This window comes from Vanessa cardui, chromosome 15, assembly GCF_905220365.1.
Source record: "Vanessa cardui chromosome 15, ilVanCard2.1, whole genome shotgun sequence".
In the NCBI taxonomy this organism is placed as follows: Eukaryota; Metazoa; Arthropoda; class Insecta; order Lepidoptera; family Nymphalidae; genus Vanessa; species Vanessa cardui.
In genome coordinates this window covers 11,256,872-11,387,690 of record NC_061137.1, presented here as the reverse complement: position 1 = coordinate 11,387,690, position 130,819 = coordinate 11,256,872, and the positions used below count along the sequence as shown (strand labels likewise).

At 32.9% G+C, this 130,819-nt stretch overlaps 11 protein-coding genes and 1 long non-coding RNA gene across 13 annotated transcripts; 6 read left to right on the top strand and 6 right to left on the bottom strand.

The window, feature by feature from the left end:
* The first annotated feature begins 9,585 nt into the window (after nt 1–9,585).
* Nucleotides 9,586–11,224, top strand: LOC124535948 (cuticle protein 12.5-like). The gene is made up of 4 exons (XM_047112364.1): nt 9,586–9,719; nt 10,288–10,362; nt 10,584–10,751; nt 10,953–11,224. Exons 1-4 carry the CDS (start codon nt 9,708–9,710, stop codon nt 11,115–11,117), a joined length of 420 nt encoding a protein of 139 aa, XP_046968320.1. The 5' UTR covers nt 9,586–9,707; the 3' UTR covers nt 11,118–11,224.
* A 1,953-nt stretch (nt 11,225–13,177) lies between these two features.
* On the top strand, nt 13,178–21,213 carry LOC124535938 (endothelin-converting enzyme 2-like). Its single transcript, XM_047112351.1, has 15 exons — nt 13,178–13,594; nt 15,884–15,980; nt 16,119–16,213; nt 16,566–16,687; nt 16,757–16,940; nt 17,019–17,280; nt 17,443–17,746; nt 17,816–18,109; nt 18,187–18,384; nt 18,844–19,180; nt 19,266–19,314; nt 19,417–19,484; nt 19,617–19,747; nt 20,363–20,527; nt 20,965–21,213. Exons 1-15 carry the CDS (start codon nt 13,543–13,545, stop codon nt 21,136–21,138), a joined length of 2,532 nt encoding a protein of 843 aa, XP_046968307.1. The 5' UTR covers nt 13,178–13,542; the 3' UTR covers nt 21,139–21,213.
* Nucleotides 21,214–22,117: 904 nt separating this feature from the next.
* Nucleotides 22,118–28,245, bottom strand: LOC124535822 (mantle protein-like). Its single transcript, XM_047112182.1, has 2 exons — nt 28,088–28,245; nt 22,118–23,441 (listed from the first exon to the last, which is right to left on the bottom strand). Exons 1-2 carry the CDS (start codon nt 28,109–28,111, stop codon nt 22,206–22,208), a joined length of 1,260 nt encoding a protein of 419 aa, XP_046968138.1. The 5' UTR covers nt 28,112–28,245; the 3' UTR covers nt 22,118–22,205.
* Nucleotides 28,246–28,378: 133 nt separating this feature from the next.
* On the top strand, nt 28,379–54,852 carry LOC124535824. Its single transcript, XR_006966834.1, has 3 exons — nt 28,379–28,720; nt 37,268–37,433; nt 54,714–54,852. It is a non-coding gene; the product is annotated as an uncharacterized LOC124535824 (long non-coding RNA).
* Nucleotides 33,904–39,969, bottom strand: LOC124535823 (neurogenic locus protein delta-like). 2 transcript variants are annotated; one of them, XM_047112183.1, is made up of 6 exons: nt 39,678–39,969; nt 37,259–37,424; nt 36,344–36,502; nt 35,323–35,514; nt 34,660–34,851; nt 33,904–34,574 (listed from the first exon to the last, which is right to left on the bottom strand). In XM_047112183.1, the coding sequence occupies exons 1-6, from the start codon at nt 39,765–39,767 to the stop codon at nt 34,315–34,317; spliced, it is 1,059 nt and encodes a 352-aa protein (XP_046968139.1). In that variant the 5' UTR covers nt 39,768–39,969; the 3' UTR covers nt 33,904–34,314. The 2 variants fall into 2 exon arrangements, with proteins under 2 accessions (XP_046968139.1, XP_046968140.1); XM_047112184.1 differs by having other exon boundaries at nt 37,259–37,397.
* LOC124535819 (alpha-(1,6)-fucosyltransferase) lies at nt 51,294–90,750 on the bottom strand. The gene is made up of 13 exons (XM_047112181.1): nt 90,479–90,750; nt 80,123–80,306; nt 70,343–70,465; nt 69,791–70,003; nt 69,045–69,210; nt 60,521–60,707; nt 58,895–58,994; nt 58,023–58,160; nt 57,340–57,493; nt 55,806–55,979; nt 54,723–54,884; nt 52,704–52,778; nt 51,294–51,672 (listed from the first exon to the last, which is right to left on the bottom strand). The coding sequence occupies exons 2-13, from the start codon at nt 80,257–80,259 to the stop codon at nt 51,568–51,570; spliced, it is 1,734 nt and encodes a 577-aa protein (XP_046968137.1). The 5' UTR covers nt 80,260–80,306; nt 90,479–90,750; the 3' UTR covers nt 51,294–51,567.
* Nucleotides 90,751–91,459: 709 nt separating this feature from the next.
* LOC124535781 (protein maelstrom homolog) lies at nt 91,460–100,153 on the top strand. The gene is made up of 11 exons (XM_047112114.1): nt 91,460–91,697; nt 91,796–91,997; nt 92,762–92,905; nt 93,646–93,876; nt 94,391–94,554; nt 95,219–95,362; nt 96,558–96,620; nt 97,370–97,445; nt 98,634–98,687; nt 99,261–99,335; nt 99,822–100,153. Exons 1-11 carry the CDS (start codon nt 91,569–91,571, stop codon nt 99,866–99,868), a joined length of 1,329 nt encoding a protein of 442 aa, XP_046968070.1. The 5' UTR covers nt 91,460–91,568; the 3' UTR covers nt 99,869–100,153.
* A 4,264-nt stretch (nt 100,154–104,417) lies between these two features.
* On the bottom strand, nt 104,418–106,872 carry LOC124535778. The gene is made up of 4 exons (XM_047112108.1): nt 106,668–106,872; nt 105,676–105,834; nt 105,007–105,136; nt 104,418–104,665 (listed from the first exon to the last, which is right to left on the bottom strand). The coding sequence occupies exons 1-4, from the start codon at nt 106,860–106,862 to the stop codon at nt 104,418–104,420; spliced, it is 732 nt and encodes a 243-aa protein (XP_046968064.1). The 5' UTR covers nt 106,863–106,872.
* A 534-nt stretch (nt 106,873–107,406) lies between these two features.
* Nucleotides 107,407–117,233, bottom strand: LOC124535612 (signal recognition particle receptor subunit alpha homolog). The gene is made up of 10 exons (XM_047111881.1): nt 117,011–117,233; nt 116,596–116,848; nt 116,179–116,295; nt 114,442–114,574; nt 113,175–113,331; nt 112,256–112,385; nt 111,373–111,515; nt 110,579–110,734; nt 109,572–109,758; nt 107,407–108,728 (listed from the first exon to the last, which is right to left on the bottom strand). Exons 1-10 carry the CDS (start codon nt 117,125–117,127, stop codon nt 108,298–108,300), a joined length of 1,824 nt encoding a protein of 607 aa, XP_046967837.1. The 5' UTR covers nt 117,128–117,233; the 3' UTR covers nt 107,407–108,297.
* A 336-nt stretch (nt 117,234–117,569) lies between these two features.
* On the top strand, nt 117,570–121,309 carry LOC124535620 (26S proteasome non-ATPase regulatory subunit 1). Its single transcript, XM_047111892.1, has 2 exons — nt 117,570–118,207; nt 118,665–121,309. The coding sequence occupies exons 1-2, from the start codon at nt 117,688–117,690 to the stop codon at nt 121,148–121,150; spliced, it is 3,006 nt and encodes a 1,001-aa protein (XP_046967848.1). The 5' UTR covers nt 117,570–117,687; the 3' UTR covers nt 121,151–121,309.
* Nucleotides 121,310–121,771: 462 nt separating this feature from the next.
* On the top strand, nt 121,772–123,909 carry LOC124535622 (nuclear nucleic acid-binding protein C1D-like). The gene has a single exon (XM_047111895.1). It carries the CDS (start codon nt 121,998–122,000, stop codon nt 122,442–122,444), a length of 447 nt encoding a protein of 148 aa, XP_046967851.1. The 5' UTR covers nt 121,772–121,997; the 3' UTR covers nt 122,445–123,909.
* A 181-nt stretch (nt 123,910–124,090) lies between these two features.
* LOC124535621 (ADP-dependent glucokinase) lies at nt 124,091–126,721 on the bottom strand. Its single transcript, XM_047111894.1, has 3 exons — nt 126,222–126,721; nt 125,668–126,110; nt 124,091–124,986 (listed from the first exon to the last, which is right to left on the bottom strand). Exons 1-3 carry the CDS (start codon nt 126,554–126,556, stop codon nt 124,295–124,297), a joined length of 1,470 nt encoding a protein of 489 aa, XP_046967850.1. The 5' UTR covers nt 126,557–126,721; the 3' UTR covers nt 124,091–124,294.
* Nucleotides 126,722–130,819: the final 4,098 nt, after the last annotated feature.

Below are 130,819 nucleotides of genomic sequence, written 5' to 3'. Positions count from 1 at the left end.
CTAACGAGACACCGGGAATTTCTCAATGTATATATGAAAATATATCGACATTTCCTTTGCTTTTGTAATACTGAGTATTTACGTTAACGCTAGTTTTTGTCTTTTGCTTTCCTTATCGGGGCTAATTTGAAATGTTAACTGAAATAGTGAAATGTTTTAACGATTAGAGAACTATGAAATTCAATTCTTAAAACGTTTTCAAGTAGATAAATAACATAAGGTTGAATTTATGACATAATGTGATATACTTTTGTTTTTGCGTATTTTAACTTAAGTTTAACTTTGTTTTTTCATTCATTCATTCGTCAATCTCTATTGAACAATCCTTTTTCAAATATCATTTTTATCTGCATAGTAATGGCAACATTTTTTAAAATCATTCTCCTTCATTAAAAAATAATACTAAACCTATGCAATTTTATTTTATTAATTTTATAATTAATTCCTAAAAACAAAACCTAACTTTTTGTAACATAATTCGACATATTTTTTTTCCATAATAAATACTTTGATATAATCTGTATTAGCGTTATCTACAACGTCGATACGATTTCGAGTTGTTTGCAGTATTTGACAATGCAGTACAAATTCCTCTTAAAAAAGTTAAAAAAAGCTGTAACAACGTATAAGCTAAAGTTATTTTGTTTATTAATCGTTAAAAGATAAGTCTTGATAGTAATTAATAACGTTCTTCTTTATTCAAATTAGGCAAAAAATAAAGAGATACAGTAATGAAAATTAAAGTTATCACAATCTTCCCGGTTCCAGAGTATTCTGCTGAGAGCGAGTTCAAATTCCTGCCAGTGTTTTCTTTTTTTTTATAATGTTGCCCACTTCAAAACCATAGCGACTACAAACGATATCTGTATTTTTATACCACAATTTAACTTTATGACGTCAAATGTATCAAGAGACTATTTAACTAACTCGTTTTTTCTTTTTGACATAACTTGCAATATTTAACATTGATTTTTTGCTTAATTTTAAATAGGTAATAACTTGTTTGTAATTTATTACAAGCACGAGACAAACAAATTAAATTATTACGGTTCATAATTATTCCCTTAATTAAGCCATAATCTTTTTTAAACTGATCAATAAATTCCTGTAATCAATAAGGCCTAGAATGTCGTTTCGACGATGATTGGATGTCGTCTGTCTTTTAATATGATATTCTTAAATGGCTTGAATATTTAACTCCTTTTTGTTGGCAATTGCTGCACACGTGGTTAGGAGTTAAAACGGTGTACACGCCATACAAGTGCATAGGAATTTCATATTAATGTTTACAATATATGCAATAAAATAGACTAATTGGATGGTCAGTAGTTTACCAGAATGCACATCTTGAGACCTATTGGGTATTTCTACCGAAAAATTCTCAGCAGTCTAGAATTAGCTCATAGGGTAGAATTTTCGCCTGTTTAATTATCAAAAAACCGTATCCAAAAAAGCTGAGTTTCTTTCGTTGATTCTGCTCAGATCAAAGTATTTTCTTTTCCTAATCAGAGTTTGATAGTTTTTATTGTGTCCCAATTAGTACGTGAACGCGTCTACATGAAGTAAATTAATTTGAATTTATCGTCCTACGGAACTATTACTAGAGAATAAAAAGTCTATCTGACTTTGCGTTTAGGCTGACTTTTCACTTACAATATAATATCTGCCGTGCGATTCTGCAAAAACCACATTAGGATTTGAAACAGTTTTCATTTCTTAACTCATATCGAAACGACCTTGTTTGGAAAAATAATTGGTATTCCGCAACGATAAGTCAAATCATGTGAAGCGAAAACTGTGAAGCGAGATGCTAGGGCAACCACTACAATTACCGATTTTTTAAAAAACATTCCCAATTAGAAATTTCTAATAAACTAAGGATTTGAAAACTAAATGACGTCATGATTCATGCTAAATATATTATAAATAATTTATTTTATAGTTTAAAATAATTTATAACGCAAAATCAGAAACATTTTATTGATATCTGTCTGAAGACTAATTACCTTTGCGTAAAATTTTGTCAAAAAAAGTATAAATGTCAACATAAATGTTTAACATTAATATTTAATAATAAAATATCAAGTAAATATAGTAAATTGCTATTAAACAAATAATTTATTTGAATCGAAAGTTTATCCGTAACTACTTTTAATCACTACATTACATTTCGTTTACATTTATTATGGAATTCTTATGATGAAGTAAGTATCTACATACCTATTTATTTTCTATGTTCGGAATACAATAATCCCAAAAATTTAATTATATAATTTTTACGTTATAAACGCTGGTCATTAAATATATGCCTATGTATATTAACTGTATTAATAAGTTCTCAACTTAATTAGAAAGCATCCTGAAGGTGCTACTTCTAAAAGTTGTACTACATAATATACAAACAATGAAATATACAACTACCAGTTTGAGTAATTAATTAAGTCTAATTTGGTTGATTCAGACGAATGTTCAGACATTCAGTAAATAATGTATATAATTTAGTATGTAATACAATTCACATATGTATGTTATTTTTCAGCTTCTTTATAATATGATTAATGTGTTTTTAATACTATTTTATTTATTTTAGTGATACCATTGATGCTCACAGGTCACAGCATACCAGCATGGCAGAAAAACGTGATAATACAGGAATAGCATCTATATATTCTATCATTTCTACACAAAATGATCCATATTTTAACGAGGGAAGAAAACATATTTGGGATTAGAATATGAAACATTAAAAAATTATACACATTTTGTTGTTTTATTATTTATGCAATACTGTTTTTGTACATATAGAAATACAAATTATTATCATTACAGTATCTATTTATTACAATGGTCTTCAAATAAACAAAATATTACCATTAGGTTAGTAAAGTAACTGACATTTAATAATTCATTACACTTAATTTAAATAAATAATTGAAATACAAACATACCTAATTGGTATATATTCATTTAATAAGTTATTTTTATATTAAATAACATTAATAGTGTACATTATCTAACATTTAACAATTTATAACACTTCATTTTATTAAATAGTTAAAATATTTGCAATGTCTATACATAATTAAATAAATATAATTTATTTTTTTAATTAACTAGACACTTATTCATGTTTATATATATTTATATGTATTTTATCAGAATTTCTTATTTTGTCTTTTCCTTTAAGATTTAGTATATTCCACTGACTTGAAATACATGTAATATTTTTTTGTTTGATTATTATTAAATATCCTAGTATAAGTTAAACACAACAGTATGCAGGAATCCAGCTTCTTAAATTAGAAAAGAAATTGAAATTCAATTCAAGTATCTACTTATTGTTCTTAAATCTTTACCATGTAGCATCAATTTGTCCGTGTAGTTTGTATGGTATCTGGTTGTAATAAATTATATCTGTTTACCTATAATTTTTATATGTATTTTCAAGTAAGATATTATTGACTTAGCTGTAGTCTTATATAAATGTATGCAATCCAATCTGAAATATAATGATAATAAATCGATATGTTAATTAGAAGGAACTAATACCTTTAATATAATAATCAGCATTATTATATGATAAAGAAAAACTGTGTAAAATTGTAAACCTCAGATCAAGGCCTTTACAGCTTAATAAAGGTTTTTGATAATTTTCTATCTATTATTAGATCTTAATTGACAATGAATTATTAGTAATTCGTAGTTGCGAGATAAATATGACTTCATTTTCTTAATGAAGAAAAGTAAGATCTACTTAGGTATGTATGCTTACGTTAGGATACATTCTCCGAATGATAATATCATGCCAGGGTAGTTTTATTTGGTCCGAAGATACATTATTAATAGATCACATAGATTTACAGTTTTCGCTTAAGCCTTCCGCCACCTTTGATCTACTTTTAATTTGACGTATTTAGCCGAGATTAGTTTCATTTTTTAATTTCGAAATCGAGATACAGAATGCCAATTAATGTCAAATAATACGGTTCTCACTGAAATTAGTTCGTATTACTTTCAATCTCACAAAACGGCGCTAGTGTAGATTTAATTCGAGTTTGCTGAATGCCAAATACAGTTTTCATTAAAAATCCCACATATGGAATCGAAAAATGGGTTTCGGAATCGCCCAGCTGATGTGCAATTGCTTAATATTTGAAATCGCGTACCGTTGTCGAATTTTGGGAATTACATTTTCTTCTCCTTAGACCTGTTTCTTCTTTGGCCTTGGTATTTGTTTCTTTAGAAAATTTTAGAACATTTTTTTAAGTATAATGCTACAAAAACAAATCAAGTATACTTTATTCGACTTTCTTAATCTCAATAAAAGATTAATTGATACAATAATATTTGCTTCAATTGGTAGTAGGGCTTTGTGCAAGCTCTTCTAGGTAGGTACCACCTACCAAGAGCAATACTATGTATTTTTGTTCCAGTTTGAAGTGTAAGTGAGCCAGTCTAACTACAGGTAAAGGGAAATAATTCATACCATCAAGTGGCCCGATTACCAATGATAGAAATAAATATGTAGATATACATGTAAATATTTCTTATGAAAAGTTATAGCCATTGTCACATTGAAATTAATAAAAAAAATGGATTTTAATTATACACTGCATAAAAAAACACTCTGAGAATAAACTCAAATATAAAAAGTTAATCAAGAATTCACGGATTTCAAGACACGCCGCGAGCATTTTTCTAATAAAATTATGGCCTGACACAGAATGTTATAATTTCCTTGCGAAAAAATTTACACGACGCCAGAAATTTAATATGAATGAAGTATTGAGTTGACCACACCTTTGCAGAGTTTATAAAAAACTTATCCATTAGAAGACATAACGTTAAATCAAATTATTAATTATGTCTATACGCTGATCTTACTTTTACATTAAGACAATACATTAATTAAAGTATTGCAAATGTATGTATTATCTGTGGACGAATTTAGACATTTTTATATCTATGGCACATTAATTTTAGAAATTATAATATAATAAATAAATTTCAATAACTCCGTTGAAACAAAAAAACGCTTATTATACTTATGGGCACGTATTATTTTTATATATTTTAACGTCCATTTTCAATGTATTAAAGTCTAAATGTATTGATTTTATAAAACTAAATTCTTACCAATAAGGTCAATGACCTTTTAACTTAACATTTTGATTTACATTTCTATTAATACCTGTTGACTTCCAAGCAGGATACATTAATTGAAATAATTGTATCTAATTAACATGACGTTGTATTTTTTAAATGTTAAAAAAGAGTAACTACTGAGTTTCTTGCCAGTTCTTCTCGGTAGAATCTACTTTCCGAACCGGTGGTAGCTTCACTTAATTGTAAAATGACGATTCAAAAGTGCTTATAAAAGCCTACTTGAATAAAGTTTATTTTGATTTTGATTTAAAAAAAGAACATGAGTTTAAGCAATAACAGCATGTGTATAAATTAAAATGCTAATTACTTTAACACATTTCTCAAATAATAAACAAGCTGTTACTTCAAAAGAAATGGTCGTAATCCATTATTCATGAAAACGCTAGCGAAAAATTTAATATCATGTATCTCACGTAGTTTATAGTTTGCAATATTTTTTACGTAATCGAAATGAAAAATTCTGCAAATTGCCTCATTGGCTATATATGAAAAATGTATTATTAACGAGACTGTAAGGCGTTATTGAGAAAAAAAAAACTTTAAAAAATTTAGATTAGCCGTGGTGAAATATTTCACAACTGGTTTCTTAGGCTTTCGCGGAGATCTAGAATTGCGGTCTAGAACCGATACATTATTTAGGTTTAAGGTACCGCCCACTGATCAATTATTATACCGCCAAAAAGCAATAATTTGTATTGCTTTGTTCCTGATTGAAAGGAGGGCAAATATGAGTAATTAATACCAAAAGGACAAACAATATTTTGTCTTAATTAATGGTTGAGATGGATTGTCCATTAGAAAAGCAGGCAGGCGTCCAAAATTGGGACATAAGGTTAACTTTAATTTTAGTAAAAAAAGCCTAGTATATCTTATATATTATGGGATTAGTAGATTAGGAATGGGACTAGTGATTATGGGATGTGCAGAAAAATAGAGAAGATTCTTGATTGCAATTTATTAAATTGTTACGATTTAACAAATAATTAATTTGAGAGGGGAGATATAATTTTCTGGCCGGATAGATAGCGCTATATATTTTTTTATATATATAGCCATCTATGAATAAAAAAAATAAGAAGCAAAATTCAAGACTTACGAAGAAAAGTTGTCAGCTAAGAATTAAATTAAATTTAAAAAAAAAAACTCGTCATTGGTTTCGAAACTTTACACGTTGAATAAACGCGTAGTTTCAAGTGCTACCCACTCATCTCTTTGATTAGCGCCATGTCATATCTTTGAAATATAGTAAGGTGATTTGAAAAAAAAAGTTGAATACAGTATTTTAGGAAGCTAAAAGAGTAAAACACCAGTGACGTCGTGACATATCCTCCTACATAGTTAATTTGGTCCTGCGTGTGCTTACTACAAAAATATATCTATGTATTATTTTTATATAAATTTTAATATTCAAACAAACCTAATGCAGAATCTTTACTAATTTAAAGAAATTTAAAGGATATCTTCACTAATATTACAAAATGCGAAAGTAACTCTGTATATTGGTTTGTATGTCTGTTAGTCTTTTGATGAAATTTAATTTAAAAAAGGCAAGAGATGAGTTTTTATCAAAGTTTATCAGAAACTATCTCTATATAGATTAACTACGGGATATTTACCGAGACTCCTCAACTCTCGTGAACAAGACATTCGTAGACAATGTACCCGCTGAGTTTCTTTCGCCGGTTCTTCTCAGGTCAGGGTATTTTCTTTTCCGAACCGGTGGCAGTGTTTCAATTGACCATCAATAAGAAAGTGTAATGCTTCTATATTGAATAAAGTTATTTGAGTTTTACGTTTGAGTTTGAATGTCGAAATATCGAGTTCCAACGGATAAAAATAAAAAACATGGTAAATATCCCGTAGTGATGACTGTAATAATAAAAATAACCATGTCTTATTAAACTCTTATATCTCTATATAGAGTTTCGTTCGTTCTAGGCATTTTATAGGCAAGTGATGTCGTTATGTTATGGTGTGAATCTCAAAGCAGAAAACTCCGTTCTCACGGTAGGCTAGCTGGATTATGTGGGGAATGCGTTGATCACCAGAATCCGTACATAGAAGCAATTTAACAATTAATATCATTCTGGTTTCCTACAAAATACTTGATGATTGTTTAAATATATATTATAAAAGTGAGTAGGAATTTTATGACATGAGCTCCGTAACTATTGTCTTGATATTTAGCGTAGAAACCGTTTCGAATGTCAATAAGAATTTTTTTTTAGGAATTTTGCCTTCAATATTGGAAATAGGAGAGGTGACGTCTGACGTTTTTTAATATAATAAATTAAACAGAAACATTACGCAAGTAGAAGATACTGAATAATTAATAACTATGAACACATATTTACATACATATGTCAATAATTTAATACACAAACATTTCTATGAATTTTACCCGTTCGAATACAGAACCGACAAATAGTATACATAAGTACATATTAGTAATAGTTTAAGTGGCCTACGGGCAAATGTTAAATGACCACCAGAGCATCACCAACCATGCGAAAATACGATGTTATGTCTCTAGAGCCTGCAATAAACTTTAACTGGCTCTGATCTTTCAAACCGAAACAAAACAATATTAACAATAAATATTCCTGCTTGAAATCTTACAGTGTAATTAAATTACAGACTTACATATTAAGTAGGTTTCTCACAAAACATTTCTTCATCAATTATTATTATAACAAACAACAACAGCCTGTAAATTCCCACTGCTGGGCTAAAGGCCTCCTCTCCCTTTGAGGAGAAGGTTTGGAACATATTCCACCACGCTGTTCCAATGCGGGTTGGTGGAATACACATGTGGCAGAATTTCTATGAAATTTGTCACATGCAGGTTTCCTCACGATGTTTTCCTTCACCGCTGAGCACGAGATGAATTATAAAGACAAATTAAGCACATAAATCAGCGGTGCTTGCCTGGGTTTGAACCCGCAATCATCGGTTAAGATGGTTCTAACCACTGGACCATCTCGACTCTCAGTTACTCAATCATTATTATAAAAATTAACAATACTTAATCATATGATATTTCAATCATCGAGGAACTGAATTATTGAATTGAAACCCCGGTCCCGCAAAGCGGATGTTCCTTGAGCCAGACTGACACCACCTGTCGGATGAACTTATCGACATCGTCTTGGGCACGATTAGGATTGCTTTCGTATTACTTGGAACCAACAAGGCAGAACTTCTCAAAGCAGGAAAAACACCAGTTTTGGGAAAAGTGGGAAAAATCTTTAATTCTGTCCTCCACAAACTGGTCAATTCGATAAAGCTCTTAAAGCTTAAAGCTCCAAAAGTTATAAATTGTTTTCGAGTGTAATGACAAAATCTTACCCAAAAATTCAATGACATCCTACCCCATGAGCAGACTGGGTATTGAAAAGGCCGTGGACCATATACACGTGTGTGATCTGCGTCTCTTTTAAAACCACTCGAAAAATAATACAGAAGACGGAGGTATATAATCTTCCTCTATGCCTAGCGTTAGTAGACTACAAAAAGCTTCCGACAATATCGAGAAAATGTTATGGAATCCATGCAACATGCCTAAATGACTGTTTGTATGTCCAGGTATTGAAGTGTTTGTAAGAAACCGCAAACATGACCGTCCAAGTACAAGCTTTAAGCTCAAGACCAATCCAATTGCATCGCGAAATAGATATGATGTCACCAAAACTTTTTAATAATGCATTGGAGGATATCTTACAGATGCTCTACCATTGCCAACAACATAAACCGCCATAATCTTTCCAGACGCCTTGATTTCCGATGGAGCTGACATGAGCTAGAGTACAGAGCATGCTTAGGTATACGTAATGACTCTCTACGGCGAGGGGGACGGTTTAAAAAAAGACAGCGGGTGTGGGATTAATACGAACTGCCCAAGATCGGGATGGTTCCATGCGCGAGCAGGGTTACATGAAAACTACGCGAAGACGTTGCTCACTTAACAGCCAGTTAAGCATCAATCCCATATCATATCCAATACCCTATAACTTACTTCACAATGATCATTTTATAATAAATTTAAATTGATAATATTTTAAAGACAATCATAAAAATCATTATTATTTTATTATTAATAACTGCATTGTTACTATTTCTTGTAATTAGTTAATTATTTGTAAGCAATTTAAACCTATTTTTAATAATGACAAATAGGTTACACATTTTTTGTTTTTAATAATTGTTTTTTAAAAAATTGTTTAAATATTATATCGAACGTCGAAACTGTTTTTTTTTTAAAGTATGATTCATATTCGCTTCAATCATGCAAATGGCGCAGCGAATGTCCAACGCAATAAAATCGATATATCACGTGAAATATGTATCTAAATATGGCGTATGTAGTAACCGCCCTTGCTTACATATCTAAGTCATGTACGAGTAAAATTAAGGCGACCTAGGATGTCTAACCCAGTCCCGTGCACTGGTACGATTTGAAATACCAAATCGGTATAAAAGGTACGCGTAGACGCATTTATTGGTCACAGAACAGATTTACTTCGGTAGCAACGGTCTCAAACATGCGTTCCCTTGTAAGTATTGAAAGTTTATTAATATATATTTTTATATTGATTTTCACAATTTTCACAAAATTATGTTACAGTTTCAAAGACTTAAAAAAATAATGAATTTACTCGACTATTTTCTGTTTCGCGCAAAAAATACTTTGCTTTTGAAAGTTACTTTCAAACCATAAATATTCAAATCAATCTTGTCAATTCTGAACCTTAATATATAATATATATAATAAAAGTTAATTATTGTCTGTTATTAATTTTAATTTCAACTCATTCGAATCCATTCAAAAACTCATTATCATTCTTTTTACTAAAATATTTATAAGGATAATCCTAACTAATATCGTATATTCTAAAAGTAGTTTATATGTTTCAATGTTTGTGACCCTTTACATCTAAACTAATCAATCTACATAAAATTTCGCTTGCTTCTCATTATTACATTTATAAAATTACTAACATTCGAATTCCAAGTAATTCATCACTGCTACATATTGAAATATTTTGATTTTGGTAAACTACACATAACACGCTTTATATTCAAAATTATATACACTTGTTAACTCTTATTGTGATCTTCCAGGTATTATTCGCTCTCTTCGCGGTGGCTGCGGCCAAACCCACTCCCGGATTCCTGTCTGGTTGGGATGCACCCTCTGTAAGTACTCCAGCGATTATCATATATTGTTTTTGCCCAATATCAAAAAATATTAAAAATAACAAAACATTAATAAAAAAAATTACGAAAAACAAATAAAGTAACTAGTTACAGAAAATAGTGAGTCTCGGACCACATAAAAGAATAACAATTATTATAAACAAACCAAAGCTGTCATAGATACAAATAAAAACTAGAATATTCCATAATCTAACTTACAGCTAAGTTATGGCCATGAAGCGCCCGCCCTTACGATATCGCACGCAGCGCCCGTATACCAAGCGGCCCCTGTAGTCCACGCTGCCCCGGTGTACCACGCTGCCCCCGTGGTCCATGCTGCGCCCGTTGCAGTCGCTAAAGCGGCTACCAGCTACTCATCCTTCCAGCGTGTGAGTATTTAAATACAACTTAATCGAACATAATCTCAAATATAGCAGTAATACAAAATTTATTCGTGTATATGTAAAGATAGAATTTATTTTTCATGAAAATTTTGACAAATATGAAAGACATTTGTTAATGTAACTATTTAATATTATACGCAAAACCTATCAAATTTTTAAATGACAATGCAAATGCATTATTTACAGGTGATCCACCCCGTCCAACACCAAGTTGTAGCACAGCCCGTGGTTCATGCAGCCCCCGTGGTCCATGCTGCCCCAGTGATCGCCCAGCCCATCGTCCATGCTGCCCCTGTCATTTCTCATGCCCCGATCGCCACCTACGCTCAATCCTACGGTCATGGGTGGTAGATGGTTAACTTATATGTATTGTAAATAATGTTTTTATGTCTGTGCGCGTTGAGATCATGCCCGATGTGTCGGGGTGGTGCAAATAAATATTTATATCAGTATTTGTATTTATTTGTTTTATTACAATTTCTAAACTACTACATTTGTATCCACGCAAATACACAAATTCTGTTCCTTTAAAAAAAAAAAACTATTTTACAACATTTGTGACCAATGAAAAAAGATATTATTCATGTTTTGTCTAAGTTAAACGTATAAATGTCACAAATGTTTATACGTAGACTTTAGTATATGAGTGCATTCAGTTTAAAACATTTAGAAAAGTAAAAAAAGTAAAGTAACAGCCTGTAAATTTCCCACTGCTGGGATAAGGCCTCCTCTTCCATTAAGGAGAGGACATGGAACATATTCCACCACGCTGTTCCAATGCGAGTTGGTGGAATGCACATGTAGCAGAATTTCGATGAAATTAGATACATGCAGGTTTCCTCACGATGTTTTCTTTCACCGCCGAGCACGAGATGAATTATAAACACAAATTAAGCACGTATATACATATAGTGGTGCATGCCTGGGTTTGAACCCGCAATCATCGGTTAAGATGCACGCGTTCTAACCACTGGGCCATCTCAGGTCGTTTAAAAAATTTATTGATGTGAAATAGAATCAAACGACTCTCGATCATTTCCAACATAAATATATTTACATATATTATATATAAATTAAAACACCATTCTAGGCCTAACCTAAATTTATACGTAAAAGTTTAATACATCGATCGATAGTCAAAATGAAAAATTATCCGTCAAATAGAGTCAGCAAGACTAATTGACGGTTTTTCGTATGACCGACATAACAGTGAACTGTATCGACCAATACATTTAATAATTCAATAATATAACATTAAGGCATATAGCGCACCACTAGTAGGGATGTGCATAAATTAATTTATACTCTACACGCTAACGCCGACGATAAAAAAAGAATTATATGGATACTGAAAAGTATTTAAAAAAAGAGACGATTAATTCATTATTATTAATTAATTATAATAATATTTCAACACATCGCTTTAATTTTATTTTTTAAAGAAATAATAAAACCAAGTGTCAAGTTAATAAATAAAAATATGATTGTTAATAATTTGAAAATATACATGTTTACAACATTAAATTATTGACATTATCTGACATAAATAATAACAGTTAATTGTACACTAAGTATAATAGCAATTTCCCGCCATATAGTTCTATGCCACATTAAATTAATTTTTATTTTAATCTCAAGTCAACATACAGATTATCTATATAATGTAATGTAAACAATGAAAATATATTATTATGATTACAATATAAGTAATCCTTAACAATTAAAAACTGCGCTTAAAATGTATATTAAACAACAACTCGTGCGATGTATTCGAACATAAATCCCGGTAATGACTTGTTGAATCGATACCGTGGCACATCACTATCCATCGCGTGCTGAACGCATCAAACTGTCCTGTGAACTGGGTCTGGTATGGTAACCATGGGTCTTATATTACACAGTAGAACAGTTATAAATAATATATATTTAGCTATAAATTCACAGCAGTATGGTGAAATTAAATTAAAATCATTTGTTTATTTTTATGAATATTTGTATTAACTGAGAGTCGAGATAGCCCAGTGGTAAGAACGCGCGCATCTTAACCGATGATTGCGGGTTCAAACCCAGGCAAGCACCGCTGTTTTATGTGCTTAATTTGTCTTTATAATTCATCAGCGGTGAAGGAAATTATCGTGGGGAAACCTGCATGTGACAAATTTCATAGAAATTCTGCCATATGCGTATTCCACCAACCCGCATTGGAACAGCGTGGTGGAATATGTTCCAAACCTTCTACTCAAAGAGAGAGGAGGCCTTTAGCCCAGCAGTGGGAATTTACAGGCTGTTGTTGTTGTTGTATTTCTATTGACTAAATAATATTAAAGCCTCTTTTTAATAAGCAAAACAACGGCTATTTAGAATTGTATCCACTCTTGTGCGTGTTTCCGCATAATTTTGCCGAAACACGCTTCAAACAAAGTACAAATAAAAACTAGAAAATTTGGGTATTCGCTTCGCATGTATTATGGTTTATAGTCACAATATTGTAATGTAATTAAATTTTAATAGCTATCAAAATAATTTAATCATTATATTGACATTTAATCGAAAATAAACAATAATGTATGGTCACCCTACAAAAAGTAGAAATATTTGAACCAACAAAACCAGGCTTTCAGTAACTTAAATGCCTCGAAACTGAACACACAGACCTTAACAGAATGAGCAACGTGAAGCATTCATAACAACATAACCTTTAATAGTATAGCCACAAGGATGATAATAGTATACATAAAAACATTCTAGATATAATAGTGATTTTATAGTTCGCATAATGAATGCGTGGTCTGGCAACGACTGTGATACAATGGGACCACCAGTAACTCGTAAGTTTAATAAAAAATATTTATTATTATTATTCAAATCATTACCAGCACGACTGAAAACCATATAAACTCCTGTGGATAGGTACTACTCACAGTAAGACCTATCTTTCCCATTGGGCACTAAGGGCAAGAGCCCGGGGGGGGGAGCGATTGATAGGCCTCAGATCAAATAAATATGTGGTCGTTTATAAAAATAAATCTATAACCTTGTCTATCTACTTTCTTTTTCTAACATAATAGTGTTCTGTCAAAGTTATATGGAACGTATTATCCTAATACACCTAAGTTAATACACCATATAAGTTAAAGACTGCCCTGCTCACTAATTCTACCGCCAAGAAAAATACTTAGTATTCTTATACCTATTCTTGTTTGAGAGATAACATAATAAAGATATGACGTCGCAGTTCCCAAGGTTCCAATGTGTTAAACATTACGTTGTAAAACATTGGAATGTAGATAGATTTATACTAACATATTACGATTATAATATTTATATTTTGTATAAATATGTATATATTATCTGTGTCATACATCTGTCATCTTGACACACATCCCAAAAGTGCAGGAAAAGAGGATAAAAATTGTGTGAAGACGGTGTGCGTGCACAGCGAGCTGATATTTGAATATAATATCTATTTAATCTCTTTGGTAAATCGACCTTACATGTGAACAGTACAAGCATGGTTAATATTTCTAACACATGCAAAGTCTTCGGGCGGTAGTAGCTGATTAATCATCATTAGGTAGCCCATTTCAGTCTTGCTATGCTTGCTGCCATAACAAAAGTTTTTTTTTTAAATAAAAACTGTTGTCAGGGCAGATATTTTTCGGTAGGTGTTTCAAAGTATTAAAAAGCCTCAAAGTAATCAGTTCAAACGTGATTGCATTGTATTCATCGTAAAACAATACAGGCGTCTAAATTGTTAAAATTTATTAATTTATATCCATAGATTAATAATAATAATAATCTATTTATCATCCTTAATTATAAAAATAATAAATAAATAAATAATAAATAAAAATTACTTAAAACAATTTAATTGATTACACGAAATTGTACGAGATTACGTATTGGGGAAGCTCTAACATTTTTCTACTTCTTCTACTTTTTCTACTTCTAAGTTTAATTGTAATTTTACGCTTTATATCAATAAATCTAAATGTATAATAAATCTGTATGTTTTGAAGAAAATATTTTTTTGTATAAACACACTTTTTTGCGAATTTCGTATTATACAAACAAGATCGAGCATTACTTAGGTCTAGTGCAACTAATTTACCATAAAGTATTATAAAAAATAAAACTATAAACAAAAACAGAAATATAAAATATTGTATGTGTTACACAAAGATAAACAGCATTATATATAACAACGCATGAGGTAGTAATTTCCACAGCAACCGAATACATAAACATCTTACGACTATAATGCCAGAGGTGAATATTTATCACTGTAGACTATCAACTATTTTCTGTAAAAAAAAACAAATAGAAAGATATTAACCATACGGCCTCATTTAAATAATATAAGGTTAAAGATAAAATAAGTAATTCCAAGAATAAAAGAATTGAAAGCTCAGGTTTCGCGACATAACGTGACTCGTGACTAATTTTGTCATTATCATTAGGCAACGGTGATCAGTTACAAATTGTCCAATTTAAACTTCTTTCAAAGACAATAAACTATAGAAAACAGAGAGGTTTTCTGTTATATTTTACAACCCAAAGAAGCATGAAATGGCTTAGTACGAACATGAGTAGGCAACCTCATCATCTGACTAAATATAACATATATAATAATGGAAAAACAACTTCTCAAAGGAGTTTAGAAACTAAAGGCTTAGCGCTTGGTATTTTAAAATCAATATTACCTAAGGTCACTCAACTTTTAGCACCAGCTGTTTTAATCTACGCCTGATATTATCAGCTTACAAAAGCCATTGAAGTTCATACTGGATTTACTTGATGAAACTATTGTACTACAATTATTTCATTGAACATAGTAATTCTATACATATCAACAAATAAGAAATCCAAGAATCGAAAAGATCACCTTTTCTTATATGACGATACAATTGTTCACTTTTATTATATACTTATTTGACTAATGAAGCACCCTTCAAACAAAATAATAATCTGGAAAAGCACTTCCCTTAAAACTACTCGACATTTAGTTTCTTTGCCTTACGACACAGTTGCTAAACTTTGATTCCGTTTTTAACCAGTATGTCGATTTTTAAAAATACCTTATTTTTATTTTTATTGACAACTTTTCTTGACTTTAGGCGCGGCGAGTGCTAATTCTACGATACCACCTCTGAAAAATGGAAGTGATCTCAGAGAGACGGGATATTTAATAGACGTCGGGTCCAGAACAGCTCGGTAAAAGTTTGATAAAATTCTTAAAACCCAAAAAAAAATATCTGAAAAAAACTTTCCTATTGGTCTACTTTGACTTAATTCGTTTATTTGAACACCCATAAATCTAAGAATTGATTTTTTTGTACACTTGTATTTCAGTTTTAGAAGAAAACATAGAAATAAAATTGTATCCATCATCTACTTCATACTGCTGTTGCTTCTTTTATGTATAGCTGTTACAATGACTGTTTTGTGTGAGTAAATTAAACACTTCTAAACAAAAAAATACATAATGTATGTATGGCTACAAGTTAAACTTGGTCTATTAAAAAAATTAAATCTCGTGTAAAAAATATATTGATAGATAAGGCATATTACTCAAGCTTTTACAGATTTATATTCTTTAATAATTTTAAAAAACGGCAAAAATTTTTTTTTAATGTTTATTAAGAAAAAGGTTCTTGCCGGTTATTATTATAAGATGTTACATACTTGAATAAAAAGTAAGTAAGTAAGGAATACGACTAGATTAGTAATATATAGATAGTAGTTCTTGGTGCGATGATAATGAATTTGTTCGTATATTATAAACATTTATATTTGTAGATGTTAAACAAAAAAACAGGAAGCCTATTTCTATATGTCTGAGTAAAGAATGTCTCAGATCAGCTGCCAATCTTGCCTTATCGATGAACACTAAAGCACATCCATGCGACGACTTTTATCAGGTAACTCCAAAGCCAAAGTTATTTTTACTTAAAATTAAAAATATAAATTGACAAATAATTTTGTAACAGTACGCTTGTGGCAATTGGGCGAAAGAACATCCTCGGCCTGATATATTCCAGTCTTTTGATTGGTTTAGAGATAAACAAATGAAGGTGTATGCGACTGTAAGGGACTTTTTGAATAGAAATACAAGTGACCTACCACGACCGGTGAAACAGGCGAAGGATTTGTATACTGCTTGTATGGATACAGGTAAATTTACAGGAAATTAAAGAAAAATCAGTTGGATAATACGTTAGCCTAAAAATATAGGAACTCTTTTAATTTTAGAGACGTTGGATAAACGTGGATTAAAACCAATATTAAAAGTATTAGAATCATTGGGATTACCGGCGTATCCTACTTACATAAATATGACAGAAGATACGGACTACTCAACATATTCTTTCGATTGGTTAGAAGCGGTAATAAATATTAAAATTCAGTTAGGAATGGACGTTCTCATCGGCTTTGATATATTTACTGATCCCAAAAATTCGTCCATATATAAGCTCGTCATGGGATCACCAGAAACAACTAATCCTTTTCCAAGGTAAAATGAACATTATCTTTTAATTTAAAAATAGACTATAGTAATTACTTCTTTTATTATCACATATAAATAAAATTACAATTATAATGTATTTAAATAAATATATTAAATAAATTATAATATTATATATATTTAATAAATTACAATATTTATCTGTTATAGCATGCGCCATGAGAAAAAACGTCATATAGGACAAAGAAATTTAGTAACAAACAAGATTGAAAGATATAAAAATGATAATATGAATGTTCAAGATAGTAAAAATTTTAAAAACTTCGAAAATCAGGAAAATAAGGAAGACGATGAAAAAATAGCTCACGTTTCCAAACTGTATTATGCGGAGCTTATCAAACTCTTTGTTCTTGAAGATGCTCCAAAAGATTCCAACTTATCTGAACTACAATTGGACCAGAACATTTTCTTGGCTGCAAATGATTATCATAATTTCAACGAAGATATGTACGAGGTGTGATACTTATTGATTTAGTGTATTTCTTCCATCAATACATATATAGCATTTGTATTTTGTTTTTAGCTAGAAGCTAATAATGACACATCAAGTGAAGATGATGAATATCTAAATGTACCAGAATACACCGTCTATGAGATTCAAGAACACACAGATATGATCGTTAAAGATAATAATGGAACAGCTTCACCTATATGGAAACGATACTTAGAAGGCGTATTCAATATCAGTAATGTGAAACTGGATTTTGACAATGATAAAATTCTTATATCTGATCCTGATTTAGTGTACATGGCACTAATGGCGGCTTATCTATCAAAAGCGTCTCCAGTTCTAATAGAACTATACGTTTGGATTAAGGTTTAAAATTCTGAACTACTTACAGATAGTATGTTAAATGATTAAATACTCTCAATTTATTTCATTCAAATTCTCAGGTGGTAGAAGTTATGGCAGCTCATACTACAACTGAGTTGAGAATACTGTTTCAAAGATCATACGAAGCTCTTGGAAACCATGATTTGTATACACCACCTCGCAGCCAGCAGTGTGCAAGTGCAGTCAACGAAATGCTAGGCATGGCTGTCTCGTATGCCATCGCGGATCCTCGTTTCTTCTATATTACTAAACCTAAAGTTAGTATTATTTACGATAGTTAATCCTTTATTACAACCTTCTTGGTGGTAGGGCTTTGTGTAAGCCCGTCTGGGTAGGTACCATCCACTCATCAGTTATTCTACCGCCAAATAACAACAGTACTCAGTATCGTTGTGTTCCGGTCTGAAGGGTGAGTGAGCCTGTGTAACTACAGGCACAAGGGACATAAAATCTTAGTTCCCAAGGTTGGCACATTAACGATGTAAGGAATAGTTAATATTTCTTACAGCGTCATTGTCTATGGGCGATGGTGACCACTTACCGTCAGGTGGCGGCCCATATGGTCGTCCGCCAACCTATACCATAAAAAAAAAGAAACCTTACAATTTAAACTTGAGTTTTTATAAAAATTAATTCAATAATTGTATTTTGGAATAAATATAGGTTACATAACTTATAAAAAATATTTGAATCAATAATTATCAGATTATTTTTAGATTGAAGTCATGCTTAGTGAGATGAAAAATGCACTCGCCCATCTGGTGGGTCAAGCCAAATGGATGGACGACGATACAAAATTAGCGACATATCAAAAGATCATTCAAATGAAGACATTAGTGGGATTTCCTGACTGGTTGCTCGATGCTGAAAAATTAGAGAAATATTACGAAGGAATTGAAGTGAATACCAAAACGCATTTAGAAAACTTAATTAATATAATACAAGTGAAGATTAAAAAGGCTCTGAACAAATTTCGGATTGGTAACAATGGAAGTTGGGCCACTGATCCCACAGAAGTGAATGCATATCATACATTTCAAGAAAACACAATAAGTAGGTAGCAAATGCTTACAATATGTATGTAATTATATTATGTATAACTATTTATAATTTCTCAACTTTGAAATCCCGGACGCAGCTGTACCTTTAGTGATGTTACAACATCCATTCTTCGATTTAGGACTTGAGTATGTGATCTTTTATTCTATTATATTTTAGATTTATTAAACAAAGATATGTGATTTTCCTCACATACCCAAGTTTTACAAATAAGATTATTATGATTTCAGTTCTCTAAACTATGGTTCACTTGGCACTGTACTCGGACATGAAATAACTCACGGCTTTGACAACTTTGGTGAGAAACACAATGAAAATTATAGAACTTGAAAATTGTGCAAAGATTTAACTCTTGATATGCCATTATTTTACAAAATACATAAAATTTTATAGACATATATCAACAATGATAAAAATGATTATTTCACAGGTCGCTTGTTTGATAAAAACGGCAACTTGTTACCCTGGTGGTCGAATGATACCATAAATTCGTTTGTTAACAAGACGCAATGTTTCATCGATCAATATTCAACTTATTACGTTCCAGAAATTGATCAACACGTAAGTCAATTTATCAATATATTCAATTGTTTTAATTAGTTTAGTTACGAATAGTTTAATCACTGCAATGAGTTAAAACTTGGAATATAAAGTAAGAGCGGCTTATATTTCTATATTATAACTTAGAATATAGGTGAGCCTGTATCATGATCTCTCGTGGTAAGCGAAGTATTGGCGGTCTCAGAAGTGGTTTAAATACGAGACACGTAAGTCAATTTATCAAACATTCAATTGTTTTAATTAGTTTAGTTAACAATAGTTTAATCACTGCAATAAATTAAAATTTGGAATATAAAGTAAGAGCGGCTCATATTTCTATATTATAATTTGGAATATCATGTCTGTTGCCTGTGCCTGTATCATGATTTCTCGTGGTTAGCGAAGCATTGGTGCTGTCAGAAGTGATTTAAATTCCAGTCCAAATAAATTAACATTATCTATCAGCAAAGTTATTAGCGTAATTGCTCGACAAAATTTACAAAACTATATAATTTGATATTATACTCTTTTTAAATATATGGACACGAGAGGTGGAAAATACTTAACCTTCTACTCGAAAGGGAGAGGTCAAAAGACTTTAGTACTGGTAAATTTGCAGATGTTGTTGTTTTATAGGTAGATGGTAAAAAGACATTAGGGGAGAATATCGCAGACAATGGTGGAGTCCGGGAGGCACTGGCTGCACTCAGAGAACATCTACGGAAAAATGGTCCCGAACCGAAACTTCCCGGCTTCGAACACTTAAATTCTGAGCAACTATTTTTTTTGTCATTTGGAAATGTAAGTCAAATTAGTGCTCGAGATTTTAGTTTTTAGAAACGGATAATCTATTATAATTTTAATACTAATAGTTAAGACTAAATAAGTTTCCTTATTTCTAAAATTTTGAAAGTAGACTGCTTGATATAGTTTAATATCTAATCTGATTGCTTAACCTGAGTTTATTTCTGTCCTACCGTACGGTACTAGCAAGCAATATGTATATAAGGTCATGGGTTTTTCAAAGCAAGCAATTTGATTCATCTAAAATAGAGTCTAAATGAACATTAATTAATAGAAAAAAGTACGTTTATAACTTTAACGTCTTAAATAAATATTTTAAATGAACTGACACTTCTTACGTCATTAAAAAAAGTATGATACGTTTTTTTGCTTCGCCTCAACTGCCAACACAAAGCTTATATGTATACCCGAATAAAGAATTTATTTAATTACAGTTATGGTGTGGCGTTTCAACCAAGGAGGTATTAAAGGCAGATCTTACTGACGAACATTCCCCACAGCAGTTCCGAGCACGCGGTGCTTTGCAAAACAATGCTGATTTCGCTAAAACCTGGAACTGTCCACCGGGCTCACCAATGAACCCTTCGAACAAATGTATAATATTCTAAAAATAACATAATGCGTGATTCTATCTATACATATAATAAAATTGTGTGTCTGTTTGTAATATTAAAATAGCCCTTTTGTACTCAATGCAAATGTATGTATACACGGTACATATACCAAAATGACATTTTTTTACAACTTTGTCTGTCTGTTTGTTCCGGCTAATCTCTGAAACGGCTGGACCGATTTTGTCGGGACTTTCACTGGTAGATAACTGATATATTAAGGAGTAACTTAGGCTACAATGATTTTTCTTATTTTAAACGCGTACGACGTTGCGGGCACATCTGCTTTGTAATAAAAGATCACCTATATCTTAGATTGTCTGTTTTGTGATTGTAGCGCAAACAAAATAGTTTTCAAATTGACTAGGTTGTAGAAGTCATTAATTAAAAGGGGCTTTTAAAATACATTCATTTTATTAAACAACGAAAAGACAATAATATAACATAAAAGAAACAAAAGTATTATACATATGTACATATATGTAGTTCCTATTTAAGCAAGATACGATAAAACACCGTGTTTTTAGTGATTTATCATAGTGTATAAAATATATTCTTATTTTAAATATTATATTGTCTTATTTTGAAAGTAACCTCAATATTCAAATAATATTTGTTGAATATTTTGTAGATGGTGGATGTCACAGTAAAAGTTTAAATACCGTTAGATTATAAATGATCTCGTGAGATTGTAAACTGTAAAGAAGTAACACACTGCTTACAATTCTTTATATATTTCGGTATTCTTACTGTTTTTTTACTAAGACTGTAAACAGAAACTATTCACGATCTCATGAGATAGATTATGATCTAACGATATTTACATTATTGCGTTGATAGATATATATATACATACATCTTGAAATATAGAAGTTAAGTTTTAATGATATTAATTAATACTTGTAAATAATTTATGTGAGGTCTAAATGTTTTTATATCTATTAAAAAATAAAAAATAAAATATTATGAAACAATGTTTAAAAGTTTTAATAAATTTATTTCAGGTATTAATAATCATTATAAATGAACTTGTACATTTTAAGGGGTTCTTATGATGATTAATCTTAGTGGCTAGTGATGATTTTGGAGTATCCGGACAGACCGCCTGAGTGACCGTAGCCGGACGAAATACCGTAGCCGGACGAAATGAGACCAGACGAACCGTGACCGTATGAGAGACCACTTCCGTATGACAGACCACTACCATATGACAGACCGCCACCGTATGAGAGGCCACTACCATATGACAGGCCACCCCCGTATGACAGACCACCTCCGTATCCACCAGAGATGCTGGTAATACCTGTTGATATTGGCACAGATGCAACTTGTTTTTCAACGACTACGGGCTGTGGTACCGCGACTGGCCTATCTACGACCACTGGGTGGGGCACTGGAACGGGCCTGTCGACGTGCACGGGAACTGGTACATTAACTTGACGATCGACGTACACTGGGTGAGGTACGGGTACTTGACGGTCTACGTATACTGGTCTGTCAACTGGTACTTGCTTTTCAACCGTCACTGGGTAGGGTACTGGTACTGATACTGGAACCTTGACTGGGTAAGGTACTTTCCTTTCGTAGTACACTGGAACCTGTCTTGTTACTTCAACAGGTACTTTGTGAATAACGGGTACTGGTCTGTCGACTGGTACTGGCACTGGTACTCTGACTGGGTACGGAACTTGACGGTCGACCGGTACTGGTACGGGAACTTGAACCGGTACCTGGACGTCTCTGGTGATTGTCCGTGTAATAAATCTAGGTACTTCTTGGCGAAGAATGACTGGATTTGGTTGTACTGAGACGGATGTTTGTACTTGGGGTGCGACAGCGACAGCGGGTGCTGCGGCTACAGCAACAGCTGGGGCTGCAACTGCTACTGCGGGTCCACCTCCGACTGCTATTCCAGAACCGATTCCGATTCCAGCGCCTCCTCCAATTCCGATTCCAGAGCCTCCTCCAATGGCTATTCCTGAACCGCCACCGTATCCTATTCCAGAAATGCCTCCGATGCCAATTGATGATGAACCAATACCGATACCATGAGATAATCCAGAACCGATGCTGATTCCGTGTGATAACCCAGAACCGATGCTGATTCCGTGCGACAATCCAGAACCGTAGCCGATTCCGTGAGCCAATCCTGAGGACACGTATCCGTGACCGGAGGAAATAATGCCTCTCTTAGCTAGCTTTCCTGTAGACTCCTCTTTGATGCCATTCTCGAGGAGTTCTGACACCTTTGCTTTTTGATCGACCTTCTTGGCTGACAGGCTGCTTGCTATAAGCAGCACCTGAAAGAAAAGAAAATATTCTTGTTAAAATACATTATAGAAAGCCATTGCCAATGTAGGTATCTTTATATATTCTTGAAAAGTTTACTAAATAAAACACGGCGAGCCAGTCAATAAATACCGCGAACGTTCTGCATACTTATACACATAAGGCGCTTACAGTTTTTTCTATCGTTCTTACAATGTATTTACTTACCCGCCTATGACGTAACGTTAACAATATACTAAGGAAAGTTTACAAAGATGGCTTTGATGTAAGATTACATATATGAAGAATAATCAAAACGAATGAATACATAAATAATTACATTCAATAAATATATTTTAGCTATCTATCATTAGATAATTAACTAAATACATAAATATCCTAAAATAACTGTTTTAATTTTTACTTTAATATAACATAAGTGTGTGTGCGTGTGTGTGTGTGTGTGCGTGTGTGTGTGTGTGTGAGTTTGTGTATGTGTGACTCTGTCTTAAAGGGTGACGCTAATTCATCAATAATTCTGACACCAAACACCAACACCTGTTTATTTATCTTTGAATCGTGAGTAAAGGCAATGAAATTACATGACATGTAAATATTTAATTCAATAATTTGCAGCATATTTAAAGATCTGGTACTACACCAATATACGCGAAGGTGACCTCTACCTCAGATCCAAGTAATCGTTCTTTAATTAAACTACTTTTATTAAATAAAATAAACCTATACATCAGAGAATATCCAACTACCGTCTTATCCATATAGATTACTTTTGACAATGATTAATAATTATTTTGACTTAAATTCATTTTTAGATTAAAGCCTACACGATTTTTCTTTCTAAGTTGTAACAATGCCCTCAAAGTGAACAGGGCTATGCAGTACTATAGATCAATGTCTACTTGTGTGCGGGGTCAAGGCGAGGTCCGATTAACTCCATCAACGTACAAATACAGTTTTGCATCAAATAATGATAAGCTTGCTTCTAGTTCTTTTATATATGTACTATATGAACGTCAAATATCTATTTGCTTTTTTTAATAGCATTTATTTATCATTACATAAATAAAATAATATTAATACTAATCTGCATTTTTTTTCAACTTAAATTTGGGGAGTAAAATTGTATTATTAAAATCAATACTTCTTTTTATATAATGTAACGGAAAATGAAATCGAAACTTCTAATTATTTAACAATAATAATTTAAATGAATCTACATATATATTATTATTTATTAATTATATGATTTAATATTAATGTATTGTAACAATAATTTGAAATCAAATATCAACTTTGATTTGATTTATCTTGAGGTAAGTATTATCTAACGTGTGTGTTGTATCTCAAAATCTATCAATTACTAAAAAATATATATATGTATATATGCTCACGCACACTACTGTAATATTAGTTTTTTCGAAGATCCCACTTTAATCTCATAACATAAAGAGAACTAACAATATAGGGTATCTAGAGCCTTAAAATTACTCATGGATTTCTATTGGATCTTATAAACTGCTCAAAAACAAAACTTTCAGGTCGAAACAACTACAAATATATACTATCAAGGAAATATAAAGATTCTACAGAAAAGAACCGATAAGAACAGAAGTTACCTACATATTTATATCTCGTTTTATGAACACTACGCAACAACATATAATAATTGCAATAATTAACGAAATATATTTCATTGCTTACGTAACTAAAACAAGTTACGAAATTCAACTTAATTTAGATTCTACGCCCTCATACACGGAAGCTGGGCTATTTATTTCAACGCATGTCCTAGATCTGTCATAAAGGTATTGCCTAGGTTTTTATCTCGAAATTAAACGATGCTCAATTATTACGCTGCAAAATATAGAAAGTTTAAAACATTTTTTTAAAACGAAAAAGTAAATATAGTTAAATTTTTTCACTAAATAGTTTTATTATCCATTATAATGACCCTAAACTGGTGACTAAATTTTTTTAATGATTCGTGCATGACCTAAGGTAGTTATCATATCGTCATTAAAACCTTCGTGAATATTTAAGATGTTTTTTTAATGATAAACTAAGTCACAGTTAGTCGATATTTCTTTGCTAAACCTTCCATCATCTCTTCTTAAGAAGATTAAATATTCCATCACACTGGTCAAACCTGGTTTGGGGTGATTTAAGTTTCTTCAGAATACTTTCCTTTCCCGCCTAATACTATATGAATAAAATATGCAAAACTCAGTAGTGCCGGATTGAACCCACAATCCTCTTTTTATATTCCTAGTTCTTTCCACTAAGCTGTAGCAGTTCTTCTCATAATTATATCATTATAAATAACACATCTAAAAAACCATTTATATAACGCCATTAAACGCTACTGACTTAAATAATATAATTTAATGTATCCTGCACACACAGATTCCAAGGAAATTATGTAACGAAAGCTTCTCGTATCAACATGCTCTATTAGGTCGTTTAAAGTTAAATCGTATTTTATCACTACAAAATTCTAATCGAGTTTCTAGTATCGATTAAAATAATTGTAATTAACTTAGAATTTCCTTGCATTCGATTTTTTTCTGCTCTCTAATCCACCAAGGAACTATGTATTACGTAAAAACTGATTTTGTATGCGAAGTATATTCTACAGTAATTCTAGGAATAAAAATCAATAAACTATAGAATACAATATTTATAAAGAAAAAAGAATAAATATTGTCTATGCTATTACTTAATCTATCAGCTTTTTAAGCAGTATAAATTATTCTCTTCGTTGACATTCAATTTAAAAAAAAAAGTACTAATCCTTCATGCCAAATTATTATCAATCTAATAAACAGCATTTTGATAGGTATGTTGTGGCCTATGTAATACGTATATTTGTTACCTTAATAATATACAATCAATTAAAAACGAATAAGTTATCGAATTAACTAAAAGTCGATTTTGAAAAACCGTTTCATACCATTTCATCTGACCGAATTTTCTATAAAGTCTTACTTGTATCTTTAAGAAGGTTTCATATTGCAAGGTAGCATAATTATGTTGAAAGCAATCGTTTTCAAAAATGGCGGAAAATGCGATTATTCTTATATAAGTATTAAGAAATTATTAAATGGTGGTTCCATTCTATACCACCCATACATACTTCCCACTTTATAATTTTATTGGGATTGCGAGACAAACGTTAATATAATATGAACGAGCGTAACACATTATATGTGTTAACATAGATGATTTATTGGAATAGGAAGATAGTCACGCTCTATTGGTAGAATAGACTACATAATAACGTGTTCGAATTTCGAACTATCTACACGAAAATCTAAATTGCTTCTATTTTTCATTTCATATTGAAGTTCTTCCGTTATTAAAAAAACACAATTTTTGAAAAACGAATTGCTATTAATTGTTTAAAAAAATCGCAACGAATTATTTTGGAATAAAAAGACCGTAGAAGATGTAGACATGACGTCACAAATTACCCATTCTGACCGAGGCCTAAAATACCGTGTACCTTAGTCTTTTTATGTATAATATTGTATTAGACAAAAAAACGTTCTAAATATAAATTTTAATAGCAGTTATTTATATAAACAATAACATATTTTGTTCGGGAAATAGTAATGACAGTTTAATCATCAATTGAATTGTAAAAAGATCAAATCGGCAATTTCAATAATATTTTAACCATTTAATATTAGATTTTTGTGAACATAAAGTTCTTTGACTATGTAAATTATGTTAAACGTATTTATTTTAAGTAAGTTAGACGAAATTTCGTAATTATACTTCGTAGCATTAATACGTATTTCTTTAAGCAACATAGTTAGTAAGAATCAGACTGTACTTTTTATAATAGAATATAATGAAAACAAATTTATATTAATTTGAAGTTTTTTTTATTTTATTTCGTAGCAACTCGTGTATTTAAGTTAATAAAGGTATTTTCGTTTATCTGTAAGTAATCTTAAAGTGTTAAAATTATGTACCGACTAAATCTTAGACTGAAATCTTTATTTCATTAAAATCAGTTGAAGCAATAAAAAACCTACTATTAACAACACGTATAATACAAATTTGACGAATAACGCCGCGGTTTACGGCTTGTAATAATTACAAATCAATAATAGTTAATTGTCATTACATGAATAAATAATATGTGGTCCAAATATGATTGTAAGTGGACAGAAAGGCACGCTTGCCGTGGCCTACTTCACTGAAATCTTGTAAACAATATTTCGTTTTACTGGACAGCAGATTTAATGCCTTCAAAAATATTGAACCCCATATAACAAATTTTTGGAGTATCTTATCGAAGAAAACTATCCGTGATCTTTTAATTGAGCTTTCAACTTGGACCAAGAATATTAACATCAAAAATTTATAGAGATAGTTCCTGCTACTATTGTTGTCGTAGCTGACATTTTTGATGTATAGATTAACATCAAACATAGTAGACGTTAAGTCCATCAAATAAACAAATTGAAGTACTATTTTTTTTTTTTTGAATAATAAAATATTTACGACATCGATATTTCGGAATCGAATAAGAACCATAAACAATACAAATTTTTTTTACAAGTAAATTTTTTTAAAGATACATACATATATTACTGATATTATATAAATAAATCCTAGCTCGTTAGCTAAGATGAAAAAAAAAACGTACCATAAAAAAGTGAATCGCTGCCATTTTGAGAAAATATGAAACTCCTTTATCCCGGCTCACCAAATCACATTACTTTTTAATAGATTATAATTAAACGATCGACCGATCGACGTGGTACCTTGTGTCAGTCTAGTTCCCTAACAGTGCGTACTGCTTTATATAGTACAAGCTCAAACATATGCACCCAAAACGACTTTTCAATATCTCATCGTCAAAGGGTGGGCTATCAGCACGATACATGCGATTATCACCCTTATGGTTAAACATATAAGAGCGTCTATAAAACGTAGCATATATCACCAACCCAAGCTACAAGCATCTCTGTAATACTTGGTTAATTATACAGAAATCAACTAGTTTTCGTAAGGAAAAGCGTTTTTAAATTGGACATCTCTCGTAAATCCGACTCGTCTAATAAACCTTATTTAGTCCAGATTCACTTTTTGCTAAATTATATAATAATGTCGTTTCTTATGTTTTAAAACATCAAATGAAAGAAGATTAATTAGCCTCGGTATGTATTAGAAACGGCGAAAATTTTAACGTGAATTGTCAATTTTGGTCATATTCCAAGTGATACCTGACCCCAAAAGTTGACAAGCCCCGAAATGTAGCTGTATTGCAGTTGGAATGGTGAGTGATTTAGTTTAATTACAAAGAAATAAATAACAAGGTTGATTGATTAAAAACATTATTTATACACAAGCCAAGCCATATTATCTGTAAGCCGCTGTATAACAACGCACCAACATTGGTCCATATTCTTGTATTCTTTCTTTTTCCTAAATAAGTGAAGTAAAAAGTAATTAATTCTTTCCCATACGATATTTCTTTTCCTAATTGTAATTTCCAATCAAGCTTTATTGTAATTTTTCCTAAAACATTAACATAATATAGCTTTTGTCCATCCTGAATTTCAAACCTATTATAATGAGCGTTTTAATTCAATCATTTCATATACATACTAGTTGAATCTGAATGAATTTATATAATGCTAACTTTCAAACCCCGTTTTAACGCCTTATGAAGTTTCGTAAAATCCGCTTTTAGTGGATAAGAAACCTACCTGTCAAATTTCAAGTCTGTAGGTGTTATAGTTAATAATTCTTGTTTTTACATATTTATATAGATGACAATATACAAATAGGAACATACAAAGGATAGCCCAGTTGATAGCACATTGGCGAAGTAACGAATGTTAAATATTTCTTAGGAAAATGGCGATGCTGACCTCCAGCCTACTACATTAAATAAATAAGTTCAAATATTAATTGTAACTAAAAAAATCCTAAGGATTGAAGAAAATAATTATAATCGAACATATGAAACCAGTTTTAGAATGTGCTTGAAAAACAAGTTTGCTTATAATTCTAATGGTTATGTAAGTATGAATTCATAATAAACTGTTCATCTACAAAACCCATAAACTTTTCAGAACTACTGTAACCTAAATAACAGTACAGTAATAATAAGAGCCTGTAGATTTCACACTATGGAGTTAAGACCTCCTCTCCCTTTGAGGAGAAGGTTTACTCGTAATGCATATTCCACCGTGCTGCTCCAATACAGGTCAGTAGACATGTGACAGATTCTTGTTGAAATTAAACACCTGAAGGTGTTTTCCTTCGCCGAGCAAGAGATGCACAAGCAATTATAAATACTAATTAGGCACATGAAAATTCAGTGCTTCCCTAGGCTTGAACCCGCAATCTTTGATTAAAATACACGCGTTCTGAACACTGGACCATCTCATATCTCTTTTACAATTATATTCTTATTCAAAATCAAAACTTTATATTCATTGTCAGACTTATCATTTTTACATATTTTTTTTTAGCATATGGGCCACCTGATAGTAAGTGGTCACCATCACCTATAGACAATGACACTGTAAGAAATATTAACTATTCCTTACATCGTCAATGCGCCATCGACCTTGGGAACTAAGATGCTATGTCCCTTGTGCCTGTAGTTACACTGGCTCACTCACCCTTCAAACCGGAACACAACAATACTGCGTACTGTTGTTTAGCAGTAAAATATCTGATGAGTGGGTGATAGCTACCCAGGCGGGCCTGCACAAAGCCCAACCACCAAGTAAACGATTTTTATATTTTCAGAACGTGAATATAACAATGAGTTACATAAGTGATGAGTACTTTGTCATATCACATCAGCGCTGGTACGGATTCGTGACGTTATAAATATAGATTTTCTATTTATATAGATAATAAAATTGGAATGTCTGTTAATAATATTAAAATAAACTGCTTTTCACTAAATACATACATATGTATACACTAATTTTTGTTTGTCCATCTGTTTGTTCAGCTTATCTGTGGAACGGTTGGATTCCATCCCATTTAGACATTGGTGTAAAGTTTTTGTTTCTAACAGTAATAATTTCTAGAGCTATCAATTACTATATTTAGTTGTGATCTACAAATCAATGTTTTATTTAATCATATATATTTTGTATGCCTTATGTATTCGAGTATTGCACATTTTGTCCCAATAAATGTACAGAAAACATTTAAATAATACATAGTTTTTTTAGATCTATACATTGGACGCGCGCCCTCCGCTTTTTATCATCTTTTACTAAAAACTAAATAAACTTTGTCTCATAAAATATAACAATCCTTATATGTTATACTTCGTTTCCTTGTTAGCATCTTACGCACACTAACACACCTTCAGTAAGAGCATCACTAACTCATACTAAAGATACAACAATTTAACTTGGAAAAGTGGAATAGTCTTTACAAGCCCTTTCGGATCAATAATCGTTCTTTTCGTTGCTGAAAGAAAACTTCCAAATATAATGTAAAAAAACTACAAAGATACTAATTGGTAGTTCTACACAAGACATAACAATAACTTCTGAATATGATCCGTGATAAATATTCAAAAATGGAACTGTTCAAATACTAAAATGAACATTTTAAGTCCCAAGATTAGACGACCTTACGAATCAATTTACTAAGTTAATTTCGGATACAGTAATATTTATTTGAAGTTGAACTAAATTCTTAGGTATTTCGCTTTAATGAAATTCCTCCTTAAGACTTCAATTTATTAATAAGCAACACGTTCTTCGACTTCTACTGCAATTAATGAAGTGCAGTCCAGTTAGGTGTGTCAGCCATTTATGGCATATATTTATATCATCATATCAACATGACCTACAAATTATGCGTTCGATATTCTATAATATGCTTTTATATGCCTTTAATGGTGCGTTTTACTTCCACGAGACTGACTTAATCTAGTTGCTAGCCTAGTCCTGGATTCGAACCCCGAGTTGAGTCAATAATTATATGTTTGTTTTTTTTTTTAAATCTCAGTAGAGAAGAATCTGCAGTGATTGTGATGGATTTCGCTTCCTTACGACAGCTAGTCTGATTATGAAAATGAAGGAATGAGGTGTGCACTTATATGAAGGTGCACACTTTTGTGGGCAATTGAATGTCAAGTGGTCACCGCTACCATTAGACATTGACGCTGTAAGAAATATTAACTGTTCTTTATACTGCCAATTCACTACAAAACTTGCAACTTGGTCCCCATTCCTCTACGTCCATCCACATTTATGCTCAAGACCTTCCAACCAATTTTGTGAAGCTTATATAATATATATTATATTAAAATTAATATCTGAATGTCTGTTGTTTCATCATATGTAAAGTACTTATTCATATGAAACAAAATATTCAAAAAATATTTTACCACGCTAGTTCATTACGGGTACCATACACATCATGAATCACATACAGTAGAACTATTACGTAAAAAGGAAATCCAAACCCATCGCAGAATAGGATCGTGAAATGTTAACGTAAGTCAATAATAAAATTTTATGAGTGAGATACTAAGTGATTTCTACAAAATTCATCCAATGAACATGCAAAAACTAATCTGGCAAGCCCCCCGGTATTTCAATGTCCATGGGCGGTGGTGATCACTTTCCATTAGGTGAGCCAGCTCGTTTGCCCCCTATAACCTATAACGTAAAAGAAAATTATTTGTTGGTGAGCTTATGTCGTCTTAGTGACCTTATCTCTTCATAATAGTAAAATTCGTTGTCTTCCTTAAAATATTTGAATTACAGTATATAGAATAAGAAAAGGTAAAAAAGACCACAGAAAACATACTGACGAATTTCTACACTTCGGTTTCATTTAATCGACGAAGAAAACCTAATTGATTAAACATTTTATCATTCATCAAATATTGCCGTAAAATTGAAAATTCCATCACAGAACACACATCTGGGAAAACGTTCGAAAAGGACCAAGAATTCTCAAACAGTCTGTAACGAGACATAAAATTACCTAGGTCAATATATGCTTTAAAAAATCCGCAAATAAATCATCCTAATTTGGAATAAAAAATGCATGTTTATGTATAAAAAGTTGAAGGTGGGACGTTTCGTAATACTGACCAAAACTAGATCGATTATGTGTTGAGATCGCGAAAGCTTAAATTCTATGTTTGGTTCATATAAGATTCAAACGGGATCCGAAGTCGAGCATACATTAATCCTGCAACGTGTACTATGTAAGGAATCATGACCAAATGAAGCTAACACATGCAAGTAAATTAATTGAACCTAGCCTTTGCTTGACCGAAATAAAACGTCCGAGATGGAAATCTGGTTTTTTATCGACGGAATTTGGAACGTTTAGAATTGTTAATTCCTTTGCCGATACACATTGATATTCAAGATAATGGGTGTGAGTCAGTAATGACTTGCAGTCAATAGAAATGATTGATGGTCACAGATTTTTATGTACTCGATGTACTCGTATGTATTGACGAAGTTTGAATTCATTTTTAGAGTCGAGATTGAAACCAACATTGGAAGCGTGAAGTTTCAGAGAGAGACTTCCAAGCAGGATATATTAATTTAAATAATTGTATTTAACTAACTTGACTTTGTATTCTTTAAATGTTGAGAAAGAGTAACTACTGAGTTTCTTGCCGGTTCTTCTCGGTAGAATCTACTAACCGAACCGTTTCACTTAATTGTAAAATGACGATTCAAAAGTAAAAGCCTACTTGAATAAAGTTTATTTTGATTTTTGATTTTGATTTTTGAACAGCGGGGTGGAATATGTTCGAAAACTACTCCTCAAAGGGAGAGAAGGCCTTAGCCCAGCAATTGGGAAATGTACAGGCTGTTGTTGTTGTTTAATTCATTTTATGTGATACAACAGTTTGTATAAATTTTGTATATGTAACATAGGTTATATTTATCAGCCTCTAGGCGACACTAGAATGATATAAATAAAATGTATGTTCACGAAGCATTTAAACTCCGCAGTTAGCAGTGTACTACGATAATTACAAGATTTATGTTTAGTTTCCATAATGAACCCAAATCATTCATTTCAAGTCTTTAAACTTGAAATGTCTCATATTAATTATGCTACACTTAGGGCGTTATAAGTATAATAATATAAGTATGTAGTTCAAACGAAACATATAACTCAAAATAATACAAAAAATTTAAATAATAATTTTATTAGCTAATATAAAACCTAAAAAGTTACACAGCTGATATAAATTAAAATATTTATGTCACTTTCATGAAATGCAATTAAATAATTACCTTAGATTATTTATATATCTGTTCCATTATAAAATAACTTAAACCAAAGAGCAACTTTACTGTCTCTGTGTGCGTGATAATTACGCTTGTACAAAAGTTTACTATAGTACAACACAACTTAGATGTAGCATCGGCAAATTCAATAAAACCGATTACTGCCGATTTACACAACCAATAGAAATAGCTCCCTATCGATTTTGCCAGATTATCTCGACATATAAATAATCAATGATAATTATTATGTACCTATAACACGCCAATGAACAACTAAATTTTCTTCCTTTCTAATATTATAATTGTCGCTACATGTAAATGCAATGGAAATGGCTTGTATTATGAATCTATTTAACTTGACAAAATATTTTTTTTATATCTTAATTTAAAGCAATTCAAATTGAAAACCAAAGTAATGACACGATACGATGATGATAATGAATATGATGAAGGTCTTAAGTTGTTTTTTTAATATTGTTACAATAATGCCAACATTACAATATGGCCAATGGGCGATCACAAAACGATTCAAATTTTACATTCACTAAACTCAAACATTTTGACATACTGTAGCTACTAAAACTAAAATAAATAAATAAATTAGCTCCTATAACTATATTCATTCAGTCTCATTGTCGCCGCTGCTCAGCTCGAAGGTATCCTCAGTCTTCTCTGTAGTTTCTTCTACTTCCTCGACTTCTTCCGGTACTTCCGTAGCATTAGTCGCTGGTGTTGTCATACTTTCTGGAACGTTCTCGCAATGCTTCCCGCTAATCCCCGACGGACATTGACATCTAAAGTATCCATCTCCTGACTCCAGAGATTGACATTTACCACCGTTCTTACAAGTATCAGGATTCTTCTCACAGTAATTTAGCTCTGAAAGGGATAATTTGATGATTAATATTCCGATCGGCTATTTTTCTATGTTCTCCAATTACACCTTTATAACCTTCCTGCCTACCTTCATCGCAGAGCATGCCGCCCCAACCGTTCTCACAGATGCACTCCCAAGGCCGGTTGCAGGTTCCATGCACGCAGCCAGGGTAGCGGTGGCATTGAGCGCACGTCGGTCCAGTCCAGCCCACCTTACAGCGGCACTCTCCTGGCCGCCGGCAGTAACCTCGCTCGCTGTGGCAACCCGCCGAACACACCGCTATACGAAATAAAAAAACATGGTTTTACGGTATAAAATTATGACCAAATAATAAGAGAAATAACTCGCTATATTCAAAAACATAAATAATTAATTTTGTTGATAAATATTGGTAAATTATCGACCATATTTTTATAATATATCCTTTATAGTTTGCTGCTTTTAGTTCTTTTTAAAAGTATCTAATACATTTCCTATTTTTCCTTGAGGTCTTATACAAACTGATCAACGTCTTTAAAAATATTCTAGAAAATATAAGTTAACCGTGTAACTTCATATATGCCAAAATTAATTATACTTAATTAAATTTCCTTAAAAAAATCTATATGTTACGAAGCTTTTATTATAATTATTTAAGATATGTCCTATTGTTATTTGAGGTGTCATACAAAACGATCAATGCCTTTGAAAATAGCACTTAAATAATACTAGAAATGATTATACTTAATAAATATAAGTTAATTAACTTACGGGTCTGGCACAACAATCCAGTATATCCAGGCAGACATTTGCATTCTAGCGGCTTATCACAGTATCCGTGTTGGCAGCCTGGCAACGTCTGGCACGAGCGACACGTGGGCCCGGCCCAGCCCAATCGGCAACGACACTCGCCCGGGGACTCACAGTAACCACGAGTTGGGTGACAATCGGAACGACAAATTGCTACAACAAAATATATAGAACTAGTAGTCGCCCGCGACTTCACTTGCGTTTCAGGGTGTTAGTTGTCATGTATTAAGGTAAAACAAGTAGCCTATGTCCTTTCTTGGAGTTTAAGTTTGCTTCATACCCTTCATACAACAACATGTAAATGCCCACTGATGGGCTAAAGGCCTCCTCTCCTTTTGAGGAGAAGGTTTGGAACATATTTCACCACAATGTTCCAATGCGGATTGGTGGAATACACATGTGGCAGAATTTCTATGAAATTTGTCACATGCAGGTTTTTCTCACGATGTTTTCCTTCACAACTAAGCACGAGATGAATTATAAAGACAAATTAAGCATATGAATCACCGGTGCTTGTCTGGGTTTAAACCCGCAATCATCGGTTAAGATGCACGCGATTCTAATAACACGACAAAGATGAAACTTTAAACTAAGAATTGCTTTTGGACTGAGAATTACTTTTTATTCTGGTACGAGTAATGCGCTTTTTATCTAGTCACATTGAGGCGGTCACTTGCCAAATTTATTAAAAAAAAAACATGACATTCATATTTATTTTCATAAGATTTTGTTCCAAATTCAAAATTTAAACGAATTTTAACGTGTACAGTCAGAGTAAGAAAACCTTCGTTAGTTTTCAAATTCATTCCTTTATCAAGTCTTTAAGTCTTAGTACCTTTTGAATCTAAACATCAAATCATTGCGACGCAATATGTCATTCTCCATCGGTAAAGCAGATTATCGCCCATACTAAGCACACAACAATAGATCTTAAGGTGACGAGCCTTTTCTTACCCCGACTGTACATATATTGTATACTCACGCTCAGAACAGAATATCCCATCCCATCCATCCCTGCATATGCATTCGAAGGAAACGTTACAGTAGCCCCGCTGACAGCCTGGCAGAGGTATGCATTTGTTGCATCGCTCACCGTAGAATCCTAGCTTACAACGGCATTCTCCTGGCCGCTTGCAGTAACCTATTTAAATGCACTCTAAGTTTAAAAGTTTCCGAAAAATAGATAAAAAGTATTAAGTTTCCAAGAATAAAATATAATGTCAGTTCCGACAGTTAGTTTTCTTAGTGGAAGGGCTTTGTGCAAGCTATTGTTGATGTAGGATGAGTGAGCCAGTGTAACTACAGGCACAAGGGAATTAACATCTTAGTTCCCAAGGTTATTGGCGCATTGGTGATGAAAGCAATGGTTAATGTTTCTTACAGCGCCATTGTCTATGGGCGGCAGTGAGCACTTACCATCAGGTGGCCCATATGCTCGTCCAACCAACAGCTTAAAAAATCCTCTAAGATTTATCTCTCATACTTTATATTTAATCATAACTGTTACGTGAGTCTAGTGGTTTGGTGCAGACCTCAAAAACGTATTCAATTAAAATAGGGCCGGATCAATAAATATACATTTGTATTGCCTAGTTTAAAATAAATGATTTTTATTTGACACTAGATCTTTTAAATTAAACAAAAAATATTATTGTAGCCTAAGTTACTCCCTATTATATCAGTTATCTGCCAGTGAAAGTCCTGTCAAAATCGGTCCAGCCGTTCCATAGATTAGCCGCAAGACCGACAAATATTGTAAAAAAAGTTATTTTGGTGTATGTACCGTGTATACATACATCCATTGAGTAAAAAAGGCCTTTTTTAATATTACAAACAGTCACTCCAATTTTATTATATGTATAGATTTAATTGAGTTAGAAATACAATTGAATGTTACCTTGTAAAGGATCGCATCCCTTTTTGCAAGTCGGCACGTCGCAGAGATCGCCCTGCCAGCCAGGCAGGCACTTTGGCTCCCCCTTGTCATCGCACACATAGTGGCTGTGCTCGCTCTGCACCGACGGCAACTCGCACGCCTGGACACTCTTCTGATATAGAGCCGGCTAATAGGGGTGAGTGAAACAACATTTACATGCTTTGGACGTGCAAACACATACTATTGAGACATGCTTTGTGCATTATTTAAGGAGTTGTGTGTAGGGAGTTATAGGGATTGTGGCCAGTGTGTACCAATATGAGCTGATGTGTTCTTTGACAACAGATAGGTATAAGAGGATTAAGTATATATATAAATAGAAGTTTTCTCTTTGTGCACGTGCTGCTATTCTTGTGCTTGTTTATTAGTAATTTATCGCGTATTTAAAAATTTTATTCGTAAATATTAGATATGACTTAATTTTTTGTTAGTATTTTGTGATTTAATGAAACGCACCTATGAACCTAAAGTTGTACAAAAACATGTCTAATTCAACGACAAAAAGGCATATTCCCTTGAATATCATTGAATTTAGTTTCTATTTCTCTTAACATATCACAAATTAATACTTCGATGTAATAAAACCTACTTTATTAAATCTGTTGGTAAAAATAAAGTTATAATAGAAGTAATAAGATCATCTTATCAAGAATCATTATTATAAAAGGGAATTAAAAAATAAGGTTAATAACACAATATATTAGGAGCATGCTTAGTGTTATTTATTAATAAATATAAAAAGTGTAAGTTGTGTAAAATTGCAACGAAACTGAAATAATATTTTCTAATTAATGAAACTGTGTAAATAAGGCCTAGAGTTATGTGCAATATTTTTTCAAATATTCAATATAATAGAAAATCATTATGTTCGATTCACAATCAGCGATAATTTCCCATAGCCAATATACCTTACAATAACAGAATAGATGATGTTCGAGTAATTATGAAGTTTATTAAATAGTTCTACACTTCCATTACTTCGATTTTATGTAATTTAAACTTTTCTAACAGATCATTGAAAAAATATAAGTAAATACTATTATTCCTCTCTTTAATTTATTGACTTAGATTTAATTTTAAGCTTCAAATGCAACTATATAGCAAGAAATCCAAAGGCTGTTTATATGATAATGTGATGTAAGAACCATTTGAATGAAAAGAATGAATGATAACTTTTTACTGTATTGTATTTTGTCTAACACGAAAGTACCAATATAAATGTAACACAGCGCTTCTATACACAGAGACAAAACAAAAGAAACCGTTCACTTTAGTGCTAACTAATGATCAACATCGGTAAAACCCAGTATTCCTTTAAACCCATCAGGATGTCAACAGTGAGTCACTAAAGGAACTTTCTAATAACGTGAAAGCAACGCGAAAGTGTGTCGCGAGAAATCGCACTCAAAACAAATGTTTATCTACGAAGAGTTATAAAATTAATATACCACAAATTACCGTGAATACAACCTTAAACATATACACTTTTAAAGAAACATGTAAATAAAATACATGTTTCTGTAAAAAAATATATAATTTGGTCCTATTTATTGTAATTACATCTGCAAATGTTTTGTAACTGTATTTTTATACACATACTATTATTATTATAAATCAACAATTTCTCAATATATAAGATAAATCGATTAGTTTATGAAATTATGTAAATCTAAGCGATCGATACCAGTAAACTGCAATCATAAATAAATACTAGTATTCGACTAGTAAGCAAAATTGACCTATAATCTATATTGAATATTTTCATGGAAATCATAATATATGCATGCCGCAATTGTTTTTTTTATTAATAATCAAAGCTGAAGTAAATCTTCAAAGTTAAAACCGGTTAAAAAAAAGGATTTACTGTATTGTTTTATATTTACCTATTTGAAGGTATTATCTCTCGACAAAAAAAACTAGTGTGTTTTATGTATGAAAACCAATTTACATAATGTTCATTTACAAAAGCGACAAATATTTTCAAATTCTTACGTAGATACTAAAAACACGCTACACATTTCCCGAGGATACTGACCAACTATGGTAAATAGCTAATGTAATTCAAATTATTTCGCGGATAAAAATGTTTCGTTACTTCTAGTTGCGACTGAGTTGAAGGCGAATATATTAACATGTATTTGCAAATCAATTACGTCTTTGTAACATGCATAAACACATGAGCGCCCTTTACTTAGTTTTTATAAAATTAGATTTCAAATATAAATAAACTCTTATATAAATTATAGGGTGTTAAAACATGCAATTGATTATTAAAAATATTAGAAGCATACTCTTCCGAAAATAGTATTAAGGTGTTTTTTTATTATTATTATTTACGAGGTGCATTAAGTTTTAGCTAAGTAACCTCATTCAAACTTACCTGTTTTTTCCACTTCGGTATAATATATTTAGCTGGCAACACCACCGGTGTTACACAACATATAACGACGAATATGATCAAATTATTCATTTCTCAAACACACTTTGAATTTTTACGTACAAATATGTACAATTGTTTTTTTTTAATTTTAAATCATTCTTATTTTAAAAATGATTAATAATGGCGACTTATTTGAAGGTATCGTTATGCGTTAATGAGTAAGATGCAGATAGCGATGCGTTTGATGCGCGCTAGCGCAGACGTTGTACTGTTACTCGTGTTATTGAACTTGAATGAGAGAGGCTACTTTCGCCGGCTAAGGCTCCGAAACTTTCTGTTCATGACACATGTTATAATCACATTTATACACAACCTCTACTATAAAAATAACTCCAAAGTCGTAAAATTTCATCGGTATATTTATTTAATATGTTTAATTCTTTTAGCATTTTTGGAAATTTTAAAAATGGAAGTTAGACAGGAAGTTATTAAACTAATGGTTTTTAGCACCGCTGTCTTCAAAAATGAACACTATAAAAACAACAAGTAAAGAAGCTCCACAAAAACAATCATGAGAAATATGATGACATTTCACTCCATATCATTTAGACATAGATATTACAAAATTTGGTTTGATATTTACCAGTAGTAGTATAATGGGTAGTAAGTACCCAGATAGATGAGTGTGCACATAGGTCTCCCTTCCCATTATTATTTTGTGTATTACATTTACAAAATATGTCTAAATAAAAACTCATTATGTTTTTATTAATTAAAAATTGGCATTAAAGAAGATGCAATAAAACAATAGAATTAATGAAACACTATTGAAAATGTCATTAGTAATGTATGTAAAATATAATAACAATAAATTCTAAAAATAAACTAGTTGACAAACGCTTCCTTCGTGGCCGATTTTGACCTCATCCGAAGATTATTACGATACGACTGGGCTTAATAAACTTTGCGAAACTAGGTGAATATCTCGTTGTAAAGGAAATATAATATTTAATGTTTGTAATACCTTACCTTTCCTTATAAGTACATACGTACATACAGTTTAGAAGCACACACACAAACACACATACTTATTTAATAATAACAGAATTAATGATTATTATTAATAAAGAGTATTTCCGCCTGTTATCTATCTAATATTTCGCAATTACTTTTCAATCTAAAAAAATGATTAGACGAGATCGCCTACTAAGTAATAGAGTAATCAGCTCTACATTTTCTGCAGATCAAAACCTTCTCGAAGTTACTCTGGCTCCTGGTGATAGTTTTTTGTTATTTTATATTGTTAGGCAGATAGGCAGATGGCCCCTGATTGTCACTACCGCTCATAGACCGCCGTGTGAAATCTTAAAATAATAAAAATGCACTTACAATCTTGGGAACTAAGATAATGTAAATACAGACACAATCCTATAATTATAGTGAAATATAAAAGTACTAATAATTGTAATTTTATAGTATACGTGGCAGGAAGTACACCTGATGGAAAGTGGAAATGTAGAACACCAGGGAGCTAGCAGATACGTTGTCGGCTTTTGGTCTAATTGTAGGTTCTTATTTTAAAATTTTTTTTTTTTTTTTTTATGGAATAGGTGGCAAACGAGCAGGAGGCTCACCTGATGGAAAGTGACTACCACCGCCCATGGACATCTGCAACACCAGGGGGCTTGCAGGTGCGTTGCCGGCCTTTGAGAAAGGAGTACGCTCTTTTCTTGAAGGTTCCCATGTCGTATCGGTTCGGAAAAACCACCGGCGACAGCTGGTTCCACAGAGTGGTTGTGCGAGGCAGAAAATGTCTAAGAAATCGCGCTGTTGTGGATTTTCGGACATCAAGATGGTGCGGGTGAAACTTAGAATTTTGACGAGATGTCCGAAGGTGAAATTCAGCAGCCGGGATTAATCCGAACAATTCCTCGGAACATTCCCCGTGAAAAATTCGGTAGAAGATGCAGAGTGATCCAACATCTCTACGCAAAGCCAAAGGATCAAGGAGATCGGAAAGGGCTTGATCGTCGATAACTCGAGCCGCTCTACGTTGGATGCGGTCAAATGGAAGGAGCTGGTACTGGGGAGCACCCGCCCAGAGGTGAGAGCAGTACTCCATGTGAGGCCGAATTTGCGCCTTGTAAAGTTTTAGGCGATGGGCCGACGTGAAGTACTGTCTCGCCTTGCTGAGCACACCGAGCTTCTTTGAAGCCAATTTGGCTTTGCCTTCCAATTGACAAATGAAATTTGGTTATAAAATAAATGACGAATTGTTTGTAACTAAATAAAGCTAGATCTGAGGAACACACATTAAAACTGTTACCGTATAATGCACACTTGCTTATAGCATAGTGAAGAACTCCTCGTAGGGATATATGACTCTTTCACCAAATCACCAGGCGTTTAACCATAAAGTAATAAGTCTACTGACGTTGCTTAAATTCGGTAAGAACTAAAACCGGTGTATTCAAAGTAATATGGGCAGGTAGCAAATTTATTTCGATCGGTAAACATATAAATATTGAAGTATACAATGAAGGAGGATTAAATAATACATATTGGTTGTAAGCATGGCTTCTTTATAACATCTACTGAAACTAAACAAGAATAATATCAAAGCATAAAGACAATAAAACTTAAAAAATACTAGTGACACAGAAACAAAAGGTAAATGGTATTATTACGAGTCACACCATTCCAATCGCGAATAGTTTCCTGTATACTGATAAATAAAAACAGGGCATATAATCAGCAACACTTTAACAAAGCAGCTATCCCAAAAAAATTCACGAATTATTTTACGAATTTCTTCGAAATGGTTCCACCGATTGACCCAGCCGAACAATCTCAGCAGATCTCAATTAATCGATCTTTCGGCGTCTTAGGACCCTAAAACATGCAGATCCGATGAGAACTCGATTTTCGAAAATCGAGACGAAAATAATAAAGTGGAGGCAATTGTTTAAGAAAATATTATCTATGAAAACTACTAGAACAACAATTGAATAATAATAAATATTTAATCTGTGGCTGGAAGAACAGTTAAATTAAACATTCACTTTTGATCCACTATACTATACCGACTTAACGGATTGAATATGATCTTAATATTTAAATATAAAATGAATAATTAGGCAAGTAGGTCGTTTGTAAATTTGTTTTTTTTTTTTACGTACACGCATACAAGATCTGGATTTGACTTAATCTGCCCACAATAAATACACCTATCTAAAGATCTAAAAATAGTACGACCTATATTCTCAGAAACTTGCAGCGCATGTAAATTGATCAAGATCGAGTTGATTAAACGGGATTATGTATTACAGTTTTACAGGACAACCTATTAAACTTATGACTTAATAAGGCCTTTAAAAAAATCAGAAACAGTTAACGTTTCTTTTAGATAAATAAATAGCTGTGTTATTCAAATGGCATTGACTACAAAACACTACAGGAGTTATTCAGAAAAAAAGTTTTTCTCCCTTAAATTGACTTGATAATGAATTCGAGGAGAATGAGACTTACGAATGGTGATTGTTCTTAATTAAATGATAAATATGTGATACTAAGATAAAGTCAAATTGAAGAAAGTATAAGAGACCTAGATATTTAGAAATCTCTATAACAACTGATTTAATCTTATCTATGTATAGTCGTATATATAAAAAGCTGATTTTTGTCGCAGTGATTATGAGACGAAAGATGGACGTAGAAAATCGGTTATGGTCTTATTTTGAAGAGCTGCAGCCGTAGATGTGTGTAAAGAGGATTCTTAATTGCAATTTGCTAATTGTTAGGTACGATTTAACAAAGGATTAATTTTAGAGAGCGAGCTGAAAGAAGTTACTGGCCAGGTGGAGAGCGGTGCTACGGCTATATGTAAAAAAAATGTAAAACGTACGAACAGACGTCAATTTTTAATGACTTTCTCGTTTTCGTTTTGTTCATTGTTGTTGTAGCAAGCAATAGTATAGATTAACTAGCATGTAGTGTTCTCTTTTAAATTATTTTACATAATCTATGGGTGAATATAATTGTACATTTATGTAAGAATGAAAATTATAAAAATCGCTACCAAACCCTAATAAATAAAATTAAAAAAAATGTTGAATTACCACTATTGAGTTCTTAGTCTTGTTTAGTTAGTATTTACTATTTAATGATGATAATTATCACTACAGATTCCCCCGGTATAGACTTTTAACATAGACTTCCGGAGTACTTCCAAATATAACATATATCTACTATATATGTAATCAGAGGCTAATTGTCTCTGATTACTTTTATAGTAGATATTGTCTCTGATTAATGGAAAAAGTTTCTTTGCAAATAGGTTGTAATTTATCGAATTGAATCTACTTATGATATCATTACAATGTTTATATTATTGTGGAATTGTATTATTTAGCCCATTCTTACAACTTCCCATCTAATGAGTACCATCGATTACACCTACATTGTTTTATTACGAAAAAGAAAGTAAGTCAAAATTTATGAAAATATTTTACACTTTTAGTACATTATTTTTCTGATAAGTATAATTATATTAGTTTTGTAGTAAAACTATTAATAAGTAAAGATAATTATCTGGAAATATTATACAATAAAGTCGCTTGCAATGTTGTGTGCACGCTTAGATCTTTTAAAGTATACAAAAGTAAAGTGTAAATTACCCATTAATTAACAGCCTGTAAATTACCCACTGCTGGCCTAAGGCCTCCTTTTCCATTAAGGAGAGGGTTTGGAACATATTCCACCACGCTGTTCCAATGCGGATTGGTGGAATGCACATGTGATAGAATTTCGATGAAATTAGATACATGCAGTTTTCTTCACGATGTTTTCCTTCACCGCGGAGCACGAGAAGAATTATAAACACAAATTAATTTCTAATCACTGAGCCATCTCAGCTCTCTTTAAACTATGCAAATGACTTTAATACAGTTTTCATCAACGAAAGAGTGATTCAAGAGGAAGGTTAGGTATAGTAAATGCATATTATAATAGTAATGTAAATTCTGCGTAATAAAACGCCGAGAGTTTTAACTTTCTTAAGCGGAAATTTTTCTTTTTATGTTGCTTCTTCAATCTAAAAGTAGTATGTGACCTGTGTACCTTATTGTACCCGTGTGAAAAATGGGTGGAGAGCTAGTTAAATTATGAAAGAAAAAACATCACGAATCTCATTTGTCGACACAGTAACTTTATCAATGAAATGTAATGAATTCCATAAATGATTTCCTTAAAACAAAATCACAATAGCAAAGAATAATAGTTAAAACTCATTTATTTTCTATGCAGGTAAATTATTTGGTATACCTAGTGTGGTTGATAAAAAACCACATTTCAAAGTTCGTGGGATGCTTGATATCAATTGTTATAAATATTTGATTGATATATATTTGATAATGTTTTTGAAACATTCACAACATACCATTGTCTAAGTGTTGATTTAATTAAGGTTTCCGTGAAACCTGCAACCGACCCGACCTCAATAGGAATTAATATGCACTTAGTTATTTGCTAGCCAAAGATTTTAGTAGAAACGTCGTAAATCTTATCACGAAACGTGTGAAAAGTGACACCCGCGTTCCTAGTCATTTTTATTAATTTATTTATATTGCCAAACTGTATACATATCATTACAGGATTGTGTCCTAATTCGACATTACAGCATGTTAAACATAATATATAAAATATGTATCTATTTTATAATATAATATTGTCTAAATTTAATTTTATTCGCCCTATTTATTTGTCTACATTATTATATTCATTATAATCGAACTTATGCTGCAGATGAGTGGCCCCATCTTTTTCCGTTTCTACTCGATACTCAATTATTAAAGAAGCTTACGTTCCAAGCGAGCCAACTTGCCTCTTTTGAGTGTGAGGTATTTTCTTTATCAATTCTGCCTTTTTCATACTAAACTTATTTTTGGTTCAGTTTCATTGTGTTGTGATTTCCGTGAGTAAATTTTGTAAATATAATTATACGTTCATATAAATAGTCTTCAAGATGTTAATTCTTATAATAATACTAGCCTTTTATTCAGATCTCTTAACAAGTTATAATAAATTAGAACTTGAAAGGATATACTAACAATTAACTAAATAAAGTATTTAGACTAATATCTGTTTCTTGGTTATCATTTGTAAATCTATTTGCCAGTCGGCAAAGGCCTCCTCCAAGCTTTTCCACTCATTCCTGTCTCCAGCCACCCTGTTCCACATGATTCCTGCCACTTGCCTGATGTCGTCATCCCACCTTTTCTGCGGTCTACCTCTCTTCCTTTTTGCCTTCTCTGGGGTACCACCGTGTCACTCTTTTGCTCCATTTGTCGTGTCCTATTATCAAGTGGTCAGCCCATCTCCATTTAAGTTTTAATTTTACTTTAATTGTCACATCTGTAGTTTTTGTTTTCTTTATGATCACACAGTTTTTCAATCTGTTCGATTTTTTCACATTTAGCATACTCCTTTTCATTGCATATTGGAAGTTGCTAGTTTGTTCAATATTTTCTGGTTTAAAGTCCATGATCGACAATAGGTAGTATGCAGGTTATAAACAATTTACGTTTTATTTTTATAGGGAGTGTTCTATCTTTCATAACCTATTTCAAGCTCCAGTATTCCATGCATACATCCATGTTTATCCAGCCATTTGTTGTTCTTCTCTCCACTTCTTTTAGCATAGGATCTTTTTGAGGACCGCTTATCCCAGATAGAGATAGATGTACTCATTTTTTTGTTTTACGAGGAGGAAAGGCATTTACGCCTCCCGCCCGGCCGGGGGACCGGGACAGGGCTGAAGGCCCTGTCCTACCCACTAAAACCATCTTCGGGTTTCCACCATGCCGCCGAGTAAGTAAGTAGAGTGAGGCAACGGGATCGCCCAAGACATGCAACCGCGACCCCACCAGCGGTTTGTGCGCGCCTAGCGCACGCCTTCCTCCTCATCCTCCATGTGCTTATGTGACGATCTCCCACTGGAGGCTGGGCGTCAACGAAGCTGAAGCCCTGCGGCGGAAAAGATGGTAGGCTCCGCCGCTGACCGCCGGTGTAAAACACTTGGGAGGCTCGAGTAGCGAGCCCTCCCACTCCCTCCTAGCCAACGAGGCTAAACACATGGTCCGCCCTGACGCCAACCAGGAACGTACCAGGAGCAGCCACGCGGCATCCCTCCCGCCAGTCTTAGCCGTGGCCAACGAGCAAGCTCAAGCCGGCCCCGTTGCCCAGGGTGCACCACGAGGAGGTGATTGACATGCACTCCGACATCCATGCACCATATTCAACCCTAGATGATTCCAATTAAGTCTTCTAAAGCTTTATTTATTTATTTACTTAGGACAACCAACAGTAGATACAATACACATTGAATACATACAATATAACAACTTAAATCAAGGAAAATGTTCTAATAATTACAGGTAGTCTCGGCATGCACTTATAACATTACAATACACATATTTTATAAAATATTTTTAAGTGAAAACAAATACATATAACAATTCGACTAAACTATTAAATAATCAAGAAATATTATTAATTAATAATTAGAAAATAAATATTAAAACATTAACCATCTAAACAAAAATTAACATTAATATTTATATTTCTCTAGATTTATTCTAGTACTGCGTAAAATAGTTTCGGAGATAGGGGATCTCCCTGTCTGACACCTTTTTGTACTCTGAAGGGAGCACTTTTCTTCTCTAATTGAATTCTCGCTGTACTACGCTCGCTGTACTGTATATGTTTTTTATAAGGCGAATGTTTTTATGTTCAATTCCTTGTTCTATTTTCATGTGTAAAAGAATAAAATGCTTTACTATAATCAATAAAAGCGATATAGTATGTTAATTGGCATTAATTATATTCGTCAAGAATTTGACGTACTACATGGATATGATCGACTACTGAATAGTTTTTGCGAAAACCGGCTTGCTCGATTGGTTGGTGTTCGTCTAGGGTTTTTCAACCCGTGTTAAGATGATCTTAGCAAAATTTTTTATATATGTTGGACATGAGGCTGATAGGACGGTTGTTTCCAATATCATATTTATCCCCTTACTTATAAAGTAGAATGATCTCTGTCTCCTCTATTTTATACTATTTTGTAGTACATATATTAAAACTTCTTTGAAAATGAAAATTCGTTTATCAAATCTCTCTTATAATATATTAAAATAAATGTGAATTAATTAAAATTATTATTTTATCGTATGAGACAGGAAGGGAAACTAAATAAAATATCACTTATGTATTTCAAAGTATTTATTTAATTATTATTTATATTACTTTATTATATACACTAAAGCTATATACACACAGTTTAGGTCCATATTAAAATATTTATTACATCGTTCAAAAGCTTCGAATACAAACATTCAATAAATTGATAACACGATGACGGCTGGGAGGTGACACACGTGTATAACATACAGGATGTGAACAAAAACTCTTTGCTGAAAAAATAGTGACAACTGTATAAAAATATACATTATGAAGAGTTCTTTATTTAATTCAAACGAAGAATATAAAAATATACGAAAGTAGTCGTTGATATATTTTAATTATAATCAAAACCAACATAAACCTAAAAAATATATTAAAATATTAATTTTAAAATTAGAACATGGCGTGAACATAAATGACTTCAATTAGAAAAAAGTTATATATGAATAATGCTAAGAAATACAAGAACGGTTACTGATCTCAAGAACCGAAATACTAGTCAAAATAAATCTCTGAGAATAATCTTCCAGAGATAAGGCCTGAGCCACACATACCAATATAACAAAAGCTATCAGATTAATAATTCATAATCAGCGGTCACATATGTGTTCATATTTATAATCCTTCAGACGTTTAGAAAAAAACCTATTCGATAATAATATAAGGAATGTTAAGACAGACACAAGATCTTGCATAAGCGTTACTCCCAGCCTTACAATAAATTGCTACGCGAATACAAACTTTATTACAAACGAATAAAGATAGATATTAAGTGAATATATGTTTAAATGTTATAATTGGTCTTGGAATAAGGCTTAATTTGTACGGTAGCACAATATCTTATCTAGATTACTGTAACCACGATTTTCAAATTGGTACAAACATTTATTTAGTATTAATAATTAAATTAAAAAAATTCTAGAACATTTTGACACATATTTGTATTAGTAAAAGAAAAAGTTTTGTGACTAATTAATATTAATTAAATAATTTCCAAAATACATTTACATATTTGAGACAATTAAGAAAATAGAAAAAAAATATACAATAAATATTAAATATATTATAATTCGTTAGAAAAATCAGATCATAATGGAAAATGAGATTAGTTTTTTTTTCTAGCGTTACATTAAATGCATTAAAACTTTATATATACCTAAGTCCTAGCAACCCATACCAGATTCCTCTATCGAACCGAGTCACCTTGTTTGAAGTAATTATATTAATAAAACTTAAATTAATAAAACCTAGGTATGTATTCACTAGTACACAATTGCAAAAATAATTAACAAATTTATCAACTAACAATTTCTCAATCTCAATATGTTTGACGTAATTTGAGTACGTTCGAGAAGTTTCTAGAATCCTCCAGAAGGCGGGCTATAGAAGGAAGGCGAGGGTATCCAACTCAACTACTGAATAATAATTCGATTTGTAAAAATAGCACGTTCCTAAACATGGAAAAAGTAATAATAATACGTCCAAAACTATTTTTTCGCAGCGCTTCACAGATAATGAATGTATGAAATGATCGAGTAAAATTATCTAAAATTTGACTTCGAAAGCTTTATATTCAAACCGAAGAAAATTTAACTAATTTTATTTATAATAAATTATCGGTTGACAAATTGCGCACGCACTGTCTAATAGATTCTTAACTCTATGTCAATAAAACATCATTACAAAACTGATTACAAACGCGCAAAGTCAAATATTTATGAGGAATGTGATAAGATGAAATCAAGAATCCGAAATGTAATATTACAACTATGTCAAATTAATGATGACAAATTCATTTTGCTATTCAAACTTAAATAAAGCATAACCTCTTTCGTAATTGAGTAAAATTAAAAAGTCATAACAGTTTTTAAGCTATTACATAATTTTGAGTAAACAATTTATACTAGAAACGTATACATTACTCCAAAAACTTCAATACATACAATTCTGTATAACGGTAAGGTCTGAATAACATGTCGTTAAGAAAGTTTTAGGCCTTTATATTTTCAATTATAATTAGAGATAATCGTGTCAGGCCATTTAGTTGATAGGGTTCCGTAAATAACTTAAATGCATAGTTTCATAAATAATCCATAACAAAAAATAATTCCTCCATGTAAATATTCGAATCGATAATACTTTAAAATAATTTTACAAGTACAGTCAGACAAATAATTATACAAATAACTCATTTCATTACGGAACCCTAATCTTTTGTTATATATTCGATAATAAAATCAAGAATCAGGTTGCATTCAGAAGATTGTTTAATCATACAATATAAAATAATTAGGTTCTATATTTTAAATAAATAGTGTAACAGATTATGACAGACTTTGAGAAAGATCTCATACTGTGCTAAAATCTTATACAGAAATTATATTTTTGTAATAGTTTATAAAGCAATACTCCGGAGTATTGCTTGTATAGTTAAGTGTACTCTTGTATTGAATATTAAAAACATTCATAATTTTATAGGGCAAAATTGTGTTCACAAAATAGTTACACTTTTTGTTATTTCTTTCATAAATCTGATGGTACCGGATACAATTAATTCACAGGACTAATAGCATTACGTGCTATTCGAGGCATGGAGTAATAAAGATTACAAATTTACTCAGAATTTCTCCAGAAAAAGTCAATATTATTTTATGGCCCGGCAGAACCTCAGTACCTGTACTATTATGGCAAGGCAGACAAAACAATATATTTATATTTTAAGTCTCTATCTGGTAGGAGACATTTCCTTAATATCTTCAATATCCACCAACGAATGCTTTATATATTTACATATTACATGGATTCAAACATGATAGTTCAACAAAACAAAAAGCCATGACACTTCAAAAACCTTGTACTAAAATATATGTCTATCCTGCTTTTTTCAGTCACACATACAGTAAAAATCCGATTGTCCGGACTTTATCCGGACATCCAACTATCCGGATATATGTTATTACCGATTTTAAAATATTTTGACCGCACAAAGACACATTACAAGTTCATTCCTGCGTCTGAATGTGCATTACCTCTCACCAATTTGGGTAGAGTTTCATTTCGCTTAATAGCGATCAACTGATATAAGAATAAAAGTTGATTAAAATATCAAGATTGTTTGATTTGACTATGATATTGACACGATTGTTCGGATAATCGGTATTATCCGAACAATCGTGATTTTACTGTATATTAATAAATCTGCCTTATCATGACATTATACTGTAACATGGAATATGAAAGATTTAAAATAAACGAACGGCAATGATGGGTAGCTTTAATGGATTTCTATTTCTTCAATATTAACTAGACACTAATTGCAAAATTCCTTTCACAATTAAACTTTCGGAAACAAATCTCATTGACAACTCGCATTAATCGTTTCATAATTGGCACCACCGGTCTATCACAATCGGTTTTTGGTCAACGAGTCCATATAAAACCTATTGAATAATCGTTAATGCTGTATGCATAAATGCAATTCAATCTGAACCTTAAACCAAAAAACATAAAGTCGATTATCGTCTAAGCTACGTGCGATAACTCACCAATACATGTGTAAACGAATTTGAACCGTAACGTTAAGATCACAAGGCTTAATATCAACTAAAGTCTAGCGTTATAATTCGGCTAAGCGGTGTAGTCAGTTGATTCATAAGTGCTGCCGCGTGTCGGGGTACTGCGGCACGTGCTTGTAGTCTGGGAACGCGTACAGTACGAGATGGTCTGCTGTCTTGTACCACGGGATTAGACCGTTCTGGAAGAAGATATTACATTGAGTTTTGTTCACATCTATATCATCAGCCCGTTTTTGTCCACTGCTGGACATAGGCCTCTCCAAGTGCACGCCACTGTGGTCTTTCTCCGGCTACGTAAGTCGTCACTCCACCATGCCTGAGGACGGCGGTCTCCACTCTAGAACACGTTTTCCCCAACGGTTGTCGTTTCTACGACAAATATGACCAGCCCACTGCCACTTCAGCTTACTAATCCGGTGGGCTATGTCGATGACTTTGGTTCTTTGACGGATCACCTCATTTCTGATGCGATCCCTCAAAGAAACGCCGAGACTAGCCCTATCCATAGCATTTCCATAAACGGGCTGATGATGATGATGATGATGATGATGACATATATTTAACGAATCGTGATAAACTAACACTTATTAAGTAACAGCCTGTAAATTTCCCACTGTTGGGCTAAGGCCTCCTCTCCCATTGAGGAGTGTGTGGAACATATTTCACCACGCTGTTCCAATGCGGATTGGTGGAATGCACATGTGGCAGAATTTCGATGAAATTAGACACGTGCAGGTTTCCTCACGATATTTTACTTCACCGCCGAGCACGAGATGAATTATAAACAAATTAAGCACATATATACAGTGGTGCTTGCCTGGATTTGAACCCGAAATCATCGATTAAGATGCACGCGATCAAAACACTGGGCCATTTAGCTCAACACTTATTAAGACAATGTTACTATTGATATTAATATTTTTAAATGCAAAAATATTAATGTATGTCTATATGTCTGCCCAATCGCGGTTAAACAACAAATGAAAATAATGATATTGTTATTACTTTGTTTTATCTTGATGAAATTTAGTATGAAAGCTTTAATTCCAAGAAAGGACATAGATGATATAGTACTAAATAGTTTTGCATAGCGATAAAATAAGTTATTATAAGGGTAATAAATATTAATACTAAGGTAATTTTGGTGTTATTGTTATTAAAATTACCGATTAATGTTATTTAAATAACACAGTCCAGTATTGAAACTTACCACATTAGTGCGCTTATTCGTTCCTCTACCAAAACCGTTCCAATGGTTACCAGCTATGCCGATCAAGTCTCCGACCTGAGAAACATTTATTACATTATTTATTGTAAACATAGACTAACCCTTACTGAAATAATGTCTTATATATAAAAATCATAAACCGATTTTGTTCCAGTGATTATGAGACGATAGCTGCATATAAAAATCGATTATGGACTCATTTTGAAGAGGTTAGTTATGCAGAAAATAAAAAATGGATTCTTGATTGTAATTGAGTAAATTGATTCGATTTCACAAAAATTTTAGAGAGCGGAAAAGTTACTGGTTCTATAGAACGCTACATACTTTTTATATGAAGAATTATATTCCATTTTATCGTATTACTATACCGTTTTTTTTTACTTACTTACTACTTTATTCAAGTAAACTTTTACAAGTAATTTAAATCGTCATTTTACAAAATTGATTAAGTGAAGTAATCACATATTCAACAACAACAACAACAGCCTGTAAATTTTCAATGCTGGGCTAAAGGCCTCCTCTCCTTTTGAGGAGAAGGTTTGGAATATATTCCACCACGCTGTTCCAATGCGGTTTGGTGGAAAACACATGTGGCAGAATTTCAATGAAATTTGTCACATGCAGGTTTCCTCACGATGTTTTCCTTCACCGCTGAGCACGAGATGAATTATAAAGACAAATTAAGCCCATGAATCAGCGGTGCCTGCCTGGTTTTGAACCCGCAATCATCGGTTAAGATGCACGCGTTCTAACCACTGGGCCATCTCGACTCATCACAGATTCATTAAGACAATGTAGATTCAAGCGAGTGGGTGGGTAAAAGTTAAGCAGTAGTATTTGTTTTAGTTTTATTTTGTAATTGTAAACTCTTGCCTGTCTACATTTCACTGTTCTGTCTATTTCCACTCTTCTGGGTATGCTGGAAGAAATCTCTTATAGGGATAAGCATACCTTTTAAATTTTGCTTTCCTGTGAATTATATATTTATCGAAAGAGTCGAGATGGCCCAGTGGTTAGAACGCGTGCATCTTAACCGATGATTGCGGGTTCAAACCCAGGCAAGCACCGCTGATTCACGTGCTTAATTTGTCTTTATAATTCATCTCGTACTCAGCGGTGAAGGAAAACATCGTGAGGAAACCTGCATGTCACAAATTTCATAGAAATTCCGCCACATGTGTATTCCACCAACCCGCATTGGAACAGCGTGGTGGAATATGTTCCAAACCCTCTCCTTAATGGAAGAGGAGGCCTTATCTCAGCAGTGGGAAATGTACAGGCTGTTACTTTACTTTACTTTACTTTTACTTTATATATTTATCCCTGTACTGTATCTGGCAAATTTTAATAAACTGTTATCGATTATCGACGATAATCGACGACCTCCATGGTCGAGTGGTGTGTACACCGGTTTTCATGGGTACGCCACTCTGAGGTCCCGGGTTCGATTCCCGGCCGAGTCGATGTAGATTACCATTAGTTTTCTATGTTGTCTTGGGTCTGGGTGTTTGTGGTACCGTCGTTACTTCTGATTTCCATAACACAAGTGCTTCAGCTACTTACATTGGGATCAGAGTAATGTATGTGATGTTGTCTCATATTTATATTTATTATTATTATCTGGCAAATTTTAATAAACTGTTAAATAAAATAAAATAATAAATCGCGACGCGCTAGTTTCTTAGTTATACCCAAGACTAGAACAAAACTGGGCAAAAAAATGTTTACATATGAGGGCGCACAGTATTATAATAAATTGCCGTTCTACTTTAAAATCTGTAAACTCATTTAATGTATTCAAAACTAAACTATCGGAATATATTATACAAAACTACCCACTTCAAAATTGAATACATTAAATGAGTAAAACAACTCGTTATTGTAATAATATCTTAAGAACGACATTTAATATTACTTGAATTTGTTGTTTCCATGTAAGTGACTTTGTGTCTTTTTTTGGAAAATAAAGATCTCTAAACCTAAAATAAATAGGCAGGTCACCTGCACGGATATCTCGTGCGCGGCGGCGGCGCGGTGCGGCAACACGGCGCGGCGGTCGTGCGCGTTCTGGCCGCCAAAGTAGTATATGTCGTCCAGCGAAGCGAAGCTGTCCGAAGCGTCAGCGCGGTTGCTCTGCATCATCTCGTACGCCACGCGACCCACCTGCACGCGATGACGTCACACACAGAATTAGGAAAAAATAGAAGGACCAGTTACTAAAATAACTGAGTGAGCCACGCGACCACAACACACACAGAATTAGAAAAAATTAGAAGGACGACTTACTAAAATAACTAAGTGAGCCAGTGTAACTACAGGCACAAGGGACATAACATCTTAGTTGCCAAGGTTGGTGGCGCATTGACGATGTAAGGAATAGTCAATATTTCTTACAGCTTCATTGTCTATGGGTGATGGTGACCACTTACCATCAGGTTGCCCATATACTCGTCCGTCAATATATACCATAAAAAAAACAGACGCATTGATTTAGTCTAAATCAAATTATTCCTTGACGATGTATGTATAAGGTTAATAAATAAAAAACGAGACAAACAGAAGTCTCATAGTAGACTCTGATGGAGATCTGGCGAATACTTTATTCAAGGTTTTGTACTGTCAGTTCTCATAAAATTCGTGCACGTGTCAGCGCGTAAGTCCGCGTGGGTGTGCATGGGTTGTGCGTGCTTGTGCGTGCTTGTGCGTGCGTGTGCGTGCGTGTGCGTGCGTGTGCGTGAGAGTGTGTGCGTGAGAGTGTGTGTGTGTGTGTGTGTTGAGTGTGTGTGTGTGTGTGTACGCGTGTGTGTCTGTACGTGTATGAGTGTGTGTGTTTAAGTGTGTGTGTGTGTGTGTGTGTGTGTGAGTGTGAGTGTGTGTGTGTACGTGTGTGTGTGTATGTGTACATTTGTGTGTCTACGTGTGTGTACGTGTTTGTGTACGTGTGTGTGTGTTGACGTGTGTGTGTGTACGTATGCGTGTGTACGTGTGCGTGTGTACGTGTGCGTGTGTGTGTGTGTGTGTGTGTGTGTGTGTGTGTGCGTGCGCGTGTATGTGTGTATGTTCGTGCGCGGCGCGGTCACCGACCTGGCTGCTGAAGGTGCAGACGAGGTAGTCGCAGAGCGCCAGCAGGTGCAGGTCGACGAGCAGGCCCGTGAGCGACAGCGGCGTGTAGCGTCGGTGCGTGGCCGCCGTCTTCGCGATGGACGGGTCGCCCAGGAACTCGAACTGCGGGTACTTGTTGCGGGCGTCCTCCAGCACCTGCGCACGCAAGCCTTACTGTTATACTACAAGATACAGCGTACAGCATAGGGAAGTAGATAACGACACGGTAGCATGCGTGAGCGATCCCGTGGCACCCGCCGAGAGACGGTGAGGATACCGCTGCTTTTTTAATGGGTAAACCCGGTGGACCTGGAAACCGGGGAGTCCCCCCCCACTTTCCATCACGTGGGGGAAGCGCAGTATATCATTATTTTTTTCGATACTCCTTTGTCTAAAATTATAACCCCCAAAAATGCCGCGGATTTTCGACGGATGTGAAACATGGAATACGATGGTTATTGAAGTAATGTGTAACTGAAGTAAACTAAATAATAAATTTGCTATAAAAATAATAAATAAAATGAATATATTATTATACTTATTATTGTAATATATACACTAACGAACGCGAAAAAGTATATGAGTTAACTTAACGTCATGCCATGTGACGTCACGACATTGTTAGTACGCAGGCGGACTTACTCCCAGAGCGTCCCAAATTTCAGTACACGCAGGCAATTACTTTACTTGGTGGTAGGGCTTTGTGCTAGCCCATCTGGGTAGGTACCACCCACTCATCAGTTATTCTACCGCCAAATAACAGTACTCAGTAATGTTATGTTTCGGTTTGAAGGGTGAGTGAGCCTGTGTAACTACAGGCACAACATAACATCTTAGTTCCCAAGGTTGGTGGCACATTGACGATGTAAGGAATAGTTAATATTTCTTACAGCGTCATCGTCTATGGGCGATGGTGCCCACTTACCATCAGGTGGCCCATATGCTCGTCCGCCAACCTATAACATTAAAAAAATATACTATAGTTTGTTCGCGTTAAGAATGCACTGAGTTGTCATTGCTTACCGGCTTTACTCCGCCCCCTGACCAATCAAATATTTTTTAACAGCAGGGTGAAGGTGTATGCATATTTGTTAAAATTCCAACAAATTATATTTGTTTAAAGACTAAGTATAATGAATTTAAAAAATACACATTAAGATAAAAAATCGAATCGGGGTGAATAAACAACAAAATTCTTAACACTATATACAATCGTTTGCGAATCTTGCCCTCGCGATGTAGAAATTTACATATTTTGACATAACGTCATCTAGTAGCTATAGGTTACATTTATTATTACGTGTACAGCTTGAATAAATTAAATATAAATATATAAATAAACAAAATTTAAATTATAAAAATAAAAAATATCAGTTAATAATTAATTAAATGTGAACTTGACTTTGTAATTTGAAAATATTTGATTGGTCAAAGGGGGCGGAGTCAGGCCGGTAAAGAATGACAACTCACTGCATTCTTAACGCAAACAGACTATAGTAATGTATGAATGTCTCACGTTGGCGTCGTCCGTGGCGAGGTACACCCGCCTCTTGTCGACGTGCTGCGTGAGCTCCAACTGGTCGTAGTAGTCCTTCACGTGTAACATGTACTCGTCGATGTGGTGGAACGCCGCTTCTGTGCCCACCTTATCGGTCCTCCTTATGTGAACACTACACACAGAAATACTAAGTAAACATCACCTGTCACAAATTGCAAGTACTAGCATATTTATTGCTTGTGTTGTGTGTGCGTGTGCGTGTGCGTGTGCGTGTGCGTGTGCGTGTGCGTGTGCGTGCGCGTGCGCGTGCGTGTGCGTGTGTGTGTGTGTGTGTGAGTGTTGTTTTATTAGGTGTATTATTTTTTATCTGTGGTCGATGCTGTGAAGCTGTCGCAACTCTACATAAGGTTGTACTCTATATGACTTTCTACTATCAGACGCACTATATTTAGCTTGTTTATTTAAAAAAAATTCTGCATAGTTTTTATTTTGGAGGTTAATCGGTTATTGTAAGTTTTTATTCAATTGACATTCCTCCAGATCACCAGATACCATAAGGGATACACATACTATCAATATACTATATATAACTATTATGAAAACAAAATTCCTTCTGGAATCCTTTTTTAAATTGAATAAAAAACTAGATTAAAACATAGAGTGAATCACAATGATAAGTAAAAAAGTGTCAAGTATCTCACCCTACGATAGGTTTCTTGAAATTCATCTTGGCTATCGTTTCATTGATAGCCTTCTGCATACCGGTCCTTGGTTTGAGCACGTATTTGAGCATTTGACCGATCCACCACGACGCCGGATCGCCGTTGAAACGAACTATCCTGTATACGGAAACGGTACAGATTATATACACATTCATAGAGCAAGTTGTAATATGACAATGTTATTTTGGTATTATGTGCTGTCCGGTCTGGGTAGGTACCAACCACTCATCAAATTATACCGCCATATAACTGTACGCAGTATTGTAGTGTTCCGGTTCCGTTTCACAAACGAGTTAGTAAACCAGTTTAACTACAGGGACAGTTTTTCTATTAGATACATGTCAAATTAATCTATACCTTTTCCTCAATATTCATATATTAGTCTCATACACTGTAATATAATAAATATAAGGTCAATGAGAAATAAATACAGTTATGAAGTATAGATTTTAATTACATATCTTGATAGTGTTACACTACAAAAAAAAACGAGCTAGCTATTCTTGTCACTCGCCGAATGTCATACTACTTTACTAGTGTACTCGTATTTGGTAGTCAAACGTTGGCCGTTATGTTTTTCGACGCGTTTTCAAGTTCGACAGTATATCTTTAGATGATTTATTTTTAAACACTACCTATTTATGTATCTAAAGAATTTCATATGTTGGTTAAAACTATGACGAGCTGAAATTCATACTTAATTGTTAATTTAAGTCAAGAACAAATACTCAAAAAAATTAAAACCTTATGAAATAAATTATTGCAGATTTAACGCCTGTACCAAAAAACTTTTAGGTGAACACTAATACGATTACATAAAATCTAGAATGGTAGGTAAGTGAATAACATACCTGTGCGCTAAATCAGATGGTATCGCGAGTGGTAAGAATTTCGGTTTCTGAGATATCGAATCGATGAACGGCAGCGAGACCACCTTTGCGTCGTATGAGGCTGCAATAGAAAAAACATAAGAATAAATACGTGTAACATATTATTAGTAAGTCAAGTAGCAGAACCGATATAACATTTCGAATTTGTAATAATAAATATAGATTAAAATGCGTTTTTGTGTCACAAGCGCGCCCTTCCACGTTACTTATCAGCTTGCATTAGTAGTGACACTCGTGCTTACAAGATGTCTTATGTGTGTGAGTGTGTGTGATGAGTAATGCAAAAGTACGGACAGCAAAAAACATATTATATTTGATTTACACCGATAATTTAAGGCGAAGGCGCGCTCCATAGCATGTGAACGCACTACACAATGCACTATTATATATTATTTATTATTCATGTTTCACTATATAGTATAGATCGTCATTTACTATGTAGAAACTATATGTGTTTATAGTTTTGCGTACTGTCAATTATTAAGTACCGCCTTGATGGTTTTCTGTTTGACTTAAAGGTTGTCTGGTAGATAATGCCTTCAGGCATTACGACTTCCTTTTGTTCAATTTACTTTGTAATTGTCAATATTCTATAAATAAAGAAACATATCCTATAACAATATTCATATTTTACCTACCTTGCTGATTACTTTAAATTAATACTGAATTTATGATTTATACTCAAAACTCACCCCAAATGTCATATTAAACTAGTTTCTCCCGGTTTCGCCTGTATATTAATATTGAAGGGGGTACTGGACTAGGGTACCTACATTAATCCAGGATGAAAAGGAACCTATGAGATATCCCAAACTAACAATTTCCTCCAGAACTGTCCAGCTGTTCTCACATGATTAACAAACATCCATCCAAACTTTCGTACTTATAATATTAATAAAGTGATATCACGATCCCCAAAAACACCAACATTATTCCCTCAGGTAAAATAATCAAATCAACAAACATCCTCCGGAAGGCCGAGAGTGTTTAATCTGACCTAACAAAGATTATAAGCGAAACTTTGTCATAATTTATAATTTCATTGATTCGTTTATTAACCATTTTATAAACTGTGCACATTTGTTATAAAACTCAAATAATTTCGTCATTAAATGCTAAAATATATAATTAAACTAGCGCCCGCCCCGGCTTCACACGGGTAAAATACTGATAATAAGTATAATTCCAACAACCCGCATTGGAACAGCGTGGTGGAATATGTTCCAAAACCTTCTCCCTTAAAGGGAGAGGAGGCCTTTAGCCCAGCAGTGGGAATTTACAGGCTGTTGTTGTTGTAAGTATAATACAAAAGATGTGTTCATTTATATCACATTAGAAACTTCCTAAGTTCTCAGCGTTTCTATACTATATTTTCTATGTATTATATACAATACAAAAACCTTCCTGTCGAATCAATCTATCTATTAATTAAAACGTATCAAAATCTGTTGCGTAATTTTAAAGATCTAAGCATACATAGGGACAGACAGCAGTAAGCGACTTTGTTTTATACTATGAAGAGGCAAAGGATACACATTTCAATCATACTTTTTGGTAATGTATTAATTAAATAACATTCCAATTTACCTGGCCATTGTACGACTTTGTCGTCGTACGCCGTAGTGCAGCTATCTGATATGGGATGGAAGACGTACTCCCAGCCCTTGTTGTTGTACCTCCAGCCCTTCGAGTTCAATATCAGGGTCCTCTCGGTGGCGTATGCGAAGATCAGACAATACACTATGTGGTGAAGCTGACAACCGAACCCGCAGCCCTGAAAAGAGAAAAGGGATTTATTTATTTAGCACAATATATTATATAACCATCTCGAAACTTAACGCAATAATAAATTCATTCTGAGCTTCTCCGCCGAGTCCATTTAGAAAAAGTTCATTAGTTTTCTATGCTGTCTTGGGTCTAGGTGTTTGTGGTAGCATCGTTACTTCTGATTTTCCATAACACAAGTGCTTTAGCTACTTACCGTGGGATCAGAGTAATGTATGTGATGTTGTCCAATATTTACTTATTATTTATTTATTTATGGGGCAACACTAATCAAACTATCGTATCACCGTAAGTTTTTCAACACTTCACTAGTGAAATAAGAATGAATTTCTTACATAGCAACACTGTAAAGGAGCTACCTGTGGATCAATGTTCTATACACAATGGCACACGTATCTGGTCTAGAAAAGTTATGATGACGATATCCAGGGCCAGGGACCGACATCATATATTCTAAAGTACACTCTCAAAATTCGATTTAATTTAAATGTCGAATTTATATTTTATTTCACGAACCTGCGGCTTTACCCGCGCGATATTTATAAAACACTTTTAACTCACCTCTAAGATATAGAATTTCGAAAAATCCATATCAATAAGTTATTAGTGGTTGTCTACACTCTATAAGGAACCTAACTGACAAATTTCAAGTTTGTAGAGTGTTTATAATTTCTGAGATTTCGTGATTTGAGTGATATTTCACTTTCATATATACATATATATGTAGATGAGATATATATATATATATATATTTATATCCTTATTTCCTACTTTTCATATCGGACTAGGTTAATCTTTATTACTGCGTGTTAAGAATATGACCTTCCTTTAGATACTAGTTATATTAAGTTGTTATTGAGGAGAATGAAAAATGCTGTCATTATTTATGAGTTGAACACGAATATCCAAGTTCAGCAACTTGATTATAATTGTTATGATAATTGTTTATTGATTTAACATAAACCAAACACTTCAACACCTAACAAAAATACTATTTCTAAAAATATTTCTTAATTCAAAATTTCAAATATATAAAATCTAAAATTGAAATCGTGATTTGAACTCAAGGAAATATTTACCGATTCTAGTATCTAGTTTTTAAGGTTGCAGAAAGCGAGGGCTTCGGTACAAGTCCAACGAAAACGAAAACGACAAGAGTACAATTATATTAACAAACCAAACATATCTATATATTTGTACACCGTATGACGCTATCGTTTTGAAAATATACTATATGTTCTCTATAGAACAATTGCAATAGTACAAATAACTGAAACATATTCGTGTTAATTTACAAAACATACAATGTAACGAAATAGGTGATCGACCTGTATCATACGAATGCATCAGACTTATTTGTTTGGTGTTTTAATTATATCCCGGATGTTCCGTGACCCGTTAGTTTGACGACACGAATTTTATAAACACCAAAATAGCGTAACACTAATTGATATCAACTGAGGCAGAATATCGTAATTTTATGGAAGCGCTTCGAGAAATATGTGCTGCTATAAACGAAAGGTCGTAAAACGATAAGATCAGTTAAGGGACCTTAAATATTTACTTTGGATTATGTTTTGAGAATAATTGTTAAAGTATGTATCGGAGTGACAAGCAGCATTTGATTTTATTTCGATCTATTCAAAGGATAATAGAAACATAGTTGTCAAACATATACAAATCAGATGTAGCATCAAAAAATGCAATGAAATGAATATAAAGGCGATTACTGCCCATTTACACGACCAATAGTAATAGCTCCCTATCGCGCCATTCGTCGCTATTCGTCGCTATAGATTCTCGCGTCAGTTCAACCCGAGAAAACAACTGCATGTAAATCGACGTGCCAAATTGACGAATATATTAGGTCATATGATATTACAAGTTATTACGTTTATGTAAAGATCGTATTCACATGAGAAATAAATATTGATAATTTGGGCGAGCGTACTCAATTCGGATGTGATCGGTTTTACGAATTTTGCCGATGCTACATCTAAATTGTTTGACCATCAGATAGCAATAAAATGCAAAATTGTAGCATCCATATGTAAGTCACATTGTAGACACAATGTCTAATGTATCAAATCAAAATGTACTTCATTCAAGTAAACTCTATATTGTACGTTATTAAAAGATTTTATCAACAATAAAAAATCTGACTTTATAGTCCAGTCCCAACTATAAAGTTGTAGAAAGTGTGATTAATTAGTGGTAAATAGTAATAATATCATATCATCTAACATAGCAAATAGCCATCGCGTTTAATTCGCTGCCATCTTTGAATATGTAGGTTCGAATTTAAATTACGAAATAACTAAAAAAAGGAAATTTCCTCCTTCTAGACTTATATACGTCAAAGTTAAGCCTGCACAGATAAAAAATATAAACATCAAAATTTATAACTTCTCACTTTTTTAATCCGTTAAAAAATATGTTAAAATCCCCATTAACGTGAAATATAAATACAGTTTTTCTTAAGTTGAATCTTTCCAAAACGGTGGTAGCTTTAAATAAAATCTTATAAAATGATAATTCTAAGGCTTATAAGAGCCAACTCGAATAAATATATTTTTAAGTCTAAAATTACTTTTTCTAACTCGTCAGGATATTCAACCTGATAGAAATAAAATCGTGTCATTGAAAAAAGGAAGGAGTTTGTCCTAGACAAAATAGATTTAGCATTAAAGCGTATTGGTAACGGTTACATAGTATGCCTTTATCCATAATAGTGTGTTCAATTTTTGTTGATTTACATCTCTCATATTATATGTTGATATATTTAGTTGAATCAACTTTTGCAGTGCGATTTCAAGATTTATTTCTCTAATATTGGAATATATATTTCGAAGCTTTTGTGCATCTATAGCATTTTAATGTAACCAATCAAATCACACGAAAATAACAACATTTAAATATTAACCAATCACCATTTATTTTCAATTTATTATAATCATCAACATTTATCTCCTATCGTGAGCCGCATAGCGATGTTAGCTCGCTCTCTTGTAATAGCTTGTAAATGAATATTTTAACGCACGCACTTGATATCAGCTCGCTGTTATCAGCATTGTTTTATAATACAAACATGTGGACGGTATTCCCGCATAACATCTATTAAAACATTAACGTTAGGAGATAAAATTGTTTTAAAATTTTCATTTTTAATTTATCATCAGCAGCTGTGTGAGCTAAATTTGTATCTCACTCGTGAAAATGAATCATCAACTACATATTATAAAATAAAGTCCCCTGGTCGCGTCTGTATGTTTGTCTGTATGTTCCCGATAAACTCTAAAACTACTAAACGGATTTTCATAGGGTTTTCACTGGACGGATGGATTCATAAGGAAGGTTTAAGTATATCATTTATTAAGGTTTTCGTGTAAATAATTTGAAATAGAACTACAATTCTTAAACATGTCGGAAAAACTATAATAAATAGAAGGTAAAAATAAAAAAAAGACTTATGTCCGCCCGTGTGAAGCCGGGATGGGCTAGTGGGCTATATACAATTTAGATGCGTCTATCAGAGCCCTCAAGGTCGCTTAATACTTTCTGACATTTTGCGATCATGTACTGCGTTGAGTTTGTAAATTCCTATACAAAATCTTCACTTAACGTTATGATGATAATAGACAAACAACAAGCTTGATAATGAATTATTACTCATAGGTAATTCATAAGCCCTTATAGTTATCGCCCGCGGTTTTGCTCGCGTTTTAGGTGTTTGATTATCATGTGTTAGAGAAAAAAAGTAGCCTTCCTTTCTTGTAGTTAAAATTTGCTTTAAATTTGAAAGAGCGACAGATAGGCAGACAGACTTACTTTCACATTTATAATATAAGTATAGAAGTATACATTTAAATTAATATATATTCAGCAAAATTAATACAGCTAATTAATCATGACAGGTGATTGGTGGAAAGAATAACAACAGATTTTCCTGTTATTTGGGCTAGTTATTTACTAGCTGTGCCCGCGATCTTGAACGCGTTTGAATTTAACAAAAAACATTGTAGCCTTAGTTGCTCTTTATTATCAGTTATATGCCAGTCTAAAACCCGTCAAAATCGGTCCAGCAGTCCCAGAGATTAGCCGGAACAAACAGACAGACAGACAAACAAAAATTGTAAAAAAAATATCTTGGTATATGTACCGTGTATACATACATATGCAATTGATTAAAAAAGGGCTATTTTAATATTACAAACAGACACTCCAATTTTATTATATGTATAGATGAGATCATTAATCAATAACCAAATAAGGAAAACGGCCATAACACTTTCTCGGTCAGGTTATGTGGTAATACATAGTAAGTCCGTAATGTATAGTACGTATTAGTAAATAAAAGCGTTCTAGTCGTAACTACAATCTCGATAAGGGGACGTGTCAATAGCATTCTTCCTGCAATCAATGTCAACTACCGAATGAGTTTAAATCGAGGGTCTGGATAAACTGGTCACTAATAATACGTCCATATATGTAGATAAGCTGGCGAACACAATATCACTCCATGTGATAGAGAAGTTTGCACTTATACTCTTTTCGAATCATATACAATACTTTAATAAATAATAATAAATCTTTACATATATTATATGGATTCTCTGCGTTTTTTTTAATTCATTTGCTAGTTTGAAGTATCAGCAAAAACTGCCAATACGTTTGGCTTATAGGGCATTCATTTTTTATTTTATGATCAGAAAACAGAGCAACAATGACACCGATCTTCACCTCGATCCATTTTTAAATTTGGAATTCCTTATAAAAGTAAAAGTAAAAAGTAAAGTAATAGCCTGTACATTTCCCACAGCTGAGATAAGGCCGAGCAAGAGATGAATTATAAACACAAATTAAGCACATACATATAGTGGTTCTTGCCTGGGTTTGAACCCGCAATCATCGGTTAAGATGCACGCGTTCTGACCACTGGGCCATCTCAGCTCTCAGGAATTCCTTGTGATAACGTAGAACATAAATTGACCAAAACCAGTTGAACAAAATTGATTCTATTGATCTGAACTTGAATCTCTATCAAACTAATCGCCAGCTCTGATTAACAAATTACTAATTGCTGAATATTCAAACATTCAATTATAAAAATCGTCAGAAACTAAACCTTCTATTTGAATATATCTTATCTATATTCGGAAATTGGATACATCTGGGACCCGTTTTGGTAGCATGGTTTCAAATTTCTTTCTCCGAATTTTGGAAATTTTTACAGAAACTTTCCAGAAATCGATTGCTTCTTGTTAGAAGTACATTTGTGTGCGTTGGTGTATAAACTATAAAAAGGATTTGATGTGATGATTTGAAATGTGGTTTTATTTTGATAAAAGAAGATAAAGCTGAATATTTTAAAGGCTTTATAGGTTTAAAGCTATTTAAGACTTTACTTGGTGGTAGGGCTTTGTGCAAGCCCGTCTAAGTAGGTACCACCCACTCATCAGTTATTCTACCGCCAAATAACAGTACTCAGTATTGTTGTGTTCCGATTTGAAGGGTGAGTGAGCCAGCGTAACTACAGGCACAAGGGACATAATATCTTAGTTCCCAAGGAAAGTGGCGCATTGACGATGTAAGGAATAGTTAATTTATTTCTTAGAGCTTCATGGTCTATGAGTATTGGTGACCACTTACCAACAGATGGCTCATATGCTCGTCCGCCAACCTATACCATAAAAAAAACCTAACTCCCATAAATTTGCTGGAAATGTTTTAAAAAACCAGCTCACAAATATAACCCAAATATTACTATGTGTAATAGGCAGTAGGAAGGAAAACATAGTATTATCATATCGCTCGCGTAAATTATTTCGCTATTTGTTTTTACAAAACACCAAGGTTGAAAGATAGGACAGTCTAAAAATTCTTTTAAGATATTACAATTTACACTAATTAAGACTTATAGGATTTAGTTGCATTAAATATGACATAATGTATTTTAACTGATGTATAGTACGACACAAATTAGATGTAGCATCAGAAAATGCAATGGAATGAATATAAAACCGATTACTGCCGATTTACACAACCTATAGAAATAGCTCTCTATCGCGCCATTCGACGCTATTCGTCGCTATAGATTCACGCGTCAAAGGAAGTAAGTGCATGTAAATCGACGCGTCAAATTGACGAATATATTAGGTCATATGATATAACAAGATATTACATTTGTGTAAAGATCATATTCGCGTGAGAAATAAATATTGAGAATTTGGCATAGCGTACTCAATTCGGATGTGATCGGTTTTACGAATTTTGCCGACGCGACATCTAAGTTGTGTCGTACTATAATAAGCTAGCTGGTCTAATGGAAGATACGATCCCAAGTCAGAACAGAAAAAGTATAGGGTTTTTCGACAAATTTCACCGTTCCAGCTGAAATTGAGAATGAGTTTGTAATTCGAACACGCGCAAATCACTGAACCGTGCACTTAGTTATATTAGTCATCGTGACTATTAATATTATATTTTCATTTTTCTATATTTTATTATCAATTTTTCTTATGGAATTTCCTAGTGTTGAATAATAGTTAGCAATCATACCTACTGACTATGTGGAACAAGCAAACTTAAAAGGGCCTCCCCAGATGAATATATTGTAACTGTAAAGTTATAGAAACAAACATTATTTTTTTTAAACTTTGTTCTTTCAAAAAAAAATCAATATAAACTCTATTCAAGTGGGCTTTTACAAGCCCTTTTGAATCGTCAATTAACAATTAAATGAAGCTACCACCGGTTCGGAAAGTTGATTCTACCGAGAATTTGCTACATTTAGGGTAGAATTAGAGAACTAATAGAAAGAGCCACGTAAAGAAAAAATGTCATAAAACATCCAAGAGTCATTCCTCTCTCTCTCTACTGTATAAGGTTTAATATACAATTATTTTACTTATTTTTGTTATTGTTTTCATCCAAATGGATTTTTTAACAATTGTCATTTTATTATTTACAACGGTTTTTAGTTTATTTTAATGTATCCCATAATATATGCCGAAAGCATATCTGTTCCAATCGAGTGTCTAACTACACCACTCATAGTTTTAATTATTATAAATCTATTTGCTCAATTATAAAAAAAATTGAAAAAATATCACATTCAATTTTCGATCTTATTATGTTTACATGTTTACAAGCATTGAAAAAATATTCCTACATTATATAATATTACGATTGGCAACCCTAGCCGTGAAGTTCCTAAAACAACAAACGAAGAAACCAATGAAGTTGACCAACTGTCGTAACCCTTAAAAATGACAACACGTGTTACCGAAATTTCGTTGAATTTCTACGACATCTCAATAAACAACGTTCGTGTTACTCATTTAGGAATTTATTTTAGTAACGTTCTAGAACTTTCAACCCTTTATATGTGAGTAATAAGTAGTTATAAGTGAGATATATGGATTTTTTGATGATGTGACAAATTTCATAGAAATTCTGCCACATGTGTATTCCACCATCCCGCATTGGAACAGCGTGGTGGAATATGTTCCAAACCTTCTCTTCAAAGGGAGAGGAGGTTGTTGTTGTTGTTGTTGATGGATTTTTTTAAAGAATATCTACACGTGGGGAAACAAACCAAAAGATTGCAATGATATCAAAAAAATGAAAAATCAAAATAAACTTAATTCAAATGGGCTTTTACAAGCACTTTTGAGTCGTCGTTTAACAATTAAGTGAAGCTACCACTGGTTCGAAAAGTATATTCTACCGAGAAGAACCGGCAAGAAAATCAGTAGTTACTCATTTTCAACATTTAAAAAATACAAAGTCATGTTAGTTAATACAATTATTTAAATTAATATATCCTGCCTGGAAGTCAACGGGAATTAATTCCACGCTTCTTTATCATCTACAAAATCTTGTAACGAATAATATGTCCTTTTTACCAATGTATACTGTATGTATTTTTTATAAACGATTTGAATTTACGAAACGGCAAAGTTAAAAATGTCTTCGTCATTTTTGCCAAATTTTTTAGGGCATGTGTTTTCGTTTTTGCCATTTATGTACTTGAAGCGCTACCTCCGCTTCAAATTTACCACCAATGAAATATAAAGTGTGAACATAATTTAAACTGACTACAACCCGATTTACTTCTCTAGTGATTATAAAAACTTCCAGAAGAGGTGAACAAAATGTGTTGAATACAAACTATAATCAACTGCGTGAGTTTTAAAATATCTATAATGACAATTTGACAGTTATAGAAACATTTTGGTTGTTAGGAGACATTTCCAAATAATTTGAGAACACATTTAAATATTATGATTGATAAAGTTCATCTCAATACATCACAAATATTTACCTTATTCAAATTACAGATGACCTTCCTAGACTCCCTGCAGTCTGGGGGATTCTGTAAATACTTGAGTCTCCTCTGTACGAGATCGCTGACATTCGCCGCTTCTATTCTCCTCCATTCATGGTATCCGTCCAGTTCTGGTAGCTTCTGTTGATCCGATAGTAAAGATCTGAAAGCAAGTACCTTATACAGATAATTGGACATTGGTTCAAAATCACTTAAAAGTCTACAAGCGTGTGCCTCATTTTAACTTAACTGTGAAAGTTACTCCCAGTCAAGATTAGTTGGAAATTTATTTCTTTTCAAACTCGCTTATTTTTCTGACGAATTGGCTTAGAAATTACCAACAAACAACGTTAATAACTCAATTAGTCTTAAACAATTAAATATCACGCAATAAAAGTATTATAAAATACTAGTAACCGCCCGAGGCTTCGGTCGCGCAAAAAAGAAGCCTATGTTGTGTCTTGGTGTTCAAGTTTGCTTTATACCAAATTTCATTAAAATCGGTTCAGCGGTTTGGTTATGAAAAAAAGCGACAGACAGACAGAGTTACTTTCACATTAATAATACTATATTAATATAGAAATTAATATAGATTACCTACCGTAAAACATTGGAAAGTAATCTATGAACAATTTGAGTTTGTAGATATTAAAGTCATTATGATTTAATACCATCATATTAAAGTATTCTTCATTGTAATTCCATTACTTTAAAACAAGCCTTCACTTCAAGCAAAACTATACCTTTTCCTGTCAGCAACTTGGTCTAAAATCGCTCGCAACTTCTCTGATTGGCCATCATCGTTGACCAGCTTCGTCAGCTCGTGGTTGATAAAGTACCATATCTCCTTTGTATTCGAATATATTCTTCGTCTGAGATTCTCGTATTCTTCCGATGGTCCCCCACCATTGTGGAGGAACGCTGATGTTTCAATGTCATTCAGATTTACATTAAGTCTACAAAGTAAATATTTTGAAAATCAAGTACCATTTATTTACATAAACTAGAAGAATTGTGTTATTATTCTTCTATACAAAATTAAACATAGCAAAACATTTATCAACTACAGCAGAGATAATTAAACTCTGCTTTATAAATATAAACGTTATCTGGAGATAGTATTTAATATAAACACAGAAATGCCTTTAAAGTCAAAAGAAAAACAAATTTATAGTGTAATGGGTATACCCCAAACACATGAGCTTTGATAGTAAACACGCAATACCGCCTCCGGCTAGTACCGTCCGAAAAATAATTACACGAAAAAAAAACAAAGGGAAATTTTAAAAACTTACCCCGACGATTTCTTTATCTGTGCAATGAGGTTACTGTGTTGCTGCTTCAACGATTCAAACTGAAGGGAGACCGCTTTTAATCTATCTTGGAAGTCAGATGTATCTTCTGTGTTTCCGTCGCATCTGAAACAACTCTTATTTCAGAAAACGTTTTCTGATATTTTCAATACACGTCCGTCACAACCCTGACCTGAATACTACTGAACTCGAATGAGTAAACACAACCAAGTTGTGTAAGAAGAAAGTAATATGTGTTTATAGTAATTAATGTCGTTGCGGATATCGAGCCATTACCGCCAAATTATCGTAAGCGACACTTTTGTCGAAAAATCGTTTTTTATTGATACTAATATTTTAAACCGTAACGGACCGATACCTGTTGATAATTTCCTCAGAAAAAAAACCGTTACAAAGTTATAGCAAATGCTAAAATTATCGTGAATACATACGTTTTTAAAGTCTTAACGTAAGCGACAATAGGCATTTTTATCTTATTTGACTAATGACCGATTTTTTTTAGCGCAAGCGACCCTACTTATTATCGCAACCGACATTAGTCCTTGATCGTAAGGCGCTTACTATAAAGAAACCTGTCGTGACATATTTATTTCCGCGAAAGTTATTAGGATGCAACTAACAGCGTTCCAAAGGGAACGATGTTATTTTTTAGGATTATTAGGATGCAACTAACATCAAAAAAATAGTTTCACTCATAATAACAAATAATCAAAAACAAAATCAAAATAAACTTTGTTCAAGTGGGCTTTTACAAGCACTTTTGAGTCGTAAAATTAACGTTTTAAATAGTGTTTTTTATTGTGTAGTATTCGAATTAATTGAGTAATAAGTGTACTGCAAATAAGAAGCTCAAACATTTATCAAATAAAAAAGCAATGTCGACTTCAGCAGCTAAGGTATGTATTGTATTTTAATTTTTTTAAATGAATGCAAGAAAAGTTAGGCCATTCTCGTTGATACGAGAATGGCCTCTATTTTACCTAAGTTTAATTAAAGAAACAAAGAGTGGATGACAGAAAATTCCTTAACGATCTCTCAAAGACGGGTTCTTAATAGGTTAGTGAGCACACTTTTTTTACTACAACTTTGTCCGTCCGTTTATATGTTTTACATCATGCCATTCTTTTTAAGATATCTCTTATTTGTTATAGCTAATATCACCACTCCCCGCAGAAAAAAAGCTATCATGAAACTGCTTTTCCCGAGAACATACAGCAAGATGCAGAGGCTTTAGTTCTTGATCCATTCTTTCCTAACAGGCAGCAACAACGATATTAATATTCTATATTAATTGGTATTTTGCTCACAGTTAGTGTAGGGTCTACCCTACACTAACTGTGAGCAAAATACCAATCCACGTATAACAATAACTCTAAATAAACTTGTTGATTATAGTGATTCTGACACTGAAAATCCTTAAACTTTAATGGATTTCGATAATCAAAATGAAATTGCACAAGTAGATATAATAAATTATGATCAAACTAATTTAGGGGATCCTGATTGCATTGATCAGATCAAATCAAATCAAAATAAACTTTATTCAAGTAGGCTTTTACAAGCACTTTTGAATCGTCATTTTACAATTAAGTGAAGCCACCATCGGAAAGTAGATTCTTCCGACAAGAACCGGCAAGAAAATCAGTAGTTACTCTTTTTTAAAATTTAAAAAATACAAAGTCATGTTAGTCAAATACAATTATTTAAATTAATATATCCTGCTTGGAAGTCAACAAGTATTAACTCCACGCTTTTTTCATCTATAAAATCTTGTATCGAATAATACGCTTTTTCTAGCAATGTATTTCTTACAAACGATTTGAATTTACGAAACGGCAAAGTTAAAAATGTCTGCGAAATTTTATTATAGTAATGGATACTTTGCCCCAAGAAGGATTTATTGACTTTGCGGAGTCGGAAGCTTGGCGTTATAAACTTATCCTTACTCCTAGTGCACATACAATGATTATCACTGAAAGTGATCAATGTTATTGTGAATATACATAATATTGTTGTAAATATACTGTGACGCAACAGTGAGTATTCCTACTTTGTAAAAAACATCCCGAAGAGAGTCTCTTATTAATACAGCCTAGCACCAGTTCATTTTTGACCAAGAAGAACTAAACGGGAAGTCTTTGGATATCTACGACAATAATGCCTACATTGATAGTGAATACTCATGGAAGCCCGCCTCATCGTCCAGTGATTCGGATGGACATGAGTCACCTCAAGAGACGAGTGTTGGTCAAAGAGGATACAGGAAAATAAAACCTTTACCGGAACGTCCTTTATCAAAAAAAAAAAAAAAAAAATCGCAAAGCTGCTGTAAATCTGTGCAACCTCATCCTTGTATGAATAAAAGATGTGGTAACTCATGTTCAAATAAATTTACTGAAGATGATCAGGCTAATATCTTTGAAAACTATTGGGGATTAGGTTCTGACAAAAGACACAAAGGTTTCCTACTGTCATGTGCTAAAGAGAGGCCGATTGGCAGAAAAAGAGCTGGTAGTAATGTTCGCAAAATATTATACCTACGATTATTTTATAAACTATAATGGATAGCCTATTAAAATATGCCAACCACTTTTGCTTAAGACCCTAAACTTATCTCAAATGTCTTTAAGATACGCTATCGAAAATGCCAATAATTTTCTGAATACCGCTTGGGAAAGCAAAAAGTTCTTCATACTCATAATAAATCTGGTGAAGTAGAAGTCGCACAGTTAAAATCGTTCATTGAGATGTTGCCTGCCGTTCCATCCCACTATTGTCGCAATAAGAGCACAAAAGTATAATTACCTCAAGAATTTCAAAACATATGGTTTCTATACACACTGTATGTTGTCACTTGAAAGAAAAGAATCTAGAATGATGATTCCATCAAGAATATTTAAGTATGCGGCATAATGAAACCATACGTGATGCTTTAGCTGAAACGGACGAAGTATGATGCAAATAATGAGAATTATAATACTTTATTTAATTTTATATAAGTACGTTGTTATATGTATAATTTGCTTGATCTCATTATTCCAAATGATTAACATAAATATATTTTTATTGATACAAAATTTATTTTGTTTAGAAACTATGATGGAACAGTACGTGGTGTTAAAGCGGACGAAGTAGATTCGTACCACAAGAAATACTTTATTTTATTTTATATACGTTGATTAATCTCATTATTTTGAATGTTTGATATTATGAATAAATATATTTTCAATTATATATGTGACTATTTCATTTAAAAACCTTTTAAAATGCTTATTTATTTACAGTTATACTTACTTGGAAATAGTCATTTTAATAGACATTTTTATCGTAAACGCCAAAATCACTATCGATTATGACAGCAAAAATAATGTAAGCGCCATAAATGGCATAAATACTTATAATTTTCGTTTTATTTTCAATTATATATTTAAATGTTTAAAAAATATTAAAGTATGCGAAATTTTTATTTCCTAGCACGCTTCTGTATAAAAATATTTAAAAAAAATCGTCTCCTGTAAAATTTGGTTTTTGTCGGTTACGCTAAAATGGCGGTAAAGGCTCGATATAATCATAGAATGAAAAAACTTGTTTGGTATGTACGTTCGGCCATATGGACACATTATTGGATATATATTATATTAAGATAGCAATTATTATTTTTTTGATATAGGTGAACGAGCAAATGGGCTACTTAATAGTAAGCTGTCACAAGCACCTATAGACAATAGACAATAACGTGCACGGGCTCACACTGCAAGACGAAACACAACAAAGCGAGTGGTACCAACCCAGAGGAGCTTGCAGAAAGCCCTACCACCAAGTATCAAAACAAAAAGTAACAATTACATTAATATTATTCTATATTCAATAATAATAGACGGGAGTGATAAAATATCTAATGATCATTTATAAATCATTTCAGTTAAATAATTTATAAGCTTACAGTACTACTAACATAAAGTTCAATTATATTCTAATGCACGATAGTATTGACAATACGTTAAGAATAAGAAAAATGGACCAAAGATCAAAAGGTTGTCAACGAGTGATATCTCCTTATAAATGCGTGGACCTCTAAACTTATGATATTGTATTTATTATAAAAGGTAGATTCAATTTGTTCCTTTTATATCACATAAAATCATCAATGTTCGAAAAGCACTTGGCTAGATCATCTCTTACTACTACGTAATAGTATAAGATGACGTCATCGGTCTCTACAATCTTAAATTCCAGTATCAATAATCAATAACAAGTCCGGAGGTTTTATATTAATTGTATCATAATCCCATGAGAGTACGTTAAGTACGAATAAACCTTAGGTATCCATATAAAAATATGTATTATATGCAGCAATGATCTTGTAACAATTCACTTCGTATTTCACTCAGGAAATGTTGACAATAAACTTCCGGTGATTTTTGTGGTAGTGCCACGCTGTATATCCGGGATACATGAGCCCGAGGCAGTACCATTCGGAAAAATTGGCGTAAAGTGGTAGTGATAGTTTAGCTGCCGAGTTTCATCCAGTATGTGAGAGCGTGGTCCCATTCACCATCAAAACATGATAATTGCGCAGAATTTGCTCGCAGGAGGACCTCAACAACCTTATAACAACCTTAACCTTTACAAATTGTGGTGAAACCATCTCTGGGCATCTATACTCAGAACTTACACAACCTAAACAGGGCTTTAGCTTAAAAATGTGTTATTTTGATATGTATCATTATCATTATATAGTATAAAACAAAGTCGCTTACCGCTGTGAATTCCTATATATGCTTAGATTTTTCAAATTACGCAGCGGATTTGAAAGCGCTCTTTTTTAATAAATAAAGTGATTCGAGAGGAAGTTTTCTGTTTACAATAAATGGACAACATAGGAACGAAACAAGAAATAAGCTGTAGTATACTTAGTATCAACATTGCACTCGTGCGAAGCCGGGGATCCTATAAATTTTATAATAATTATAGTCAATATCGCAAAGCTTATTCTGATATCTCACGCACGTGGTCTGTGGTGAGTTTTTTTTTATGGTATAGGTTGGCGGACGAGCATATGAGCCACCTGATGGTAAGTGGTTACCATCACCCATAGACAATGACACTGTAAGAAATATTAACTATTCCTTACATCGTAAATGTGCCACCAACCTTAGGAACTAAGATGTTACGTCCCTTGTGCCTGTAGTTACATTGGCTCACTCACCCTTCAAACCGGAACACAACAAATACTGAGTACTGTTATTTGGCGGTAGAATAACTGATGAGTGGGTGCTACCTAACCAGACGGGCTTGCACAAAGCCCTACCACCAAGGAAACATCTTCTAACAGAATAACTCTACTGCACTAGCTCAATTGCAAACAATTAAACATTTCAAAATCTTCATTCATACTGCAACACATACAATTTCACATAGTACTTGAATTTAAATTCCAAGTTTCCGGTTACAACTTTGCCGCTATTTAAGGCGCCACTTTTTGCCGACGTGACAATGCATAGCTCAGATTAATTGCACCTCGAACGTGTTCTTAATTAGATAGATGACTTAACGAACTATTTAAAAAAAAATCATATAAAATGTACGTCTTTATTCAAGTAGACTGTTATGAGTACTTTTGAATCGTCAATTTATGCGATTAAATCTAACGTAGAGTGCTAAGAAATTTAATTTCTAATGAGGCAAACCCGCAAAAACCGTTTCTAAGCCCATAATTATTAACATACAATTAATTTTATATATCCTCTATAAAAATCAACTATAATTTGGCATTTGTTACAAATTTATGAAACACATTATTCATATATTTTAAAATATTTCCATATTCATATCATTAAAAAAAACGTATGATAAAAAGTAATTAAAATTACTTGCGTCATTTTATTTAAGTAAAAAATATAAATTAATAGATTGACAAAAAGTAAAAATAAAGATTATAAAGCCACACCTAAATTATTTTACAGGTACATACTATGGGCGAGATGATACTGAAGGCCGGCGCCGCTAATTTTCAATATCCTATACATTGCTATCGAAGGTTTTTTAAGAATCTTTATATATATAGTAGAATAATAATAACTACTGGATAATTTATTCCTCACTTAAACTGTAATGTTATGTAATCCAAGGTCATAGTTGTTTATATACCTTCTCTCCCTACTTCCATTGGCATATATAAAGCCGTTGGTTTTGCATCTGTCTTCGCTGTTCATTTCGAAATCCAATCAAACGGTAAGACAGTAAGAAAAGATTGCACCTCTAATGGCGCACTTATTTATACACCATAATATCTGATGAGTCTGGTCACCGTGACCGAAATCGATCAGAAGATCAGATCAGATTTCGATTAATCACCTCTGTCAAAATCTTTTTTTAAATTGTGACACCAAAGAGAGTAAGAACCATCAGACCTGTTTTTTTTATGTGTAACATATTTCAGTCCTCCTTGGTGATAAGATCGCAACCGTTATGGCAAATGGTATGACGCACTCTTACACCGTCATGATCCATCGGTACCAACGCTCCTTGCCTCCTTAGCGGGAGTTCGTGGAGCGTATATACTAATCAATCTATGTGACTAGTTCCTTTGCTATATATTCATAGTACTAGCAAAACTACATAATTTTAATTAATAATCGAATCTTTTTTAGTTAATACCTACATATTATTACAAACCATTTAACGACAAAGTACAAGTTTTATCACCTAACAATTTTAATTAAGTAGGTATTAAAATTATATTTGCAAATATGTTAGTACAATGCAGACTTTAACGAGACAGTGATGTTTTAATGAAAATCTATCGTAGTAACATAAAAAATATATAAAATATATGTTTCCTACTATTTTCAACAATGATCGTAACCTTCATAAATTATTAATATATGTTTTTAAATAGACGTCGCAACTATTTATGGTCAATTTAAGTGATTAAATCTAGGTTGTCCTTGATTAAATATTATGGATATCATTATTTAAATATAACTCAAAAAACCAGCTCTAAAATTTGCCTGCTGATGCATTCAAACTCAAATTATATCAAACCGTGTCGACGTTAATTAAAAAGTTAACATTAATTATAATAACAGACTCTTAAAAGAAATGTATTAAGTATTATAAGTATGTATTTAAATATCTACATAACTTTTTTTAAATGATAGGCTGTCATACAATGCACAGCCAGTGGATTTTACCGAGATATGCCTTACGTACCTACTATTACTACTACTCTACGAACGTAGATAAGCATTAAGCAAGAATTATAGACTACAATACGCGATTATGAATTAAGAAGGATAAACATTAAAATCCTTATTTTATTTTCATAAATATTTTTTCATACAAAGCTGTATCTAGCTTTTTGTTCGGTTTCACAGTTCTATGGTCAAGATCACATGAGCTTTTGACACATCGGCTGAGGGCTGTGTAGGAAGTATAGCTCTAAATATGTGTACATATTTATAATGTTCATGATAAAAGGGGCAAATTGAAAGATTTCGGAAAAATCTAACTTAAATTTTAGTCCCCATTTTAATTTATTTCAAGGTAGACCTACACATACAACTTAATAGAAGTCGTACTACTAGAGAAAATTTTCGTAGAAGAACAGAAGTATATCACCAGTAGAGACTTCATTGATTATAGGAAAACGAATGTTAATGAATGAATGAATAACGGCTCCAGAGTCAGACCTGTATTGCGGTATCTTGAGGAATATTGGGTAAACTAGTCTCAGACGGGACTAATTATGTCGAGTGGAAGACCGTAGCTCTAAGCGTACGTCTGCTAGTGATCCTGTAAATTCTAAACGATTTGACCAATTTAGTGAACGATTGAATTTCAGACAATTTATTTGTTATGTCGAGACGACGGTCTAGATCGATCTCCTTGGAGACTAATCATCACACTAGCATTGAATAATAATCTATTTAACACCTTAATTTTAATAAACTCTGATAAATTATATTCATTACCAAGTATAAAACAAAGCCGCATACCGCTGTCTGTCCTTATATATGCTTAGATCTTTACAATTAAGCAGCGGATTTTGTAGCGTTTTTTTTAATAGATAGAGTGATTCGAGAGGGAGGTTTATTTATATAATACTTATACTAATTCTTTAGTATACTCAGTATAAGCATTGTACCTGGGCATAGCCGGGGCGGTTCGTTAATATTGATTAAATCATTAAAATATTTAGTCACCAAAATTGTCCAAAAACTAAAACAAAACAAGCAATGAGCAAGCAGCTGTCGATTTCGAAATTAGAAAAGCATCTATTGTTATTCAGAAACGTTGCCAGAAAAGCAATATCTATTGTCATAATTTCGCATACGAAATGCAGACTAAAATAAAAGTTTAATACGAATATATCCTTCAATGGCGCTCGTTTCAGACGAACGAAACTTCTCCATCGCTATGCATTAAACACGCTAGTTCGTCTCGCCGTGACAATACGTGTCCTTTCGCGTTACACGCCCGAGGCCCGCTGCTCCCTCGTCTTTACTATCGCGGAACGGTATATTTTTTAAATTAAATTTTCAAACTCGCCTCGGAACTGCCTCGAGGTAAGCTTGAACGTTACTTTAATATAATTTATAGCAATTTTTTAATTTCAGACTCGATAAATTCTGTACGCTTCAAACTTTTTTATATTTTATATAAAACGTGATATTAACTCAGCTTCGTTTAAATTTGGGTTAAAGCGATGCTGTAGATAAGTCTTTATTTTAAATTAGTATCGATATTATTGATTGAATTTTTAATATAGCATTAGGTAACTGCCGATTAATCCCACGACTGAGCCAGGTCGTCCTTCGTTTTGAGAAAGTTTCGAGGCATTTTACATAATACTGCTAAAATACAAATTGAAACAAATTTTCATCTGACACGTGCACTTTCCTCGTGATGTTTTCCTGCCGTACTCTAGCTGAGCTAGAGGAATTATGAACATGTATTCAGTAAGTGAAAACTCAAGTGGTACTATGCAGTTAAATCTAAAATTTTCGAGTAAGATTAACTTAGATCTTATTTTGCTCAACAGCATTAGCATACTCATAAATAATCCTTCCAAACTTAATGACTTCGAGTTCCATTAGTCATTCACGTTGGCTAATTATTTCATGGAATGACAACGAACTTCATTAAATTTTAATTATGTTGCATAATAATAGAAGAATCGGATCATGCCATATACTAATTACTAGGTCAAAAAAAAATAAGACCCAGCATGAATCTCTCGAATATAATTGGCGAAATCATCATATCTATGCACATCTACCCAACTGTACCTACCAATAATTATACAATATTTGGAAATACACTCGTGTCCAAAACAATGCATACGAATATTTGTCGTGTCATTCGCCCTGTACAGGGTTTCCAACTGCCAAACCATTGAAGACAACAACAACAACAAAAACAACAGCCTGTAAATTTCCTACAGTTGCGCTACGGCATCCTCTCCCTTTGAGGAGAAGGTTTGGAACATATTCCACCAAGCTGTTTCAATGCGGGTTGGTGTAATAAACAGGTGGCAGAATTTCTATATATAAATTTGACAAATGCAGATTTCCTCACGATATTTTCCTTAACCGCCGATATATATTCAGGTTTGAACCCGCATCGGTTAAGATGCACGTGTTCTAACCACTGGGTCATACCTAATCACCTAAACCATAGACATCTTTAACGCAACCAAGATCTCAGATAACATAGAGCTGATTATATAAATATCCATTAGTAATTCATATCACTCACCTCAGTGGCGATATCACGAGATACGTGACAGCGATCCATATGAACAGCAATAAGACGGCCACCCGTTTCCATTTCGTCAGGTACATCATAAGATAGCCATTTAAACCCGAATGCCCGGTGGGATAGAGTTTCATCATGAACTTTTCATCCCCATTTCTTTACTGCTAAGATTTTGTCTTAAGTACTGGAACAATTAAAATTAATTTATTCAATGTGAAAGCGCACTTACTTATTGATAGTCTTAAGACAAAACTACCCATCGGAATAGTTAATGTCCTGACCTTCAATCAATCAACAAAAATAATGTTTATAGTATACATTGTAATATAGACGCATGGATTGCGTTGGAAAAAGTAATATGAAAAATGTTTATATAATAAAAAAAACAACTTCATCGTTTATTTTTAATTTATTCGTGTGTGGCAACAATCATAATCGTGTAAATATCGTTGGTTTTTAGCATTAAACAAAACATGCCTTGAGTTTTGAGTAATGAATTCCTGTAAAACGTATTGCTTGGCAATTAAAATTTATACTGCGTTTGTTTAGACTTTTATGTGTTAAAACACTTTTATTGCATATTAACACTGCATATTTCTCCTATATACCTATGATGAAATTATTATCATACATTCTAATTACACTAAGTATACCTTTGCTCTTAAATAAACGTAGATATTTATCTAAAGACTAGAGATCCGCCCTGGCTTCGCACCAGACTTTTTTTATTTACGACATGACGTTGGAAAAATCTAAAATTATCAGTGTTTCTTCAATATATTGTCCATGTATTATATACAAAAACCTTCCTCTCGAATCACTCTATCATTTAAATATATGAAAGAAACTTATGATGATAATGAGTTCTGTTCCCAAAGGAATTACCGGCAAATCAAAGTAATAATATTATCTGGATTATATGTAGAGACGATAAAAAGATCTGTTCAGAATTAATTTCCAATAAGAGAGTTATCTAATTCACGTTGATTGGTGCAGTCTATGAAGAGACAGGATGCCAGAAATATTGAACCAATTATTGATCGTGAAAACATTGAACGTACTTGTAATAAACTTCTATCATAATAGGATTTTTTACGAGCCTTTTTACTTCGCTTATCTTAGTTGCACTTCATAGTATGTGCAATTACTTTGTAACTGTATCTTACATCTGTTTCACCTAACCGATTGAGTTTAAATTGTATACATTTTTGGTGCAAAAGATGGAAACTAAAATAAAAAAAAGGAATTATTACTAGAAGTTTTACTAAATACTTTGATTTATATTACGAAAAATATTTATAGCTTTAAAATATGTTTCAAAAATTGCGACACACTTGAACCCGTTCCGCTAGCGTATGGAAATGATACCAATTAAGCTATGCGTCCGAAAATGTCACTGCAGACACTCGAGGTTTTAAATTTAAATAATATTATTACTGCGCCTGAATACTCTTGTAATCGAACAGTTGATTGTACTTTTTGTATTGAATAAATTAGTGTAATCCCTGACAAGTAAAGCAAGCAATTTGGAACATTGTTTTTATTAATAGTTAATAAAAACAAATGTTAATGTTCCAAATTCAAAATTAAATAATCGGTTTTTCATATAAGAAATAAATATGGAACATTATTTTGAAAAAAAAACATAAAACTTTCACGAAAGCGCGCCCCTCTACTGTTCTTTTACTAGCTATTAGCGTGTGTATGAGTAATGCTTGTTCTTATAAAATGTATTAGTGTGCGTGAGACTACTTGGAGTAGAGACAGCAAAAAAATACAAATTAGATACAGACAGACAGCAAAAAAGTTAGAAATGCTGATGAATAATAAATAGATATGTCAAACATTTTAAAACACCATTTTTAAAATATCAACACGCTCACAGTATTATGCAGGAAAAGTCATTAACGCGTATACAAATAACCGGAACTACGCTTTTTTAACATTCGAAAATACTAGCAAGACATAATAATAGATCATTGATATAATCTCTTAATGGACTTACATTGTACTTAGCGTTAAATAGAATTACAACAATTACAATTATGTTATTGTATCATTATGTATTGTAACTTAAAAATAAACAATAACTCCTCATACATTTACAATGCGAGTGTGTTATATGAAATATCGATTGAATTCGTTTTAAAATTATCGGAATCGATACGTAACAGTTAAAAATAATGACGTAAACAATAAAACCATATAACGAATGGCTTAAACGAATTTGAGAATTTAACAAGGTGTATTTAACTGACTTTAAAATACATTCTTTAGTTTTTATTTCTGGTAGGAATGTTACTGGGTATTTTTTGTGCAAATGAAATAGAAAATTCCATAGCTGATTATACATTTTCATTGAATCTACAACTTTTTTTCCATCACGTCCTTGTCTGTGTTTGATTTAATTACTGCATAAATTTACTTTTTTGTCGCTATTAAAACGTAAAATAACAATTAATGTAGGTTAATTACAAGCATAACAAATGCAACTTTTATATTATTGTTGTATTACATTCATATTCAGAAGTGTTTAACCACGGGATAAGCCCTGTTGAATAAACAAATGATATAAGTTCCATTCCGAAAATTACAATATATGTTCACAATTTATATAGAATTACTACTGCTGAATCTGCGGCTATATCACATAGCACCAAAACCGTCAACACCCCCCCCCCCCCCCTCCTTTGAAGCAGGCAAAGGGTGAATTAAAATCGGCAATAGTTTTTATGTCGGTACTCAAACTTTCTCCTTATCAAATATCATCTATATCGGTTGAGCGGTTTAGGTATTAATCGGTAACAGACAGAGTTACTTTCGCAATTATAATATTTTAGATACGAAACATTTACTTTTTTGTTTGTGTGCCAGTTTCTTTCAGATCAACGTAAACAACTTGACTTCTATACACGGTTGTAAAGATTATTCTCAATGTCCCCACCAGTCTAAATTTAAAATACGTTGTCACTACGTATGGACTTTAAAACTCTCATAAAATTGCCGTCACACCGTTTTCTATTCAAGTGTCGAGTCTTCTGAAAACGGCATTGTTGGATCTGCCTCAAAATTCTTTTATAGATCATTTACGACATCATTCTTACCAAGATTTCTTTGGGGAAATATGAATTCTCGAATGTAAATATTATTACGATATAAATGAAAACTCCTGATTGTTTTGTGATTTTTTTCTATAGATTACGTAACCTGTTGAGTATTTATGCTAATTTTCGTATAACCTCTAATGTAGGTCGATGATGAATCACAAATAATTTCGTATTTGATTCGTCTACTTTCATTCTTTGCATCGTTGATCGTTGCATTCGTCGCAAAATAAACTCCAGTAACGAATGGAGCCAACGTTCTTTCAAATGAACTTGTACAGTACGACACAACTTAGATGTAGCATCGGCAAAACTCGTAAAACAGATCACATCCGAATAAAGTAATATCAATATTTATTTCTTATGTGAATATGATCTTTACGCAAATAAATTGTTATATCTTATGACCTAATATGTTCGTCTATAACTGAAGCGATATATATATCCTATAAACTGAAGCGAGAACCTATAGCGACGAATAGCGTCGAACGGTGCTATAGAGAACTATTTCTATTGGTTCTGTAAATCGGTTTTATTGATTTTGCCGATGCTATATCTAAGTTGTGTCGTACTATACGTATCTTTTCTATACATTGATAAGATATATTTAAGCGAAGCACTTAATGCCTTTTAAAGATTGAGAGATTCCCGAAACACTTAAGTCTTACTGAGAATTTGCGGCATGTGTACTAACTTAATACTGGAGCTACGCCCTTTGCAAGTGCTTTCCTGACTTCTTTACGATGTCTATTTGTTCCGTATCATAAAAACATACTTAGACAGAAAAACCTTAAATAGGTTTAACATGCGAGATACGTCGTGTCTGGCGCTAACAAACATGAGCTGATTACGTCTAGATCGAGCTCATGCTGAGCTCACAAATGACAAATCTCAGACTGCCTTTGACTGATACTATAAATGAGTACAAATGTATCGTGTGAATTTTAAAATCGACAAACACTTGTTATGAAATATAAAAATTACTATAAAAGCCTTATTGTTCTGTCAAAGTTATACATAAATTATAAAAATAAGTGTTCGTTGATTCAGTAAAGTTAATTGTAAATAACAAATATAATGCCTAGTTTTTTTTCCATGGAACACTAAAACGAACAAAATTTGGGACATTGCTTATTCCAACCACAGTAGAAATCAAATCAAATAAACTCTGCAACGAATTGACGCCATATCATTGATCGAAATCTTGAATAATCTATGATAGTCTTCGCGAAAGAATAGTCTCGAATGTGACGTAGTGATCGGAACTTTGGAAGTAATATTAAAGTGGATATGAGTTGTTAAGTGGAACAGTGTAGTATTATAAATAAAGGTATATCAAGAACTTCTTGTAGTGCTCAATGCATCATTTCTAAATCTAAAGTTTATATCTCCTTCAGCTTCGATTGAAACCTATTTTTATGGTATAGGTTGGTGGACGAGCAACTTGGCCACCTGATGGCAAGTGATCATCATTGCGCCGCAAGAAATATTAACTATTCCTTATATCATCAATGCACAACCGACCATCGTAACAGATATATTATGTCCCTTGTTTCTGTATTTACTCTGGCAGTACAGCCAAAAATGTACAAAACGTCGACTATATCAGATGTATGGAACTGATTTAAAGTTCCTATATCCTTTACAGATTCTTCCCTTTTTAATGTGATATATTATATCATTTAATATCAGTTTGCACTAATACCTTTATCAAAAATTAACTTTTGCGATCCCTTGCCTATTTTACACCCCACACGATACATTTTCCAAACCGTTACATAGTTTATGTATAATTTAATTTATATCTCAAAATATTTCAGAAAATAGAATTTCTGATTTCTTTTTTATCTGCTGTCTCATTAAGTATGTCTCTCGGCCTTGCATCGACAAGTGTTTACATCGCGTGGAACTTTTAATTGCGAGTTGTAGCACTTGATGACTCGAGTACTTCAGGGTTTATCTCAAATTACGCATTTCACTATAAAACTTAGCCATACCTTGTATTATTATAATAATACAGAGGGATATTATTATCCATGTTCTTTTTCCCAGTTTCCGAAAAATAAACTATGCATAAGAAAAGTATAGCCAGTTGTGAGTTACTATGAATTAGTTAGAGGTAGGCTGCCTTGATGAATTACAATATCAATTGATTTGTATAATAAATCAAGCTAAAAAACTGTAACAAGAGATATTTTTTTTCTAGCACATTGCCTAAGATTTTCTGAGTGATCATTTGAAGTGATCGTAGTATGCAAATGGTGATTATATGAAGATAAGGTTATGTATAACTTTTAATGTGTTTACGTTTGTTTAATTTAAAATTTCAAACACATACCATCGAGTTTTTAGCATTTACAAAAGCAAAAATGGATGCAAATGCAAACAGGAATATAATTTTACAAAACTGTTTCCCTAAAAAAAGGAAACACTTTATAAGCTCATGAGGTCATGCAAACACGCAACGAGCGTGACGCCCCCTTCCTTAGAGAATTGTCGATAAATTCCTTGACAAATGTAATAATTTCTCACGGTCGTATTATGGTATTATTGTGAAGGTTATTTCTTAGCGATATATTGTTACGAGTCAATTTTGCAAGCTAATTAGTATTGACTAACGTTAAGTGTGACGGTGTCTTGTTAGTAATCGTTGGCACCATAACCTGTCTTCACGGAATAATTAACTAAGGCCACCGTTTTACCAGCACAGCGAGTGCAAGCATAACTAGAGCGCCATGCCAAGCTTATCTGATGGCGACGTTACACCTTAATAAAAAGAAAACGTTACTTACCTTTGAAGCAAATGTGTCATAAGCCTATTTATTACTACTTATGTGGATTACTACTGTAAAAATCAAATAATTTCAATTTTATTTTTTCTCCCTTTCAACTTTGTAATATTTTGAATTTTCTCATGAAATAGGGTCAAGATGAAAATAAAATTCAACAAAATATTAGTTTATATCTTTTGTTATAAGATACATTAAGTTATGTTAATATTTCAAGGATGATATGTTCAAAAAACGGCACGTTGTCGAAAACGCTCGCGTTTTTCATCTAACATTCATATGAGACTAGCTCAGCTAACTCGTTATCGTATAAGTTTGCTTACAGTTTAAACATAATTTTGGGTACTTAAGCAGTAACTCCACCACAGCAAAAATAATACGGCTTTATAAGTTACGTTAGGTTTTATTTCTTTCTTTCTAACCTAACTCTTTTTTGCGCATTCGTTAAATGTTTTTCTGCATAAGTACCGAAATTTTACCGTTTCACAAAAAGTATGATCAAATTAAACGTTTTGAACGATTACGAACTTTTATAATCGTATAAGAAATTGATATCGAGTTGTTTCCATGAATTTTATTTACTACTTTATTACTTTTAATATCCTTTAGAATCCCTAGGAAATTCCATTAAATATCCCGCTTATTTTGACCTAAATGCTCAGAATTCTAAAAATACCTTCCGTAAGATATTTTTTCACATGGCTTCTATAGGGCTACTGAAGAACTTCAGAAAATTTCTAGCTTAAGTCGACATAAGCCATGATTTATTAACTTGAATGAGAACATAAGATTAAGTAACAATTATAAATTGCTATAGGCCACATTTTATTTAAACCATAGATTTCAGAAGATTACTTCAAAATATTATAAAATACGTTAGAAGCTGTTACAACATGAACTCCAGGCAAATTATTTAGTTAGATTAGTAAGGTAGTTTCAACTTTCATTCACGACGACTTTTCAACACCCATACTTCACAATTTCTTTTCATGGCATGCTTCTCACGTAAGGACAAATTGGTGGTGCTTGATCCTGACACGAATGCTAACTGTTATGAATACTACTAAATAGCAAATTGAATTTCAAATATTTCAGTCACTCACACATGATTGATCATGGTTGCCTGAAGTCAGACATTAAGTCCAGGATTATTTTAAATGAATTCTCGACTGTAATGGTTATAATACACAATAGACAATTGTACTTGTAAAACATGAAAAGTATGTTTTATAATCGGTTTCCATCTTACACATTACGGGACAATTTTCTCCATCATTGCAATTTTCTACCGGAACTTATAGAAACACCGATATAATTTAACGTGAAGGCGCGCGCCTTCGTTGTATAAGCCTAAGTAGATAAAACAGAGGCTGCTTATGATCAACAAAAAAAAATAAGCAATATATAAAAACTTTTGTTGCACCAAAAAAGACTTTTGTATAACCACCTAATGTTATGCAGTTCGAAAAAATAGTTTAGACCATTGATAGATGTAAATGACCTTTTGTCTGATGCAAAGTATATAATCAATAAACATTATAGACAGCTCCGCAACATACGCGATTAGAAAAGTTAGCCAACTAACTGACAACAAACTGATGTTGACACTGCTCGAATAGTATACATAGGTTAGGTACTTTCATAGCATTGTGTCTTACGGCATTTTGCTTTGGAGAAATGCTGCGTATATCGAAAATGCTTTCATAAAGCAAAGAGCCGTTAGGTGTATTTATAATCTTGGAAAAGAATCCTTTTAGGATGTTTTCAATAACGAATATACTTACTGTTGGTTCACAATATTTCTACATCAATATTATGCATTCATAATCACAATAGTATTCGTATTTTTTAAAGTAACGGTAACAGTCAGTGTATAGGCACGAAGAAAGGTAAACTAATAACACCTAGTTATTTATAAGGATATATTAACTTTACGAAATCGTATTTCGTAAAGTTAATACATCCTTCCTGGGGCACGATATTTGTTTGTATAATAAGATTCCAAAACTGTTTCTTACTTGGCTTATTAAAAAAATTTAATGCTCATGTCAAAAAAACTTTGATAAACAAGGCATATTACTGAATAGAAGATAATATTAAAGATAAAAAGACTGGGCTTAATATTTGCTGATTTCTAAGCAGGACATATAAAAATTTATTTGTTCTTTACTAACCGAGTCTGTAATTAAAATGGAATGGAAAAGAGTGTCCACTGAGTTTCTTGCCAGTTCTTCTCGATAGAATCTACGTACCAAAACAGTGGTAACTTTAAATTTATTTCAACACTAACTTGATGATTCACAAATTATTTTGTGCGCTTGAATAAAGAATATTTCGTTTTTGATTTTAATTTATGTACTAAATTGGTAACAGGCTGGCGACATGTCAAAAACTTTTACAAAAGGAAATGACTATTTTTATAATAATCTAAAGGCCATTAAACTAAGTATTAAATCATTATCACCTTTAATTGGAAATTTTGTTTTTCTTAAATAAGATTAAAAAAATATTTCATTTTCAAAGCAAAATATAAAAACTCATACAAAGATGTGCTGCATATATTTTTTATTAAATTATTTTTTTTCATGTAGTCAGCATGTCAATGGTACTAAGTTAAGCATTAATAATTATCCCATTACTTTTATGTACACATAAGTGTAACTTATGCTATAAGCTGGCAGCACATTGACAATTGAGAATATAAAAAACAAAAGGTAGATAATGAATATGATCAATTTGTATACAATAATCAGTATATTGTTCAATACATAAAGCTGTAAATGCTTTGACTTATGTTTTCTTGGTAAATATTAGTAAACTGCATATTTACTGATCAAACAAACTGTTTTATATTGACAATGTAAGCAAATTGAATGTAAAGATATAAATCTTTGTACATTTGCCAACAATAGTCTTAATTAAAAAAAGACGATAATACAGAAACAGATGTGTCTTTAATCAATATTAATTTAACAGCAGTATCAAATATCATAATATATAACTATAATATATTTGATTTATTTTACTTTAATCAATTATATGACATTGAAATTTCCAATGATTATTGACTCATTTCTCTATTCTCTTTATCTCTCACTATGCAAACTCTCAAAGAAATATTAAATTCCCACAAAAAGTTCAGACCAGACTTTGCACTGTGCTCAAACCATTCACTCTTAATTTTGATTCCTATCATCCAGTTATTCCTAGCATAGATCTAGTTTTCTATGGAATTCTTTCAATTTTCATTTGTGCTGTCTAACTTACAACTTACAAACATTCTGTGAAAACATTTTCTGAAAAATATTTCTTTAATACTAATTATTATTTTTTTTTAATTAAAATTTTAATATTTAGATTTGTTTTTTTTTATTATGTTAGTGTTTCATTTATGTGTGTATTATTTTAATAGTTGTATCACCTTCATTTATTCATGTTAGGCCTCTTTGTTCAAACTGCCACTGTAAACATCACTAAGGGATTTACAACTTGAAGAAAAAATAAAGAGTGTATACATAAATTACAACTGCAGAGGGAAACCTATGCCTGTTTATTTTTTAATAATTTACTATGAATTTATTTGAATTCAAAAATAAATACTTTTATTAGATATAACAATAAGATCATCTCTATAAACATGTCATTTAAATCAGAAATTTTGGTTGCTATCATCATCTTGTCAATTACTAACAGTCTCTCCCGAAAAACATATTGTTTAAAACCCCTAACAAATCATAAAAATCTTATTTTTCTTCTAACTTTTCACCTATCTAATGGGTGAATAAAATACCAGGCTGTAGAAAGAAAGAGGTTATTGTAATCTTCCTTCAGCCTTTCGGCATTTAAACAATAAAGTTAATAAAAATGTCATACAGAAAAAATCTTTTGCAACAATTTTAAACACATTTATAAATAAGGTACATTGGAGTTAATCTTCCCAAGCCAGTACTACTTAACTAATTAACTAAATACTTAAAATGAAACTAAAATTAAATTAAATATATATTTTTTGAAAATAAATAGACAATAATGATAAACTATATTTACACATAATTTATAAAATAAACATTGATTATAAATAGAAGTAACCCAGTTTCAGAACTTATAATAATTATATCAATTAATGACTTATGAAAGTAATTATAAGAACTTTTTTAAAACAAGTATTTTAAATGAATTAAGTGATAACTTAATGAATCACTTTTTAAAGAAATTTTAATATGCTAAATATATTTGGAACAAATATTTATTCATAAATAATTATTAGTCGATAAGTTTATAATTTATTGTTAAAAATGTTGCATCAATCTGAGTAACTTTCCTCAGAACAAAAATATTTATAAATTCATTTGAATGTATTTTAAAATTATGTGCATTAAACCTTATCTGCATATTTAGCTTATATGTTAAGTGAACTTAGAATATTAAAAAAAATACAGTGAAATAAACGATTGTTTGCTTACCTTGTATTTAAATTATAAAAAATAACACCGCAATATTTGGAATAATTATTAAATTTTCACACACAATTTTTTCACATGGGATATATTATTACTTATTTAATAACAATATTCACAATAACTTAAGAAATATAAATATATAGGGATTTAACAACACAAGTCATGCAATGACAAATTAAATAGGTACATTTACTTCTGCGTTAAGACTTTTAGAGCCTGTCACTACAATCGTCACTCATCCGTCGAGTCGACCGTCACGTCAATCGTCATTTAAAGTAAGCATAGACTAAAACATAGACTAGGTATGGCCAATAATGCACTATCCAAATTTTCAAATGAAAGTACAAAACGACTTCGAAATAACATTAACATTCTCATACATAGTAATTCTTCGGTTATTCTTATTATCAAGAGTGTTACTATAATTATTAAAAAATATATAATAATAATAAAAACAAAGTAGTTAGGCATGAACCTTGCCACTTAATATATAGATATAGATATATTTTTATTTTATAGGTTTATAAATAAATTAATATATAACTTGATGATATATAGTTTAATGATTGGCATTTTGGGCGTAGTTTTTATTTTATCTATAGTGCATTTCATTATATAAAATTCAAATACATTTAAAATATATATTAACATACATACATTGCATGTATGACTTATTATATACTATGCATATTTTTTTAGATAAAATATGGACAAGAATATCTTCAAATGTCGGAAAAGTTTTATAGGCATTCATAAATAATTTTCTTTTGGATAATGAACTTTTGGAAACATGTAAGTCAAACTGTAAGCTTTTCAATTTTAGACAATTAATAAAAAAGTGCATATATTTTTCGTTCTTCCAGTTCCGAGGAATTAACTTAAATTAGCAAAATTAAAATTGAATTGATTGTGAGCGCCATCTACACATATCACAGAGTATGTATTTATTAAAGCTTCTGAGCTCGTCAATAATATTTTTCTGTTCTTTCTCTGTGCTTGTCAGTTCCTCCAGTTGTCAGTGCACTTTTTAGTTTGTAATTTTAACGTGAATATTTTTCTTTGCATTTCGTGAAAAACTATCTCTTAAATCAAAATGCCCAAAAAACCACCAAGGAATGCCTTCTACTTCTACATGCTCGACTTTAAAGAAGAACAGAGAAAAAAAGGCGTAAATTATAAAAATTTGGCAGAAGTTGCTGAAGCGGCCGGTCCATCGTGGCGGGTAAACATTTTATTTTGTCTTGAAATGTACATGCATGTACATACATATACTAATTATTGTATTCAGCTTATAAATAATATTATGATAAATTCATACAGGATGCACCTCCTTCTATAAGATCGAAGTTTGAAGGTATCGCAAAGAAAGAAAAACAAAAATTCAATATTCCCGATACAAAGTTTACCTCGACCGGTATACCTTTGTCTGTTATAGAACAGGCTGAAAGGGACGTTCGGGAAGCGGAAGAAATTGAAAGAAAAGATATCAAAAATTTGGTCAATTTGAGAGCATTTAATAACAGTATGTATAATTTTGTTTTTATTACAAGTGCGCTCAATTCACCGCTATGGCTACGTTATACGTAGCATACTTTTGATCGTGTTACTCAATCACAATAATACAATGAAATTTTGTCAGTTAAATGCAATTAACTATGAGTCTAGCCTAGAAGTTATGGCTAAAAAGCTAATCAATGAGTTGAACATTTAGGTAATATTCCAATTGGACAAAATGTCCTACATAGGCATACAGGCAATATTGCTGTTAAAAATACATTATACATAACATACATAAAATAAATCAAACATAGTAAAATTGTGTTTTATTGATAAAATGTTCAATTTAATTGTTCAATTAATTCAACATGCCCTTGCAATTTATAGGGGTTACTGCAGTGCGTTTTACTTCCTCTTACATCTTTTTATATCTCTATTGATGTCTTCAATTATTCTTTATCGTAGATATAGACTGACCATAGATCTACTCATTTAATATTATTTACTAAAATAGCACTACAACAGTATAAAAATTACTCGACAAATGAATTTTTATTTATACGACAATTCTGTATATCTACTTAAATGCTCCTTCCGAATTAATGACAAAATTGCAGACACATAAAATACCATTTTTCCATAAAACCATACATTACTCAAGATCTTGAGCGATAATATTGCTAAGAAGCTGTTACAAAATTGCGTTATTTGCCTTTTCCTGTTTTATATGCTAAGTTGCATTTTTACTTTTGGAATTTGGGCATTAAAACCCTTATTATTTTTTTAAAGGTATTAAAACACTGGACATATACTTGATGGACGTGAACTACTACTGCAAGGCAGGATCGGATTACATCATTGGTGAAAGCACATTGCTACGCTTCAATATTCAAGACGGCATCAAGGATACTTATCATGAGATTATTAATCCCAGTAATTATTTGTATTATTTTGATTACCATTAAGTTTCTTTTTTTTATAAATGCAATATAAATATATGCAGGTCATGTGAATTTAGCCACAGCAAAATTTAGAAGCTTGGTTTAAGGTTTTAATGAATTAAGCTACTAGATCACTGAGAATATCTACATATATAGAAACTAATTAATATAGAGTAACTGTCTATGGGATCATCTCAATCTTTGATTCCAATGGAAGTAGGAAATAAAGATGTACAAACCTTATATTTCATGAGATTTACTAATAATTTGACTATAGTGTATTCTAGTAAGAGTTTATAATGAATAAATCCAGTAGCGGCGCAAGATCGAATCTTAATGTGCCAAGGTCTTTGTTTTTTTAAGTACTGTGATCCCAATGCCATGTTGTTCTTAAATTTCCGGGCGCGAGGCCCTTTGCACGCCTTACGCTTCCTCTGAATAAATCTCTTCTCTATAATCTATTTGTAATACAGAACTATAACACCTAACTATTTATTTCCACTTGAATTTTACTTCCAAAATTCCGATAGTAATTTCTTCGACGTTCAAAGCGCCATTCTTTCGCAAATCTGTAGTAAATATATCAATTATTCAAGGTATACCAATGATATCGCATTAATTTGCTGTCAATGTCATCTATTTGGCTTTTCTCTTATGGTTTGAATATGTACGTTTTTCTGGTTGTCTTGTATTGATATTCTCCATTATATTTATATCTTTTTCTTTTTCCAGGAGATATTCCACTCGGATACACCTCTGAAGTTAAAATAGGCAGCCAAACATATGGTCTCGAAATGCCAGATGATTCAGCGCCACGGAGTAACTACATGCAGATATTGGCAAACATCATAGATTATTTGAAGCAGGTGGATCACAGAGCAAAAGTCTTGCCACCAATATTCACTATGCCTGATAAAGTTGAACCGGTGCAGAACTTTATTCACCAAATGTGTCGACGAGCAGGTAATGTTAATCATATCAATATTAAACCACCATCACATACATTACTCTGATCCCAATTTAAACAGCTAAAGCTGTTGTGTTATGGAAAATCAGAAGAAACGACGGTACCACAAACACTCAGACCCAAGACGACATAGAAAACTAATGAACTTTTCCTACATCGACTCGGCCAGGAATCGAACCCGGGACTCGGAGTGGCGTACCCATGGAAACTGGTGTACACGCTACTCGACCACGGAGGTCGTCGTTGTCACCAATAAGTAACCAGCAATCCCTATATGGCTGACGAGAACTACTCCTTAAACTTATATTGGGACATTTAATTATATGAAGCGTTGAAAAGAAACAAATAAATCTCAAGATCTTTCCATTGATACTAAAAGACTCGAAAAACATTCATTTTATTTTTTAAATATAAAAAGGGCAAACATTTTTTTTTTGTTTTCGGGCCATTTGTGAGTACAACATATATTAAATAATGCATTTATTCAAATATATATTTTCTTGCTTACAGGTGAGGACGAGGCTTTGTTCCGTATATACAAGTTCGATATTCTATTCTTCACAATAATGAACGCGCTGAAGACTCAGCCAGACGAAGGTTTTCCGAAAGAATCGCTGGCGCTCCTACAATTGAAAAAGGATTCTTTCAAATACACGCCCGGGATTGCCTGCGAGGTATGTCACTAGATTTATACTTTAACATACTGCTCATTTTTTTATTGCAAAGTAATGTGCGTCATAGATAACGACTTTGTATAAAATTGTATATCATTATTGTTTATTATTATCATTACAAAAAAAATAAAAGAAAGTTTCATACCACAGTCTGTCACTATATATGCTTAGATCTTTAAAATTATGAAACGGATTTCGTTGCGGTTTTTTTTTAATAGATAGAGTGATTCAATACATATTGTCTAATGATAGACAAACTGTGAACGTTGTAAGACATTCTGAATGCATGTTAAGCATCCACATTTGAATGACAATGACTTTAAAAAAAAGTATATTTTTATCTTGGCTACCTTTAATTGACTGAAATAATTCAGTGTCCCGTTTTGAGTCAAAAAATATAAACAATATATATAAATTTGACGACCTCCATGGTCTAGCGGTGTGTACACCGGTTTTCATGGGTACGCCACTCTGAGGTCCCGGGTTCGATTCCCGGCCGAATCGATGTAGATTACCATTAGTTTACTTCTGATTTTCCACAACACAAGCGCTTCAGCTACTTACATTGGCATCAGAGTAATGTATGTGATGTTGTATCATATTTATTTATTTATTAAATGGTCATGTTAGATACGACTTGAGTAAAGCTATGTTCCTGTTATAGCATCACGAGCGCTCGGACATGTCGGTGGAGTGCAGTCAGTCGCGCGCCAAGCGCTGGGCGTACACGGCGCTGGACAGCTGCTGCCCCGCAGCCGACGTGCCCGCGCGCGCCGCCGCGCACGTGCCGCCCGACTACGACCTCGACGTCAGTACCCCCCCCCCCCCCCCCCACAACCCCCCCCCCCCCCCCCGGCCCCGCTGCTGTGGTTGTCAGTACAACCCCCCCCCCGGCCCCCCGGTCCCGCAGCTGTGGTTAGAACGCGTGCATCTTAACCGATGATTGCGTGTTCAAACCCAGGCAAGCACCGCTGATTCATGTGCTTAATTTGTCTTTATAATTCATCTCGTGCTCAGCGTTGAAGGATAACATCGTGAGGAAACCTGCGTGTGACAAATTTCATAGAAATTCTTCCATATGTGTATTCCACCAACCCACATTGGAACAGCGTGGTGGAATATGTTCCATATCTGTTCCTCAAAGGGAGGGGAGGCTTTAAGTCCCCGGCCCCGCTGCCATATATCCAGATTAGTATTGAGTCGAGATGGCCCAGTGGTTAGAACGCGTGCATCTTAACCGATGATCGCGGGTTCAAACCCAGGCAATTTGTGATTCATGTACTTAATTTGTCTTTATCAAAATCAAAATAAACTTTATTCAAGTAGGCTATTATAAGCACTTTTGAATCGTCATTTTACAATTAAGTGAAGCTACCACCGGTTCGGAAAGTAGATTCTACCGAGAAGAACCGGCAAGAAACTCAGTAGTTACTCTTTTTTAACATTTAAAAAATACAACGTCATGTTAATTAAATATAATTATTTCAATTAATGTATCCTGCTTGGAAGTCAACAGGTATTAACTCCACGCTTTTTTATCATCTACAAAATCTTGTATCGAATAATATGCTTTTTCTACCAATGTATTTTTTACAAACAATTTGAATTAATAATTCATCTCATGCTCAGCGGTGAAGGATAACATTGTGAGTAAACCTGCATGTGACAAATTTCATAGAAATTCTGCCACATGTGTATTCCACCAACCCGCATTGAAACAGCGTGGTGGAATGTGTTCCAAACCTTCTCCTCAAAGGGAGGGGAGGCCTTTAGCCGACAGTGAGAATTTACAGGCTGTTGTTGTATACAGATTAGACGTAGTTTATTATCCGATTTTCTACATTTACATTCGAAATTTCCTGTCAATTAATGTAAGATAAAAACTAGAGGTTAATTTATGAGAATTTGAAATTGGTCAATCTAAGGGATCACTGTCAAAGCAACCTACACACTCTAACTTTATTACTAAAATCTAAATTTATATGTCACATTTTTTGTTTCAGAGTATCCACGTTTTCAAAGAACAGAAGAAAGTCAGGCACGCGCCATCTGTAGCTGGTTATGCTGTAAGATACTATATTAATTACATATTACTATATATTACTGCAATTAAATTTTCGAAAACACAATTTGATTAGATAATCCATCAAATTTATAACTGCAGTATGGCAACACCAAGACAATCAGATCGTTGTCTTGGTGTTGCCATACTGCAGTTGTAAAATGTTTAAAAACTATTGAACATCACATCTCAAATCTTTGTCAGAAGTAGATTATCCAAAACAGCTTTGACATATCCATGTTTTCTTAACACATTTTCCTTTACTGCAGATAATATGAATGGGGGAAAGAATGGAAATAGTACTTGTCCCAATCGAACACATGCTTTATATATTGGACAGTGTTTTACTTTTGTAAGGATTTTTATATAAAGAAATTAAATGTACGAATGTTATGCCATATTTGAAGTCAACATCAATATATATATTTTTAATATAATAAACTTTCTTCTTCCTAAGATCTTAGGATATAAAACCTGTAGGCATAAAAAAAAAGTCAGAAATTAACTTATTATTATTAAATTAACATATTAATTAACAGAAAAACACACCACAGTTACAGACAATACTATATACTTACGAAACATTTAATAATTATATATTTTCTCTATACAAAAGTAAGTAAGACTATCACATAAGGGCCAATAGACAAATAGTAGAATCATTTAGTGTTAGATTCGTTTCTGGTGTATGATCAATTATAAGTAATCAATTCTTAAACATTAAATCTTATAATTTTTTATTTTCAATTACAGCAAGCGATGTCTTCATGCAATAGTTCGATGACAAGTGATTCATTCTTTGACACTACAATCAACAGCTCCGTAGACAGTGAGTATTTCAAACTATACTTTACTTGGTGGTAGGGCTTTGTGCAAGCCCGTCTGGGTAGGTACCACCCACTCATCAGTTATTCTACCGCCAAATAACAGTGCTCAGTATTGTTGTGTTTCGGTTTGAAGGGTGAGTGACCCAGTGTAACTACAGGCACAAGGGACATAGCATCTTAGTTCCCAAGGTGGGTGGCACATTGACAATGTAAGGAAGAGTTAATATTTCTTACAGCGTCATTGTCTATGGGTGATGGTGACCACATACCATCAGGTGGCCCATATGCTCGTCTGTCAACTTATACCATAAAAATAAAAAAGGCATATTGGCTAGTGTTAGAGCTTGGGTGAAGAGTTTCGTACTATAAGGCAGTTATTCTATAACAAATTCCAAGATCAGATTTATTATTTATCTATACATAAATAATAAATCTGATCTTGAATTAAATATAATTGGTTGAGATACATTATTTAATATCAATTTGAGAAAAAGTTATTGTTTATAGTATTTTTTAAAGTAAATTTAAGGTGGATATCATCGATTAATCAACATAGTGCTCTATTATAAATTAAATTATATTGATCGAGAATTGTTTATATATGAGTGATATAGCAGAACATAAATATCAAGTGTAATATGTAAATCCTAAATTGATGCCTTAAAATAAACTATACCATCACTGACTACCATGAGCAGTGGCGGATTTACCAATAGGCTAAGTAGGCTGGAGCCTAGGGCTGTAGATTTAGAGGGCGGCAAATTTAGCCCAAATTTGTTTTTATCTTATAGAAATAAAAAAATCATATATTATATCACCTAGTTTTCTATAATATTACTAAGGAGAAAAAGCCGATGTAATGAGAACGATTGTATACAAATCATAAAGTTGTAATATCAGAATAAATGTAATTCATATGATTGTGAACTAAACTAACATATTGAATTTTAAAAGTCAGTAGGGGCGGAAAAAATTGAATAGCCTACTAGCGGCAAATTTGTAAATCCGCCACTGACCATGAGTAAGTAAATGTAGATCTAGCATTGTTAATGCTCATAAGAAATGTCTTCTAGGTTTTTTTTCTACTTAGAACTCTTATGATTATGATATAATAGCTAGGGTCTGATTTGAAAACCCTATGACAAGAAGTTTGAGTAATTATTATTTTATACTGTTAATTCATTTTTCAGGTACAAAGAAAGAGAAAAGGGTCCATGTTCCACTGCGTATGCCCAAAGCTGATTGTGAGTATATTATTGAACTAAAATACACATTTTTAATTGGTATTCACTAAAACAGTTGTATTGGAAATGAAATGCTCCAAGAAAAAGCTTATCAATTTCCTGATTTAGCAAATATCTTATATGGGGAAGTCATTGTATTTTTTTTACGATAATATTAACAGTAGCCTGCATCAAAAAGCAGAGAAAACCTGCACCGAATCTTTTTCGGTCACGTGTCATCGTAATATGAAATTAAGATAATGTTGTGTCTATTTGCGCACATGCACATTACAAAAAAAAGTCTTCAATCTAGTTAGATTATGATAATGCCTGCTTTGATAATTTTATATAATAGTTCTAGCAATCAGAAGGAAAAATAATTTAAAAAAAAACAATTGAAACAACCTATAGCTAATTTATTTGAAAATAATCGACACTTACCGACCGACGACTGATGAGAAAGGTACGCCATCTAACCGCAATAAGTTCGGCTTTAATAGTAATAAAAATGAGCCATTGCTATCTGGGCAATAAAGATAGTGTTACATGTACATTTTCATGATATTATATTGAATATTTGTCTCATTATTTCAGATTCACAAGCTATTCGAGTTGCACCGGAACTTACAGAAGCTGACTTTCCCAGCCTGGGACAAAGACCCGGTCGAGGTAATAATAATTTTATTTAAAATTACCTTTAAGTGGCAAAGCATTACAACTATATATACCTTCCAATGTCTTATAGTTACTGTTAGTTAACTTTTAATGTTTCAATATCATTTGATAAACAGCTGTTCAACTCAGTATGTCCACCATATTTGATACGCAGCGCTTAACAATATACATATAGGTATATAACGACGTGATACTGCATAATCGTTGATGACAGCATCAGTGACGTTTTCATTGAACTAGGGACAAAAATATAATGTTTAGCTTGACTCAACTTGTACTTGGTTACATATATCAACTGTTTTTTTCATTACATACTAAAAAATACAAAAAGAAATGATCCGACACCTACTATACATACTTATTTTGCACATTTAATATAATGTATTGTGTTTATGTATATTATGTGTTTTTTTATTATAAATTAAAACACAAAATTCAAAGTTTTTATTATGATTCAAAATAAAAATAATCTTGTTCCAGGTCGAGGCTTGGGCGGCAGTTTCAGCAAACTCAAACTTGACAAGTAAAAGAATAGAAGTTTTACGTCATTACTGTTTAAAGAATTACCTACAGGGTGCCTAATTTTAAGTGAATTGTTTTCGACTTTTTCTTGTTGTGATAGATAAGGATTTTTTTTATAATTTCTTATATTGACAATTCAGTTTATCCTTGTTATCATAAATAGTGTCTACAGTTCATTTCGATGGGATTTTTATAATGTGTAAACGAATCTCTAGTTGTGGTTGTGTTCAGTATATTAATATGATAACATAGGCAACTGGTGAAAAAAGTTTGCTAGAAAGAAGGTTCTACTGATCAAGTTACATTCAGAACTCTCCTGGCTAAATTTAAGAGATCAAAGTCAGTCTATTCCATATATAGAAGCACTACACTTTCTTATTGATTATCATAAATGTTCGGGCTGAGAAAAATATCAGAAAAGAACAGTGGAAAGAAAGTAAGTGAGATTATTTGTTCTTTTTTAATTTTTGTATACAATTGGAATAATTATAATTTTTATTTGTTTGATTTGCTTGTTTCATTCCAAAATCATTATAATGACCTCTTGTGTGAACATATACTGTTTATAACATTTGTTTTAGTCACTATATTTGTCAGCCTTTATATATGATACCTTTGACTTTTCCATAGTCGGTTAAAAAGCTATTTGGACTGGGAAAAAGTTCTGATTGTAACTTACACTGTATAAATCTATTTAATGAAGAATGCACACCCCTCTTTGTTACTCTAATCGGACCAATCTCTTAACACAATTCTATACAACTTATTTACATAATTAAATACTATTATATATACTATAAACTTGATGTTGTCAGAAAAACTTACTAACTTTTAAATAGACTGTAGGTACTCAATTGAATTTGAAACTTAAATCATAATTAGTACTGGTTATAGAAGGTAATTGTCCATTTGGGTGGTACTACTCACAAGTACTATGTGTTATGGTGTCACAGTTGATAAGCCAGTGCACTCTGTAGATAGGAATTTTAAGTCTTAAACACTGTTCCAAATGTTGACATATTTTTATAATGTTCATAAATTAGAAGTACCCTAACATTCGGTGGTTCACTTATTACTTTAATTAAAAAAGAAATATTTTGTTGACTGGCAACACATTATAAATTGCAAATGACATTTGAAATAAATTAAAAATATTCATTTTTTAGGACATTTGGAGTTATTCCCTCTTATTTTACCCATAAGTTAGACTCTTTATTTTTTGTTAATTTTACCAAAATTATCAACCACTGAAACTATAATAACTTAGTTTGTTTTCTATCACTATCGAATTCAATAGAAACTTCATTTCCTAAAGTTAAGATATTATTCCTGAAGCTCGATGTCTATTACATATAACTATAAATAAATAAATATATTAACAAATTAAACAAAATACTTATTACAATATAAATAGTAGTTACAATGTCATATGTGGTTGTAGTTTTGACATTAGTGTCATGTATGATTATGATATCTAGCTTTTATTCTTACTTTCAATATCCTAAGTCAGTAGATATATGTATTTGTAATATACGTGCCATTATATAAGTATCTAATAAAAACGCTCTTACAAACGCCTGTGTTTGCGTTGTGATAAATGTGTAGAATTTTACACATAATATATTGATTTTAAACTATTACATTTGTGGTAGAATTTTCAACTTTTAGGAGAATTATTTGATTTCGATAGGGCCAATAAGATTTTCTTAATTTTCTATGACGTCTATAACATCATAAATGTATTAAAACACAGTAAATATATTCTCATAGTACATCAAGAACCTATAAGAATCTCAAAGTATTTCGAAATACCTGACCACGAAAACACAGCTTTTAGAATTTTTATTTTTTTATTATATGTATACTTATATAATATATTATAAGACTGTATGAAGACTGACAAGCAACGATCAATGGTGATAAGTGGTTACGAATCCAAGGGCAGGAGGGGGTGAAGATAAATAACAAATTGGCTTTGAATTCACATTATACTTTTTTGGGAAACATTAATATCGAAACTTTGATATTTAAAAAATAAAACAGGTATATATACCAATATCTATATACCTATATATATAAGATTACCTAGTGTTTTACTCTTTTAATGTTGTACTATGTTAGCTATTAACATATATAAGTAAGTAAGGATTGTGTATATTAATTCCTCCAATTGGAATATAGTACATGCTCACATATAATATAACACTAGAAACATCATCTTTTTATAGATATCAATATATGTCGATAGATGTTATTTTTTCTTATTAATATCAAAGGACAAAAGTTGGATCGATCAAATGTCAGTTAACCGCATTTTAATTATACCACGACGGTATAGAGACTTATGGTAGACTGCGATGGTTGGTTGACTGTGATAATCAGCTCCGGCTAACCAATGGGATGCTATCTTTAGTTACCTAAGTTTGGGTGCTATTAATTGTTAATTTAAATATTAATTAAAACCTTATCATCATACCTTTGTTATTGACATACTTTATAAATAATTTTTATATGATACGTTCATTAAGATTGATTATATAATTAGTGTATGATTTATAAAACATGTGTTTGATAGAACTTGCTAAGCAGTGGAAGTGCAAATTATTAATTATGCATTTATTTTCTTTCTTTAATAAAAAAGTGCAGCCGGTTTTGTATTGGAGATGGTTTTATAACCTTAAAGTTAAAAAAAAAACAACTATGTTATAAGTACAATTACTTTTTACACATAACAACACATGTACTTTATTTACATTTAACATTTGTCATATGTGAATATGTTTATAAAGTTTTTAGTTATTTAACTTTGGTAATCTGTAGCCTCGATAAAAGTGTATTAATTAAGTTGCTTTGCAGATTTTATCATATATTGAGAAAAAAATCGTCCAAAACAGCAATTTAATTGTATTAAATTTAATGTCTTATTTTAAAGTCTAAAACATTTTAGGTGCTTACTATAAAAAAGTCTCCACAAATTTAATGGCATCATGGACGATGTTGTACTCATTCTTGAAACCGATTTGCCAAGACGGAAGAGAAATATATACTATCTCTTTTAATCTTTATATATAAGAAAGAGATAGCAATATTATTTACAAACTAATTAAACTATACTAAAATGTATTTATACAAGATTTGGTACATATATAGATTTGTAAAGATATTTGTCTAGTTGTATAAAAATATACAATAATATTCTTCTTATCATAATTCTGATCCTTATCCGAGCCATCAACTTTTCCAAAGATATTTGTAACAAAATTCATATTAAATATGTAAAATTTTGTTGACGATACTGTTTAGTGGATTATTCGTGCCTGTCAATGATGTTGTAGTAAACAGATATGTCATTAACGCGCAAAATGTGAAGACTAGAAAACGTCCTAATTGGAACGTTTGCCTTTAGTCGTTTTACGTAGTAATACGTTATATACATCATAATTACGTACTAATACGTTTTGCGTAATTAAAACATGTAGTTATCCCTTTTACTTATTGTTTTTATCAAGCTTTTTGATTTTAACGAAATGTGAATGAAAAATAAACTAAAATAAACGGTCCCCGGCGCGGCACACTTTTTTCTGTTGTTTAGTATGGATATAACATATCTGTTTATTAGAATATCATTGGTGGCTGTTATGTTTTGATTTAAATTTAGAAGTTAATTTGTTTTTTGAATACTGTTTCTGTTTTATTTTGTAATGTTAGCTATCATATTTTGATTTATACCTGTAATCGTTATTCAATAACAAATTACAATGAAAATGTGTGTTACCTTGTGACTATTTGATTTGGTCATATTATAAGCTCAATTTAAAATCAGTATTATATTCTGTGTCTCTCGATGTTAGTTCCTAATTCAAATATGTCAATGTCATTACTGATTAAGTTGTCAATTAAAAGCATACATAATATTTTGCATTGTTTCATTCAAAACATTTTCATTAATGTATTTCGATGTTTTAGTGAATGTGCCACTTTTTAGTCCAATCAAACAATAGACAATTCATTTTCCTGAAATTCGCATAGTGCACCATTATTAAAAAAAAAGATTTAAAAGGCCTCACCGACCAAACATGTGCGAATATATTTATTCAAGGTCAAACTTTTTTTTTTTACTTATTAGTATTTTTCTTGTAAACGGCTCTTCTAGACTCGGATCTTTTGACTCGTACAGCGAATTATTGCAAACCTTTTTTATCTATTTTGACTGTGTGCTATTTGACCAGAACCTCTCTTAAAGCGAACGTTTGGATTTTATTCGAAGACACTATTTCGGTGCATATTGGATATATGGATGATGCTAGTCATCAAACATTACTTGAATAAAGTTTATTTAGATTTGATTTGATTTGATGTTTTCTAGCAAACGTTTAAAAATAGAAGACATGTAAACTCAAATATCTACTCCACATTACAAGACTATAATAAATTATCCTCGTTATACTCCATAAAAGACAAAATGGTGGCGTATCAATTTCTTAAAATAAATAATGAAATAAATAAACACATATAATAATAGGTTTTAATAAATAATAACAATAATAATACAATTTATTCCTCTTTAGTGTGTTCATCGACAGTTTCCAACTTAACTTGTGCTTCTTCTTTCTTTGGTTCACTCTTTTCTTCGTTGATTTTCGGATTTGTTTCCGCGGGAACTTCTACATCCGTTGTCTCTACGTCAAGCGGGACCTTGGCGATAGAGTATAGAGTCACGTGACCATTTTTCTCAGAAGTACTCGTCTCCTTGATTTCAACTATTGCGCTTCTCACGAGTAAAATTACGTAGACATTGAACACTAAAAAAAAAATAATAAACATGTTTTATGATACTATTAATAATACAAAATCAAGTGCGTTAATTTCTCATGCCATTGCCACATTAATAATGACGACTATCATAAAAAAAACGTTAATGCACGAATAAATTATATAAAAATAAAATTCAAAGATATTCATAATAAAGAATAATAATTATAATTATTAATATTCAGTAACAGCCTGTAAATTCCCCACTGCTGGGCTAAGGCCTCTTCTTAATGGCAGAGGATTAAGGAGAGGGTTTTGGAAGATATTCCACCACGATGTTCCAATGCGGGTTGGTGGAATTCTACTCTTGAATTTTTCAAAAGTGACTTACCCATATTTCCAATAAGAACCAGTTTGGTCAACATCGACACAGCTGCTATGATCATGGAGTAGACCAGAACTGCGGTCACAATGGCGGCGATCATGAAGTATACATACGCGCGCAGGAGTATTATGTCGTTCTTGAAACAATCAATAACATCTTATTAGTGTTATTGTAATATGTAAAGTTTGTATATAATTCGTTTATACTAATTAATAAAGAAGGTAAACAATAATTGCCATGTACGAATTATTTTCTAATTTGAAAGAAGATTAACAATCCATAAATAAGAATGACACGTCAAATGGATGTTTCATCGCAATTATTTCTTACACCTTCGAAAATGAAATTTTATATACAAATTAGTTACAATGGTAGGCGTTCTGGCAAATAGTTCACCTTATAGTAAATGGTCACCATTGTCCATAGGTCCAACTTTAGGAACTGTAATCAGTAATCTGATATCCCTTGTGCTAACCGGTGCTAACTAACTAAAGGATAAGTAATACTGGCTCACTTATCCTTCAAACCGGCACACAAGAGCTCAGAAAATGTCTTGACGATAGATATATCATGAGTCTGTGGTACCGCTGTACTTGCACAAAGACGCATCGAGTATTGCGATATTTCAGCTCAGGAGACCAGCAGCACATTTGATATTAATATTTATTTACTTACGCGGTACATTCCAGACAGCAAAAGCACACTGAACGCTAACTCGCACGAATACGCCATAATCCCAATAGCCTTAGATGCATTGTCTTCTAAAAACATTTCTTGGACTTCCATTAAAGGGGGCGTGATTCCTCCATCAGCTGTTCCCACCAAAGATAAAACCTATGAATGGAAATTTGAATTACCATAGAAAAATGAAATAAATACCAATTAAGTAGTGCCAACTATGAACGGCGCCTTGACATATTTTGTAATATGAGAAGGTCGTTACATTAACATTGTTATAAATGAACCGCCTATTTATATTCCACTGCAGAGCTAAGTGCTCCTTTCGTTTTGAAGAGAAGGATTGGAGCTTACTTCATCATCGCCCTTTTTTTCTCGCTGGAAAAACGCTTTACGTGCTTCCCCCACGTGGTTGAAAGTGAGGGGGTGTGTGGGACTTCCCGGTTCCCTGGACGCCGTGTGCGCCCAGGTCCACCGGGTTTACCCACTAAAAAACCAGCGGTACCCTCTCCGTCTTTCGGCGGGCGCCACGGGATCGCTTACGCATGCTACCGTGACTACTTCATCTTCGCCCTGCACGGAAATTCGTGTGGCAGTTTTTTGACACACGCAATTGCCTCATGCTTTTCTTCACCGACCATTACGACATGGATTAAGTACATCTGAACCCGAACTTATCCATTAAGATTCATACACGAGTTGAGAAAATGAGTACCACTTGGTCGTTTCGACTTTTCTTTTGTCGTCATAATTATATCTAAATGATATTTAGTCAATTAATTTTAATATTAACTGAACTTAAATTTTAATACCAATCATATTAAAATAGATACTACAAATAAAATAATAAAGTTAGAAAAAAGAAAAACAAATTCTAAACCATTTAGCACTGGCAGTGTCTACCGAATATTGAAGACCGGTTGTCACACTCTACCTTAAGGTTTATGGAAATATATCCTTAGAGAGGCAGGAGAATAATCAAAACTTACCGCTACAAATAAATTGAAATATCCTATAACGAGCACGCCTACTCTTATGGGCGCTAAGCAACAGCATCTGTCTAATTTAAAGTTAATTATAGCGGATTTCGCGTACTCGTATGCCTTATCCATTGTAACGACACAACATTCGTCCACCACTGTTACCGTAAAATGTCCGAAAATAAACGCAAAAACATTCACCATAATTAGGAAACGCTTATTGAAAAGGTCAATTAAAAATTTATTGGGCGCCTGCTATAATAATTAAAGCGCGTTGTCCAGTACTAAATAAAAAATTCAGCAAGCTGTGGGTTAATAACTATTTACATTACGGTGACCTTATGCCTTAAGCTGTTTTTTTTTTAAATAAAGAATTTGTGAAACTTTTCTAATAATAATAAATTGAGAAGTATATATAAATATTAATAGTGGCAACAACACATACATTACACTGATGCAAAAAAAAGCACTTGTGTTATGGAAATTCAAAAGTAATGACTGTACCACAAACACCCAGACCCAAGACAACAGAAAACTAATTAACTCTTTCTGCATTGACTCGGTCGGGAATCGAAACCGGGACTTCGTGGCTCGTAGTGACGTACCAAAGAAAACCGGTGTACACACTACTCGATCAAAATTCTACTACTCTTCTAGACTTACGTTATTATTCGTAACATCAATATTTATATAATAATACTAACAGTATTTATTTTATTTAAGATTAGGGAAATAAAACACAAATATGTAAACTTCAAAATATTATAATATTTTCACGTTCTTTTCATACAACGACAAAAATGATGTGAAGTAATTAAAACATATCTTTATAAATCTTTTTTTTACACCAGTTCTTAACTACTTAAGACCGAAATTATACAACCTAAACCAAAAAAAATGTTGATTTTATTTTCAAAAAAAAAAAAATACCAGTAAAATACAACCTATGTACCAAATATATCAGAGGTATCATAATTTTAAGGGCAAACAACGAATTTATAAACGAATAACAAATGAAATAACATTTTACCTATTTTTTTTTTTATAAATGTGTTTCATTAAAATGAATAATAAGGCAGTGACATTTATAAAATTGCATTCGTTTTTTATTCGATATTGGGACAAGGCACTGAAAAATTAATCCTACGCATTTAAAATGTATATTTTCGCTAACCTTTGGGTCCGTTAAATTTTTACCAGCACCTTTATAGCGGAAGAAAAACTAAACAGCTAATAAAAATGGTAGAAATAGATAACTTTAGTTTTACAAGAACTAACGTAACAATAGAGAAAGATTAGTTTAAAAAAAAGGATATATAACATTATTTAAAGTTAATGAATTACTAAGAGAGTTGATAGGTTTTTTAAAACTAAGAATTCAGGTATTTTCAAATTATCTATTGTTCAACGAAATACATTTCTAAATAAAAACTATTTCACCCATTTGTCAATATAATTATTGTTAATATGTGATAATTGATATATTCAAAATTTATCTTGGCAACATTATAAATTCTAATTTATTTCATACAATATCATCAAATATCTCTCGAATTGATATTTTTGTGACAATTACATATTTCCATAAACGAAAATACTTTAAATTTCAATATTTAACATAAAAAAAATATGACCATAATTACTTCATAAGGGCATGAACTACGGCGTTTGCGTTTAACGCTTTCAAATCTGTATACGTTTGTCCCGTACCAACGAATACTATTGGCTGTCCGGTTATATACGTCATAGATATGGCCGCGCCCACTTTGTCATCAATGGTGTCGAACTTCGTGAGGACAATTCCGTCGATCACGTGAGGGTTGGATGAGGAGCTGTGGTCAGCGAGTGCTTGGTTGAACTTGACTAATTGGTCTACAGCCTCGTTGCCGACCAGGGCCTCTCCAACGAAAAGCACGAGGTCTGGTTCATTGACCTTGATGAGTTTGGCCAGGGCTCTCATGAGAGGTTCGTTGTCCTGCATGCGACCCGCCGTGTCGATTAGCACGACGTCTATTTTGGAGTCGGCTGCGTACTTGATCGCTTCCATTGCGATTCCCGCTGCGTCTTTGCCTGTTTTCATATAACTTATGTTAATTCTCAATTTCATTGTACTATATGGGTATTGTAAACTACTGCCAAATTACATTTAAATGTAACGTTACCTTTTCTATAGTGTATAAAAATATTTTGAGCGTAACACAGGAGTATATAATATAAATTGCATGAAATTTAATTTTAAAACAAAAATAAATGTATATTAATTTTAAAACAAAAATACCCACATAGAAATTATTTGACTCATTTTAGGTCAACTAAGTTAAGAAATATATATACGCAATAATCTGTCAAAAAATCAATTATCATTAATCGCTTCGTAGCTCAAGGCTAGATCACACGAATTGAAGGCGTGCGTGTGTGCGTGCGCGTGTATTTCGTAGCGTAGTAGGTCACACAAATTGAAGGCGTGCGTGTGTGCGTGCGCGTGTATTTCGTAGCGTAGTAGGTCACACAAATTGAAGGCGTGTGTGTGTGCGTGCGCGTGTATTTCGTAGCGTAGTAGGTCACACAAATTGAAGGCGTGCGTGTGTGCGTGCGCGTGTGTTTCGTAGCGTAGTAGGTCACACAAATTGAAGGCGTGTGTGTGTGCGTGCGCGTGTATTTCGTAGCGTAGTAGGTCACACAAATTGAAGGCGTGCGTGTGTGCGTGCGCGTGTGTTTCGTAGCGTAGTAGGTCACACAAATTGAAGGCGTGCGTGTGTGCGTGCGCGTGTGTTTCGTAGCGTAGTAGGTCACACAAATTGAAGGCGTGCGTGTGTGCGTGCGCGTGTGTTTCGTAGCGTAGTAGGTCACACAAATTGAAGGCGTGCATGCGTGCGTGCGTGCATGTGCGTGTGTGCGTGCGTGCGTGCTCACCGTAGCCCTTCTCGTAGAGGTGCACGGCGCCGGCGTGTAGCGCGTCGAGGCGGCGCACGTGCGTGCGTAGCTGCTCGACGGCGCCCGCGCGGAACGTGTCGCACGCCGCTATCAACACGGACAGCTTATTCTCGATCAGCCAGAAGCATATCTTGGCCAGGTTCGTGGACTTGCCGACGCCGTTTACCTGGCACACGACTTACTCTTAGCTCTTTCGATACCCTCTTCATTAATACTTAAAATATTTTTTATACAATAGAAATAAAAACAACCTGATATACAGCTAGCTATTAGCTTTTTCCATACCCTCTTCATTAATACTTAAAATATGTTTTATGGAATAGGAATAAAGATGGTCCAAATAGTGTTTATAGAGGCACTCCTGTATTTATAAAAATCATGTATATTTTGCTACTGAAATAGTTCTAACGTGACATTATAAATAAAACCGAAATTCAATAATTCTATTCGTCAAAATTTAAATCGTTAATAAATGATGATGATTCCTACAATAAAGGACCTTTACGAAATTTCCTACGATAAAATACTACCCGTGAGTCTACCCGTGACCACGAACGCTTAAAGTGCTCGAAACGTCGGGATGTCAAAAACAATTAATATATAGTACGACACAACTTAGATGTCGCATCGGCAAAATTCGTAAAACCGATCACATCCGAATTAAGTACGCTATCCCAAATTATCAATATTTATTTCTCACGCGAATATGATCTTTGCACAAACGTAATAACTTGCAATATCATATGACCCAATATATTCGTCAATTTGACGCGTCGATGTACATGCTCTTGCTTTCTCTGACGTGTGAATCTATAGCGACGAATAGCGTCGAATGGCGCGATAGGGAGCTATTTCTATTGGTCGTGTAAATCGGCAGTAATCGGTTTTATTTTCATTCCATTGCATTTTCCGATGCTACATCTAATTTGTGTCTTACTATACGCGATTCAAATCCGTTATATCTAGTTTAATTTCAATATATTTACCCCACAAAAGGCCATCACGTAGGGTCTTCCCTGCTGCTTTGCATGCAAGCAGTCCCGCAGGATGTCCACACGTCGCTTGGGGGACAGGATTTGAACCAGCGCCTCCGTAATCGTCGCCTTCACGGTGCGCGCCACGCTATCGAATGTACCGAGCACCTAGAAAGGACCATTTGTAATCTTGAACATTCGAACATAGTTTTCTTTCAAACGTTTACAACAACAGCCTGTAAATTCCCACTGCTGGGCTAAAGGCCTCCTCTCCCTTTGAGGAGAAGGTTTGGAACATATTCCACCACGCTGTTCCAATGCGGGTTGGTGGAATACACATGTGGCAGAATTTCTATGAAATTTGTCACATGCAGGTTTCCTCACGATGGCTTCAGGTTTCCTTCACCGCTGAGCACGAGATGAATTATAAAAACAAATTAAGCACATGAATCAGCGGTGCTTGCCCGGGTTTGAACCCGCAATCATCGGTTAAGATGCACGCGTTCTAACCACTGGGCCATCTCGACTCTTTTCAAAGTCATTTCAAACGTTTATGACTAGACAAATAATTTTCTCTTTAGACTCGGAAACAGTTATAAGAGGTACATCAATTGTTATAACTGCAGCGCTTATCAGATAAACTACCGAATGGGGCATTAAAATTTCAACATAAATAAATAAAATAATTCAAATTTCCTTTTGCTAATACAAAAAACATTATTCAATAATACTAACTTATAAATTGATTATATAAATTAATGTAAAATACTGAGTTATGTTAAGAAAAAATATATAATAATGTATACCTTTCCTTCAAGCTTGGCAGAGACAGAGTCACAGAGCTTGTTAGCGATGTCAGCGGCGACGTTCTTGCCTATGAGATGGTCGCGCATCTTGTCCAAAACCGGTCGCATGGTCTCCTCCGACAGGGCCTTTGAACCCACCAGACCTTTATTTGGAAATTGAATTGTTTCTATTAGTACTGTGCATATTAGGCGACCTGCCCACCTGTCTGATCTAGCGTATTTATATGGGAAGAGGAGGTATATGAGAGGGAAGGGTGTGGACGATAAGATACTACGCGAACCCAAATATTTTGGATAAAGGACAGGAAAAAAAAGAGGACATTAGGCAATCTATTCTCATTTATCAGTAACGCACTTCTTTATGGAGAAAAGAAATTGGGTAGTCTTGTAACAACAATATATATCTTCTTTGTATTGTACCCTTTAGGTCGGTAACAGGCAGTTTGCCAGGAGTTAGAGACAAACCTGTACTTCCGTGAAATTATTTAAATGTTCCGAAGATTCAAATCAAAATATACTCTATTTAAATAAGCTTTTACAAGCAATTTTGAATCGTTATTTAACAAACAATATTACGTGAAGCTACCACCGGTTTGGGATTTTAATTTTACCGAGAAGAACCGGCCACAAACTCAGGAGTCACTCTTTTTCAACAACAAAAATACAGCCAATGTTAGTTCAATACAATTATATATGTATGTAATATATCCTGCCTGGAAGTCAACAAGTATTAATTCCACGCTTTTTTATCGTCTGTATAACCTTGTATTGAATAATATGCCTTTTTTGACAATGTTTTTTTTACAAATGATTGAAATTTACGAAACGGCAAAGTTAAAAATGTCTGTGGAATTTATTAGAGAAACATCAATATATATCTTACCCTTGAATATACTAAACATGCCCCCACTCTTCTTAGGACTGGAATGTGTTTGCTCAACTTCGTCCTCGCTGCTGCTGTCATCAGACTCCACCTCAAGGTCGCGGATGGCGCCGGCCATTTGACCCAGCAACTAGTGATGTACACAAAGTTAAATTGTTTAACTTTGCCATTTGATTGCAAGTGGAACATAGTGGTGAGAGCCGAGCCCAGAATGCCCAGTGGTTCGAACGCGTGCATCTTCACCGATGATTGCGGGTTCAAACCCAGGCTAGCACCACTGAATATTCATGTGCTTAATTTGTGTTTATAATTCATCTAATCGGCGGTGAAGGAAAACATCGCGAGGAATTCTGCATGTGTCTAATTTCATAGAAACTCTGCCAAATGTGTACTCCACAAACCCACATTGGAACAACAACAACAACAAACAACAACAGCCTGTAAATTCCTACTGCTGGGCTAAAGGCCTCCTCTCCCTTAGAGGAGAAGGTTTGGAACATATTCCAACACGCTGTTCCAATGCGGGTTGGTGGAATACACATGTGGCAGAATTTCTATGAAATTTGTCACATGCAGGTTTCCTCACGATGTTTTCCTTCACCGCCGAGTACGAGATGAACTATGCAGACAAATTAAGCACATGAATCAGCGGCGCTTGCCTGGGTTTGAACCCGCAATTATCGGTTAAGATGCACGCGTTCTAACCACTGGGCCATCTCGACTCTTCATTCTCGACATTGGAACAGCGTGGTGGAATATGTTCCAAACCTTCTCCTCAAAGGGAGAGGAAGCCTTAGCCCAGCAGTGGGAAATTTACAGGCTGTTGTTGTATGTAATTGGAAGTGGTGTTTGGTAGTGTGGTGGTGGGGATGCGTAGTGTTGTGTGGTGACGCAATTTCGTAGTGGGAAGGGGGGTTACCTGCGTGTCTGGCGCGTGGTCGGCGTAGTCGGCGAGGGCGGCGTCCTTGTCGCTGCTGAAGTCGAGCGACGGCAGGTCGCGCGAGCCGCCGCCCAGTTCCCACACGCGCGGTTTCTTCACGCGCTCCTGAGTTGTCTTTGGACTCTTCGGGGATTTCCTGATGAGTCAATTCAAACTCTTTCGTACATTCTTTACTAATTGTTAATCATGGTCAACTTTAGACCCCCACCCCCATTTGTAACCCCCAGTTTCCGTTTATAGAACGTTTTTGGGCGATAGTATACGCATATATAATAAGATACCGGAAAATATAACCAATTTACCATTTTCAAAATTTAAAAATATTATTAAGACTAAATTAATAAATAAATCATACTATTCATTAAAAGAGTACTTATTAGAGAGAAACGCCTGGAGTTAGGCTCGGGTTCCATCATAGGACGCTAATTACTATCAATAACAGCATTGTAAATGTGTTTATTTGAAAAGAGCAACTATGCGAGTTTCTTGCCGTTTCTTCTCGCTAGAAGCTGCTTTCCGAAACGGTGGTAGTATTTGATTATTGACGATTCAAAAACGCTTCATTGTGAAGTTTACTTGAATAAAATTGATTTGATTTGATTTGATTTGATTTGATTAGAGGGTAAGCAGCCCCGAGGCAATTTCACGTATACATTTGAACAAAGTAATGTGCGTATAGTACGACACAAATTAGATTTAGCATCGGAAAATGCAATGGAATGAAAATAAAACCGATTACTGCCGATTAATAAGACCAATAGAAATAGCTCCCTATCGCGCCGTTCGACCCTATTCGTCGCTATAGATTCACGCGTCAGAGAAAGCAAATGCATGTAAATCGACGCGTCAAATTGACGAATATATTAGATCATATGACATTACAAGTTATTACGTTTGAGCAAAGATCATATTCGCGTGAGAAATAAATATTGATAATTTGGGATAGCGTACTTAATTCGGATGTGATCGGTATTACGAATTTTGCCGATGCGACACCTAAGTTGTGTCGTACTATACTTTTTTTTAAACAATATTTATTATTTAAAAATATAATCATTTTAATAATTCATATTAAATTCTCCCGTAAGGTAACATATGTCCATTGCATTACGTGTTTAAATTTATAGTATTACTTAAGTCAAGCACTATATTACGTCACGATTGTGTTCTTTTTATCTGAAGAGTTTTTACTATTTATATAACAAGTGAAGTAATAATAAACATAATAACCGATTCATGCACTTACTTGGTATCCTTCTTGGTCTTAGCGGATAGTTTCTGAGCGAGCTTTGCTCTGTTCGCGGCGATGACGTCATCATCGGCCTCTGGTGATTCCTCTACTTTGCCGTTAGGAATGCTCTTGTTTTCTACTATCTTAACTGTAATCAAGGATATTGAAACTTATCTTAGGAAAACTTTCACACACCACTAAGATTGATTTAATGGCCAGTAACTATTCCACAGTTGGAAAACCTTCAATTAAATTAGGGAATTTTAAATTAACATGGTTAGTTTACCATGTTTTTAATTTTTATCTGTTGGAGCTCGATATTTCGACATTATCTACGAATGTCTTGTTTTACGAGTCTCGTGGTAAATATCCCAATAAATCCTAATAAATGTAATAAATTAGGGAAAATCAATTATCAAGGATTAGGGTTTCTCAGAGTTTCAACAGTCATATGTATGTTTGCTAACAATATCTTCCCTTAATTACGAGATTATATTGAATTATGAACAACTAGCAACCTGACCCGGCTTCGCACTGGTAACATACTAATAATACATTATCAGTGTTTTTTTACTGTTTATAATGTCAATGTGTCAAAAACAAAAATATTCCTCTCGAATCACTCTCTAGATATATTAAAAAAACCTCATCTAAATCTGTTGCGTAATAAAAGATCTAAGCATACATAGGGACAGATAGCGATAATCGACTTCGTTTTATACTATGTTATAATAATAATGAAATGATTTACATAATCTTGTAAGAACCTATGCAATGTATCACTTCACTTATGTCAGTAAACTTGACCATACTCTGTATTCACGTTCCGTTATCACGTCGATTATTACCGTGACATTACATATGAAACTAAAATTTTCTATGGCTGTATGAAAAATTGAAAAGAATTAAACATAAATATAGTTAGGGTTATGGAGCACCACTACATCCTTGAAATATATGCCTTAATAGACCCTTAACCTACACAAGTGAAGCCGAGACAAATAGCTAATGGTCAATTAATTATTCAAAATATAATTGTACTTTTACATACAGCAAAGCTTTTTTGTTTCTGTTTTTAGCATTATGAAATATGTGTTATTTTTATGTGTTAATATCTATGTGAAAAATTATTGTTTTCTGTATAATTCAATGTAAAATATTAAATTGTTAGTTCCTTAAGTAGTATAAAGAAACATATAACATAATATTGAAAATAGTTAAGAATTTCTCTGGGCCATTAATAATGTCTTTTTTTTATAAATGCACAGATAATTAAAAAAAATACTGAAAACTTGTGAATGTTTATGACATTTTGTAATATGGTGCATACCATAGTGTATATAGCATTACATAAATCACTATTACTTTGCATATTTACATATTCACTATATTTTTTAAATATCTAATCTATCTAATCTATGTTCTAGTTTCAATTGGATATGTACATCTTGGAAAGGAAAATGTGTGTCGAGTCTGCTAGTTATTGATAAAGATAATCATTTGAAACATACAGAAGCCAAAGAACCATCATTGTTTATGTAAATTTTACTTGAAAAAGAATAACTAATAAGTTTCTTGGTGGTACTTCATTCTAAATCAGTTTTAAATTCAATTTAAAGTTATGAAATTCAAAGCAGCTTTACATAAATAATTACTGACATTATTACACAAATGTAATTAATTATTCATGTGCCAAAAATAGTAGTAGTCACATGAGTGGTGGGGTGAAAACTAGTAAGATAGATTATCTACCTGATTTTTTGCTCTTTTCTTCTCCTTTACGTTCTATCATAGATGCCACAGTCTTTTTTGACTTCTGCGAGTCTTCAAATGTCCTCATTTGCTTTGGAATCTTAGCTTGTGATTTAGCTGAAATATAAATTGCAATTATATAGTTAGTCATTTTAACTAAAAAAAGCTTTTACAATTGTGAATTTGTATTGTATGCATCAATGCAATAGCTTGTTACATCAAAAAATGAATGATTACATCAATCATTACTAAACATTAATGTCATTAATTATCATAATTAAAGTTATAGTACTTTGGAGAGTTAAACAGAGAAGTAATGAGAAGTCTCTATAAAAAATATGAACAATTTGAAAGTGTTTCTACACAAATGTTAGTTTATGCCTCTCTCAGTGTATTTAGTGGTTCGATAATACATACCCCAATGTTCACATTGCTTGAGGACATTATCAAAGGTGGTCTTAAAATCAAAGTCCATATTATGCCTGCCACCTTGCAATTCATTCTTGTACTTGTCTCTGAATTCTAGGTGTATGTCATTCAAAAATTTATCCACATAGGATAGTTGTAGTATGCGTTGATAGGCTACCACAAACACCAATTCAAACTCATTGTCGAGCTTATATTGCAAGCTCAAGGCATTATGATTAAACGTGTTGTTACCTGAACGTTCCTACAACATAAAATCGTTTTAATATTACCAATTAGCATCTGAATAAATAATGCTCAATTAATGTTACGCTTTATTGATTAAATAATTAATGAATACAGTAACTTGAACCTTGTTGAACGCAATATGAATGTGAACAAGGCTCCTGTTTGGCAATGGACTTACTTGTAAGATAACATTCCGTATAAGTGCATTCACAGACGGCGAAAAAATTTCACTCGTACTCTGAAAACACCACAATACAATCCCTCCTTTGCTGAAGATGCTAAATAAGTCCAACATTTTGTATAATTAAGTTAAAATTGATTCACAGTTACGATCCTAAGCAGCTGTTTCGTACTACGTGCTAAAAACTACGTTGCTCTATACTTCGTGTTTTTGACACTAAAATGACAACTCATTATGTTATGGCCATCAATGTCACAATAATAACGTTCATTAATGATTTTACTATGTATTTTGCATACAAAACTATAATTTAAAAATAAAAATATAATAACAATTTATTGTACACAATATTTTTTTAATAAAAATATATTAATTTGGTAAATGTAAAATACTTACCATAGACTTAAGAAATAGGTGCGATTTCCTTGCTCTCTCTTTGTTCAATATTAACCAATAGAATTTTGGTTCGAGATTAGTTAACATTTGCCATTGGCTAAAACTGTTGAAACTTTAAGATTATACCTTTGAGAAAAGACTATTCTCTGATATTGACTCTGCATAAAACAAATTTGTCAATTCATGGTGAAGTCGTGAACTTGTATTGTGATTTGTTCTAATTTCATACAAAATAATTTTTAAATTAAGTATTATAAAGTAAAGAAAATTGAATAAAAATGAATATCACATCAGCTGCGGGGATTATATCCCTGCTGGATGAGCCGATGCATGAGGTAAAAGAGTTTGCATTGAAGAGATTGGACAATATCGTTGACGAATTTTGGCCTGAAATATCTGAATCCATTGAAAAAATTGAAATTCTACACGAAGATAAAGTTTTTTCTCAGCATCAACTGGCTGCTTTAGTAGCGAGTAAGGTTTATTACCATTTGGGAGCATTTGAAGATTCTCTTACATACGCGCTAGGGGCTGGTGATTTGTTCGACGTAAACGCAAGAAACGAATATGTCGACACAACAATCGCAAAAGCAATTGACTTTTATACACAAAAGCGAAAAGCTCTTTTTATCGACAGTACTTCAGAACCCATCGATCCTCGCTTGGAGGCTATTGTTAACCGGATGTTCCAGAGGTGTTTGGAAGATGGACAGTACAGACAAGCTCTTGGATTAGCTTTAGAGACTCGCCGAATGGACATATTCGAAGAATCTATCATGAAATCTGATGACATATCAGGTAAACCTTTATGTCCCTATTGTAAAAAATATATTTTTCATGTATTAGGCTGAATTTTCTTTCTTAAATACTATCATTACTTGTTTATAACAGACATACAAAATTGAATTGTTAAAAGTTCATAAATGAATAATATGTAAAATGATATCAACTAGTAACAAAGAAAATGTTTGTTTCAAAAGTCTACTAATGCATAAGGTAAACTGATCGAAGTATCTATTTTATTATTCTTTCTAAAGAGATATTATGGAATACACAAAAGTTACATGCTTTATGTAAAAACAATTAACATATTATTTGTTTTTAATGTGATTAAGATCATATGAGAATAGTATTTTTATGTTGTTCTATATTCAAATTTTACTTTTACTTTTTTTTTATATTCAAATACAACTTAATATTTTAAACTTTCTTTACAAATGTGACACCTAAAAAAACTCTTATGTCTCTGTTACAGGAATGCTGCAGTATGCCTTTACAGTTGCTATGAGTCTGCTCCAGAATAGAGGATTCCGTAGTACAGTTCTTCGTTCTTTAGTTGGATTATATAGAGGGCTAAACATACCAGACTATGTAAACATGTGTCAATGTCTCATCTTCCTTGAAGATCCTATCTCCGTAGCTGAAATTCTTGACAAATTGACCCATGGTCCTCAAGAATCAGTACTCATGGCTTATCAAATTGGCTTTGACTTGTATGATTCAGCTACTCAACAGTTCTTAGGCAGAGTTCTTCAGGCCCTCAGAATCACAGCACCAATTCCAAGTGCACTTGGCGGGAAACCTCAGCCCCAAGGTGGCCCCTTCCCTGAGACCTCTATGGAAGTAGATCAGGCACCCGTTGAAGAATCTAAAAAACCAGAAAGAGATATAGATAGTCTTAATGATGAAGAAAAGGAACATCAGAAGAGGGTAGAAAAATTAATATCAATATTAGGTGGAGATGTATCTATAGGCTTACAATTACAATTTTTAATAAGATCTAATCATGCTGATATGCTAATCTTAAAAAATACTAAAGATGCTATTAGGGTATCAATTTGCCACACAGCTACAGTTATAGCCAATGCCTTTATGCATGCAGGAACAACAAGCGATCAGTTTCTGAGGGACAATTTAGAATGGTTAGCGAGAGCCACAAATTGGGCCAAGTTAACTGTAACAGCTTCATTAGGCGTCATCCATCGTGGCCACGAAAATGAATCCTTAGCTCTCATGCAGTCTTATTTGCCAAAAGAAGCTGGACCCTCTTCTGGATACTCTGAGGGTGGAGGCCTTTATGCTTTAGGTTTGATCCATGCTAACCATGGCGCCAATATCATTGACTATCTTTTAACACAATTAAAAGATGCTCAAAATGAAATGGTGCGTCATGGAGGTTGCTTAGGGCTAGGTCTAGCTGCAATGGGAACACATAGGCAAGATGTTTATGAACAGCTCAAGTTTAATTTGTATCAAGATGATGCAGTCACTGGTGAAGCAGCCGGAATAGCCATGGGAATGGTAATGTTGGGATCACGACATGCCGCCGCCATCGAAGATATGGTTGCATATGCCCAAGAAACCCAACACGAAAAAATATTACGTGGTTTAGCCGTTGGTATTGCATTTACTATGTATGGAAGACTTGAAGAAGCTGATGCACTTGTTCAACAATTATTGAGAGACAAGGATCCTTTGTTGCGGCGAGCTGGTTGCTACACAATTGCTACTGCTTACTGTGGAACTGGAAATAATGACTCTATTCGTACTTTACTTCATGTTGCAGTATCAGATGTAAATGATGATGTACGACGCGCTGCTGTTACAGCTCTTGGTTTCTTACTCTTTAGGACTCCAGAGCAATGTCCATCTGTCGTGTCACTATTAGCTGAATCGTATAATCCACACGTCCGTTATGGAGCCGCTATGGCGTTGGGTATCGCCTGTGCTGGTACCGGAAATCGTGAAGCAATCGGTCTTTTAGAACCTATGGTTAAATTTGACCCTGTTAACTTTGTACGACAAGGAGCATTGATTGCTTCTGCCATGATCTTAATCCAGCAAACAGAAGCACTTTGCCCCAAAGTTACGTACTTCCGGCAACTGTACGCCCAAGTGATTTCAAACAAACATGAAGATGTAATGGCGAAATTCGGAGCTATTCTTGCTCAAGGAATCATTGATGCTGGTGGACGTAATGTAACTGTTTCTCTACAAAACAGAACTGGTCACATGAACATGCTTGCAGTCGTTGGAATGTTAGTATTTACGCAGTACTGGTACTGGTTCCCACTGGCTCACTGTTTATCTCTTGCTTTTACCCCAACCTGTTTGATTGCTCTTAATTCTGATCTGAAGATGCCACAGCTCGAACTCAAATCCAACTCAAAACCATCGCTTTATGCCTACCCAGCACCACTTGAAGAGAAGAAACGTGAAGAGAGGGAAAGAGTTACTACTGCAGTATTAAGTATTGCAGCTGCCAGGGCTAGAAGGCGTGCACATGGAACAGAAGGTTCGTCTAGCAGTGTGACATCATCTACTACTTCTAAAATGGATGTTGATGAAGAGGAGAAGAAACCTTCAAAATCACCCAATCCAAATATCACAGTGCACGGTAAATCTGACAAAGATGAGAAACCTGGCACATCAAAGGAAGGAAAAAAAGACGAAAAGGAAGGTGAAGAAAAAGAAACTAAGGAAAAGAAAGAACCTGAACCAAACTTTGAAATTCTTAGCAATCCAGCCAGGGTGATGCGTCAGCAACTCAAAGCTTTATCTGTTGTTGAAGGTTCAGGATTTTTCCCATTAAAAGATGTGACAATTGGTGGTATTGTAATGCTAAACCATTCTGGAGATGGGGAACAAGTTTTGGTTGAGCCAGTAGCAGCATTTGGCCCTAAAACTGAAGAAGAAAAGGAGCCTGAGCCTCCTGAACCTTTTGAATACTTAGATGATTGATACAGCCTTTTTCGTTAATAACTATAATGCATAAATAGTATGTAGGACACTATGAATCACTTAAATGTATTGGAAAACTGTAATAAAATATTGAAGTACATCCATTACTAACTGCAAATTATAATTGTGTTTTTCCTCTAAATAAATAATATTAAATTACATTTTATTTTCATTAATAAACTGTAAGTTTATAAAAAATTCCCTTTCCATCATTACTATTCTAATCTTTTTGTTACGTATTCACGTCGTAGCTACTCTTCCAATCCTCATGATATTTTGCATAGTTGCATACACTTTATCAGGTATACCAAAAAGTACAGGGTAACGTATCAAAGAAAAGTCTATATTATTAAGGAAATATATTAGGTAATTACTAAAAAAAAAATACAGAAACATCACTATCTGACCGATAAATAGTCGCTAATCGAGCTAAGTATGAAGATTTATGTAAACATATTTGTTACAAGACTTGCTATTTAATATGAACCGAATAGTAAGCGTTAAGCATAATTAAAATTTAATAATAACGTAAAGCAAACGTATCTATGCTTGCATTAAAAATATATAAAATAGTAACAGTATTATGCAGTTGGTAGCACGTCATTGTCTATGACTAAAATTTATTGATTGGACCTCGGATAGCTGGTACTTGATAGGTACCTCATCTCTGTGGTAGGTAACTATAACTGGTAAGAAAATTTTATTAAATTGTCAATGTCAAATATCAATTTAGAAGGTTAAATAAAAAACGTGGTCCTTCCGGAATAATTCTATTGCAACGCATAATTTTCCAATTGTTCTTATTGAGCATAACGTTTCTACTGTTCGTTGAAACACTGCCATATTGATGGATATGGATTGGAATCTTGAATACGGCGAACTTGCCAAGGACACCGAATTCGTAAACAAATATGAGAGTCTCAAACAGAATTTAATTGAGCTAGAACATGTTTTGGAGAAACTATTGCCTCTTAGGGCACAATACGATAAGATGTGTCTTCCGGCGCAGATTGAATTGGACTTGTTCCTGGCTTTCACATTGAATTCCCTTCATTGGGTACAATTGCGCGTTGAAGGTGTAGATCCGACTACGCACCCCATAAAAGACGAACTCCAAAGAATCAAAACAGTTATGGTGAAATGGCAAGAAGTAAAAGACAAAGAGAAGAGACCCACGGTAGACCTGGAGGCTGCAAAACGATTTGTAAGAAGCGGGCTTTATGACCCTTACCGAGCTATAGGCCAATCCGCGAACAAGAAAATCAAATTTAATGATGAAGACATGGACGAATAAGAATTGACTTCTATATTATTTTAAACACCCCTTTTAAGACTGAATTAACTAAATATCCTTTTTTGTTATCCTTGAATCTGTCTACAATCATGTTTATTGTTGGTTCCCATTATTATAGATGTAACTTATGCATGAATTATTTTATAAGATAACATTATAACATATAACTTATATGCAATCTAATATTCTCTAAAGTAAATGTACGAGTAATCTAGAAAATAAAAAAAAGCATATAAAAATACATTTAGATTATTATAACTACTAATATAGGGACTATGTTTCATGTAAATTATTTTTAACTTTGTTTTGATTTGTTTTGCCTCTGGATAAATTGCCTTGATATGTTTGAATATATATGTAAGAAAAAAAAATTATATTTTTTCAATATGGCTGTAATATTTGCATATTACATGAAATTGCTTGTAAATATATTTTTTGTAAATCATTAGTAATATAGTATTGATAAACTATGTGGAGGGGGATGAATTAGGTGTAAAAATGCTGAGCTGTGTGTGCAATGCGAATTTTGTTATGTAATTCTTTTGATTTCACAAAAGTCTTACAATTAATCTACCAAATATGCAACAAAAAAGGTGTATAGAAATATGATGTATGAAATAATGGCATTTAATTATTTTTGAGATAGACGAAAGACGAAGACGAAAGTACATTGTATCTATTGGAGGACTAAATCACACTAGACTATATGGTTTATAAGGATAAGGCTTATAAGTGGCAACTATGACGCCACATAGTTCATTAATACTCTCCTAGTTGATAAATATCACATAGTCGTAAGAAATATATAATCTTGCTATTAATCTTAGCGACTAGATATATTTCATTAAAGTTATTTAATTATCAAAAACCATCATATTATTGTGTAATTTAGTCATAACTTGTAGTGTTTAGAAGTTGTTACAAATATTTAATCCAGTAGTTGAACTATTTAATCATTAATATACTCTAGTAGGTTACAATGTACTCGTATTAACCCAACTACAGGGTCTATAGGTTGATAATAAATTGTCTGCTAAATAATTTATGTCCTATTAAACCATAATTGCAGTCTCATTAAAGTATTACAACTACTATTTATTTAAAGCAGAGCTAAATTCATGTTTTATACCAAGTAACTGTTATTATTTTTATGAAAACAAATTAATTGCTTTCATTTTATTTATTTTAAGTTCTTTATATGTTTGTCTCAGTATGTAATGTTATTTATTGGGTTTTATTTAAATAAACACTATTTATAACCATTGATAGTTTTATTATATTAAATACAATAAAATGCAGTCAGAAATTATTCACATTTACAGGAATGTTTAGAAATTATTCAAGTCAACACTTTTATTAATATATAAAGAAAAATAACAGTTGTTTATATATCCAAATATCTGTTACAACCAAATATAAATATTAATGAGCAGTTTATGATAAATTGTACTTCAATATACATATTCAAAATAATGAACACATTACAACATTACAGGCAAGATATTATTAATAAAATGGCACATTCTATAATTAAATGTAGAACATTATGCAATAACTGAGAATCTTACGTTCACAAATTGTTATTTAATAAAAATTCGTTTGTATTGTTCATTTCAATAAATAAGATTATATATTAAGCTTTATAAAAAAAAAGTATTGTTCTATGCCTTTTAACATATAGTGTTGGACATATAAATATTTGTAAATAAAAAACAGTAATCCCTAGCAGAGCTTAAAACTGTAGTCATAAATATTAGATTAATAAATAAATATTTCGATTCATAAAATATGCCTAACACCAAATTGCTCAAAACACGAGTTTTATATTTAAATACATATCACCCTAAGACTCATTTCTCCACTTGTAAGACTAAACCTGCAGCAGAAATGTTATCTCCTGCACCAGCTGTCAACTGAGCTTCAGTACAAATAAGAACAGGTGCCACACAAATGTCTACTTCATCATTATCCAGCACCTCATCCCAGCAGGCGACAGGCTCTGTTGCTTCAAAGAATACTCTACTGTTATTATTATCATCTGTTGTTGTTGAAAAGCTGTCATCTAGAAGAAGCTTGCATTTATCTAAAGCTATATTTTTACTATTACAAACATATCTATGAGCTGTCAAGGAAGCCTTGGCAGCGGCTGCCTTTGTCCTCTTCCAATGTGAGCCCTTTACAGTTAAGATGGCTTGATATGCTAAAGTGTGTACGTGAATACGTGTCAATTTCCTTTTGCTGCCATTATCTGTGTTCTTTTGTCTGATTAGTTGGAATGTTTTACGCATTTGGTCCAATGCCGTGGCAACTCTTGGATTTGAATCAGCGACAACCATTACCTTCCCATATTCCAAGACACTATTGAGGTTTGACAGTTCCTGTTCGTTCATACCAACTGAGTCCACAAATGGTAGTACTTTTGTTGTTAAGTGTAAGAGTAACTCTAAATCTACATAGCTTGCCATTTCAAAGTGAGCTAATGTATTCACAGGCTGAGATAAAATCTGTTCCTTGACGAGTTCCAGTCTTTCAGCTCTTAAATCTGAAATTATAGAAAATGTACAATGTAATGGATATTAAAAGAGGAAAAATGTATAGCTATCTATCAAGTTGTATTTACAGTTTTATCAGTCAACTTTACTAAAATAAGATATAAAAAAGAAGCTTGTTGTAAGGTTCCACAATCGAATTAAGCCCTCCTATTCTTTTATGCAGAATGTTTAGAGCTTATTCCACTATGCTGCTCCAATGTGGATTGGTGAACTCAAATTGACAATTTACTTATATTTAATATTTTAATCACCACCAAATACAGGATAAATTATAAATGTAATAATTGGAAAATAAAGTAGTGTTTGGTCAGTTTTGAGCCTATAATCAGTGAAGATACATATGTTCAAATTCTTTACTGTCTTGGCTTACAAGATATAGTTTATTATTACATTATATAAACAATATTGGAAATATTCATCAGTTTTGCAAATTTTTAATTGAATGAGTACATTTCATAATATATAATTATTACACTCTTTTTTAACAACATATACTATTCAACTTAATGTCACATGTAAGTATGTATATAAAATTCTTATTTTATTTAATTTATGACAACTTCTAATATGCTGTTTGAGCTGAAATTTTGCAGATAATGATAAAAATACAATCAAATATTAATAATTATTATGTATTTTAACATTTAAACAAAGCTTTATCGATGACTTACCTTTGTCACCTTGTTTGAATGGGAAATTATCCATCATTTGTAAGCCGCTAATGACTAGTAAGTTAGGACTAAAGGTTATTAGATGTTCCCCTAACTTCTCTAAGGAAGTTAGTAGAGGGTTATTTTCATCATTATGCATGATGTACCTGTTTGCTCTGGGCGATTTGTATTCACCAAACTTTTCATCAGCCCTGTATTCTAATATCATGTGGATATCATCCTTAACTTCTTCATTACCGTTATCACCAACTATCTCTATATCTTTTGGAATGTAACTTTTTAATTTTTTGCTCATTTTTGCACCTAACAATACTTTCCATCCCTCTAAATGGAATCTATTTGCCATGAGAGGTGCATTTCCTCCGATAGCCCATCTGGTGTCTGGGAGTTTTAATGATTGTTCGACAAGCTCATCATATAGTGCACTGTTAGACATAAATCTCCTGAAAAAAAAAAAAATTTGTTGCATAGAATAAAAAGAAATTGACACATATATTTTAATTCATCAAATATTTAATAAATATTAAACAGTACAGATAATAAATTCAACTTACTCAGCAGCAGCACCGTGTTTGAAAAAATAGGTAAAACTTTTTAAAAATTCGTCTTTACTGGATATCTCGTTAAAATGTTCGGGAGCCCCTTTTAAATCTCTCGGATTTAACAAGGACGTTGCGTTGACAAAGAGGTCATGGCAAGCTCCATAACCCAGTGCCACCTTGGGCTGATGTGTTCCAGAACCTACTTTGTTCTCATTTTCTAAATATAACAGGTGTTCTTTCACCGGAGACAGCCTACCATCTTCGAAGTTATCTTTTCTATAAAATATCGCGTAGAACACAACACAAAACGATAGTATTGAACCCAATTTTACCGGCGCCCCGGCCATTGTCACATGTGATTATTTTACTATGTGTTCAACTGGAATGCATAAGTTATAAGCTTTGTAATAGATCCACGTCACCTCATTATAATGGTAGTGTGTAAATAATATATTATAGTTATAAAGATAAAGCAATGGACTCGGCCATTCACCAAGTGAAAGAAACGTCAATGTCAGGCGTCAGCTTAACTAGCTGTCACAAGAGAAAGCATTGCAAAAAAATTAAAATCATTACACAGTACATGCTTAGGTACTTAATTGATTGTACTGGGGAAACAATTAACTTATCATACTCATTTTACAAGACTTTTTTTTTATTAATTATGAATATTAAACGAATTATGAAATTTTTTAGAAAAGGCACAATCTAGTGCTTTATTTAATAGTAATGGGTTCAAATTATAATTCGTTTGAAAAATAACAGTACTCGTTTTTCAAACAAATGACTTTCTAGATTAATAGTCTCTGACCTGCCTCCTAAGTCATAATAACATGTTGATTTTTTCGGTCATGTTTTTTTTAGTACCTAGATAGAAATCTCAAAAGTTGTTGACAGTACTGTCACACTCCCGTGTTTTGAAAAGCACGTAAAGCCTACCACTGGATCTTTTTCGGGTTTATCGATTTACTTATGATTACTTACCATTTTTTGGGCTACGTGCAAAGGTATTTCTATTAAGCTACTATTTCTAAAAATCAAACCAAGTTTTTGAAGCATATTATTACTTTATCCAGAGACTTAATTTCTCATTAAAAACTTAATTTGTATTTTATATAATATGTTTATTAAAATATAACGGAAACATTAACTTAACTTAAAAGTCATAACTTAAAAACGAATAAATTATATAGCAATTAATGACTGTCATATGTATTAGCTACAAAAATTTAAGCATATTTTTGAAGTATTTTGCTTCATTTTTCTTTAACTATAAGTGTGTTTGAAAATGAAGTTTTCAATAAATTGTAAGAGATAATGACGTAGCAGAAAATTTGTTGAATTCGAGAAGTTGTATTGTGTTGCTAAGAGTCCCTAATGGCTATAATATAAAAAAATTAACTGTTTTAAAAATCGACAAAACGGAATACTCACTGTTATATTTTATAATGGAAATTCGAGTACAAATAATGCCATTTTAAATGATGTCGGGAAGCAAAAAGTGTATTTAAGGAAGGAAGGGGTTTGAAGTGGTCTTATTACTCTTCTCAGGGAAAAATTGTATTTTTCGTCATACTCATGCGAAAACTTCAACTTATTCCAAACAGTAGTGGACGGAAGTGAAAACCTTCCGTAAGAATATGACCAAAAAGTTATTGTGTAGAGAAGGTAAAGACGCAGCTTGTAGTGGCGAGCCTTGGTTTGCTATCGCGCCATGGCATCTTTCGTTTTCGTCTTTGAGGGCGCCGGTGCAGCGAGCGTCGCATCTTTGGAGGTGTCGAATGAAAGGACCCTTGGCGCTTCCTTAGACCCGGCGTTCGTGTACCGCGCACACCCTACGCTATCGGTATAGGTTAAGCCGCCTCCGATTATTGCAAAGAAGCGAGGCTGTCAGTCTTCTATAATTTATTTTTAGGCGTAGTATTAGAATCTAGGTATCTGGGTATAGGAAATAGCAAGAGTGAGAAATTGTGGTCTGGTATAAATTAAGTTTAGCCAATAAAAAAGGAACCAATTGAAAATGATTTGAAAGCTATCCTTATTTTATAATGACTGTACTTTTACCTGAACATTGAATAGGTACACCATAGATAAGTTGGAGATTGATTAATTTTAAAGATAAAAAGACTCAGATAAATAAATATTTATAGCTTAAGGGGAAATACAATACAATCTAGAAATACACCTTTAATTTTTTAAACTTTTATTTATGTTTATATCTGTCAAATTTTATCCGCACGCTGACCTTTGTGCAACCTACCTACTTACTGCATATTGTAATGTACATAGTATGAGAATAAGTAGGTTCCCAATAAGCGGGTCTTGATGCTTGCAAATGATTTCGAAAGCCAAAAATCTTTCTTTAAAAGGTATAACCGGTCATCGTACTCCTAAAATGGTAGGACACGCGATACTAAGAGATTTAGGCGTAATTTGGTCATGTACTGTAATTAATTTCGACAAGACGTGCCGTAACTTATTAAATTTATCCTGGTAACATTTTTGCACTCTGACCAGATTAATTTATTAAGAAAGATTTTTTTTTTAATTAGCAATATTTTCCTTTTTTATCTTTAACACAAATATTCTTAAGTTGTTAATTTTAAAGTTACTAATTTATTAACTTAAATGTATATAAAAAATGATTATACAATATTTTGATATAAGTTTTGCTGAATTATGTACAGGCTTTTTGGAGGTACCTCGGTTCTCAGGTGATGATCCGGTTCAAATTTTAACTATAGATTATTAAGATTCAGGCAGGTTCAAGCTCTGGCAATCATCACTGAATTTTGTGTTGTGTTGTAGTAAAAGCCTTCTAGCGGAGAAATAAAAAGGGGTCATTAAATCTACTGCAATGGCCGACTTCGGCACATTTCGGAGATAGATCGTTTTGACAATGAATTTCTTGTTTTCCTACGAGCGAATTTTCTTCAGGAGTCGAAAGAGGATATCGCCCTCTTACTTAAGAGAGTTAGAAGAGAGCGTAATCCTCTCTAGAACGAATGGTAGTACGAAGCCATCACGGTTGCCGTTCATGTCAGAGTTATTTTTACGTCCTACCTAAAAAAAAGAAAAAATATTACATAAAAATATAATCATAGAGTATTTAATCAAAATATTCTTAATTTGGATTATCATATCACGTGATTAAATTGAACGTAAATATACCGACGATCGAAATGTTATTTTAAACGAAAAGAGTCACTACTTTATTTTAAGTTTGAACAAACAATACGTTTAAAATTGTTTTTGTAACTTGGCTTACTAAGCCATAATCTATATTCTCAACTTATTATTCATAATTTATTCAAGTAATTTTACTAAGTAGCCGTATGTTTACAAATTAAGAATAATATTAATCTTACGATCAGATTAACGTTTAAGTAAAATATACATTTTTATCGCAATAAAACGTAACACGAGAACTTTAAAGACACATTTGGTCAAACAAAAGTCAATTAACGTTACTCCTGTATAAGATTAAATATTTTTTAAGGTGAAAATCAAGTTAAAAAACATAAAGTTCGTCCAAATATGGCGATCACGTATTGTTGCCGCGAAAATAACGCGCAGATGAAATCTCAGTGGTGTAACAGTCTGGCGCCGAACATTGAAGAACCGCTACTTAGTAAAACACTGACTTAGGTAAACTTTAAATATTTATTAAATTTATATAATTTTTATATAAAATAAAAACGATATAACATTTTTTGATAGAAGTGAAGTTGTTTGATTTATTCTGAATTTCAAAAATGTATGTTAATGACATTGACCACTACCCTTACCTTTTATACCCTTTGTTTTGTGCTTTACCCCCGCTGTATTTATAAAACATAAACCCAACAGACGTTTTACCCCATAGCGATTGTTAGTGAATGTCTACGCCCTAAAAAAACCTATCTGTCAAATTTTAAGTCTATAGGTGTTTGAGTTTCTGAGACTTCGTGATTTATTATTAAATAGTATTTCGTTTACGCTAGATTATCTATACCTACTATTATTAATATTATAAATGTGAAAGTAACTCTGTCTTTCTGTCTGTCGTTCTTTAATTGCCAAACCAATTAACCAAATTTGACGAAATTTGTTATGAAGCAAACTTGAACTCCAAAGAAGGACATAGGCTACTTATTTTGCTTAACACATGTCAACCATTCACCGGAACCGAGGGCGAAGCCACGGGCGACAACTACTATTATCATAAACAGAGTCGAATTTAAAGGTCTGGAGGCCCCCGGGCCACAAAGCAGTGGGGGCCCTAGACAAACAGAAGCGTAAATACCCTAATAATCATATTATTATGAATTAATTAGATTTTTTATTTCAATCAGTCAGCTATTTACTTTTATCGGTAACTTTTAAAATATTAAGTAGTAACATTATTATAATTTGGTATGGTATTAGTAACATTACTATATCTCGGTATTTGTTAACTCGTTGAAAACTGACGTGGCCCCCTCATGTGGAGGTCCCAGGGCAGTTGCCCCGTTTGCCCTCCCCTAAATACGGCCCTGATCATAAATACAAATTGTACACGTAACTCAGAGGTTAACTAATTTAAATAACAAGCTCTATCCACTGGGCATCTATGTGTAAGAAAGGATTTG

Bases quoted from the DNA above. Each gene is read 5' to 3' on its own strand.
- LOC124535621 (XM_047111894.1), bottom strand. From the start codon at position 126,556: ATGGCCGGGGCGCCGGTAAAATTGGGTTCAATACTATCGTTTTGTGTT. The intron at 126,111-126,221 runs GTAAGTTGAATT...TTTTTTTTTCAG, and splicing joins AAACACGGTGCTGCTGCTGA to GAGATTTATGTCTAACAGTG. The intron at 124,987-125,667 runs GTAAGTCATCGA...CTATAATTTCAG, and splicing joins ATTCAAACAAGGTGACAAAG to ATTTAAGAGCTGAAAGACTG.
- LOC124535938 (XM_047112351.1), top strand. From the start codon at position 13,543: ATGAATGCGTGGTCTGGCAACGACTGTGATACAATGGGACCACCAGTA. The intron at 17,747-17,815 runs GTGTGATACTTA...TTTTGTTTTTAG, and splicing joins TCAACGAAGATATGTACGAG to CTAGAAGCTAATAATGACAC. The intron at 19,315-19,416 runs GTATGTGATCTT...TTATGATTTCAG, and splicing joins TTCTTCGATTTAGGACTTGA to TTCTCTAAACTATGGTTCAC.
- LOC124535781 (XM_047112114.1), top strand. From the start codon at position 91,569: ATGCCCAAAAAACCACCAAGGAATGCCTTCTACTTCTACATGCTCGAC. The intron at 92,906-93,645 runs GTAATTATTTGT...TTCTTTTTCCAG, and splicing joins TCATGAGATTATTAATCCCA to GAGATATTCCACTCGGATAC. The intron at 95,363-96,557 runs GTCAGTACCCCC...TTTTTGTTTCAG, and splicing joins CGCCCGACTACGACCTCGAC to AGTATCCACGTTTTCAAAGA.
- LOC124535819 (XM_047112181.1), bottom strand. From the start codon at position 80,259: ATGATGAAACTCTATCCCACCGGGCATTCGGGTTTAAATGGCTATCTT. The intron at 60,708-69,044 runs GTAAATATTTGT...TTCTCTTTTCAG, and splicing joins TCATCTGTAATTTGAATAAG to GGCTGCGGGTTCGGTTGTCA. The intron at 58,161-58,894 runs GTATGTTATTCA...TTCCGTATACAG, and splicing joins CCATCTGATTTAGCGCACAG to GATAGTTCGTTTCAACGGCG.
- LOC124535620 (XM_047111892.1), top strand. From the start codon at position 117,688: ATGAATATCACATCAGCTGCGGGGATTATATCCCTGCTGGATGAGCCG. The intron at 118,208-118,664 runs GTAAACCTTTAT...TCTCTGTTACAG, and splicing joins GAAATCTGATGACATATCAG to GAATGCTGCAGTATGCCTTT.
- LOC124535612 (XM_047111881.1), bottom strand. From the start codon at position 117,127: ATGTTGGACTTATTTAGCATCTTCAGCAAAGGAGGGATTGTATTGTGG. The intron at 114,575-116,178 runs GTAGATAATCTA...CCTTGATTACAG, and splicing joins AGAAAAGAGCAAAAAATCAG to TTAAGATAGTAGAAAACAAG. The intron at 113,332-114,441 runs GTAAGTGCATGA...TTGACTCATCAG, and splicing joins AAGACCAAGAAGGATACCAA to GAAATCCCCGAAGAGTCCAA.
- LOC124535778 (XM_047112108.1), bottom strand. From the start codon at position 106,862: ATGGTGAATGTTTTTGCGTTTATTTTCGGACATTTTACGGTAACAGTG. The intron at 105,137-105,675 runs GTAAGTAAATAA...GATTGTTTCAAG, and splicing joins TGCTGTCTGGAATGTACCGC to AACGACATAATACTCCTGCG. The intron at 104,666-105,006 runs GTAAGTCACTTT...TTTTTTTTTTAG, and splicing joins GGTTCTTATTGGAAATATGG to TGTTCAATGTCTACGTAATT.
- LOC124535948 (XM_047112364.1), top strand. The intron at 10,363-10,583 runs GTAAGTACTCCA...TCTAACTTACAG, and splicing joins CTGGTTGGGATGCACCCTCT to CTAAGTTATGGCCATGAAGC. The intron at 10,752-10,952 runs GTGAGTATTTAA...CATTATTTACAG, and splicing joins GCTACTCATCCTTCCAGCGT to GTGATCCACCCCGTCCAACA.
- LOC124535622 (XM_047111895.1), top strand. From the start codon at position 121,998: ATGGATATGGATTGGAATCTTGAATACGGCGAACTTGCCAAGGACACC.
- LOC124535823 (XM_047112183.1), bottom strand. From the start codon at position 39,767: ATGAATAATTTGATCATATTCGTCGTTATATGTTGTGTAACACCGGTG. The intron at 36,503-37,258 runs GTAACATTCAAT...GCATTTAAATAG, and splicing joins GGGATGCGATCCTTTACAAG to GTTACTGCAAGCGGCCAGGA. The intron at 34,575-34,659 runs GTAGGCAGGAAG...TATCCCTTTCAG, and splicing joins CGGCATGCTCTGCGATGAAG to AGCTAAATTACTGTGAGAAG.
- LOC124535822 (XM_047112182.1), bottom strand. From the start codon at position 28,111: ATGGCAGCGATTCACTTTTTTATG. The intron at 23,442-28,087 runs GTACGTTTTTTT...CTTTTCTTTCAG, and splicing joins CAGCGATTCACTTTTTTATG to GTGCTGCTTATAGCAAGCAG.